Source organism: Chionomys nivalis, chromosome 11, assembly GCF_950005125.1.
Source record: "Chionomys nivalis chromosome 11, mChiNiv1.1, whole genome shotgun sequence".
NCBI lineage: Eukaryota > Metazoa > Chordata > Mammalia > Rodentia > Cricetidae > Chionomys > Chionomys nivalis.
The window spans coordinates 31,738,213-31,879,048 of NC_080096.1; the positions used below are offsets into that span (position 1 = coordinate 31,738,213).

General features: G+C 47.9%; 4 protein-coding genes and 1 pseudogene across 6 annotated transcripts; 2 read left to right on the top strand and 3 right to left on the bottom strand.

The window, feature by feature from the left end:
• Positions 1 to 22,461: 22,461 nt before the first annotated feature.
• Ebna1bp2 (EBNA1 binding protein 2) lies at positions 22,462 to 27,376 on the bottom strand. The gene is made up of 9 exons (XM_057785497.1): positions 27,218 to 27,376; positions 27,054 to 27,137; positions 26,685 to 26,857; positions 26,033 to 26,156; positions 24,994 to 25,083; positions 24,649 to 24,724; positions 24,342 to 24,435; positions 22,821 to 22,983; positions 22,462 to 22,683 (listed from the first exon to the last, which is right to left on the bottom strand). Exons 1-9 carry the CDS (start codon positions 27,275 to 27,277, stop codon positions 22,633 to 22,635), a joined length of 915 nt encoding a protein of 304 aa, XP_057641480.1. The 5' UTR covers positions 27,278 to 27,376; the 3' UTR covers positions 22,462 to 22,632.
• A 37-nt stretch (positions 27,377 to 27,413) lies between these two features.
• Positions 27,414 to 95,066, top strand: Cfap57 (cilia and flagella associated protein 57). Of its 2 annotated transcripts, none has more exons than XM_057785495.1 (23): positions 27,414 to 27,532; positions 27,783 to 27,960; positions 34,708 to 35,024; positions 36,573 to 36,856; positions 38,507 to 38,714; positions 40,045 to 40,197; positions 44,691 to 44,830; positions 45,535 to 45,700; positions 46,276 to 46,389; positions 50,865 to 51,077; positions 53,031 to 53,204; positions 59,324 to 59,485; positions 63,613 to 63,768; positions 65,062 to 65,155; positions 65,747 to 65,937; positions 66,628 to 66,801; positions 68,568 to 68,726; positions 70,890 to 71,033; positions 76,211 to 76,327; positions 78,166 to 78,300; positions 78,391 to 78,534; positions 87,313 to 87,445; positions 94,791 to 95,066. In XM_057785495.1, the coding sequence occupies exons 2-23, from the start codon at positions 27,804 to 27,806 to the stop codon at positions 95,003 to 95,005; spliced, it is 3,750 nt and encodes a 1,249-aa protein (XP_057641478.1). In that variant the 5' UTR covers positions 27,414 to 27,532; positions 27,783 to 27,803; the 3' UTR covers positions 95,006 to 95,066. The 2 variants fall into 2 exon arrangements, with proteins under 2 accessions (XP_057641478.1, XP_057641479.1); XM_057785496.1 differs by having other exon boundaries at positions 27,453 to 27,619.
• Positions 95,067 to 104,565: 9,499 nt separating this feature from the next.
• On the top strand, positions 104,566 to 107,549 carry Tmem125 (transmembrane protein 125). 2 transcript variants are annotated; one of them, XM_057784754.1, is made up of 4 exons: positions 104,566 to 104,657; positions 105,118 to 105,234; positions 105,827 to 105,959; positions 106,189 to 107,549. In XM_057784754.1, exon 4 carries the CDS (start codon positions 106,328 to 106,330, stop codon positions 106,976 to 106,978), a length of 651 nt encoding a protein of 216 aa, XP_057640737.1. In that variant the 5' UTR covers positions 104,566 to 104,657; positions 105,118 to 105,234; positions 105,827 to 105,959; positions 106,189 to 106,327; the 3' UTR covers positions 106,979 to 107,549. The 2 variants fall into 2 exon arrangements, with proteins under 2 accessions (XP_057640737.1, XP_057640738.1); XM_057784755.1 differs by lacking the exons at positions 104,566 to 104,657; positions 105,118 to 105,234 and adding an exon at positions 105,344 to 105,413.
• An 8,221-nt stretch (positions 107,550 to 115,770) lies between these two features.
• On the bottom strand, positions 115,771 to 116,921 carry LOC130884316 (calcium load-activated calcium channel-like; annotated as a pseudogene).
• A 961-nt stretch (positions 116,922 to 117,882) lies between these two features.
• C11H1orf210 (chromosome 11 C1orf210 homolog) lies at positions 117,883 to 118,749 on the bottom strand. Its single transcript, XM_057785428.1, has one exon. It carries the CDS (start codon positions 118,747 to 118,749, stop codon positions 118,345 to 118,347), a length of 405 nt encoding a protein of 134 aa, XP_057641411.1. The 3' UTR covers positions 117,883 to 118,344.
• Between the last annotated feature and the right edge of the window lie 22,087 nt (positions 118,750 to 140,836).

Genomic DNA, 140,836 nt, shown 5'->3' on the forward strand with positions numbered 1-140,836 from the left:
TACAGAGGATTATAGTTTATAGGAGATTGCAGGAATCTCAGAAGTGACCTTGAACTTTAGACTTTTAATAAGTTTGAGATTAGGGGGTTTTTTTTTGATTTTTTTTTCAAGACAGGGTTTCTCTGTAGCTTTGAAGACTGTCCTGGAACTAGCTCTTGTAGACCAGGCTAGCCTTGAACTCACAGAAATCCACATGCCTCTGCCTCTTGAGTGCTTGGATTAAAGGTGTGCACCACCACCACCTGGCTAAGTTTGAGATTGCTGTATGGGACTTTTGAAGTTGGACTGGATGCATTTTTGCATTATGATATGGCTATAAGTCTTTGCGATTCAGGGAGTATAATGTGGTGATTTGAAAGAAAATGGGCCCAAAAGGGAGTGGCACTATGAGGAGGTGTGGCATTGTTGGATATAGAAGTTTCTGTCCTGCCCAGTCCATATCTGTTCGATCCCAAAGGATCACACAGAGGCTTATATTAATTCTAAACTGTTTAGCCTTTTAGCTCAGGCTTATTATTAACTAGCTCTTACAACTTAAATTAGCCCATAATTCTTATATAAGTTTAGCCATGTGGCGTGGTACTTTTTTTCAGTGAGGCATTTTCATCTTGGTTCCTCTGCATCTGGCTGGTGACTGCATCTCTGACTTTCCTCTTCCCAGAATTCTCTTAGTCTAGTTGCCCTCCCTATACTTCCTGCCTGTCTGCTGGCCAATCAGCATTTTATTAAACTAATATGAATGACAAATCTTTACAGTGTACAAAAGCATTATCTCACAGAAGTTGGAGGAAGTATGTCACTGGGGAGGTGGGCTTTGAAATCTCAAGATATCACCCAATATCTGAGTCTACTTTCTGTTGCCAGTATATTAAGATGTAGCATCTCCTTTCCCAGTACCAATCTGCCTGTATGCCTCCATGCTTCCTACCATGATGGTAATGGACTAAACCTCTGAAACTGCAAGCTGTCATCTCGGTTAAATGTTTTCCTTTACTATACTATACTTTACTATATATAGTTACTATAGTCATGGAATGCCTTCACAGCAATAAACCCATAAGAGACAGTTCTTGAGTAGTTTTATTCATTTTCTTCACCAGTTTGTGTTTTCCTAAAGGAATTTATTCATTTCCTATTGAAGGGTCTCTATCCTCTTCATAAAATTGGGTTTAAGGTCATTTTCTTGTGCTCCAACTGTGTTGGAATATCTAGGCTTGCTATAGAGGAATAGCTGGCTCTGGCAGTGCCGTGTTGCCCTGGACATTGTTGTGTTCTTACGCTGGCCTCTAGTCATCTGGGTTTGAAGTTATTGCAGGTGTAGGTGCTGATTTCTTAGTTTACCTTTGCTGAATGAATGGGTTTTCCCTGGTTTCTGTCTTCTCTCTGGTCTTTTGTTCTATGTGGACTGTGGTACTGGTGAGCAGCCAGTCTTCAGGTCCAGTAGGGTGTCTCTGCTAGGGTTTTGGTGACCAATGTGGCCTCTGGGGTTCCAGGTACCAACTTGGTCTCTGGGGCTCCTAGTGCCAGCTTAGACTCTCGCAGAAAAAGGATCTTCTGCTAGAGCTGTGGGCCGATGTTCCTAGTACCAGCGTGGCCTAGTAGGAAAGTCTTCTGCCATAGTTGTGGGTCAGGCTATGAAACCAAGGGGAACATGTACTGTTGGGGATAACTGGGCAGGCTCTAAGGAGTGTTTGTGGACAGTAGGTGACATCTTACCTGGGGTTCCTAGTACCAGCATGGCCTCTGGTAGAGCAGGAGTATTCTGCTGGAGTTGTGGACTGAGATATGGAGACCAGGGGAGGGGCTATTGTGTTCAAAAGATTGTTTTGAATAGAAATTCTTTTCTAAGTTTTCAGATTTATTTTATTTTATATATATATGAGTGTTTTGCCTGCACATGTATAATAATCAAGTCCTCCAGAGTGAAAAATAGAGGATTGTCAAGATACCAAGAGAAAAAAAAATCAAACAACACATGATGGTGTCCTCATTCACCTGAGAGAAGTTTTCTCATCAGAAACCTTACAGGCCAGGAGACAGTAGGATGAGTTTTTACAGTTCTTAAGGAGATGTACAGAGCAGCAGAGAAAGCTTGTATTAAATGAGGAAGGGTGAAATCTAGCATTTGCATCAACATGAATGGAACTAGTGAACATCATGTGAAAGGAAATACACCAGACACGCGTGTGCATGAATTCACTCACGTGTGCAATCAAAACAAGGCAATCGTGGGGGCTGAAAGGAGAGTGCTGAGAGGAGAAGAGGGAAGGCTAGGGTGAGGCTGCTCAGTAGACACAAAGCTACAGTTAAATAGAATTAAAATGCTCTGGGTGGCGTTGCACCACAGGACGACAGTAGATAAGTTATGTCCTGCGTGGCTCCGACTTCTAGCAGGAAGTTCACCCTAAAGAAATAACAGACGATGAAAAGGTAGACATATTTAGCCTGATCTAAGCACATTAACACATATTTCAAAATAACACACGACACTCGGCGTGATGAACAATTCTTATGCATCTCTGCAGGAGTTAAAATTATACGGCACTTCACAATGACAGTTTAATAAAATGCTCCTGAGTTTGGATGACAGGGCGCGGGGTGATGAAATTATGCTATTGAAGTCCCCTCCTCGAAGTGAGACCAACTTCTTAGCTTTCATTGTCACCACTCAGCAACTGGGTCGATGTTTGCTTGTACAACAGGCAGACAATCAAAGTATCTACAGCAGCCAGGCGACGTTAGAGGTAAGGAAAGGCATTATACTGACAATGCAACAGGAGGCACAGAAAAGTAGTGATTCGTTGTTAAAGTCTCAGTATCGAAAGGTAGACTAACAATATCAACACGTTGGTGAGAGCTGGAGGAGCAACCTTCTGTGTTGAGCTCTGTGAATTTCATCATGGGTTCACTCTCCAACACACACACACAGGCACACACACGAACACACATACAAAAAAAGTAGCATGTAATCAAAATAGAATATATGCTTAGAAAACTTAAAAATACTCTTGGGATTAAAAAGAAATAAAAATGGAAATTATAAAGTATATATAAAGAAATAAAAACAAAAAAAACTAGTCTATATCAAAAAAGGTAGATACAACCAAAGAAATACTGAGGTGAAATGAATAGATGTCAGTGTATTTACTTGAAAAACAACATTCTAAGTAAAAATTAATGCTACAAGCTTCAACTTTGAAAATACATAAAAGCCGGGCAGTGGTGGTGCACGCCTTTAATCCCAGCACTCGGGAGGCAGAGGCAGGCGGATCTCTGTGAGTTCGAGACCAGCCTGGTCTACAAGAGCTAGGTCCAGGACAGGCTCCAAAACCACAGCGAAACCCTATCTCGAAAAACCAAAAAAAAAAAAAAAAAAAAATCTGAAAATACATAAAAGTGGGAGCCTGGAGAGATAGCTCCCTAGCTGCTCTTGCAGAGGACTTCAGTCCAATTCCCAGCACCCACAGGGCAGCTCACAAAAGTCTACAACTCCTGCTTCAGGGACTCTTATATCCTCCTCTGACCTCGTGAGGTACCACAGACAGACAAACAATCATACACATAAAATACATAAATCTTTTTAAAACTATATAAAATCAATTAAATAAATACCAATTAACATAAAGAGAATAAAAGTAAATGCATAAATTAATAAAATACCAAAAAGAATTATTTTTACACCACTATATTCAAAGGTATAAACAAATAGGCAAATAATACATCTAGGGGAGATGACAGAGACTAGGGGCATTTTTAATTTTGAGAAACTACTATATAAAATTTGAAAGTACAGATAAAATACATGACATTTAAGCAAAATTTAACTGGACAAATTGTCCAAAGAAGTAGAAGCCCCGAGTTGTCTGAGAAGAGTAGCCACACTTCACAAAGCCTTAGCTAAGAGCCGGAGATAAGAGGAGCCCAAGTTTGAGGTCAGCTTGCACCACACAGTGAGATGCTTCTTAAAATTTCATTTATGCTGGGTGTAAAGAGTCACACCTTTATTCCCAGCACTCAGAGAGACAGAGGTAGGAGGAGCTCTGTGAGCTTTTGGCCAGCCTGGTCGACATAGAAAGTTCAGGTCAGCCAGGGCTACATAGTAAGACCTTGTCTCAAAACAAAACAAACTTAATTAATTAATTACTTAATTATAATAAAATGGGTCTTGGGGCTCAGATGAGGAACAAGCTTTCCCACACTACCCAAACTTTTCTGGAACACAGAAAGCATGGATGCTGACTCTTGTTCGTCATAAAGTTGGTATAGTTGGGCAAAGAAAGCACAAATGTGGAAGTTCAAGGCCAACTTTATCTAACAAATACTAGATACAGGAGCCAGGGAGATAGTGTAGAGATAGAGCATGGACTGCTCTTAGTGGGTTCAAGTTGGTCCCCAGCACCCACATCAGGTAGCCAGGGATCAGATGCCTCCGGCCTCCACTGGTACCTGTGCCCATGTCCTTTTCACAGACACGCACCCATATACATAATTAAATATAAATCTTAAGAACAAATACTAGATATAGGTATCCTTAATAAAACATTAACTGAAATTTATCTGTTGTTAAAATAATAATATAGGCCGGGCGGTGGTGGCGCACGCCTTTAATCCCAGCACTTGGGAGGCAGAGGCAGGCGGATCTCTGTGAGTTCGAGACCAGCCTGGTCTACAGAGCTAGTTCCAGGACAGGCTCCAAAACCACAGAGAAACCCTGTCTTGAAAAACCAAAAAAATAATAATAATAATAATAATAATAATATAGCCAAGTAAAATTAACCCATTAAATGAGAAAGAATTCCAAATTAGAAAACATATTCACGTGACATACTTCATTAATAGATTTAAGAAGGGCTGGAGAGATGGCTCAGCGGTTAAGAGCACTGCCTGCTCTTCCAAAGGTCCTGAGTTCAATTCCCGGCAACCACATGGTGGCTCACAACCATCTGTAATGAGGTCTGGTGCCCTCTTCTGGCCTGCAGGCACATACACTGACAGAATATTGTATACATAATAAATAAATAAATATTTTAAAAAATGGGGAAGAAAACGTTTATTTAATAAAAAAAATAGATTTAAGAAAGCTGGGTGATGGGAGAGGCTCACGCCTTTGATCCCAGCACTTGGGAAGCAGGGACAAGTGGATCCCTGTGAGTTCAAGACCACCCTTGTCTACAAAGGGGGTTCCAGGCTAGCCCGGGATACATATAAAACTGTTTAAAAAAAACAGAAACAGAAAAAAAAGAGAGATAAAACCATATACAGGACAAAGATGAAAAAAATATCTGAAGTATCTTTGAACCATTGGTGCAATGAAAGAGAGGGCTACCACCAAAAATAGCTACCAAATGTAATTTTTATAGAAATGAGCTCACTGATAAACGCTTAAAGTTTAAATGGAGAGTGCTCTAAAGCTCTAGTCAAAGATGAAAACAGCAGACAGAAAAACTTGCACCCTGATGACAAGATATCACTTCTGCAAATGTGTTAACTCCAAACCACTCCTGAGCCTCAAATGTCTGTATATGGAACTTGATGAGCTGATTTTAAATGTATTATTAAGTGGAAGTACATAAAAATACCCAGAGTGGGGCTGGACAGATGGTTCAGTGGGCAAGAGCACTCACTGCTCTTGGAGAAGACTTGGGTTTGGTAACTCCAGCTCCAAGTGATCTGATGCCCTCTTGTGGCTACTACAGGCACTGCATGCACCTGGTGCATCCAGGCAAAGCATCCATACACATAAAATAAAAACACCTTTAAAAACTATTTTTAAGTAGTCAAAGGGGAAAACAAGATGTAAAAAGAAATAAAACTCCCTGTTAGTAACATGAACTGATTAATGGACCAATAAAATAATAAAGCATAAAATAGAGTCATAATTACCAGACACTTTAACTAAAAAGTAATGTAATTTTAAGTTAATGGGGTAAGGAATATAATATTCACCCAATACTACTGGAACAATAAGGCAAAAATATAATACCATGATAAAAGGTAAATTCCCAATGAAAGTGAAAAATATGAGGGGTATTGAATATAGATATATATATAGAGATAGGTAGGTAGATAGATAGTGTATATATATATGTATATGTTTACATATACATATATAAGGGTTTCTCCATGTAGCCCTAGCTGTCTTGGAACCCACTCTGTAGATCAGGCTGGCCTCAAACTCAGAGATCTGCCTGCTTCTGCCTCCCGAGTGCTGGGACTAAAGCTGTGCGCCACCACCATTCAGCTATAGCTATGTTTAGTTATATGTAGGTGTGTGTAAGTGTGTCTGTGTGTTGGTACAGGTGGCCATGGAAGCCAGAAGAGGACATCAGATCCCAAAGAGCTGGAGTTACAGGTTGTTGTGAGCCACCAGACAGGGACAATTGGAACCAAATTGTCCTCTAGAAGTGTGTCACACACTCCTAACCACTGAGCCAGCCCCTAGATTATTCTTAGAAATTGAGGGTGTAGACGGTACAGCTGGGTAAGGGCAGGTGCACAGCCATAAGGGAAAGACTGGCCTCTTTAATAAACAAAAAAAAATACAACATGTTTTAAAAGAAAATAGGTAGGGGAAAATATTTGCAACATATAATATGAAGAGAGGTGAGGTACCTACACTTGATATCTAAGAACACATGTAGTATAAGGAACGTAGAAAGGACAAATATTAATAACACAGAAGTAACACTTCAAGGGACCAAACTGATAGGGAAAGTAGACCAGTGACATGAACAGAAAGCACACAAATAGGCCGGGCGATGGTGGCGCACACCTTTAATCCCAGCACTCGGGAGGCAGAGGCAGACGGATCTCTGTGAGTTCGAGACCAGCCTGGTCTACAAGAGCTAGTTCCAGGACAGGCTCCAAAGCCACAGAGAAACCCTGTCTCGAAAAACCAAAAAAAAAGAAAGCACACAAATAGCAATAAGTATACAGCTAATAAGAGTCTAAAACGATGACCCACCTCACTAATGAGCAGTGGAACACACGTTAAAATATATGTTAACTCCCCCTAAGGTTGTTCAAAAATGAGACACAGCGATGGTTTTCCCACTTTAACAATGATGGGAAATAATAGCATATCGAACAGAGGACTACATTTTTCTTCTTAGGGTATTAACCCTTTATTAATTATAGTTTCCAGTTCTATTTTTAAAAATATTTTTCTTCTTCCCCCTCCCAAAGTTAATGTAGGGGGGAGTGGAAGGCAATGTGCCCTGATGGTCATTTAGCATGGCCATTTGTTTGCTTAAGATGGACACTCTTATAGCCCAGGCTGGGCTCAAATTTGCTGTGTAGCCAAGGATAACCCTCAACTTCTAATCTTCTCAGCTCCGGCAACCAAGTGCCAGCTCACAGGCATGTGTCACCATACACAGCTGATCACAACAACTTCTAATCCTGTGAGCACATAATTGTTGCCACCAAGGGGCTCTGGCTGAATTCTGGCTTCTTCCTAACAGGGACAGGGACTAACTGTTATGACTCACAGGCTGGGTTTGAATAATTTACATTCTTTGTGAGGAGACTAAGAATATCAAGCATTCTCTCAGAAGAATCTACTGAAAGTACGTACGTCTTGAATAAAAAGACAGATGATATGTCTCTGTCACGTATGTTTATGATGTCACACTTTATAAGCCATTGTGTGCCTCTATCCTGGGGGGGAATGGAAAAAATATTTCTGTATATTCTTAACAATGCAATGTTAAAGTATATTTCTAAGGCCAGGCATGGTGGCGCACGCCTTTAATTCCAGCACTCTGGAGGCAGAGGCTGCGCACCTCTGTGAGTTCAAGGTCAGCCTGGCCTATCTAGAGAGTTCTGAGAGAGCCAGAACTATATAAGAGAGAGAGAGTCTGTCTCAAAATAAAAATGGATATTTCTAAAAATCTGAAGGCAGCCTTGAAGTCTGGTGTGAGAACTTGTGTTGATGAGGGGTTATTGGTTGACTCTAATGACCCCATTACTATTTACTTGTGAGGAGGAAAAGTTAAAAGAAATTACAAATAATAGCAATAAAAACTTCAGGGGGTTCAGAAGTAGCCCTATTGCCAGTCCCCGATGTTGGGTAACTGACTTATGATGTCAAGGCCAGCTTGAGGGGGGTGGAAGCTTCTGAGACAGCAGCATTTGCCCCCTGAATTGAGAGACCTGCCTGTGGATATTGAGTGTGTCACTTGGCCAGGTGCAGTTACAAGGCCCAGACTCTGTGTCTCTGGGAATCTCCCAGAAACTCTGCAATAGCCTGGTGCTTCCCCAGAGGACATAAAAACTGCCAATTACGCCGAAAGCCACCCACCTCTAATCCCAATTAAACTAAAGTAATGTTAGTTGAAAGTCTCAGCTCCTCTCCCCTCTTGCTCTGAGTCTCCCAGTTCACCCCACTGCTCCTGAAGTCACTCCTCAGTCCCCCGTCCCCCGCCCCCCCGGGAGTCTTCTAGCCTGAACCAATTATGCCGCAGTTGAGCTGCTCTGAACTAAGAATTCCTGGGAGGCTTATTAACTTCCGTGCTTCAGAAATGAGAGGAACATCATTAAGAACTTCGACTTATGAGGCAGTGGGGACCACACCAGCAGCTAAGCAGACCTGACACGGTGTCCCTTGGAGGCACCTGAAGAAACCCTAACTTTTTCCTAAGTCCACCCCAAGTGTGTATTCTAGGAAGCAAACGCACACCCGAGGTGCCCTCTCTTCTACCAACACCTAGGGATTTTCAGTGTGAGTTACTTCCTGGTGGCCTTGTCTTCCCATCTGGGTTCTCACCGGTACTTTCACCCGCCATCCTCCCGAAGCTGTCTTCCCCTACTGCATCATCATCCTTAGCATTGCCATGGACCTGCCATCATCCTGATGGTCCACATTCCATGATCTTGATAGACATACTAGTCAGGTTCACTATGCCATCACCCACACCCGCCACCACTAATATTAACTGAAACCTGTGAAGGAAAACTAATGTCCCAAAGACTCAGGGGAAAAACCTTATTTTTGAAGGATGAAGAAAGTATTCTTAAATAGTTGTTCTATAGCTCCAACCATGTGCAAGAGACAAAACACACTATTATAATAAAATGATAGACCGAGACAGCTAGACATGAAGAACAATAAAATAAAGCAAAAGGCAGATATGGTGACCTGGCTGCAAGCCCAGAACTCACGGGGTAGAGGTGAGAGGATCAGGACATCAAGGTCATCCTTGGCTACATAATGAATTTGAGGCCAGCCTGAGCTACATTAGACCCTGTATTTAAAAATTAAATCAAGCTAAACTTAACTCAGTACTGGAAACACTAAATGGGAAAATTGACCTTTTGCAAAAATTGAAATAATCTCCAAGATGCAGGAAAAAAGAAAGCTCTAATAACTCCAGCATGGAGGAGTAATTGTGCCGGCCTGTCCTGGAAGCAGTAAAGAACTTGTAAGACGTTAACAGTAAGTGGAGGAGGTGATCTCTGGAGAGGCAGGAGAAGAAAAGACCTCACAAAAATGAAAGGTTTCTGTACAGCAAAGGAAACTGAAGGCCCAGAATGGGAGCAATCCTTGTCAGTCATTCACCAGCAGAGGCTTAGTGTCCAGAACACACAAAGAACCCAAAACACTAAGCATTAGGTGACCTTCTTTCTGGTCCTTGGGCATTGCATGTTCTTTCCAGATATAGGAATTTTCTCTCAGCCCTCCTCCATTGTCTTCCTCCAGATCTGTAAAGAATTTCACACATCTCTTTGCAAGCACAGGATACCTTTCCCAAACCCCTCCAGGCTGTCTTAATTACTCTAGTTTTATAGGTTTGAAAACCACTAGAAGAGCCCTTATTATATACTTCAAAAATCATCCTAGTTCTTTGCATTTTCATGTAGCTCTAAAGTCAGGATGTCCTTTCCTGTCACTTTCCAACTCCTGCTTCGTGGAAATATCTGCCGGATATTGTGGGCCTGTAGGCTGAAGATGGATGCCCACCCCCGCCATGGTCCAAAAGAACATTGGGTGACTGTCCAGGCAGAGAGAAGTCTCTGTCAATTCTAGAGTTTTGGAAGTTGCTTACAATGAATTTATTGTTTACTTAGATAATATTATATCCTTCTGGAGTCTTTGATGGAGTTGAAGAATAGATAGTTTTAGATCTTAGATATGATAAAAGATAAAATAGATATAAATATTGTAACTATAATTCTTGTTTGATAATTGTAATTTTACTATATGTAATTTTACTATGTTAAAGTTAAAACCTTTTTATTTAAACAGAAAAGGGGGTGATATGAAACTTCCCTCTGTATTCTGTGATTACCATTAATGAATAAAGAAACTGCTTTGGACCTATAGCAGGGCAGAACTTAGGTAGGCAGGGAAAGCTAGGCTGAATGCTGGGAGAAAGAGGGTGGAGTCAGAGAGAAGCCATGGAGACACTGGAGACAGATGCTGGGAATTTTACCCAGTAAGCCACAGCCACGTGGCAATATGCAGATTTATAGAAATGGGTTAAATTAAAATAAGAGTTAGCCAATAAGAAGCTAGACCTAGCCGGGCGGTGGTGGCGCGCGCCTTTAATCCCAGCACTCGGGAGGCAGAGGCAGGCGGATCTCTGTGAGTTCAAGGCCAGCCTGGTCTACAAGAGCTAGTTCCAGGACAGGAACCAAAAGCTACGGAGAAACCCTGTCTCAAAAATAAAAAATTAAAAAAAAATTAAAAAAAGAAGCTAGACCTAATGGGCCAGGCAGTAATTTAATTAATACAGTTTCTGTGATTATCTCGGGTCTAAGCTAGCCAGGCGGCTGGGAACCAACAAGTGGCATATTACAACAGGTAGAGGCACCTCACATCTCAGAGGATCAGGAGTCAGAGGGTATGGAACACACTCCCGCCTCCCCCAGAGGTCCTGAGTTCAATTCCCAGAAGCTACATGGTGGCTCACAATCATCTATAATGAGATATGGTACCCTCTTCTAGTGTGCATACATACATCCAGGCAGGCAGAACACTGTAGCATAACAAATAAATAATATCTTAAAAAAAAAAAAAAAGCACGTATTGCTCTTGCGGAGGACCCAGGTTAGGTTCTCAGCACCTACATGGCAGCTCAAAACCATCCGTAACTCCAGTTCAGGGGAATCTTACACCATCTTCCTGACCTCCAAGGGTACCAGACATGCGTATGGTGCACATACATGCATGCCAACAAAATTCGTACATATAAAATAAAACACTTTTTAAATTTTTTAAAAGAAATCACAAAAAAAGAAGAGGCTAGAGCCTCTTAAAAACCAGCAAGAATGAAACTGAGAAAGTGCTACATTTTCATAGAAAGAGGATCTGGCAGACCAGAACAGGCAATGCAAGGCAAACAGTGGTGGGTACCAAAAAACCAAGAGGTTTTCCGCTAGGAAGAAAGAGATCTCAGCATGGAAGAGCCACATCAAAACTGCAAACCACACTCTCCCGCCCCATCAAGTACCACTCTAAAGCTCCACTGGAGGTGCTAACAAACGCCAAGGGGCCAATCTCCCCCTTCAGGGACATCCAGATTGTAGTTTAATCCAAGAGAGGCAAGGACAGCCAGCGAGGACACAAAGCCGAGACTGCTTATCATATGGCTGGCCAGGTTAAGCACACAACTGAACTTTTATGAATGGGGGGAAGGGGAAAGAACAGGGCCAGGCTGAGGAAGGAAATTCAGAATACTGTAGAGGTGAGTTCAGGAATGGTGATGAAAGAAATCAGGCATGAGAAGTCAAGAGGGTTGCCACGGGAGACAAAAGAGGATGGGGAAAGTCCTTGATCCTCTACAGTGGATAGACATGCCAATTAGTGAGAAAGTGCGGATTTAGTCATTACATACTCAGGAGGCAGCAATCACCCTCCCAGCTTGCTCCTTGGGTTTGTGGTTCCAGTTAAGAGACCCTAGAGTGGGAGAGGTGGCTCAGCAGTGCCTGCTCACACCCAGCTCTATTTCTCTACCCTCACAGAGTCCAGGACCCCCTGCTTAGAGAATGGTACTGCCCAGAGTAGGATGGGTCTTCCCACATCAGTTAAGACACATCCCCACGAGGATGCCCACAGGCCAGCTCGCTATAGACAGCCCCTCATTGAGACTCTTCCCAGGTGATTCTACGTTGCATGACGTTGATGGTGTAAGTTTTTCCCATCTTCCCAATTCTACTGTCGGGATTACTGCCCCCTGCCTCGAACCATTGGCTCTGTCCTATCCTTTTGACCAGGCTTCACCTACTAAGGGACAAACACCCGCGAGCATGTTATTTGAAGAACGGGAAGGGTCTAAGGTTACAGTCCCATTTCTTCTCACTACTATTTCCTGTGATCCCTGAGACCTGGGCAATGGGTCTCATTCCCCCGCTGGCAGAATCTACTCGCTGCAGCAGAAGGGTGGAGTGTAAGCTCATAATGGATGATGCGGCAGTGATGTGTGCGACCAGAGCCGCTGGAGCTGGTCTGACACTGGCTCACACACTGGCTGTGCGGAAGGGAGACGCTGCGGGGCTCTTATGAAAAGATGACCAGAAAGCTTCCTCGCTCCTTCTCGTCTCAGCTGCAGCCTCGTTCTTCACCCAGTTCTCCGCCCTCTCGTCATCGCCAAGGTCACCTTCCTCTCCTGACCACTCCGTCTTCCAGCCTTCAGCCGGCTCTCCAACAGGACCTCTCTGTTTTCTGCCCTACCTCTTTCCCTCCCCTGACAGCCCCTTCCTACTATCCCACCTTAAGGCTCTCCATGCCCAGCACCTCCAGACGGTCAGCTAAGCGCACTGTTCGTCTTCCGCCCCTCTCCTGTTACTCCTCCATCCTCGTCCCTACTCCTCCCAACAGCCCTGTTGAATAGTTCCCTTCTCTTTAGTCCCCACCTTCAACCCACCCACCCACCTCCAATCCATCAGGTGAGCCACCAATCTCATCTTGGGTGCGGGGCTGGGGGGAGGCTTCCCTACTGCTGTTGCCATTCGGAAGTACCAGGGCTGTGGGCACCTGGAAGCTTGACCTTGTAAACAAGGAATTCAGGACAACAAGGGAGCCAATACGGAGCGCCTCCTGGTTAGTCACGGTTCCCCTGTAGCCAGACTCTGGTGCTTAACTACTGGTCGCTAACATGGTGTTTCTCAACCTGGGGGTCACGACCCCTTTGGAGGCTGCATATCAGATATCCTGTATGTCAGATCTTTGCATTATGATTCATAACGGTGGCAAAAGTTACAGTTATGAAGCAGCGGCGAAATGATTTTATGGTTGGGGGTCACCACAACATGAGGAACTGCATTAAGGGGCCACAGCATTAGGAAGGTGGAGAACCACAGTTCTAAGGCGTTCCTTTTCCCAGAAGTCTGTTCTTCAGTCCTCCTGCCTGCTCAGCTGCCTTCAATCAGCTGCATTTCCGGCAAACTTGGGCTCTAACCAGCGTTGGGATAGCAGGAACAGAGTTGGGGGGAGAGCAGATAAAGGAAGGAAAATACAGAAGGGCAACTTCTGATTTGCCCTGGACTAAAGGATTCACGCTCCTGGCATAGATAGATGGTGACTCTCACTTCCTTGTTCTATTTTGGTCTGGCTCCTCTCAGAGTCTGCTAGCCCATTTTTCCTCATCCCAGACTTGAGAATCAGACCAGAGACCTCTTGCCCTCAGCTCCTGCCACAAAGGGAGGGGCCTCCATTGTGCTTTCATCAAGATTCTGAGGGAGGGCCTGTCAGCTGCTGAAGTCTAGAGCAGGTACTGGGTCCTGTCCTACCTACAGCGTCTCCCGGAGACATCCCAGGCTCCCCTCAAACTCACTAGGTAACCAAGGATGACCTTGAACTCCTAATCCTCTCACTCCCACCTCCCAGTGCTAGGACTACAGATGTGCGCCGCAAGTCCCAGGCAGATGATCCCGAATGAGGACCCCAACAATCCCAACAGATCTTAGCAGAACTTGATTAACTCGTTATTAATTTACACAGAAATACAAAGTATTAAAAAAAATAGTCAAAATTCCCACAAAAGAAATTCTTCCCTACCAGATATAACAGATAATCCTCCAAATTGCAATTTAAATACTCTGATGATTATGATGTCGTATTGGTGCAAACAGACAAGTATTACACATCAGGGTACCAGAAATGAACATACATGTAGACATACACATTCCTTCTTAGGTTAGTTAATACCTGGGTAATAGTTTGTTCTAATACCAATGACTTGTTACTTCATCTTGCATTTTCAAGTTGATTTGATTGTTGGCTGGGTCTTGGCATCTGATCCTAGTAACCCAGAGAGTTCTAGAGGACTCTAAGGACACTAGGAGTGTCACAACTCCAGTATTTTTCCGTTCATAGTATCCAAACAAGAATGGGTCCTCAGGAATAAAGGACTGTGAAATGCACTGGTGGCCTGGAAGGGCTCCAGGTAAACAGAAGTCACTCACACAGTTCACAAAACTCTCTTAAATAGCTGAGTCTATATCAGGGGACCTGGGACACATAAGAATTAGAGCTTGGGGAGACAGAAGCTCCGGAGCCTCTGACCACTTCCTTTCTTTTTTTAAGATTTCTTTTCTGCATAGGAGTGTTTTGCCTGCAGTGCATATATGTGCTCACAGAGGTCAGAAGAATGTATCCGCCCTCTAGAATTGGAGTTACAGTTACAAACTGCCGTGTGGGACACTGGGAACTGAACCCAGTTCTCCAAGAACAGCACATGCTTTCAACCACTGAGCCATCACTCTGCTTCTGACCACTCTCTCCCTCCAAGCTTCCTCCCAACCCAGCACTGAAGCTGTCTGGAGCAATTCTGGCTATTATAATCCAAGTGGACCAAAGCTGAGGAAAGTCGGCTTTCAGGGCACACACATTGTTAGGTGCCCCCCAAACTAATCAAGTGGCTTCTTTTAGAAATGAAGGCCATTTTCCTGTTCACCTCACAACACTGAGAAATCAGGTATTCTCACAATGACAGAGTAGTATAGCCCAGCCAGGTGTGATGTCATTAGTGTCTGGATGATGTCAAGGTTTACATAATGACATGAATAAAAAAGTTCCACAGATGTGAGTCAGTTAGCAAACACTTAGCCAAGCACAGTTTCCCACAGTACCAGGCATATTAAAGATATTACAGATATGTGTTTTGTGTTCAAATAACTTAGTCAAAAAACTCTGACTCAAGAGAACATTCCTTCATGGTTACAATGTTATGTATCTGTGCTGTAGCCATTAGCCACACCTGACAAGTGAACACTTGGAACGTGGCTGGTGTGACTAAGAACTGGAGAGAAAAAGAGAGGGAGAGAAATTGTGTGTGTGTGTGTGTGTGTGTGTGTGTGTGCAAATTTATATATGAGGGTATATGCATGTGTGCATTCGTTTGAAGACCACAGGACAGCCTTGAGTATCATTCCTCAGACTCTGTTCACTTTCATGGGGGAATAGAGTATCTCACTGGCCTGGAGCTCACCAACTAGGCTAGACTGTTGGCTAGCAAACCCCAGGGATATGTCCATCTCCCTTTCCCAACCACTGGGATCACAAGTGTATACTCATGCCTGGCTCTTAAAATGTGGGTTTTGGTGATCAAACTCGGGTCCTCATGCTTGCAAAGCGAGCACTTTGCAAACTGAACTAACTTCCCAGATCCAGACACTGCATTGTTTTTATTGTGTTTAATCCTGAAATTCAAGTAGCCACATGGCCAGCAAGCTCTGTACTCAATAGACTTCTGTGCCCTGGAAGATTGACTTTGTTCCCTAGTGCCCAGCACTGTAATCAGTCATGGGCCACTCAAGAGGTGCTGAGCGGGAACCTTGTCTAAGTCTTCCAGAGGGCAGGGAGTTGTTCTAACCCAAGAGCCACAACGCTAAGCTTCTCCAGTTCTCACAGTCGCCAGGAAGTCCCAGGATCTGGCCTCCTCATCCACTGCACAGCTCACCTCAGGCACAGGCTCTGAGATAAGGCTACTGCATGGAGATGTGACGATAAAAGGGCTGCTTTGACAAGCGGGAGAGTAAGCAACTTAGCAGGATTTTTGCCAGCTTTAGCCATGGCAGAGGTGAATCCCCAAATCCAAAGTATGGCCTAGTTGAAAGAGTTCAGGACAGCCTGAGTGAAGCTTGGTCAGAGTGATCTTTGTAACCAATGAAAGGGCTGTGAAGGAAGGAGAACTATAGGCGGGAGGAGGCTGGATAGAAATCCAAGACAAGCAACGAGGCAACTTAGGAAAACAGTAGAAAGCCCAAGTAATTTAACACAGCACGTTCTCCTTTCTCTCCAAGAGTAAAGCCCTGGATCCCTGGCTGGAAAGACTACACATGGACATGTCACATCCTTCACCTTCCTAGACACGGGTGGCAGGCTTACCCTGTGTGACAGAAGACCAGTGTGGCTGGCTGCTGGGTCAGCCTTGCTTCAGACCCTTTTGGACTCTGCAGATTATAATAGACTGTCCAAACTGAAAGAGGTCTGAGGCATCCCGCGCCTGCTCACTATAAACCTGTGAACAATGTCAAGTGACACTGGTGACAATCGAAGACATTATACTCCCCAAAACATTAGATCCAGGGGCTGTGGACCTGTGAGATGTGTCTCAGCTGGTCTCAGAAAGATGGTTGGGGACAGAAGAAACTTGAGGAGCCTCAACATGGATGGGAAGTCCTGTTCAGGAAGAGTACCCCCAACTTCAATATGCAGACATGGAAAGCCACGCTGCGTGGGCCTCTCAGCATGTTTTCTTATGATGTTTGCTTAAAGTGTGTTGTTATGTTTATCACAACAGTATCGTTTCTGTAAAATTTGTGTCTGCTTTCTGTGTGACTCCTTTAACAATTTCTCTCAACAAATATGCCGAATCCCAAGTGTGTGTTGGATGTTGTCCTAGGATGGAGATGCAGCTCCTCACCTCCTAGAGCTTGCTCTCTAGGGTGCCAGCAGCGAGAGGTTACCAACAAGTGTGGTTTTCAATGTGGACAATTGGAAAGTGGGTAGGACAGGGTGATCCTGATGTTCAGAAATGCAGGGCAACAAAGTTCTGGGCTCTGAAGACCCTAGCAGTAATGGCGACCTTTTAGGATGGAGACATTAGATTTTCAGAGCACCAAAAAGGCTATTGATCTTTTCACTATCAGCAAATTTGTATGGAAAATATGATGCCCTTTTGCTTGTCTCCTTCGCCAAGAGAAAGACACTCAGATCAGCACAGTAAAATTCAAATAACTTTGTCCTCACTGTAAAAAATACAGAAAACTCTGATGATATCCCCACCCCCATGACAAATGCATCAGAAGGCAGAGGAAAACACCATCAGTATTTCCAGATTCTTCCTATGTGATGTAAATCTCAACTATATGACAAACAGTTTTACATTTTTACCTAAAGAACTACATAGAAATCTTAGAGACTACGTGGAAAGCTTAGAGACAGGTGAAAATTGCTGAACTCTGAAATATGCCTGTCATTGTGAGCTTTTCCTTTGACTTAATTGAAAATAGTAAATGATTTCTTCCAGAAACCTCAAAAATGCTTCTGAAAACTTTTCTCACCTTGATGTTAACACCGTCAGCTCAGCAGGATCTGGAATCACTTGGCATGTCTGTGGGGATTATCTAGAGTAGGCGAGCCAGGTTAAGATTTGTGTGGCCGGAAAATCAGTTCACGTGTACAAATTTCAAATCCAATGACTTCTACTAACATCTTGTACTAAAACCACTGAAAGGGCCTGTTGGGCATTCGATCTTCGATTTGCAAAGCACTCCAATCTCTTTGGTGCCTAAGTAGTACAGTTGAGGTCAGAAACAAATCTTAATTTATGATATAAACTGAGTCTGAATTTTTTTAAAACTACTTATATGGGTGTTTTGATTATATGTATATATTGCACCATGTGTGTGCCTGGTATCTGCAGAGGCCAGAAGTCATCAGATCCCTGGAACGAAAGTTTGTGAGCCTCTATGTGGGTGCTGGGAATTGAACCCATGTCCTCTGGAAGAGCAGCCAGTGCTAACTGCTGAGACATCTCTCCAGCCCACTGAGTAGTTTTGTCCTAAGGTTAAACTCTAAATGCGATCATTGTTCCTGGATATCTGTTCCTTTCCATAGAGTCACCATAGTTCTGCTTTTCCCTTTCCCCAAATCACCCAAAAACAGTTTTCATTTTGCACAGTAGTGGCTGAAATAATGAAGTGATTGTAATCATTGGGAAAGTTAAATACAATTATTCTGTGACCATTACAAAAATCTGTTAAGGTATTAACATTCACTGTTAGATGCAGGAAAAATTTTGTAGGATTAATGTTTGTCTAGTAAGCAGTAATGTAAAACAGCACACTATGATCCAAATGTTCATCTCTTTAAAGAGAAAAGCTATCTGTCTTGTGACATCATCTGTGACACCGAATAAGCTTTTCTTTGTGAACTGGACCCAGGACCTAGCAGGTGGTAAGCGGGCACTCCACCATGAAGCATCTTGTTTTTCAAAATTACATTGTATACTGTGCCATGTGTGTGCCCACACATGTGGAGGTCAGGGAACAACTTGGAGGAGTTAGTTCTGCCCTTCTACCACGTGGGTCCCTGGGACTGAATCCAAGACATCAGGCTTGGCAGCAAGACCTTTACCCACTGAGCCACCTCATGGCCCACTGCTGCTTTTCTCTGCCTTGGCAAATTGTCTTCCTCCCTCCCGAGTCTGGATTCCCTTCCAACATCTTAACCATTCGTGCTTTCAATGTCGTGACTTCCTGGAGGGTCCTCAAGTCTGCTGCCACTGTCACTTCCTTTGGACATTATGTTCATATCACTATGTTCTCTGCCGTGTGTCTCTCTGATGGATGTTTTGTGTCTGGAACGTCTAGTAATAACATCGCACGTCAGTCATTTCTACGGTTTCACTGCTGCTTTCTGAGTGGTAGACCTGTCTTACAATTTTCATTTCTGTGCACACTTTTGTCTTTGCGGGTCAGTTCTCCCCAAGACTTAAATAACACGTGAGCTCATAACTGGGGGCCAGGAGGCAACAGAACTACACACTGTGTTGTGCACGTGTGTCTTTTTAAAATGTGTTAACAGACACAAGGGCCGACCATAGGTAGACTAAAAAGCTGCTGATGGAGCGCCAAGCTATGGGTCACTTAGGTAGTGATCCTGTGGACTGAAGGGCTGGCAGGCGGTTTACACTTTACGAAATCACCTCCAGCAACACCTCAGGGATGCAAGTGTGAAGCATTGACAAGCTGCAAACACGTTCATAACTGAAATCCACACACACTGCAACTGTGCAGAGCACAAATATGCTGCCCTGGGAACTAGCTAGCTTTCGATGCTGATGACATTTACACTTCAAGCGATATGGATCCTGCTGTGCACGCTGGTCACTTTGAGGGCTGGAATGACAGAGGAAATGACGGAAGTCCTACGGAAGGCTGAGCTAGTAAAATGGACTCTTCGTGCCTTTGTTCAATATTAAAGGAGATAAATCATTTCTAAACCTTTTTAAAGGGTGCAGCATCCACAACTCGCCACTGCAGACTATTTCAGGATTCTCCACACAGAACTCAAAGCTGCTGTTTCCAAGGCCTCCACTGGAATAACTAACTAGGTGTCCTACCACTCCTAGACTTCACCAGTACTGTCAACTCTAATCTCAGGCCTTCTGAGGCCTCCACTGGAATAACTAGGTGTCCTACCACTCCTAGACCTCACCGGTACTGTCAACTCTAATCTCGGGCCTTCTGACAACATGCCTGCGTGATCAGAATTTTTAGCTAAAATGAGCTCACCAAAAATACTTACTTGGTTCTATAAATTCACTCACATACAAAACCAGAACTGCCCCATGTGTGCACCAGTATGCCATAAGAAAACACGCAGTTTCCACTAAATATATGTGGTTTCAATTTTTGTTTTCTTTAAAAATAAAGCATGGGTTCAGAACCAGAGAGAGGGCAGACAAGCTGGTCACTGCCCTTTTAACACAGAGTGAGGACCAGCACCCGAAGGCCTAAGCATCCACACACCTCATCTCAGCAGCTGCAGCTGGACCAGCTCGTCAGCATTAGGGAAAGCTGCTCACTGTGTCTGGACACTATGTGCCCCCAAGGGTTCATGTGCTGAAGGTATGTGGTCCTCTGGGGGTGGAATGGCGCAGTGGCAAGTCTTTTTCAGTTTGAGCAGATGGAACTGCTGTACCATCTTGAACTTAAAGCCTCCAAAGCTGAGCTAAATAAACTCTCTTTGGATAGAGCAACAAGGTAGATTTCTACACAACCCCAGCGACTACTGGATATAGAATGGCCTGTATTAGGAATCTAACTTAATTATGAGGTAGGCAATGGTTTGCATGTGAAAGGGAGACGGTGGAAAGGGCTACAAGAACAGTAAATGCACTGGGCGGGGACATAGGTGACGGGGATGTGGTTGGCGGTAGCGCCTTTAATCCCAGCACTTAAACAGATTAGAGAGAGAGTGGGCAGAGTTAGGGAGTAAGCATCACAGGAGATGGAGGCCTCCGCTAGAGCCTGCAGAACTGGTAGGCCAGGACCTCATGGTGATGCAGATTAATGGAGATGGATTAGTTTAGGATATAAGAGCTAGCTAAAAATACGCTTAAGCTATTGGCTGAACAGTACTGCAAATAATATAGTTTCTGAGTGACTATTTCGGGTCTAAGTGGCCGAGAATGAACGAGCAGGCTCCAACAAATAATGGGAGGCAAAGGCAGGTGGATCTCTGAGAGTTCAAGGCCAGCCTGGTCTACAAGAGCTAGTTCTAGGACAGGCTCCAAAGCTACAGAGAAACCCTGTCTCAAAAAACAAAAAAACCAACCAAAACAGTAAATGCAAGTGTATATACAGCACAGTGGGGCAGACTAATCCAGTCCTGTTATTTTAGAAGCTGGTAGGAAGCTCTGGACACAATGCACGGAGAATGAGATAGAAACATTAATTTCAAAAGAAAAAAGAAAAAGAAAAAAAGAAATTAATTTCCTTGACTTCATCAACACACTGTACACACATAAAGTAACAGATTTGAGCAGGGGAATGCCTGTGCATGCCTGTGATCCCAGCACTTGGGAGGTAAAGGGAGGAAGGATCAGTTGAAGGCCAGCTTGGGCTACATGAGACTGTGTCAAAACGAACAAACAAAATACAAATTGGAGCCAAATGTACAAGAAAGGGGATAGTTCAAAAAAGATGAAGAAGATAGTAGAAAATATTCACAAAACTTACCATTCCCATCCCAGGAGAACTCGGACCCTGCAACTGTGGAAAGTTTCAGGGATGATGAAATGGCAGGAAGAGGAGATCACCATGCAGAATTCTAAAATGGAAAAAATCTGAACCTGCCAAGTATGGTGGCACACGCCTTTAATCCCAGCATAGGGAGGCAGAGGCAGGCGAATCTCTGTGAGTTTGAGGACAGCCTGGTCTAGAAGATAGAAGAGCTAGTTCCAGGACAGCCAGGGCAATGTAGAAAGGCCCTTTCTCAAAAACAAACAAACAAATAAACTAAAAAACAAATAAAATAAATAAAAGCCCAATCTTTCCAAGAAGCCTAATCAAAGACTAAACACGGGCTTCCCATCTCAGAGGAGCTTTGGGAGGGAAGGATGGAAAAAGCCCCTAATTCCTCACAGGCGGCTACAGGACAAAGGGGTAGGGCCTTCACCATCTTAAGCAGCAATTCACGTCTGTCAAACTATGCACGTCTGTCAAACTAAAGGCAGTTTCAGAAATGGGAGGTGTACGGTTTAGCTGCTTTCTTTAAAAGATACTGAAAAAATAGAACTCAACAAAAGGCACAAAGACAGGGAACAGCTGGTCCAGGAAATAATGTGACCAGCCTAGATGTGCTAAAACAGAGACCAAGTGATGGTTTATAGCTGTTGGGACCATTTGAAGTCCTGGCCTCCAGCTGCTCTTCCCTGCTAGAGATCTTTACTTTCCTTCTGATTTGAGTTACTGAAAGCTGTGCCAAAGTTGTTTACAGCTCTGCTTCACGAGCATGTGTTGCCTTGGCCTTGAGGATCAGAGGATAAGGTTTTCACCTGTTGGCCCACCTGACTGTTGGGTATATAAGCCTCCGTGGTGCTACTGAATAAAGGGGCTTCTTACCAGTGACTAGAGGTCCACGTCTCTGTCTTTGTGTGTTTCAATCTCCAGTCCCTTGCCCAAAGCTCAAGAACTGTATGGTAGCGCATAGAGCGCAGACAGGCGCTGTGCGCTGCATATGGCAGATCTGGGCTGTCACAGAAAAACTGTAAGGTGGATAACATGGCAGAGCATCCAGGAAAACTAAGGACAAAAGAAGGAAAATTAGACAAGTGGAGAAATGCAAGCGGAATGAACTGAGGAAAAGCCAGTAGCTATGCCACTGGCTGTCTAATTGCGCTATACTTCCTCTCCGGGGACTGGCTGTGACAGGACCAGCTGGAAGGACGAGGAAAAAGTGAGGTATAGGCTCAGCATGCAGCTACCAAAGAAAGGCAGGACTAATAGTCAGCAATATTATTTAATATGCAAACTTCTCAATCTTTTAGTCTGTTTTTGACCCAAGAATATCTTTTATAAGTTTATTTTAAAAAATTCTACAAAAAGAAAGACAAAAGCTCTGAGTGTTTTGCAGTCTGTACATTCGCCCTTTTCCTTGGTTCTTTAGAACGATGCTGCTCAGCGGGCTTTGCTCTTCATTTTCTGTCTTGTTCGTTTTCCTGGGCGCTTCTGCACGGACAAAACAAAAAATTCAAAGGTAGTCACATACTACTTGGCCTTCTGTGCCAGCGTGAGAAGGAACCAAGAGGCGCAGATTTGGGGGTGAAAACAGACTGACTAGGCCCCCGCCTGGACCCCTCACTTACATTTGCCCCTTTTTTCCCAGACTTCCTGGGGCCCTTGCCGTGAGCCACCTTGGCTCGGAAGCTGGAGACATCGTCGTAGCTTTCACGAGTGTTCCATTTGGAGCCTTTCTTCTTTCCACCAAAACCAAACTTCTGGTTTTTGTACCGTCGTTTGGCACTGGGCCTGGAAAAGGGGGCCCCACAGATTACTGCACTACAACCCTGACGGATAAGCCTTATGACCCACTGACAGGCGCAGACCCCTTTCTGCGAAGATCTTAGGCAACACTGTTGCAGGTCTCTTCTCGGCCTTAAGTTCACTCTACAAACCACCCAGGCAAACTCATCTGGTAATGAAGTAACTCCAGAGATGGAAAACTAACAGAGAAAACCCAGAAAAGGATCTAAAAACACCACTCAGCTTCCAGTTTCCACTGGCATCCATCTAACTCAATCCCGCTAGCTCACTCAGCCTTAGTTGTCTCTACTTCTCTGGAGGGCAAAATCAGCATTCAAATGTAACAAACTTTAAAACCTGTCAAACTCAGCCTAGCCAAGCACCACATCTCCCCTTCTGGGCTTGTTCCAGCTGCTCTAGAGATGCCAACTTGGGACTGGTGTCTCCTACTATCTGCCCAGCACCCTGCTCGTCTGACATCTTAAGCAGCCCTCACCCCACTTTTCTTCCTTGCACATGGCACTTTCGAGGGACTACCACTACTCACTGGGGCTTCTGTACTATCACTTATGTTTCCACTTCCCTGACTGCCGTTTATTTACACTTACACACACACACACACAACCTGTTACCTTCTCAAAATGGGAGTGTGATCTGCTCATGAGTGAGTCAAGCGAGTATCTGCCCCCTAACGCCAACAGGACGAAGGCTCCCTAGCTCCTGGCCTCACAGTGTTTTCTAGTGAGGGCAACACAGGCTGCTTCTCACTTGCAACCCACTGGCTCCCATTCCTGTGCTTCTGCTCACACCGGTTCTTTCCTCCTGAAACACTTCTCTCCCACTTTCCTGCTCAGACATGCGTGTCCTTCACACTAGGCTCAGGTGGGACAGTCCCCGTTAGGAAGCCATCCCCAGACTGTGCCAGGACTTTAAAATGTGCTTCCACATTAATCCCCTGACATATAGGGAAATCATCACCCCTGGGCCTGTGCCCACCAGGACAAAAAGTGAGATTGAGAAGAGGCACAGTGAGCCCTGCCCCTTTGAGTCTTCATAGCCCTGGGGCACAAACCATGGCCTCAATAAACAAAGCAAGTACAAGGCTGGAAGCCTCCTCCTAATGAATGGCTGAACTCCCCACCATCACTGAGGGTCTTGTAGTAAAACAGCCATTTGATGCTCATTTCAAATGATCCAGACACCGACTCCCCTCCAAACACTACTGTAGCCACAGGCCCGTCCCATGGGATCAAACTCACTGTCCTTTGAGCATTGGCACCCTACACTGGAGGTCGTCCCTGGGGAGCTCCATCACCGGACTGACTGTTGGCCATCACAAGATACACCGAACTGAAAGCCCTTACCCTTTACTCATCTGCTGGCTCTTGGCTCTGGCCTTTGTACTGCGTTCAGCAGGCTTCTGATCCCCCTCAAGGAAATCCAGCTTATCAGAGAAGCCTGTGAAGGAAGAAGCATTTCCATCAGCACCACTGTATTTCTAGGAAATATGTCTTAAAGAGCACACCTCAGTCCCCACACCATTTCCCAAGCCTAAGTCCCATAGATTAAAAGCAAGATGACTACAGAGCACTAAATTACACTATACTCCCTTAGTTCTAAGGTACCCAATACCCAGGCTCCCCTATACCCACAGCAGACAGATACACTGACCTTTCTGGTATTTCTTGATAGCATTCATCATGTGTTTTTTCTCCTGCTGTCTCTTCTGCAGGACCTCAGTCTGTACCTGTAAGATAGACACAAGGTCAGTCATGCATCCCAAACCACAACCCCAAAGGTTATCTATCCACCAGCTCACCTGCTGCTACCACACTGTGTTGGGTGCACCAGAGTGTCCTGCACTCAGGGATACCAGCACTCAGGGATACCAGCAGACACACTTCGCCAGAAAGGCCCACAGGACCAAACACACACAGGGCCGGAACCAAATCGGACCACAGCAACCTGCCCTGACATTCCTGGCCTTGTCCTATCCGTGCAGATGTTCTTTCTTACCTTCTTTCCGTATTTCCTAAGCGCTCGAAGTTGCTTGGCCTTTTCAGATTTCTCCATGGCAGCCTGCTTAGTCTGCAGCTTCTGTCGAATCTAAAACACAGGACGCTGTCAGGCACTATACAGAGCACACTGGACCAGGACTCCAGGGTTCCATTAACTCTGAAAGCTGTGGAACTTCCCTAGTTTCCCACATACAGACAACACAGCCCCAAAGCTGAGTCTTTATCGAGGCACCAAAAGTGTCAGGGCACAGTAAGCTTAAAAGCAGCCCTGCCTCAGCATGCCTGTTCTACTACACAAAGCCGCCTGCTTGTCACATGAGACCTGTCTCTCCCAGCCCTGTTTACAGACTAAGGCTAAACTTCAATGCCCTCTTTTAACAGGCTAGGTATATAACAAAACTCCTGCACACTGACCCTTGCCTCCCCCATCAAACACATATATTGTACTGAAAGTGTTAAGTAGTCATCGGCGTGACTATCAGGGGTAGCTGGGCTTGTCTCGGGGTTAGCTTCTGGGGTACCACCTAGAATTCTCTGAGATGAAGACTGAGGCCAAGGGAACAATCTAAATACTAAATACATCCTAGATGCAACATCAGGAAGTTTTTCCTCCCAAAGTTAAGTGAAGATCAAGTCCCCCAATCTAAACGACACTATATCTGAGTCATATATCTACACCTCACTTTCTAGAAAACGGAGACCCAGAGAAGAAAAACCTGTCTACAAGCGGTAGTGTTTTCTTTGGCAAAGTGGGCCCAGAACTACAAGACTGCTGTATCTATACACCATGTCACCAAGCCTGCCAGGGAGAAAATACGCAACTCTTCTTTATTACAGGGACCACACTTCTTCCAGCTCTTCTCTCCCTATTGTATCTAAGGGACTGGCGTGCCTCTGAGGCAGGGACTCACACAGAAATACTGAAAACGGCCAGCACAAATCCTCTTTAAAGACGACAGCAAATGAGCCAGCTGAACAGACATACTTCACGGTGAAGCCTTGGCTTTCCAGAAGGAAAAGTTGCCTATCTCTCTTACCTTTTGCATCTGCTGATCTGACTTGGCCATTTCTGCAAAATAATCGGTGGGCCGCTTGGTGGGGACTTGGAGCTGATGGAGCCGGGGTAACACAGCGAGCACTGCGGCCTGGGCCTGGCGGTAACTGAGATTGCAGAACGGTGTGAAATAAAGGGTCTTAACGCCTCGCAGGAGTTGACTAGACTATCAACATCCCACCGGCACTAGCAAGACAAAACAAACAAAAACTGCAATAAAACTCCACTAATTCCCAATTTCATATATAAGAGACATCTCACTTTTCACTGACTTTTAGGGGGAAATGCTTCTAAAAGTAAATCCGTTGTTTAAAACGATGAGCTTATTAAAGGTACATTATAGCACACAAACCGAACTCTTTCCCAACTCATACTGAAAGTCCACTCACAACCTCCCCTGGGCAGTATGTTCTAATGACTGGATGCACCCACACTAACTTTAAATGAATTACTTCGAAATATTCCTCAAGCAGGGTGCTGGTTCAATGAAGACGAGGGAGTGGTCTCTCAAGCAGGAGGAACTCTAGCTCCACTCTAAGGTTCGTGCTAACTCCTCAGTGTCTCTGAGGGTGCAGCCATACTATGTTCCCCTTCCCGTGATTCTCCTATCTCAAAGGACCCAGAACAAGACTTACAAACTCATCTCCCTCTTGAAGTCGTCTTCTGGGTTAACACCTTTCTTCTGGTCCTTGTTCTCGGGTGTTGGCTGAGTTTCATTGACTTCCGGCACTGGACCCAGGGTCACGTCGAGCCTTTCAACCCACTCCAGATCCCGTTTGAATTCGGCCAAACACTGTTTCAGACCATTCTAGGTAAATCAGATACAGTGCCCATGAGAACCCAGAGTTTGTCTCTCTCGAGCCCAAAGTGCTAAGCTCAAATACCAGCACAGGAAGCCGCACCGCCTGGTCAAGGCGCTGGCTGCATCTTTCTCACAAGAACCGGTTTCCCACGGAGTACGGCGCCTGTGCACACCAAGGACCCCGACCCGCGAGCGAGCTCACCACATCATTCACCGCTTTCTTCGGCTTCTCGAGCACAACATTGAGGCCTGGCTTCAGGAGTCCGCGGGAAAACGCATCCTGCAACTACAGACCCGGGCGCGTCAGTACCAAAGAGCTCGAGTTCCCGTTCCACGTCCTGCCCCGCGAGCCCCGCTGCCGCCTACCTCCTGGTCTGAGACCAGGGACTCCTCCGACTCCGAGTCCGAGAGCGGAGGTGTGTCCATCTCGCGACCTCCCGCCCCGCGGGTGCGCCCGCCGCTCCACGTGCCCTGAAGAAGCAAGCACCAGAGCCAACAACTTCTCCACTAGTCCCTGGCTTTTCGACCCGGACTTCCGCTTCCGGGTGCAGAGCCCCTTTCCGGTTTCTCGTTGCTATAGGAACGGCTCCGGCGTTTGGGCGTGCCCGGGTTGCGCCGGACCTTTAGTAGGAGTACCTGCAGATCTCTGCGTGGTCTGGTAACCCAGAGTCGCGAAGAGAGGTGAGGCGTTTCTCTGGAGTCCTCTGAAGATCCTGGGGTCGCTGAGAGCGCAAGAGAGAAAGGCAAAGCGCGGAAGGAGCCCCGGGGGTAGGGCGACAAGGAGAGGGGTCTGGGGGCGGGGCATGGAGGGGTGAGGTGGGGTCAGAAGGGGCGGGCCAAAGGCCGAGTCCACGACTGGGGCGGGGCCGTGGGCGGGGCGGGACATGTCACGTGCTTCTCCACGCTCATCGACTTGCTGCTTCTTCTTCAGCAGTAATCTTCGACAGGTACCATGTCCACTGTGGTAGCTCAGGCGCTGCATGTTTTTGGTCTTCGGTCCCACGTGGCCAACAATATCTTCTTCTTCGATGAACAGATCATTATATTTCCTTCAGGAAATCACTGTGTGAAGTACAATCTGGATCAGAAATGGCAAAAATTCATTCCAGGTAAAAAGAAAAAAAAAACCTCCCCACCCTGCCACATATATGAAAGGTGCTACACAGAACCATACAAACTCAACGATTAAGAAGGTCTTTTTGCCGGTTGTGGTGGCGCACGCCGGTAGGATTTGCTGAAGAAAGCAGAGGCAGGAGGATCACGAGTTCGAGGCCAGCCTGGGCTACACGAAAAAAAAAAGATCTTTTTTTGACAACTAGGATGTGCATGTAGTTTTATAAATGTGGACAAAATAAATGTCAATTTTCACTGTTTGAATATAGATTAACCTGACACATGTAGTCAACATTACATGCAAAATAACACTAATTTTAAAAGCATTTTTTCCCTGTGGCTTGATAGAAGAGTTACTTTAAACAGTGTTTTTCTTGTACTCTCTGAGGTTTTGGGTTTGTCTTCACCAGAACCCTTTGTTGGGTCTAACAGTTCAAGAGTGCACCATCTTCATTGAACCCTTGTATGGTAACACTGGAGATTTTTATCCTAAGTCCTTTGTTCTTTTGTTTTTTTTTTTTTTTTTTTTTTTTCCGAGACAGGGTTTCTCTGTAGCTTTGAAGCCTGCCCTGGAACTAGCTCTTGTAGCCCAGGCTGGTCTCTAACTCACAGAGATCCGCCTGCCTCTGCCTCCCGAGTGCTGGAAATAAAGGCATGCGCCACCACCACCTGGCCTTGTTCTTTTGTTCTAAGGAACAAATAATCTTCCTTAGAACCGGACTCCTGTTTTTGTTTACGTTAGTCCAGTCAATCATATTCATGACAGTTCCCCCACTTTTTTTTTGCATTGACCATTTTTATTCCTTCATGTGCAAATATAAACACCACAATCATGAATGACATTAATGTAATTGCTATTAACGAAGACCTGTGCACCCAGGCACCCAGGATCAGCCAGTTCCAGGGTTTCTCCATTGCTTTTCTCTCAACCCACCCCTCCCACTAGCCAGCCCATCTCAGGTCATGCATATGCCACATTGGGTCTTGCATTTACCACATATCTATGTAACCTTATTTTACATTTTAGACTAATGGAATTATAATCTGTGTGTTCTGTTGCTAGCATTTCTTGTTCAGCTTCGTGCTTCTGTGAGTCATGCTTCTTGACACATAGAACTGAGCCGTTTTGTTGTGGTATAGTCTTCCAGTGTGGGATTACAGACACGCACGCACGCATGCGCATACACACGCTTCCTATATGGCCAGTCTAGATTTGAGGGGCCTGTGGTAAACAACAGTTATTTGCTATTAGAAACACACCACCATTAACCATTCTTGCATTCACAAATATCTGCAAAGATTTTTCAGGACACACGGCCAGAACTAAAATTACTGAGAAATGAGATCATATTGGTTTATATTCCTACTAGCAATGCATAAAGGTCCCTATTACCTCAGCCTCGCAACTCTTGCTATTGTTGAACTTACTAATTTATGTGGGGCCGGGCGGTGGTGGCACACGCCTTTAATCCCAGCACTCGGGAGGCAGAGGCAGGCGGATCTCTGGGAGTTCTAGGCCAGCCTGGTCTACAAGAGCTAGTTCCGGGACGGGCACCAAAGCTACAGAGAAACCGTGTCTCGAAAAACCAAAAAAAAAAAAAAAAACCCACTAATTTATGTGGGTGTGAGAGGGTTCTAGTGACCATAAAAGGATCTTGTTTTAGCTTTCATGTCTGCATTGCTAATTAAGATGGGTGTCTTTACACATGTTTATGGACTGTCCCTGCTTCAATTTATGTTAGATGGCTTTTATCTATTTTTTACTTTAAAATAATTTTTAATAATTTTTCTATTATTTTTGTCAGTTTTGTTTGAGGGGAGCTCGCTTCAAATATTCTTTATATATTCTGTATGCTAATCATTTTTCAGATACGTGTGTTAGAAATAATTCTTTTCTGCAGCCTGTGCTTTTTCTCTCCTTGTGGTATCTTGGGATGAAGAATAATTCTTAGTTTTTGTTTGTTTGGTTGGCTGTTTTGTTTTCAGCTGTATCCAACCCACTGCTTAGTGTGTCCAGAGATTAATTGATTGATTGATTTTTTTTCATGTATATGGGTGTTTTACCTCCATTTGTGTCTGTGTACTACATGTGTGCCATGCCTGTGGAGACCAGTAGAGAGTGTCAGTCCTGTGGAACTGGAGTTATAGATGGTTGTGAGCTGCCATGTGGGTGCTGGAAACAAATCCAAGTCTCCTGAAGAGCAGCAAGTGCTCTTAACCACTGAGCCGTCTTCCGCTCTGTATCCAGAGATTTAAATTTCAGTTGTTTTGTTAATGTTCATACATCCTGCCCTGACCATTTCTCTTCTTGGAGCTTCATCTTGTGTTACCAAGAACCTCAGCTCCACATGTGAGAATCCTCCCAGCCACAAGGTTCAAGGTCTTCCCATGCATCCTGTAAGCAGCTGCCCTGTGAGCATCCTTCAAGCTCAGGCAAAGAGTAGAGAAAGAGGAGGACAAGACTGGTGATGATGTTGCCAGTAAGCTCAAAACCAGCCAGGCATGGCATTCCACAGTCCCGGGCATCTGGGACATGATCTGGAAAAGGCAATTCAGAGTTTCAGGTGTCCTGAATTTCACCTCCCAGTAAGGACTATAGCCAGGGGAAGACCAGTATAAAATATACAGACCAGAGCAGGTTCCATAGTATCCAGATCCTAAATCATTATGTGTGAAATGAAAAGTAAAAGGGTCGTGAATTTGATTTTTTTTTAAAGATTTATTTATTTATTATTTATACAGTGTTCAGCCTCCATGTATGGCCTCAGGCCAGAAGAGGGCACCAGATCTCATTACAGATGGTTGTGAGCCACCATGTGGTTGCTGGGAATTGAACTCAGGACCTCTGGAAGAGCAGTCAGTGCTCTTAACCTCTGAGCCATCTCTCCAGCCCCAGGGTCGTGAATTTGAAAGATCTGAGGTTTATCTAGCTTTCCATTTTATAAGCTCAGTGTCCTCATCTGTGAAATTGAGCTGATGTCCAGCTGCTGTGCTCACCAAGTAATAATGAGGCTCAGACATAATCATTTGTTCATTCAACAAAAATTCACTAGACACTTCCTAACACACACAACACACACCTGTGTTCATAGAGCCTTTATTACACACAGGAGGAGCGACAACAAGCAATAACAAGGATGTTAATGAGAAGCAAAGGGGCCTGGAAAGTGAAGAACTTCGAGGGAATGTGAAATTGAAATGTCAGATGGTGGGCAGGATGCTGACGATGGTTTACTGAGTAAATGACCGTTGGTGATGAGTGATGGTCATCAAGGAGCTGGCCATGCTAACATAGGAAGGAGAGGGTAAAAAGGATGGTGCCCTAGAAGGGTGATGAGTGTGTTAGAGGAATCTCAAAGAGGCCAGTGCAGCTGGGGTGCAGGGAATGGGGAAGCAGGGAGCAAGAGGCAAGGCAACAGTGGCAGGGGCAGCGCTACCCAGGCGTGTGATGAGAAGCCGTGGGGCAGAGCAGCACAGTGCAGCTGACCTTCCCACAAGTTCATTCTAGATACTCTGCGGGGGCAGAGGGGACACTTAAGGAAGAGCAAGGGTAGCAAGGAGCCCTGTTGAGAGGGCGCTGCATGAGGTGCTTAAGGCAGGTTGAGGACAGTCCTTGTGGACGATGAGGCCAGTCCAGGGTCTGTTTTGGTGTAGGCATGACTGGTTTCCTCCCAAACAGACATGGAAGCACAGAGGCAGGAAGGGCTGAGTGAGGAGACACATCTACTTGAGACACATAGAAGCAACTAACTGGAAGGGAAAGGGGCAGTTTGGACTCCAAGGCTTCCATTAGCTCTGGGACCCACCTCCATTTAGGGATGAGGAGCTGATGAAGAACCAGCAGAAGAGGGCCCAAGAAGATGGGGGGTTGCTCCTGTGGGAGAGATGGAGTTATTTCAAGGATAACTGAATTAACTGGACTGAGAGCATTATGAAAGTGTCTGACACACCAAAATCAGTCAAGAAGTCTGGTCATGGGCCACATGGAAGTATTGCCATCAGTGACTGTGTTTGCAGTGGTCCCAGAGCATTGTGTTGCCTAGTGACTCTGTAGACATCTTGCTTTAGTGCACACCACAGTCTTCACAAAGCTCACTTAAGGACACAGGTCTCAGCATGCTTGTTCTTGCGCAAGACATGGCTACACCAAGCACCTGCTAGTATTAAGTCTCTGGGAAGTGAACAAATGAATGGAACCATGGCCCCTCCACAAGCCCTGTGCTGTAGCAGAGACTAGCATGCTTTCCGGTACGCAGACTGGTATCAGTGAGGGGGAAAACGCTTTTCCCAGCGCCGCCTGGCGGAAAGCACAGGAGTGAACACAGTCCCCTTGCCTCCTCCAGACACAAGCATGTCCCCAGCTTTAACTCCTCACTATGCCATTTCCCTCCCATCCTTGCTTCAGTCCCAAGCTCTGCCCTTAGCTTCAGAATCTTACCCAACTTCTACACCCTTTTGCCCCCAAATTTCACAGTATACATCCAAAATCCATCTTTTGTTTTTGTTTTTTTTTGTTTTGTGTGTGCCTGTGTGAGTGTGCATGTGCCTGCAGAGGCTGGAAGCATACATCAGATCCCCTGGAGCTGAAGTTACAGGCAGTTTGAGCCTCCAAACTCAGGTAGAGGGACTCGAACTCAGGTCCTCTGGAAGAGCAGGAGACGCTCTTAACCTCAGAGCCATCTCTCCAGACCCTAGTGTCTCTAATTATCCTTTCTCATATTGGGCCCAAGATAGATTGAAAACTTAAATGTAAATCAATCAAATTATTGATATCTAGAAACAAATACATATAATGAAAGTTCAGTGAGTGTAAATCAATCAAATTATTGAAATCTAGAAACAAATACATATAATGAAAGTTCAGTGACTCGGAGGGGCCAATTTAAGCAAAAGTCAATAGAGTCTAACTTATTCAGCTTGTACTCCACCCTCGGCTTCCCACTTCTCCACAGAGCTCAGAAACCTTGATGTTGTTCATGCCTTCCTTCCAGTCAATCACTGAAGTCTGCTGGTTCCACCAATTAACATTTCCCTTTTCCATGTCTGCTCTTCCTGCTGCCTTCATTTAGCATGGCGCTTCCATCACCTCTAGCCCTATGCATCTCCTGCTGACCTGCCTTCCACACAGCTGCCAGGGAAATCTTCCCACAGCGCATGTCTGACCCTTCGTGAGGGCTCCCAGGGGCTCCTGTTTGCTCCCAGGGCAGTCTGATCTTTGTACAGGTGTCTCAGTGACCCAGAGCCTTGGTCTTCTCTGACACTGCTGTTTCTCCAGCTGTCCTGCAGAAGGGCAGATGTGCTGCAGGACCACGTGCTCATCCCTCCTGAGCTTGCTGGAAAGTAGCAGCATGGAGCCTGTCACAGAGGGACTCCCACACAGTCTTCTAGTGACCCATCCCTGTGCACAGTGCCCAGGGCCCACAACACATTGGGGCCCATGAAAAGATTTTACTTTGTATTAATGTGAGAACAAAAGGAATACAGCAATAATGATAGTAAATCCAGCCTGAATTATATTTTTGTCTGTTAGTACAACCATAAAGTATATATAATTATATATGTATGTATAATAAACATATATATGTGTGTATTATATAGTATGCATATACATATATGTATATAATTATATGTGTACTATATAATATACATATATTCAATTATTATACTTATTTATTCAGTGTGTGTGTGTGTGTGTGTTCATGCTTGTACACCTGCATGCCATGGCATGTATATGAAGGTCAGAATACAGCTTGTAGGAATTTGTGACTTCCTTCTACCATGTGGGTTCTGGGGATCAAATTTCCATCATCAGCCTTAACAGCAAGCACTATTACCCATTTAGCCATCTTGCTAGCCCGATTTTTATTGTTTTTAAATTTTTATTTGTAATTATGTATATGGAGTTACAGGTAATTGTGAGCCACCTGATGTGGGTGCTGGGAACCTAACTCTGGTCCTGTGGAAAAGTCATCAATCCTGTTTTTATCATTTTTAACGAAGGAAGAGACCCACGAAAGCAGAGTGGCCGCTGTGGCCCCACTGTGTGTCTGGATAAAGTGTTCGCACTTAGATTCTCACCACAGCTCTCATTTCCTGCCTGTTACTGCACGGCTGCAAGATGCTGGCTGCTTCCGGCTGTCGTCTAAACTCTAGGGAAAGGGAAGAGAGCACGCATGTGTCTCTGCTTATCAAGAAAGCACAAAGCTTCATCATAGACTTCCACATCTGCCTAGCTACCAGACTGAGGAACTGAGTAGTTATCATCCAGCCTCGACAGTAGAGTACCAAATGCTGGATTCTCGACAGTAGAGTACCAAATGCTGGATTCTCAAGGCGCGGAGGCCCATAGGCTTAGAGCCTGTTCCTCCCTTGTCAGCCCATTCCTGGTCCCCCCGATGCCCACACAGTGCTCCAGCAATCCATGTCCTTGGGGTTCCCCCACCGTCCTGCACCCTCTACTACAGCCATACACTGCTCAGGCTCTCCCTGCCGTGTGCAGCTTTTTCCATCCTGTCTGGTCCTGACTCAAGAAAGATTCCTTAGCATCCCAGCTGGCCTAGTGAGGCACCCATCCCAGTCATTTTCACAGCTGTCTGCATACAGTTAAACCAGGGGATGGCCAAGGATTGATCTTTGCACGTTCGTACACATTTCTTCTCTGCCGGTGGTGCCCCTTGCTAAGCCTGTTGGACCTTGATAGAAGCATTGTCTGCCCTCAGTCCCCCTTCTGCCTCCTTTTGCAGGCTCAGACAAGAGCCAGGGCATGCTGGCCTTGTCCATCAGTCCCAATCGGCGATACCTCGCTATCTCCGAGAGTGTGCTGGAAAGACCCACCATCACTATTTACGAGCTGTCATCCATCCCTTGCCGGAAGCGCAAAGTCCTGAATAATTTTGACTTCCAAGTTCAAAAGTTTGTCAGCATGGCTTTCTCTCCAGACTCTAAATACCTGCTGACACAGACGTCGCCTCCAGAGTCAAACCTCGTCTATTGGCTATGGGAAAAGCAGAAAGTAATGGCCATAATTAGATCTGATGTGCAGAACAACCCCATCTACCAGGTACCCCCTGGCATGACACGTGCCTTGCCCCGTTGTAAAGCATAAACACCAACTTTGCCCCACAGCGCTCACTTCTCCTGTGTGTTTTAACCCTGAGCTTCTCAAGAAGCACAGAAAGCAGAGGTAGTTATTGTCCCATCTTAGAGGTGAGGGGCCCGAGGCTCATCCCAGACTGCAGAAGTGAGAGGCAGGGCCAGGTATTCCCCACCTCTGTCATCTGCCTTCTTCCCTATGGCCCAGAACTACGTCCAGCAAGGTCAGACCCAGCTGTGCTGTCTAAAATTAACTCTCCTTGGTTCCGGCCCCTTTGCAGTAGACTTGTGGATAGTCAGAGGATTTCAGGAATGCCATATAAAGTAGTAGATTGGGTTTTTATTTTGTTTAGGAGGGGTGTTATTTTTTATCTTAAAACAGGTTGTGACTACATAGCTCAGGCTAGCCACGAATTTACAATCTTCCCTGCCCCAAGTGCTGGGACTAGAGGTAGATGCTGCCATGCCTAGTGGAAAGGTAGATGTGTAAGAAGCTGTAAGTTACAGTTGTGTAGAGAACAGAATTTTCTATTGTGGTTTTAGGACAGAATGAAAACCCACTAGAAAACCAGTAGGTTGACTGCTTGGGCAGTGAGTCCCGGGTTTTATATTCCTGTCCAGTGTCTTGTACTCACTTTCACAAGTTCAAGAAATCTGTACTGCCCATGTGTACAAACAGTAGCTCATCAGAGCCTTGAGCATGCGTCATTCATCTCTCAGAGGTTGACATATGGGCCAGGGCACCGCCAGCCAAGCACTCATGCCCCTTCTTAATACAATGACGGTAAGAGTATTGATAGCCAAATCACAAAGACAGGGAGAACCGATTTACCCAGGCCATGGTGTCCCAGTGATGACCCGTTCTCAGAGCACAGAGCACCTCCTCTGCAGAAGATCCAGTGAGCATCTACTGGACGTCCCCTATGCACCTATCCCAAGGACACAGACTCGACAGCAATGTACCTCCAAGCTGCTCTCCGTCTAGTGAGGGCAGCAGGTTAACTACCATTAGCGTGTGTTGGGATAAAGACTCCAGCTGAAGGAGATTAATCTGGTGGGATGTGTGCTTTCTTCCCCTGGACAGACCTCCAGACACCCGCTCAACCCCATGACTCTGTTTCCAACTGAACTTCATCCCCTCGTGCTGAGCCAGAGTATAGCTCTGCACATACAAGGAGATATGTTAGCGCATGCCTGTAATCACACCACTCAGGAAGTTGAGACAGGAGGCATATCCTTTTAAGACCAGCCTGGACTACATAGTGAGTTCAAGGCCAGCCTGGGCTACAAAAATGAAAAAAATTATTCATTCTAATTTTAAAAAAATTGTTGACTGAAATTCCATCCAGTAGATGTAGATGTGTATCTTTATCAAATACAATATAAAATTCCATGACTTTGTGTACAAGATACTATGAACTACCTAAAGTGAATGTTAATTGGTAAAGTGGTGAATAATCCCGTCAAGAGTCAGCCTATCTTTTTTATTGTTCTGGTATCTCCTGACATTTTGCAGGTCAGCATCAACCCCCAGGATAATACTCAAGTTTGTGTCACTGGGAACGGGATATTTAAGCTTCTCCGCTTTGCCGAAGGAACCCTAAAGCAAACCAATTTCCAAAGGGGAGAATCCCCAAACTACCTAGCCCATGCCTGGGTGTCTGATGATAAGATCATTGTTGGCACTGACACCGGCAGGCTCTTCCTCTTTGAGTCTGGAGATCCACGCTGGGAGACGAACATAATGGTGAAGGAGCCCACCAGCTCCAGGAGCCTGGAAATCATCCATGAGTCAGAGAGGTAATAGCGCCTTCCACTGGGCTAGTGCCCACCCTCGTGGGCTTCTCCCAACGCCACTCACTGAGACCGGAGAGATGTCTCAGCAGTTTAGAGCATGTACTGGTCTGGCAGAGGACACAGGTGTGGCTCCCAGCACTCCCAAGGCGGTTCACAGCCATTCCAGGGCATCTGGCGCCCTCTTCTGGTCTCTGAGGGTACCACGTACCCATGCAGTACACTTCCATACATACAAGCCAGACACCCAATAGACAGAAACTGAGAAGAAATCTTAAGTCACTTACCACCTCTCCACCTCGAAAGACCAGGCTGACCTTGAACTCACAGAGGTCCACCTGCCTCAGCCTCCAAATGCTGGGATTAAAGGCGTGTGCCACTACCGCCCAGCCTCAGAGCCCTGGTGGTGAGCTAAGCGCCCAGCCAGGTACTGGAAACACAGGCCCTCAGGCAATGACAGTTGAATGGGAGGCAGCCAGGAGCAAAGGGGACAAGGAAGTGGACTAGGACAATCAGACAAAAGGCTGTGTGGTAACAGGGTACACGGGAGGGGGGTTGGTTTCATCATAACAGCAGTGGTCACATCTCACATGTGGTGGACTGTGCCGCAGGATGCGACAGACATTGATGACAAGCCCTTGTGAGTCCTTTTCTTCACGGATCATATCATCATCATGCCAGCTTTTACAGACCAGGGGCCAGAGGCTAAGATCTCAGCACTGCTGATGAAGACACGTGTCTACATCTGCAGTATGCTCAGTATTTTGGTGGGTCCAGGGCTCCCAGCACAGAAGCCCCCTTAGCTCGGCCCAGGCAGCACCGCCTTTCTCCCCTCCTGGAAAGGAATGTCAGGTCTCTTCTCTGGGTTCCTTGCATGACCAACGAATTTTCTTGTTTCTTGTGTGCTCAGTCAAAGCAATTCTCTCTGTCTGCCCCCTACCCCAACACACATGCTCACCTGTTCCTGTTTGTCCTGGAGAACCCAACCAAGGGCACTCAGCTTCTGCTCACCTAAAGCGGCGCACCTCTTCAGTTCCTGCCCTCGGAAAGCCTCTATTGCTTGTGGCATGCCTAGCTGCCCCTTAACAGTCCTTAGCACATGGGCCCGAGACTTGACGCTTCTGGGGGCAAGAACTGTACTGATCTTGTTTACTGTTGTTTCGCGGAGCCCTTATAACTCTAACATTTATGAGCAGGTATAAATATTTATTATATGAGTGAATGGATGAAAAGAGAGACCTGGGTTCAAATCTCAGCTCTGCCGGGCAGTTGTATGATCTTACTGTATTCAGTCCCCTGAACCACTTATTTCTAAACAAAAGTTAAGAATCGCCGCACTCTGTCTAGCAGGCATACTCACTGTGTTGGGTGGAGTTCCCAAGCCAGATGGCAGCATTTGACCCTGGGTGGCATCACTCACAGCCAAGGATATCCCCCATGCTGCTCTCAGAAGACAAGGTCTCCTTAGGTGGCTTCCATACTGAAACTCATGCTGTAGACCAGGCTGGCCTTTGACTCACAGAGATCCACCTGCCTCTGCTTCCCCTGTCCTGGAATGAAATCTGTGTGCCCCCATTCTTCCTTGCCCCCTCCAGAGCTCAATGCTTCTCCTCGGGGTCGCCTCCAATAACGCTTTGTGCTCTTTTCCTCTTGCAGCCTGATCGAGTTTCCACCACCCAGCTCCCCGGTCCCCTCCTTTGAACAGGTCGTGGCAACCGCTTACCCCCACCACATGTCCATGCCCCAGGTGTTTGCCATCGCCGCCTATTCCAAGGGATTTGCCTGCTCCGCTGGGCCAGGGAGAGTGCTGCTGTTTGAGAAGGTGGAAGAGAAGGACGTTTACCGAGAGAGCAGGGAAATCCGGGTAAGGAGGACGCAAATGGGGTCCTTGAGGGTATTGTTCTGCAGCAGCTGTGCTCTGACAGCATTTGCACAGGAAGGACTGGAGGGAGAGAGTCAGAGCCCCACCCTGAGAAACTAGGGGTGGGTACACTGGGTTGGTAAAACCGGATTTAGAAGTAGCAGGATCTGGATTTAAGTCCTATGAGGAAATGTGTCAAAGTAATGAAGACAGACTTTCTCTCTGAACCCTGGTATCCCGTAACCTTCCCAGCATTGTATCTATATGTGTTCTGTTATTATATGAGCACACTGCCCAGACTTCCTCTCTGAACCCTGGTATCCCGTAACCTTCCCATCATTGTATCTATATGTGTTCTATTATTATATAAGCACGCTGCCCAGCACACACATTTATGGGATAAACGATACAGAAATGACGTGGACCAGCAAGTTGTTCTTCAGTGACAAAGCCCTGACGGGGAAGACAGGAGATGAGGAAATAAAGAGGATAGGAAAGTTGGAATCGGGGGGTCTTACGCTGATGGCTCACGCAAGCAAGCTTATGAAGAAGTGCAATACAGGCTCTAAGACAGTGGTTCTCAGCCTTCCTAATGCTGTGGCCCTTCAACACAGTTCCTCATGTTGTGGGGACCCCCAACCATAAAATGATTTCATTGCTACTTCATAACTGTAGCTTGGCTACTGTTATCAATTGTAATGTTAATAGCTGATATGCAAGCCCAATGGGTCGCGACCCACAGGTTGAGAACCACTGCTCTAGGAAACTAAGACCTGGGCAGGCTGGCCCATCGGCACATTTGGCCACTAACTAATATAGAGAGGGAAAGGAAATCTAATTTTATTTTGTCTCATTGGGAACAATAGCTCCTCTCCAAGCCTACTGGAGGCATCAGTGAACCCTTCTTCTCCTTAACCCTTTTGCCCACCCCATATTGTAGAGGGGCCACCGCATCCCTTCCATGCCCTGAAAGTACACACAGGGATGCTGGGAGCCAAGAGAGCCCATGCCCTGGGCTTTCAACAGGTGGGTGCTGGTACAGGTTAAACAATATGTGTATGACGGGGATCTCACATTGGGCTGCCTGGCCCGCTCATTCCCACACATTCAGCTCCCTTGCTATTCATATGCTAGTTGCTGCAAAAGGAGCGCCTGGTGCTATTTAAAACTGACAGAAGCAGAGGCACTCCAGTCCTCCCTTCTCCAGACCCAGGAAAGCTCAGGGCGGTGGCTTGGTCAGGAGTCTGTGAATGGAACCCTTGTATCCAGGGACATGCTGACAATGTGGGACCGTGACTGAAAGTTACTGATGGCTGTCTTGTGCCTTGACCAGATCCCTATGGACCCACAAAGCAACGACCCAAGTCAGTCAGACAAACAGGACGTTCTGTGCCTGTGCTTCAGCCCATCAGAAGAAACCTTGATCGCCAGCACCAGCAAGAACCAACTCTATTCCATCACCATGTCCCTGACGGAGATCAGCAAGGTGAGCATCCTCCAGGGGCATCAGAGCCCCCTCCAGTCCACACTGATGCCCACCCATTCGAGGCTGCTCACCATGTGTATAGAGTTTTACACAAAGCTGTGTGGTTCATGCACCCAGAAAACCTAAGTGTGCCAAAGTGCTCTGGTTGGGAGTGGTGCGGGGGGAGGGTGGACATGCAGCCTTGATGTTGTCTACCCACGTGTCCCGCTAGAAGTTAAATTTTTCAAGGAAATTAATCTACTACCATACTTATCCACAGCCCAAAGATGTGTATATAATCTTCATGGTTGTTGGGTTTTTTTGGCTTGTTTTGGAATTGCAAAGGAAACGACCATAAAACACTCCAGACATCATAACCCAAAAGTACCGTGGACGATGAAGCTCACACTGTTCGCTGCACACTTCATAAGTAAAATAGCAGTTCAGACTTGTGTCCCCTAGCAGCATGGACTCAAGCACATAAAGGGAAGAAAATAGACCACTGTAGCATGAATTCCAATTGGTATTAATAATAAAATCCCAGAGTCAGATATAGGGATTAATGCTGAAGATCAGAGAAGCAGAAGAGACCAGCCACTAGAGAATACTTTTACCTCTACCAGTGCTCAGACCGAAGGGGCAACCCTGTCCTCAGACTGCATCTCCAGACTTCATCTGTCTCTGCTGCAGATGGAAACCTAAGACTGCACTGAGCTTCTGTCTCCTCCCGCCTTATATTCCTCTCTCCACCCAGACATATCTCTCCTGTCTCCACCTCCCTAGTGCTGGGATTAAAGAGGTGTGACTCCGGAATACCGAGATTAAAGGTGTGTGCCACCACTGCCTGGTTTCTAGGAGCTTAACTCTGGCACTCTGATCTTCAGGCAAGCTTTATTTGTTAAAACAAACAAACAAACAAAATAATTACTACAGACCACCTATAATCTCAGCTGACAATTTTAACATATCCTTTTCAGTCATATTTTGGGGGATGTTTTAATTGCTGTTTTTGCTTTTTCTGAGACAGGGACTCATATAGCCCTAGTAGCTAAGAATGGCCTTGGGTTTCTGACGTTCCTGCCTCTACCTCTCCCATTCATACCATTCTGGGGGTCAAACCCATGATTTCAAGTATATGCTAGGCAGGCACTCTACCAACTAAGCTGCATCTCTAGCTCAGTGGTGGTTTATAGTAGCCTCACAAGCAGTACTGTAGTTAATTATAGGAGCTATCCATCACCTCAGAAAGAGAACAGCCCATACCATACTCTTGAGCTGGCACCCTCCACCTTCCCTCCCACCGCAGTCCTAAGCAAGTGCTGATCTATTTTATAGATTATAGATTTGCTTATTCTGGGTACTGCATATAAACAAAATCACACAGTATGTGGTCACAGTGGCAAAAGAGTGTCACTAGTTGGGACCAAGTATTCAAACACATGAGCCTAAGTATTCAAACCATGAGGTTTGAAAAGAGAAAATATGGGGCTGGAGAGATGGTTCAACGGTTAAGAGCACTGGCTGATCTTCCAGAGGACCTGGGTTCAATTCCTAGCACCCACATGGCAGCTCATAACTGCCTGTAACATTCAGGGGATCCAACACCTTCACACAGATATACATGCAGGTAAAACACAAATGCATATGAAATAAAAATAAATAAATCTTAAAAAGATAAAATATTATGAAATAGTCACCATGGAAATTAAAAAAGGAAACGCATTGCAGAGCATAAGCAGACCACCCTAAATCCCCACTGGAGGCTCCTGGCCACGGATTATGAGGGAGACCAGTGAGCTTCCTGGGCTAGTCCCGTCATTCCACAGCTACTGGGCCTAGAGGGAGAAAATAATTGCTTTCCTTGTGAAATAAACAAAATAAAAGGTGTGAGTGTGTGTAAAAGCTAATAAGAATTAGCAGGTAGAAACACTGTTGTCAGCCATACTGGGGGCGAAAGGATTAACAGAGGCACAGCACCTCAGTCTCAGACAGGAATGCCGAGAGGAGCGGTGTGTGTGTAAATTCATGAGAGGGAAAGCACCGGAGTGGGTGGGAATTGCCATCTCAGCCTTTGTCTTGGCTTGGGAACAGCCCTAGTGTGTGTTCACCTCATTCGGTTTTCCACCCGTCTCTTCCCTCTGTCACCAGAGAAAATGCCTCCTACCGGACCACACACCCAACACTCATGTGCTAATGGAAATCACATAATAAATGCAGTCTCTTTGGGGAGAAATTTGGCATTGCTTGTTAAGATGCTTAAAAACATTCATAGCAGGCTGGGTGTTGGTAGCCCATGCCTTTAATCCCAGCATTTGTGAGTGCAGGTGGAGTCTCTGTGAGTTTAGAGCAGCCTGGCCTACAGAGTTAGTTCTGAGACATCCAAGGCTACACAGAAACCCTGCCTCAAAAGCAAACAAACAAAACTAGTCATAGCATTTATCCAGAAGCATCTCTTTTTTCCCCCACTTTTTTTTTAATTTTTCCATTCAAAAATTTGCACTTCCTCCTCTCCTCACATTCCCCTCCTGCTCCCCCACTCCCCCTCCTCCTTCTCCCTCCCTCCTTAAGAGAGGGTAGGGACCCTGCCCTGTGGGAAGTCCAAGGCCCTCCCCCCTACATCCAGGCCTAGGAAGCTGTGCATCCAAATAGACTAGGGTCCCAAAAAGCCAGTACGTGCAGTAGAAACAAGTCCCAGTGCTTTCACCAATGGCTTCTCAGTCAGCCCCATTGTCAGCCACAATCAGAGAGTCCGGTTTGATCACATGCTCATTCAGACCCGGTCGAGCTGGATTTGGTGAGCTCCCATTAGAACAGGCACACTGCCTCAGTGGGTGGACCAACCCCTCAGGGTCCTGACTTCCTTGCTCATCTTCTCCCTCCTTCTGCTCTTCAACTGGACCTTGGGAGCTCAGTTCATTGCTCTGATGAGGGTCTCTGTCTCTATCTCCATCAGTCGTAAGGAAGATTCTATGGTGATATTCGAGATAATCATCAGTATGATAGTGGGACAAGGACAGTTCAGGCACCCTCTGCTCTGCTGCCCAAGGACCTTCCTGGGGACATTGCCGTGGACACCTAGGATCCCCTCTAGAGCCAAATCTCTTGCCAACCCTAAAATGGCTCCCTTAATGTAGATATCTTCTTCCCTGCTCCTATATCCGCCCTTCCTCCATCTCCACCCTCCCACTCCCCCAAGCTCTCCCCAAGCTCTCCCCAGTCTTTCCCTTCTCCCTTCTCTCTCCCCCTCTCCCCTTCCCCCATCCCTGCCCCGAGAAGCATTTCTTAAGGAAGCGATGAGAGATACACAAGGACTTATATATAAGGACACTCAGTCTGCAGTGTTACTCTCAAAGCCACGCGAATGTTCCTACACAATCAAAATGCTTAAAGCCTTAGGACACTAGACTTACATTGCCATTAAAATAATAAAATTTAAAACTATTTATGTATGCGAAGGGGTGTTTTGCCTGTGTGTATGTCTATATACCATGTGTGTGTCTGGTACTGTAGGAAGAGGGCATCAAATCCCATGGAACTGGAGTTACAGACCATTGCGAGCTACCATGTGGGTGCTTGGACTCAAAGATGGGTCCTCTGGAAGAGCAGCCAGGATCTTAACAACTGAGCCATCTCTCCAGCCCCGAAAATTATATGTGTGTGTATGTGTGCGTAATATTTTAGTAATTGTTCAAAGATTTCAACAAATCTTGATCATATTTACACCCCATTTCTCTCCCCAACTCCTCCCAGATCCGTCCCCTACATTCCCCCACCCCCTTGTCCTTTTGTTTGTTTTGTTTTGTTTTGTTTTGTTTTGAGACAGGGTTTCCCTGTGTAGCCCTGGCTGTCCTGGACTAGCTTGGACTAGACCAGGCTAGCCTCAGACTCACAGAGATCTGCCTGCCTCTTCCTCCCAAGTGTTGGAGTCTAAGGCGTGCACCACCACACCCGGCCTGTCCTTATTTTTATTTTTATTTTTTTAAGAAGAGACTATATCGAAGCACTTGTTCTGGTCCTCTGGTTCTTACAATCTTTCTGCCTCCTTTTCTGTGATGGTCCCTGAGCCTTAGATGTGGGGTGTGGGGGTTGTGTTGTAGATGTATAGTTGACTGCGGGCACAGCATGGTCAGTTATTCTCTGCCTTTTGACCATTGTGAATTTCTGTAATGTTCTCCATTGTCTGCAAACAAAGAAGATTCTTTGACAGCAGGTGAGAGCTGCATTACCTGTGGGTATAAGGATCAGTATTTAGTATTTAGAATGCAGTTAGAGATTGTACTGGTTCAGAGGAAAATGGGCAATAATAGGTTCTTCTATAGATTCCATGGCCTCACCAGTATTTTAAAGTAACAGTATCTTAGGAAAACCACATGTAACATCAAAACAGTTTGCCTTAGCGTGGTTTCTGTGTGCACAGGCTAACTGAGGTTCCCAAGTACTAATAATTCACGCTGAAGGATATAGGCATCCTTCCGCTCACCCTGCTGAATCTCATTTCCGTGTGGTTTCTCCAGGGAGAGCCTGCCCATTTTGAGTACCTGCTGTACCCGCTGCACTCAGCGTCCATCACTGGCCTCGCTACCTGCATCCGCAAACCCCTCATTGCCACCTGTTCTCTGGATCGCTCCGTCCGCATCTGGAATTATGAATCAAAGTAAGGAGGGAAAAGCTTGCTGCTGTTGTGTGTACAAATCATTAAGCCTGTTTATGCAGAGTGTTTACATTAGAGAGGTTTACCATTCAGCAACTAAAAGCATCCAGCTGGAAAAGCCTTTTATCAAATTAGTCACCTGTCTCCCAATCTCACATGGCTAGAAAATTACTCTCTGGTTTATTAAATGTTTGCTATATGTCAGACACTGCTCTAGACCATAGGAACATAGAGGTAAGCACTCCACATAGCTCACCGTTGTCCATTAATTCCTCTGTCCCCTCTGCTCTCCTGTCCCTTTCCTTTCCCCAGTTCCTCTTGCTGCAGGGATCTCTCTAGACCTTTGGCTCCTCCTCTGTTTCCTCCTCATTACCCTAGCCACCCCAGCTGCCTACCAATAATAGGATCTCCAAACCCAGACTGCACCCAAATTCTGCTTTACTCTTGTGTACAAAGGGCTGTGGGGAGAAATGAGTTGTGTAGTCCTTGTAATTCTTGGACTCTCAGCTGGGGGCTCGTGTGTGGTATTTTGACCGCTTTCCATGTTGGCTGTACTCGTGCAATTATTATTATCTTTCAGCAACCAGAGCCCAGAAAGCAGTCATTGCAAGCAATGAAATAGCTCAGATACACAAAAGCAAATAAAGTGGGGGGCTCGAGAGGGCTAGGAGCTCGGCTCATAACTCAGGAACTGCTCTTTCTCACAGCACCCTGGAGCTATTTAAGGAGTACCAAGAAGAGGCCTACACCGTCAGCCTTCACCCGTCAGGACACTTTATCGTGGTGGGCTTTGCTGACAAACTCCGCCTCATGAACCTGCTCATTGATGATATCCGCCCTTTCAAAGAATATTCTGTCAGAGGGTGCAAGGAGGTAAAGACTGTGGGACCAAAGTCTGTCTGATGGCACTTTGGGGACTTAAAACAGCAGCCAGTGCTCTCTCACCAAACTCGTGAAGTGCATGGTTCTGCCTGCGCTTTTCTACACTCACCAAAATCATTTTGCTGGGCCTAAAGCCTTGTGGGATTCTATCTGTGATCAGGCTGGGCATCTCAATTAAGATTAGAGCAGAAAAGCAATCCCAAGATGAGCGTTCCAGTTGAGAGAGTAAAAGCGGAGACCGGGAGGAGCCGAGGAAACAGTGTCACCAGTGAGATGCAGTTAGAGCCCATCAGCTTTATCTCAGGTGGCTTGAAGAAGCACAACAGTGATGGTAAAGCATCACCTCCCCCTCTCCCCAACCTGAAGCAGTGCTTCTGCAGACGCCCTGAGGCACAGTGATAGGAGCAGTGTAATGACTAGTAGATACAGCAGCGTCGGGATGTTGGCGCTGAGCTACAGGGTCATTGGTGGTGTCTGGAAACAGCCCTTTCCCACCCCCACCCCACCCAGAGTCCCCAGCCTCCTCCACTCAGATGCTCCCCTATTTCTGCCCTCCCTCCCTGTAGTGTGCCTTTAGCAACGGAGGTCACCTCTTCGCTGCAGTCAACGGAAATGTGATTCACATTTTCACTACCACGAGCCTGGAGAACATCACCAACTTGAAAGGACACACAGGGAAGGTAAGTCAGTGGCCAGGGTAACAAGGGGCACTGAGACATGCACTGTGCTAGCCCAAGGGGACTTCTTTCCTGACAGGGCTCACAAAATACAAATCGCAACTGGTTTAATGCAACAAAAGCCTGTGGGTTGCTGAAGAGGTGGGCTTCACTGAGGCTGTGATGCTTGCAAAGGCTTGGTCCTGGGGGAGTGGGTAGGGATACCTAGACAGAGCTGGTGGTGACAGCCATTGCAGATGACAATACAAACGCCACAGACAGATGGCAGGGAGTGTGAAGGCACTGAAGAGTTTGTGGGGATGAATATCAGGCTGACACACAGGTGAACTGAGATTGGAGAGGTTTACGGGGCACCTTGTAGATTTTATTCTGTGTCTTCCTTGGTAGCCTTTTATTGAGTCCATTAAATAACTAAGGTTTGTCTTTTAGAGGTGAAGACAGAACTAAGATGGAAGAGGAAACTGGCTTCAATGGGTCTAACCATTTTCACCATTTCAGTGGCTTTCACGGGAGCCCAGTGGTCAGGAGATTGGCTCCTTAGAGAAAAAGGAGGAAAAGCAAATGTTAAAGATAATAGGAGCCAGGTCAACACATATGGAGAGAGGGATAAATGTGTGGTTCACCTGGAATCAGAGGCAATGCTTTGAATTAATGACTTTTCTAGCAGGGAAAGGTAGGCAGACCCAGAAAGGGAGGCAGACGCTGGTGCGCTGTGCACAGGAGCACGGGAAGGGAACTCAGGTTCTGTACAACTTCTTCCCTATGACAGTGTAATGCATATTAAATCATTTTCAGTATTTTCAATATTACCCTAACCCAAAGATCAGACAAAACGGTCCAAAAGAAGAAAGGATACTGCAGATCTATACCCTTCATGAAGGAGCCCTGAAGCCTAGCAGCTTACAAATGTTACAGATTGTGACCCAGTGGGGTTTTTCCTAGGATTGCAAGGCTGGTTTGACGTAGAAGAACAACCAGCCCAATCCACTATGTTAACAGCTAAAGGAGGAAAACAACTTCAAAAATAAACACTTTGACCTCAGATATTAGCTTAGCTCCAGTGAAATGTTACATATAGGTCCATCCGGTTCTACCCTTTGTTGTGCCGTATGTATTTTATTTGTTTATGTTTAACTTCTTATTGTGTGGGGGGCCATGAGTGTGGTAATCTGAAGAGAGTTGTTTCTCTCCTCTATTATATGGGTCCCTGGAATCATATTCAGATGATCAGAGTTGATAGCAAGCCCATTTACCCCCTAAGACAACTACTGGCCCTGTATATTTTATTTTAAAAAGTCGATCTTGCCAGTCCTGTATCTTATTTCATTACACATCCTATAGTACGTTGAGGTGGTTGGCTGGTTGGTTGGTTTTGATTCAAGGCCTCACTATGTAGCCCTGGCTAGCCTGGAACTTTCTGTGTAGACGAGGCTGGCCCCAAACTCACAGAGCTCTACCTCCCTTTGTCTCTGGAGTGCTGGGATCAAAAGTGCTACCACACCTGGCTTATAATACCCTGTTTTGATTACTACTTTATCTAACTTTATTGTGTATTTTAAAGAAGCTGAAAGAAAAACAGATGAGTATAACTGCAAAAAATTTTAATATGAACTTTCCATATATTAGAGAGTACAGAAAATGTAACACGCAATCACAGTGTCTCTCAGTGGCTTGTGAACTTACCAATTGTGTTTTCTCTGGTTGTGACATCATCTTGTCATCAGAGATCAACTGCCTTTGGTCTAAAGAACTTCCTTTGGCAGTCCTTGAGAGGCAGGTCTTCAGGCAGTCAGTTCTCCAGTTTGTGTTTATCTTGGGATTAATTAATGTATTATTCTTCATATTTAAATAGAAATTTAGTTTTGCTGAATATAAAGACAGCATGTCTTGTTATTCTCCGTGCTTTAAACAGCCTCCCACTGCCTCTGTGTCTTCTTCCTGATTTTCTGATAGAAGCCAAATGGTAATCTTGGACTGTTACTAGTGTGGACCAGTTGGCTTTCTCTTAGGTTTTCATGTTGTTGGCTTGCAATGTTTTGACTATGGTGTATCTGGATGTCAATCTCTTTGTGGTGCTCCTACTTGAAATGTATTTTAGCCCTTAGATGCATGTATTCATGTTTTTCAACAAGTTTTGACTGCTTTCAGCGTTACATATTTATATATAATTTTCCCTGATGCTTTTCTCTCTGCTCCTGTTACTGCCGACCCATATTTGCTGGTGTAAATTGATGGTCATCCATGGCTCTCTTGGACTCTGTCAGCCTTTCTTAAACATCTCTGCTTTTCAGATTGCATGTTTTGATCTGTCTTCACGGCCCCCTGCTCTTTGATCTGTCTTCACGGTCCCCTGCTCAGATCTACCGCTGAGCCCCGCCAGTGGCATTTTCACATTGGCAGTTACGCTTTTCAACCCCAGGGTATCCATTAGAGTTTCTAAAAACGCTCTCCCCCTTTTGTATTGCCAACTTGATGAGACGCGCCATGGCTTCTTTTAACTCCTCAAGCTTGGCTCCTGTACTCCCTTGGACGTGTTTACATCAGCTGCTTCCGAGTCTTTGCTCGATCCCTCTGAGCACCTTTCAGGACACTTTCTTTTCCTCCTTTCTCGCTTCTGTCATCTTCTTTTGGGGCACAGTATTTTTGAGGGATTTGTTGTTTTGTTTCTTGTGTGTTTCCTAACTTTTTTATTGGCTGCTATTTTAGGCACTATACTGCAGCAATTCTAGATACATATTCCAGAGAATATGGTGGTGGGCGGGTTAGTTGGTAGGATGACTGACAGCTTATTTGCTTAATGGAGGAACTAATTCCATAAAGCCTTTTTCCTACGCAGTGTGCAGTCTTTAACGTCCCTGCTGAGATTTCCTTCTTCACGATATATATATATATATATATATATAGATAGATAGATAGATAGATAGATATAGATATAGATATATTCTTTTTCTTTTTGGATTTTAGCCTTCAGTTTGCCTATGGATGGCCTAAGGTACTTATTAATCATAAATTTCCCATAAGCCCACTTAGCTGCTTAAATTTTTAACCTTAAACTACTAGGTTTGTGTGGGGCTTGGAAGCTGCTTTAGACTATCAGTTTTTTTGCTTCACGGTCTGCAGAGATGGGCAGTTTGGATGCACCCTCTCTGGCTCTGCCTGAGAAGGCACAGCCTTAGTCAGGAACATAGTCTTTCATGCTGCCAAGAATGAGCGTGACTTTACATGTTAAGCCTGGATTCTCGGAAGGCGCCCGCGCCCTTGAGTCAAAGGAGCTCACTGTGCAGTGTGTGGTGAGATTTTGTGTGGAAGCCTCCTGTACCACAGAGACATCCCCTGACTCAGTGGGTCCTCCAGTAGCTTGGAAAATGCTTTAGTGTTTCTCACATCCTGCTCCCATTGCTGCCCAATGGATGCACACCGCCACGGGCACACAGCCTCGTAGCCCCCAGCAAATTTTGACCACCTCTTTCCCACGATCTCTCTATTGAAAGCCTGCCTCTCTGCTGGTTCTTTTTTTTGTTTTTTTGTTTTTTTTTTTTTTTGTGTGTGTGTGTGTGTATGTGTAATTGTTACCAGCTTCCTCTTTGTTCTCTCACCGAGGTCTCCATTGTTTCAGATGTGCCCATAAGCACAGAGGTCTCCAGATTCTGTTGCAAATAAAGTCAGTCCCCGGTTGCCACCGAGTGCTCTGTCTTAGTGGCTGTCTTTCCCTGACACAAAGCCCATATCCCACGGTGCCCTGAACCTGCTTTCCCAGCAGTGGCACCCCTACTTTGAGTGGAACCTCCAGGACAGGGGTAGGGTGGCAAGAACCCCTGATCTTCCCCTGGCCCTTATAATGGGGAACCTCCAGCCCTAAGTTCTGATTATTTTTACCAGTTAACTTCGGTCACTGGGGAAACTAGCTGATACCCTCAGTCTGCCATTCTAGAAGTCCATTCTCGCTCGGAGCTATTGTTTGCAGTTTCCTGTGAATATTTCAAAACTAAAAGGGCTCTCAAAGGGGGCTGGAGAGATGACTTAGCAGTTGAGAGCACTTGTTGCTCTTGCAGAAGACCCAAGTTCACTTCCTAGCACCCACATGGTGGCTCTCAACCATCCATAACCCCAACTAGTTCCAGGGGATCTGACGTCCTCTTCTGGCCTCTGCAGATGCCTGTAACCACAGCCAAACCATGCATTCACATAAGATAAAATGACATCCGAAAGCTAGTACAAGTCCATATGCATTCTTAGAGTCAAAAGGGAATAGGAGTATATTGTTTTCATCATCTTACAACATTTACGTCTTAGAAAACAGAGTGTTAACGTGGTCAAGAAGCCACGTTTGTGCTTACAGACAGCCCTCTCCCAAGCACATTCTGCCTTAGTGTAGTGGAACCCCCAGGTTAATCCCCTCCGTGTGTGTGTGTGTGTGTGTGTGTGTGTGTGTGTGTGTGTGTGCTCTTCTCACCCAGGTGTGTCTGCATTCCTTGCAGATTCGTTCACTTGTGTGGAACTTAGATGACAGCAAGCTGATTTCTGCTGGCACGGATGGCGCTGTGTATGAATGGAGCCTGTCCACGGGGAAGAGAGAGACAGAATGTGTGCTCAAGTCCTGTAGCTACAACTCTGTTACTGTCTCCCCTGATGCCAAAGTTATCTTCGCTGTGGGATCGGACCAGACTCTCAAGGAGATTGCAGATTCTTTGGTGAGTCCGCCCTCTCGTCTCTGTGCTACCAGAAGTCAGACTCCAGGACTTCCGCTAGACCCCGTGAGAGAGAGCTCTGCTTCACGGGTCAGTGCCTGCCATGCTCTTTGATCCTCATGATCAAGCTCTGGGTCCCCTTGCCCTTTCCGCTTCCTGTCTGTAACTTCCCATTTACCCACACACATGGAAATCAACAACTTCTCTAAAACACTCTTAGGCAAGCCACCAAGATGGCTGCCAAGCCTGACAACTTGAGGTGGACCCCAGGGATCCACATGGTGGAAGGGGAGAGCCAGTTCCCACAGGTTGTCCTCTGATTTACACACGCCACCACTACCACCACACACGCCGCCACCACCACACACACACTATTGTAAACATGCATATACACAAATTTAATTAAAATGTAACTTTCAATTACACTGAACTCTCGCCCTTGTTCTGCCCTTAGCTGAGATGAGCCGCTGCTATGGTTAGCTGCCATCACCCAGGCTTGTCACTGTGTTCTTTCAAAACCTCCAACCTCTAGATTTTTATATTACCACATTTGGCTCCTGGGCATATGGACAGAGAGAACTCACACAGACATGGCTCATGCCCTTCTCTGACCCAGCGGCAGCTGATCTCAGGCTTCTTGGGTTTCCCATAGCTTCTGTCATGGGCTGACACCTTGGGTGTGGGAGGAGGCTCATGGCTTCCACAGCAGCAAACAAACCTGAAACCGCTTAACGCACACAGGGTGACTCTCCTTTGTACTCCCAGGGACCTGATCCTGGTTCTTAAGCAGCTTGTACAAAGCTAGACCAGAACAATGTTTTCCCAGAGCAGGTCTGTGTCCCCTCCCCTTGACATTCCTAGTAGCTGGTGCACTGCCTGAGCCCCCCCCCAACACACACACACACACACACACACACACAAAATCATAAAAATGTGTGGATCGGTGAGTGGGTGGCTGAATACGTAGTCGTGGGTGAAGGAATGAGCGAGTTCCCTGAGAGCATAGTTTGGACAGTAATAAATGCTTCCTGGATAAATTTATGATTGTCATCCTGTTCGCACCCTGAGGTGTGTTGACAGCATTGCAGTCAAGAGCTGAAAGTCAGGCTGTCCCTGACCACACCTATGAGCTGAGGCAAGTTACTTCCAGCCTCAGTGACTCATCTTCGCTTGTCGTGAATGTGACTGTCACTTCCTTCGGGCTTCTGCGAAGACCAGATGAGTTATAACAGATAAGGATGGATATAATGCCATGGTGTTGTAGGAGAGTTCTGGCCCTTTCACTTGTATTGTTTCTAACACCCACAACTGGTTATAAGTCAGGAAAAAAAAACAGACCTAAAGAGACAACTCAGTGGGTAAGAGCCGTTTTTGTGCAAGCGCGAAGACTTGAGTTGAGGTCCCGGCACCCTGGTGTGGCCATGTGTGCCTGTACCCCCAGTGCTGGGCAGATGGGGGCAAGACAGAAAGAAAAGGATCATCAGGGTTTTCTGGCCATCTGTCCAGCTCCAGGGTCAGTGAAGAGACCCTGTCTCGAAGGAATACGACAGAGAGTGATAGGATAGGATGCCTGATGTCACGCTGCCCTCCACGTACTCATACTGGTGTGAATACACACACACACATACCGCGTAAGACTTGGGAACTCCAAATGGACATGGTTGCACACACCTTTAATTCCAGCTCTTGGGAGGCAGAGGCAGATGGGTCTCTGTGAGATCAGCCTGGTCTACCTAAGAAGTTCCAGGCTATCTAAGCCTACACAGTGAGATTATATCTCAATAAAATAAAATAATGATAAAATTAGGAACTCTGAACTGGGGAGGTAGCTCAGTGGTGGAGAGACTGGCCGGCATGTGTGAGGCCTGAGCTTCATTCCCACTCCAAAAGATGACACTGGGCCACTGGAGACAAAAGCTCAGCTCCTCCCACTGAACAGATCCGCCTGTGTTCCAGATCCTCCGCGAGATATCGGCTTTTGACGTCGTCTATACGGCCATCACCATCTCGCACTCCGGGCGCATGATGTTTGTGGGCACTTCCGTGGGAACTATCCGTGCCATGAAATACCCCCTGCCTTTGCAGAAAGAATTCAATGAGTACCAGGCTCATGCTAGTCCCATCACCAAGGTGAGAGGTGGCTCCCCACCAAATCCCAGCCCGGGCTCTGCCTCGCAGACTTTCCTACCCTGGCAACCCCTCAGTGTTGCCTGTTTCTTCTCACTCCTCCTGGCTCTGCTTATCTCTTCATCTGTCACCCATTCACTGGGCACCTCTGGGCTGGATATTCATACCCATGTCACACCCAAAGATTATTTGACACAAAATTACACCCAGTAATAGACCCTCGGATGGCTGTTGTAGGTGCCCCAGCTGGGTTGCTATCTTATTTCCCAGCTGCGGTGAGTTTTACCTACTAATGACGCGCAGACATCCACTGCTGCAGACAAAAGGAAGTCATACACCAAGCCATTAGACCTAACCCTGAGAATACGGACATGGAGCCTACCCCGGGAACAGTAACGGAGGCATGCTTTTGTGAATAGTCCTGTTCTCTTTTCTTGCACAGTAATAGCTATGTTTGATAGTTAAATGTTAAACCATAATGGATGAAAGGAGAAAGTCGCTAACACAAGAAAGTTGCCTGCGTCCAGTGTCCGATGAGTGGATAAGCACATGTGCTTCACACATACAATGGAGTACGAGCCTTGAGAGGGAAGGGAGGGCTGCACTATGCTACAGCATGGATGAGTTTTAAGAAAACTGTACCACATAAAACATGCTCATCCCAAATAGGCAAATACAGCGTCATCCACCCACTGTGGAAACCGGACTCTTTGGCCCCTCCACGCCTTTTTCAGTTTTTCTGTACCATGGCGTTTAAGACATGTGGTTGTTAGTTCCCCAACCTGGAGCTAGAGAAGACAGTGATCTGGAATCTGCAGGATCGCCACTGCTGGGTAAAGACTTTACATGCTGGGTTTATTCTTAGGGCATTGGTTCTGCTCCCCATTTGTTGATTTCAAGGCCTTTGGGCTCTTTCCGCAGCACACCGTTGCCCACTGTCAAGGGGTTTGCGGGTGCGGAATGGTGACCTGGGGTTATGTCCATCCGTGACTTACCCAGACTGACCTTAAAACCTTGATTCATACTTTTAAAAAGAAGACATCAAAAGTGATAGAAAGTAGAATGGTGGTTATTATTCTACACCCCTCTGGGCTGGGGGCAAAGGGGAAATTATTGTTTTATTTGTGCAGTCTTGGGTTGTTTTGCTTTGTTTTGTTTTCAAGACAGAGTTTCTCTGTGTAGCCCTGGCTGTCCTGGAAATCCCTCTGTAGCCCAGGCTGACCTCAAACTCACAGAGATCCACCTGCCTCTGCCTCCCAAGTGCTAGGATTAAAGGCGTGCGCCACCACCACCCAGCCGTAGACCGCAGCTTTTGTTTTAAAGGAAAAACAAATTATGAGTAGATGGTGGTGATAATGTCACAAATGTGTCAGTCATAATCAGTACACCCAAAAAAATGGTTATGGGTGGTAAATTTTACAGTGTATATATTTTGCCATAACAAAAAGTGAATGAAAAAGTTCCCTGGCCTGAAAAATGGATACCAATAAAACACAGTCAATAGAAAAGTAGAAGTTACTCATGGGGAGTATCTGTGATTACACAAACCCCTGGAACCAGCCCCTGAGAAAATGTTTGCCTCCTTTATTTGAAATTGGATGACATGCAAGACTTTTTTTATTACTTTAAAAAAATACCAATCCAAATTCCCACTTTCTCCCCTCTTCCCCCTCCCCTCCCACTCCCATCTCAACTATCCCATTCCCTCAAGCTCTCTCCACTCCTCCCCTTCTCCCCCCTTCTTCCACTTCTCCCCCTTTTTTTCTGTCCCCTGCCCCCATGCTCCCAAATTTTGTCAGGCAATCTTGTCTGCTTACAATTTCCAGGTGGATCTATATATGTTTTTCTTTGGGTTCACCTTATTAGTTAGCTTCTCCAGAATCATGAACTATAGGCTCAATGTCCTTTGTTTATGGATAGAATCCACTCATGAGTGAGTACATACCATATTCATTTTTTTGGGTCTGGGCTATCTCACTAAGGATAGTGTTTTCTACTTCCTTCCATTTGCATGCAAAATTCAAGATGCCGTTGTTTGTTTTTGTTTTTGTTTTTTTTTTTTTACCACTGAATAGTACTCTAATGTGTAGATGTGCCACAATTTCTTTATCCATTCTTCCATTGAGGGGCATCTAGGTTGTTTCCAGGTTCTGGCCATTACAAATAGTGCTGTTAAGAACATAGTTAAACAAATGCTTCTGTAGTATGATTGAGCATCTTTTGGGTATATGCCCAAGAGTAGTATTGCTGGATCCTGAGGTAGGTTGAATCCCAATTTTCTGAGAAACTGCCACACTGATTTCCAAAGTGGTCGCACAAGTTTGCATTCCCACCAGCAATGGATGAGTGTTTGCCTTACTCCACATCCTCTCCAGCATAAGCTATCATTGGTGTTTTTGATTTTAGCCATTCTGACAGGTGTAAGATGGTACCTCAAAGTTGTTTTGATTTGCATTTCCCTGATAGCTAAGGACGTTGAACATGTTCTTAAGTATTTTTTGACCATTTGAAATTCTTCTCTTGAGAAGTCTCTGTTTAGTTCAGTACCCCATTTTTTAATTGGGTAAATTAGAATTTTCATGCCCAGTTTCTTGAGTTCTTTATATATTTTGGAGATCAGACCTGTGTCTGATGTAGGGTTGGTGAAGATCTTCTCCCATTCAGTACGTTGCCTTTTTGTCTTAATGACTGTGTCCTTTGCTTTACAGAAGCTTCTCAGTTTCAGGAGGTCCCATTTATTCATTGTTGTTCTCATTGTCTGTGCTACTGGGGTTATGCTTAGGAAGTGGTCTCCTGTGCCCGTGCATTGAAGGCTACTTCCCACTTTCTCCTCTATCTGGTTCGGTGTGGTCGGGTTTATATTGAGGTCTTTAATCTATTTGAGCTTGAGTTTTGTGCATGGTGATAGATATGGATCTATTTTCATTCTTCTACAGGTTGGCATCCAGTTATTCGAGCACCATTTGTTGAAGATGCTTTCTTTTTTCCATTGTATAATTTTAGCTTCTTTGTCAAAAATCAGGCGTTCATAGGTGTGTGGATTAATATCCGGGTCTTCAGTTTGATTCCATTGGTCAACATCTCTGTTTTTATGCCGATACCAAGCTGTTTTTATTACTGTGGCTCTGTACTAGAGTTTTATGTCAGGGATGGTAATACCTCCGGAAGTTCCTTTATTGTATAGGATTGTTTTGGCTATCCTGGGTTTTTTGTTTTTCCATATGAAGTTGATTATTATTCCATCGAGGTCTGTGAAGAATTTTGTTGGGATTTTGATGGGGATTGCATTGAATATATAGATTGTTTTTGGTAGTATTGCCATTTTTACTACGTTGATCCTTCCTATCCAAGAAATCAAAGTCTTCCTTGAATTCAATGAAAATGAAGGTGCAACATATCCAAACCTATGAGACACTATGAAAACAATGCTAAGAGGAAAGTTCATAGCACTAAGTGCCCACATAAAGAAAACAGAGAAAGGCTGGGTGATGGTGGCGCACGCCTTTAATCCCAGCACTCGGGAGGCAGAGGCAGGTGGATCTCTGTGAGTTCGAGACCAGCCTGGTCTACAGAGCTAGTTCCAGGACAGGCTCCAAAGCCACAGAGAAACCCTGTCTCGAAAAACCAAAAACAAAAACAAAACAAAAAAAAAAAAGAAAGAAAGAAAGAAAAGAAAACAGAGAAAGCTCACGTTAGCAACTTAACAGCATACCTGGAGGGGGCTGGAGAGATGGCTCAGCGGTTAAGAGCATTGCCTGCTCTGCCAAAGGTCCTGAGTTCAATTCCCAGCAATCACATGGTGACTCACAGCCATCTGCAATGAGGTGTGGTGCCCTCTTCTGGCCTTCAGGCATACACACAGACAGAATATTGTATACATAATAAATAAATAAATAAAAAATAATAAATGTCCTTAAAAAAAAAACAGCACACCTGGAAGCTCTAGGAAAAAAAAGAAGCAAATTTACGCAGGAGAAGTAGAAGACTGGAAATAATCAAACTGAGAGCTGAAATCAATAAAATAGAAACACAGAAAACAATACAAAGAATCAATGAAACAAAGAGCTTTTTCTTTGAGAAAATCAACAAGATTTACAAACCCTTATCCAAACTAATCAAAAGGCAGAGAGAGAACATCCAAATTAACAAAATCAGAAATGAAAAGGGGGACATAACAACAGATACTGAGAAAATTCAGAGAATCATTAGGTCTTACTACAAAAGCCTGTACTCCACAAAATTGGAAAATGTAAAAGAAATGGACTTTTTTTTAGATAGATACCATATACCAAAATTGAATCATCACCAGGTAAGCAATCTAAATAGACCTATAAGTCACTAGAAAATAGAAACTGTCGTCAAAAACCACCCAACCAAAAAAAAGCCCATAGCCAGATGGTTTTAGTGCAGAATTCAACCAGATCTTCTAAGAAGAGCTAATACCTATACTCCTCAATGTGTTCCTCATAATAGAAACAGAAGGGTCATTGTCAAACTCTTTTTATGAGGCTATAGTTACCCTGATACCAAAACTGCACAAAGACTCAACCAAAAAAGACATGCAAGATTTTTATTTATGTCCTGAGTTCAATACTGACCTAGTGTCTTAGTTACTTTTCTATGGCTGTGATAAAATCCCTTGACCAAGGCAACTTAGAAACAAAAGTGTTTAATTTGGCTTGTGGTTTTAAAGGGTTGGAGTCCATGATGGCAGAGTGAAGTGAACAATTGAGGTTCGTGTCTCGATCCACAACCACAAGGCAGAGAGCAGTGGTGGGAAAAACCTGCTTCCAGTAACCATAAAACCATGCCTCCTAATCCTCCCCAAATAGGTCCACCTGTTGGGACAGAGTATTCTAATGTATGAGCCTATGGGGCACCATTCTCCTTCAATCCACCACACTTACCTGTAGGGAAGGATTTTTCATTATAAAATGACACATTTCTGTCCTGAGCCTGGGCATTGGAACCAAAGTAAAATGCTATGATTTAGTCCCCTCTTCCCTTCAGATCTGCTAAATTTTGTTGTAAGGCCATTTTTATTATAAAAGCAACGTATGTTTATGTATGTTTCTGTCAGGCCTTTATAGTAGTATCATCATTCATATTCTGACTCATAGGTATTATACATGTGTCTGGAATGAAGATTATACTTTATGGTCACTCTTTCACAGCCTGCTTCTTAAAACTTTAGCATTACTACAAGAATTTTTCTACATGGTTGAGTGTTCCTCAGATGCAGTGCGCTGTAGAGGCTGGAGAAACGGCTCAGCGCTGGAGAAACGGCTCAGCGCTGGAGAGTGTGTGTTGCTCTCGTGGAGTCCTGATGAGCGTTGATTGACACGACTCCCCTCTTGTTGACCTTCCTTGCTGAACTGTATGGCTGTGCCTGAGACAGGCTAGCCCACAGTCTTCCAGGGGTTAACAAGCACAGCAGAAAATTGGAAGATTAAAAAAGTTAGTCTCCAGAGGAGTCAAGAAGCCAGTTCAGCTTTCAGAGACTCTTGTGGGCAGCAACAATGCCAGGAACCCAAAGCCAAGGAAAATAAGATTATTAAAATCAAGTTCACTGAGGCAGGAAAACAATCACTGTGTTCCCAAACTCAATTAGGGACTATCTCAGATGATAAGAGACAAATTTCAGGTTGGACGAGACAAAAGCATCCTATAGTCATAACGATAGATCTGTGGTTACCCATGGTTACCCATGGGTACCTCTACTCCATTAACATAGTGAGACTGGAAATGATAATGAGGCATGTGTGACGTTCAGAGGCACCACGAAGAAGAGCACAGGCTTAACTAATGTTCCTGCTCTACCGTGGTGGCACCAAGACCTCATCCCTGACTGCATGGTAGATGCTGTGAGAGCTTCACATTTTGATTCTTTGCTTTTGAGTGAGCTGGGGATTTTCTCTCCCCAAACACAGACTCCCTCATACTCCCTCATCAATGAAGAAATTTGTTGATGCACCAAGGTGCTTCTGTCTGATTCTCCTGGTAAGGAGCACGCAAGCCCAGGGAAGTGTGCAAGGCTGCATGGACCAAAGCCCGTGCATAGCTAGCTCCGTCCTGAGCATCCGTGGCCCCAGAAAACTTCTCCGTGCTCTTTTCCTCCGCAGATTATGCTCACCTTTGACGACCAGTTCCTACTGACCGTGGCTGAGGATGGTTGCCTGTTCACCTGGAGGGTCTTCGATAAGGATGGCCGGGGAATCAAACGAGAGAGGGAGGTGGGCTTTGCTGAAGAGGTGCTGGTGACTAAAACAGACATGGAAGAGAAGGTAAGACCCAGCCCAAAGGGGGAGACACACAGAATCCCTTAGCAGACTATACTCAGGGGACTCAGGCCAGCATCTTGGGTCCTCTGAAGGCCTGCCTGGCTGTACCCCCTGGCTGCTGCAGACAGTCAGCTCCATGCCAGCAAGCCAGCCTGCCTGCAACCACTCTACTGCTTCCATCCTCGCACAGCCTGTCTTTTGGCGCCATGATCACCCTGACTGATACTGTGTTCGAGTCCCATGCTTTCTTCTGGCTGCAATGCAAGAGTGGTGACCGTGGCAAGGGACTTTAAAGATAACCAGTACACATTCATAAGATCAAACTACCACATGCCAGATTGTATCTGTGATGTGTAATGATTTCATTTTAAAATGTGTGCCCTAGGAAGAGATGTAAAGTCCTGAGGTTGGATCCCTAGCACCTAGCTGGGCACAAAGGCCTGTGTATATAACCCCAAAGCTAGGGGTGGGAGACACCAGAGGACCTGGAGTTCATTGGCAAGACCACCTGACTGAACCCATGAGCCTTGGGTCCAACAAGAGAAGAGACCTTGTCTCAGAACACAAACTCAAGAATAACCAATGAAGACACCCAATATCAACATCTGGACTCCACAACACACACACACACACACACACACACACACCGTGAACATACATGTACACCCACATGCATAAGTGCATGTACACAAATGGCATCTGCAATCCCATTACACAGGTGGCTAAGACAGGAAGACCATGAGTTTGAGGACAGCAGCCTGGGCTACATAGATAGACAGAGAAAGAAAGAAAGAAAACAAAGAAAGAGGGAAGGAGTGAGGGGAAGGGAAGGAAGGAGGGAGGGAGGAAGGATAAGAGGGAGGTAGGGAGGGAGGGAGAGAGGAAGGAAAGAGCATTTGCCATGAAACATGCACCGTGCTGGTGACGTAGCTCTCCTAGAAACCCTCGGAATACCTCTGTGAACAAGACACTGTCGTTCTCCCCCCATGGCTCATCGGTTTTGGGTCAATCGCATTCAAAGAGGTTCAGTGCTGGATCCAAACTTACTGTACTGGTAAATAGTAGGACCAGAATTTGCTTCCAGATTGAATCTGGAGATGGCTCTCAGTCCCTAGACCAAGGGACCCTCCCTTCTGCTAGTACAGGAAGTTCAACACAGTAAATGTTTTGCTGAAATCTGAGTGCACAGCCCTGGGCACAGCTCATGACTGAAGCTGAATGTCTGGCACTCAGAATCACAGAGCTACACTGTCATTGCCACTCAGGAAAATGTCTGAGTCACTGTGTGCTCCCTGTGGTTGGCTAGGTTCTGGGCAGGAGTGTTTGCTTGTGAGCCTAGCCTTTCATGGCTGAGCCATCTCTCCAGCCCAGCATGAGTGTTTGGGAAAGCCAGACAGGGGCCCTGTGATCAGGGGCTCCCAGTCAGGGGAGGAGAGAGACAGCAAAGGCGCAGCATGACAGAGGGCCCTGGTGTTTCTTGGACAGCCCTTCCAGAGCGCCCTGGAACATTCTCTATGAAAGGCAAAGGAGGGGAAAGGAGGGAGGGCGAGCCCAGCCTCCCTGTGGCAGACAAACACATCTGCTCTCTGCTGTTTTCTTCTCATTCTTCCCAGAGAGCAGAGAAGCCAAACAGGAGATGCAGGGACAAGCTCAAGGCCTGACAGTGTCTGGGCTGACTCCGACCCTGACCCCTGACCCCTGACCCCTGGCCCCAGCCAAGCCTGACAGCACTGCTGCCACCACAGTGGAACCATCTAGTGTGTGTGTGGCCCATTTCCTTAGCCTCTCTCCTCTCTCACATCCATCAGGATGAATCTCTGCAAACCTCCTCCTGGCTCCCCCCACCTCCTCTCTCTATGTCCACATTCTCCCCAGTGCCAACTCCCAGTCTTTCTATTCTGTGACATTCCAAGTAACTGTCCCTCAACCAGGGATGTGCTCCCTCACTCAGTCATTTGAATGTACAGGGATCTCCATGTGCTGTCAACAAAAGCAACTGCTGTGTACCTGACAGGTCTCCGTCGCTGAAAGTGCAGAGATAAAAAACACAGAGGGGTCCCTCAGCCTGTGGCCTGAGAGGAAAGCCAGGAAAAACAAAACAGGGATGCAAGCTGCCGCAATATTATGAAAGAACCCTGCCACAGGAAGGCAAGGGAAGGACCCCACCCCAGGCCAGATGGTAGCAGAGGAAGCAAGCCCTGTCCAGTGTCTTTTTCCAGAAGGAAAGGCCTTCTGGATGGAGCAGGCCGTGTGTGAGGAAGGGTAAAGAGGGAGCCTCTGGGAAGATGTGCCTAGCAGCTGTGAGCAGACTGTTGCTGAGAAGGAAGCTGGAGAGAATTGGGGAGACCACAGAGGCCTTTCGCACATCTTAGACTGGAAACTGCTGGGAAGGACCACAGGCAGACCTTACATCAGGAGGTATAATGACAAGATTCCTACCCTGGAAAGATACTCTGCTGCATTGTAGAGACGGCTATGGAAGGCCAGCGAGCAAGCACCTTGAACATCCCACATCAAAAATTGGACCATTTGTAACAATATCTCACTAGTTCAGCATAGGCCTTGGGTCTCTGACCTACCTGCCAGGCATTCACCAGCATTGGCAGTGCTGGTGCACCTGTTCAAGGCTCTGGAAGCCAGACAGGCCAAACCCAGTGCTTCGGTACAGCCAGTCACCTGGGGAGTCTTCCAGCACCGCTCTCTCTCGTCATTACAGAGCCAGCCAGGCACCACAGTTTCTGTATCTCTTCCCTCAGTCTTTCCATTCCTCCCCATTTCCCTCCCCCACCTCAGCTCAAGGCCCTAACACCTCTTACCTGAGTTCTGCAGTCACATCCCAGCTAGTCACCTCACAAGAATGTATTCTGCACCATCATTAGAAAGCCCTCAAAGCACCAAAGCCAGCTCAAGGAGGCTAGCTGAGGCTCTTGGAGGGCCTCCAGTGCCACCTCCCATACCTACACGACACTCCAGGGGTCTCCAAGCTCAGACTCCTCTTGCTCTACCTCCCATTGGCACCAAATTACATGAGGACCCTGAGTGGGCAGCCCTCCTCTCAGTACCCCCCATGCTAAGTCCTCTCGGTAACCCCCATGCTAAGCCCATACCAGGTGCCAGTTAGAAGGTACAGCGCAAACATAGCACGTTTCTTCTCGTCATGAAAATAAGGGAAGCAGACCAACGAAGACAGATGTGGGGGAGGGAGTAAGCACAAAGACATTATCTGTGCCCTCCCCCACTCTTCAGCAATGGCTCTTCAGGAAATATTACAGGACTTTCAGGAAACTTCGTATATAAGGGAGAAAACAAATACTAGTGACTAGACTTTGGAGCCAAGTAGAACTGAGACCTACGTTAAAGTAACGGTGATGACGCCAGCACAGGCATGGCAGACGTGAGTAGGGGACAGTGACCGCGTCGTTGGGCACTGAATCACAACTTATAATTGTGGGTTTAGCTGGCTGCCTCAAAAGGCCATGAGTTTCATGAGGACATTCAACAAGTATCTCTGGGGTTTGGGGTGTAGCCCGATGTAGAACTCTTGACGTGAGGCCCTGGGTTTGGTTAGCACACACAGAGAAAGAGAGTATCTTGAATACCTACTCTGTTGTTAGCTGTGTGCTTGGGCTACATCAGAGAACAAAACCAACAAAGACATCAGCCTGCGGGGAGCTCAAATGCTAATGGAAGAAAAAGACAGCGGAATAAAGAAAATAATAAGTGAAGCATTCAATAATCACCAGGTGCCAAAGTCTGAAGAACAAATAAAGCATAAGATGGCGCTAAGAAGGGGAGCCTGTGCTGAGAACAGGGGCGGGGTAGCAAGATTAAATAGAGGGTCCAGGTAGGTCTCAGCAAATAGGTAACATTTGTGCCACTTTGAAAGATACGCGAGTGCTCTTGGCACACACAGTGGGACCACTGAGCATGTATTATAAAGATAGAGGAAGACTCTCTTGTGTGTCCGCCCGTCGTCTGTATATCTTGTAAGGGGAATGGAGACGACATCTAATAGGGACCAACTTCATTTGCAGCAAGGAGGAGCAGCAGGTCCCAGGTCAGGGTCACGGTTTCGGTGTTTTGACTCCCCCTTCTGTGAGCACTCTTAATTCTGCTCCCTTCTCCCAAAGGCTCAGGTCATGTTGGAGCTGAAGACACGCGTGGAAGAACTGAAAATGGAGAACGAGTATCAGCTTCGACTGAAGGATATGAACTACTCGGAGAAGATCAAGGAGCTGACGGACAAGTTCATCCAGGAGATGGAGTCCTTAAAGACGAAAAACCAGGTATGGTTGGGAGCCCGGACCCGCAGCCTCAGCAATAAGCAGCTCCCGTGTTGCTGAGCGCAGGGCCAGCTGCATGACCTAAGGGCATTGGTACCGTTGAGTTGTGATGCCCGGGTGCTAGAGGGGGTGTCTAGGGCCGACAGAGCATAAAGCTACCCATAGGATGGTATGCTGGGTGAAGCAGGTACATGGGAAAGAGATGCGGGATGATTATATCCCGCAAAGCTGCTCTTTGGGCTAACCCACGTTTTGTTTCTAATATACTTTTGGAATTTCCAGATGTTCCACAGTGGGAGTTGTTATTTTTGTGACCAGGGAATACTCATTTTTAAAATATGAAGTAAGGAGTGCTAGGGAAGGGCCTGGCAGGTGTGTTGATTCTTAGATTGTCAAAAATAAAATCTGTCTTAGCAGTTAGGCCTGGCCCCAGTATTTGTAAGCCTGTCTTTATGCTATGCCAAATCTGCCTGGCCCCCTCATCTCCAACCGCCCATCTTTTGGCTCAAGGAGTAGTTGTGCTGGTAACTTATCTTCATGGGTCTGTTTGCTTAAAAAGCCCTCAGCTGTTAAACTTACTCATCCATTTATTTATAATTCATTCAACCGGGCACCGAGCGTCAATTCAGTTCATAAACCAAACACAAAGCCAGATTCCAGCTTGGCATCCTCGGGCTGCTGGGAGCTGGCTGGCTCAGGTCAGTACATGTGAGCATCCTGAACGAACTGACAGCCGTGTGCCAGCCGTACGCAACTGGGCTGTTGCTGGGGTCTTTCTGTTTTTCTGTCTGTCTGTGTGTTTGTTTGTTTGTTTGTTTGGTTGGTTGGTTGGGTTGGTTTGGTCTGGTTTTTGAGACAGGGTTTCACTTGGTAGCTCTAGCTGGCCTGAAACTGTATAGACCAGGCTAGCCTTGAACTCACAGAGATCTACCTGCTTCTGCCTTCTAAGTGCTGGGAGCCAAGGTATGTGCCGCCACACCCAGCTATCAGCAGTAGATGATTGGAATAAATCCCTGATTTTTCTCCTTAAAATCTACTTGACCCAAATCCAAACCCTTCACTGACGAGTCCATTTTACCATGTGTGCATCAAGAGCAAAAGCACAGACGTTTCAGAGCAAAATAGGACGTGGACAGAAGAGGCCATGTGTCAGCGTCTCAGCAGAACAGTGTCTGGTGCAAAGTAAGGGCTTGAGAAAAAATTATGAACGAAGATGTTGCCAGTAAAAGTAGCTCTTGTCCTATTGGTACCTTTGACAAATGTGTAGAAATGAGAAAAGGCGACTCTTTGTTTCAGGTTTTAAAAACAGAGAAAGAGAAACAGGACATCCATCACCGAGAACGCATAGAACAGCTCCTGGACAAACAGACCCGGGAGCTGCAAGACATAGGTGAGCCACAAGGGGGAGCCACATGGCTGAGGCACAGACAGCTTAAGGACACCCATTTGTAAGGGGCTCAGACACAGCAGAAGTCAGTGAATGTAACTGTCTGTGAATGTATTACTTTATTGGAACTCACCCCGGTTCTCCCTCCTGTGGATTTGCCCATTCCTCAAAATACAAACCTGCCCGTGGGAAGTTCAGGTCCGGAGCCTGACAGTCTGCCATGTCCCAGCCTCAGCACTTCCTTGCTGTGTGGTCTGGTATCACCTAGTCTTACCAAGGCTCGGCTTGGCCATCTGTAAAATGGAACTGTAAAATCTGTATTACATACTCAGGGCATTTTCCTGACCCTGAACCCTCAAATGCCTCCTACCAGGACCTTCATAGAAATGACTTTTCTGTGTAGAGCTGGGTGCAGGGAGCTTGGCCACCTGCTGAGCTATAATAACAGGAGTTAGGCAGGCCTTGAACCTTGGATCTGGAGGCGACTGCCCCAGCTGGCATGGGAGGAGCAAGAAAGCACTTAGGGGTCGTATGTGTGCCGAAGTCCGGTGCTGCCGGCCCACATGGCATGCAGACCCACCTGTCTCTCTCCAGAATGTTGCAACAACCAGAAGCTGCTCCTGGAATATGAGAAATACCAGGAGCTGCAGCTCAAGTCCCAGAGGATGCAGGAAGAGTATGAGAAACAACTCCGGGATAACGACGAGACCAAGAGCCAGGCCCTGGAGGAGCTGACCGAGTTCTACGAGGCCAAGCTCCAGGAGAAAACTACTCTTCTAGAAGAGGTGATGGGGGAGCCCAGTTCTGCGTCCCTTTCTGAGAGACGGGACAGCACAGCTGGCTGGGGGGGTGGGTAATTAGAGCCGCTCATTTGTTCAGCCGTTTGCCTGGCAGCTACTGTGTGCCGCAGGCACTACACCCTGGGAGTCCAGTGAGGGCACAGGAAGCAAGGTCTCTACCCTCAAGGCATTCTCATCTGGTGAGGGGTGGGATATAACCAATTGTATTTACAAATACAATTATAGTGGTCCAATGTCTGGACCCGGGCTGTGGTGGCATATGCCTTTAATCCCAGAACTCAGGAGGCAGAGGCAGGCGGATCTCTGAGTTTGAGGCCAGCCTGGTCTACAGAGTGAGTTCTGGGACAGCCAGGGTTACACAAAGAAACCCTGTCTTGAGGGGGGAAAAAAAGGTCTGAACCCTGCGTTCTGTGTGGAAAGCAAAGGTATAACAGGGCATCAGGATGTGGGGTACTGGTAAGAGGTAAGAAGGTGATGGACCCTGAAGCCTGGCCCAGTCAGGAAGGAAGTGGACAGACAGGAGACAGGACAGGGCCTCGGTTTCCATTCTGTAACTGGACTCATCTTCCCTTCCTCAAGAAAGGCTCCTGTGCTCTTGCCATCCCGGGCCCTCTTAGCACAGCACCCCCAGCCCCTTCTCCCTGCTCGCTCTCTCTCTCCCTCCCTCCAAGCCAGGCACAGGAAGATGTTCGACAGCAGCTTCGGGAATTTGAGGAAACCAAGAAGCAGATTGAAGAAGATGAAGACAGGGAGATCCAAGACATCAAAACTAAGTACGAGAGAAAGCTCCGGGATGAAAAGGAGTCCAACCTTCGGCTCAAGGGAGAAACGGGCATCATGAGGAAGAAGGTGAGCCCGCTGTGGGCCCTGGGAGCACCCCAGGGGAGGCTGGGGGCAAGTGGACAGATAGCCCTGGGTGGACACACAGAGGTCCCACCTCCAAGACAAAAGAGTACCCTCAAAAGGACCACATCTGACTTCCCCTCCTCTTTGGGGAAGCAATCGGCATGAGACAGGATCCTACCGTGTATCCCAGACTGGTTTAGATCTCACTGGGGAACCCAGTCCTCAAACACGTGATCCTCCTACCTCTTCCTCGCAGGTGCTAGGATTGCAGGAGCATCCCATCATACCTGACTCCTTCCTTCCTCCCCTTTCACAGGCTCCCTGTGTCCAGGATGCTCGGAGCTATCCTTTCTAGACAAGTAGGATCTGCTGGGAATAGAAATGACATATGAGGCTGAGACAGGCAGCGGTTCAGCCTGGGTGGGGCAGGGCAGATTATAAAATGCTTTGTTTGCAAGATAAGGCTGCTCCTTGGTTCTCTGATGGCTCAGAGAGGGAGGATGTGATTCACAGACCCCTGAGGAATTGCTTCAGTTCTAAGATGACTGGCCATGGAGAAGCTGAGTTCAGAGCAAGTGCATTAAGAATCCAAGCTTCTGGATAGAAATTGCACTGTTGTTAGTGACTCCCAGGGTAAGCAGATGCTCCCTTCCTGGACTGGTTACAGTGGCTCATCTCTGTGACCTTGACCAACCCTCAAGGTCATTGTGGTCTTAGAAGCACCTGAGTCCATCTAGAGAGCTTCTCTTGAAGCATTTGTAGGCAAACTGCTCTCTCCTGCAGGGACTAGACCTAGGCATTATTATGCTGCATGCTCACATCACTCGTCTGACCTGGGAAAATACCGAACTGTCCCAAATTCTCCAGAAACCCACTCTCTGAAACAAAATAAGTTTGGCATAATAGCCCATGCCTGTAATCCCAGTACTTAGGCACCGAGACAGGAGGATTACAAGTTCAAGGCCAGTCTGGCTATGTAAAAAGAGCTTGTATCACCTTAAAGTAAAAGGGAAACAGTCAGGTGGTAATGATGAACACCTCACTAGTGAGGTGAAGGCAGGTGGATCTCTGAGTTCGAGACTAGCCTGGTCTACAAACAGAGTTCCAGGACAGCCAGGACTACACAGAGAAAGCTTGTCTTGGTTTAAAAAAAAAATGAAAGTAAGGAAGGGAGAGAGGGAGGGAGCGAGAGAGAAAGAAAGAGAAAGAAAAAGAAAGAGAGGGGGTGGGGGGACAGAGGGAAGGAGGGGAAGGTGGGAGGAAAGAGGAGAGAGAGAGAGAGAGAGAGAGAGAGAGAGAGGGAGGGAGGGAGGGAGGGAGGGAGGGAGGGAGGAAGGAAAGGAAAGGAAAGGAAAGGAAAGGAAAGGAAAGGAAAGGAAAGGAAAGGAAAGGAAAGGAAAGGAAAGGAAAGGAAAGGAAAGGGGAAATTAAATATGAAGTTATGGAGAAGGGACGTGTGTGTCAAAACGGGGAGGGAAGCAGGAGAGTGACGGAGGGTGAATATGAGCACAGCACATTGTATGCAAGTGTGAAGTTTTCAAGTGTGGCCAAAATCTATTTTGCAATTAACAAAAAAGTTGACTCCCCACACACAAAAAAATAAAATAAAATAACAGCAATAACAAAACCCACTCTCCAAGAGCCATGGATGTTGAGCAACGAGGGCTTTAGTATCCTGGAGAAGGGCCAGCCCCATCCACAGCTGAGGTGGGGGGATGGGGATCAGATCTAAGACCCCAAGGGTCTTCATTGCTGCTCTGTGTCTTCAGTTCAGTAGCCTGCAAAAGGAAATCGAAGAGCGCACCAACGACATTGAGATCCTGAAGGCAGAGCAGATGAAGCTGCAGGGCGTCATCAAGTCCCTGGAGAAGGACATCCAAGGCCTCAAGAGGGAGATCCAGGAGAGGGATGAGACCATTCAAGACAAGGTGAGGGCTCCGCTCAGTCTATGAAGTGCCCACTATGTGGGTAACATGGACCTAATCGAAGCCAACACGTCACACTCTATTCTAGCAACAACCTTGTAGCATGAACAACCCACGGTTGTGTCTCGTGAGTTCCAAGAGGCTGAGTTGACTGCCCAAGGTCTCCCAGTTTGTGGGGGACAGACCTGGGGTGAACCTGAGCCAGCTGGCCGCCAGATCCCTGCTCTCCACTGATTCAGGCATCCTGGGATGGCCCACTCTATGGACTGAGGGTAATTCCCCTGCCACGCTGCCCATATTGCTATTGCTGGTCAGAAGGCTTGGTCCTGTGACTACTGGATAACCCAGGACAATGAGAATGAATGTCTTTTGTACAGAATACTCAGCTATCAGGCACATATATTTTCTGTGGGCACACCTCCTCAACATCCAGGATTTGCTGTCCTCCTGAGCAAACCCAGACTCCGTGCCCACCTCTCCATCCACTCTGCCCCTTTTGCCTCACCAGGCAGACTTCTCCTGTGACCACACATGGGCGGTCAGTGTTAGATAAGTAGGTTCCAGCACAGGCCCCTCTGCTGACCAGACTCTGTGCCCTGGGCACCTTCTTAAAGCCATCCTGTTCTCTCCTGGGACATGAGAGCTTGTAAGGATTTGGTGAGCTAGTGCCTGCATTGCTGTTCCTGCACGGGAAGTCTTGTATATACTGTAGGCTTTGGAGAAGGGGCAGGGCCCTCTTCAGATTCTCAAAGTGGGAATAAGAAAGAAGCCAAGCGCTCCCAGTGCAGACACTCGTAACCCTTCTTAGTTCAGTAGCCTTCCCAGTTTCCATGCTGGTACCCAGCAGCACAGCAGACAGTGCAAGGTTGTTCTCCCACTGAAAGGCCTTCAGTAGCTTCCCCTGACCCCCAGCAGAGGTCAGCAAACTTTGTCTAAAAGCATGAGATGGCCAGGCCTCATGGTCTCTGTCTGCACTGATCTACTCTGGAGACCACATGCGAGACCACCCAGAAACAAAATAGACGGGAATGTGCTAGGCCATGTTCCAGCCAAAGTGGAATAAAACAGGCAGCAGGTCAAGTTTGGCTCTTAGGCTCAGCTTGCCAATTCCTGGCCTCCGGGATGACTTCTGAACTCTCGAAGCCAGCAGGCAAAAGCCTTGCCTTCCTCATCTCCTCTTCCCGCCGTCCCTCCTACCTAACTTCCCTTTGAGCTAGCCCGTCACACAGAAGTGGGTTGCCCTCTGCTGCTGCGGTACAAACCACCACGATGCCCGTGCCTCCCTCCCTCTGCCACACATCACATTTTGGGATTGTGTTTATCTGCTCTAGCAGCCAGTGTTCTTCTGCCGTAAGCATAGGGACTGGATCTTTCTCAGAGCTATAAAGGGAAAATGCCATCCAGTCAAGGTTTGCTTGGTTGACCCACGCTCTAGTTACAGCCTGAAACCCAGTGGTCCAAACAAACAGCTGTGTTGCTATCCTCTCAGCGGCAGGAATTGGACAAGGTTCAACAGATTGGCTGGTCTCTGACCCCGATGTCTGGAAACTCAGTTGGGAAAACTGGGGGTGCCCCCAACAGCTAGAGGCTGGAAGATGAATGCCCACAGTGGCTCCTTCTTCCACATGCCCGGCTCTATCCCCTGTGGCAGGGATGGTAAGGGGGGCGGGGTTCATTTGAGTCTTTCAGCCATAGAGCCCTGAATATGCTCTCTCAATCCAGAGGGCCCAGGATGCATAAACCTCTTCCATAGCACCTAGCTTCTACCACAGCAAACGTCCCGAGAGAGCCAGGCGGGGAGCTGCCTGTCTGTTTGACCTAACCTTGGCAGCCATGCAACAATTCCCTCCGTTGCATTCTTTGGGTTGCCAGCAAGTCATAAATTCTGTGAGACACAAGAGAGGGGACCTAATTCTGCTTGCTGACAGAGGTGCACCAAGGCCATAATGCAGGAGAGCTACAGCATGTGATGGGAGACCCCCTCTTCCACAGCCTACGGCAAAGGGAGTGAGTTCCTGTGGAGTCTGCACTACAGCCTCTGCCGACCTGCATCTGGCTGCATCCCAGTCTGTGGCCTCCTGCAGCGTCAGAGGCTCTGTGTTTTCTACTCCAGAGAGGTTCCATGTGCCCTTAGTCCCTGCTGCTTCTCTCCCATCTCACTTACAGGAGAAGCGGATTTATGACCTAAAGAAGAAGAACCAAGAACTAGAGAAATTCAAGTTTGTCCTCGACTACAAAATAAAGGAGCTGAAGAAGCAAATAGAACCTCGGGAGAACGAGATCAAAGTGATGAAGGAGCAGATCCAGGAGGTGAGGGCCAGCGCTCACACACCCTGCCCTTCCGACCTCTGTCCCCTCTATCCCTGTCCCTCACTGGCTCAGAGAAACTGAGAGAAAAGGCTTCTCACAGACAAGGCATGTGAGACTTCCAGCTTCCAAAAGCAAGTTAGGTGGGGGTTTAGTTTGTGTTTGTTGGGCTGTGTTGGGGCCCTGGGTGCGGCGGTAGGGTGAGAGGGGGACAGGCAGTCTTATTGTAGCAACAAATGGGAGGTGCAACTGTTGAACATTTGGCCACTAGGGGGCAGTGTGTACTCAGGCAATGTACTCTTTCCACCAAGCGCCACACACTGCTTCTTAAACCTGGGATGCTGCTGGGGCCCTAGGCCAGGGTCTGCTGTTTGGACTTCAGACAATCAGAAGTCTCCGAGTGCTCTTAAACCCCAGAGTGACACAATTAAGAATCCGTTCTAGGGAACAAACAGGATAAAGGCGGAGAGGAGAGAGATTACAAGTCAGGCTAGCAGGACAAGATTTCTAGAGCCCAGTGGCCAGGTGTGTGCCTTTTAGCCCTGGGCTTTGATATTTTCCCTCCCCTTCTATCCAGTTTGTTTCACACTCAATTGGAAATGTAAAAAGTCTTTTCTGATTCTTTCTCTCAACTCCCGTGTCCAAAAGCATCACCAACACCCATCCAGTAAGATTTCAAACTCTCATTTACTTATTTCCTGCTGCAGTTACCCTGGACAGGCCTCCAGAGGCCCCAGGAAACGCCCCCCCCTCCCCGCCATCACCCCCCTACCCTACCATCCTCCTGTCCCACTCCCCACCCCCCACCCCCGCGTCATTACTCCCACCCTCCCTCTGTCATGCCCCCACCCTCCACCCCCCCCCCACCCCCCCCCGGAAGAGCCAGGCAGAAAGCTGCCTGTCTGTTTGGCCTAACCTTGGCAGCCACACAACATTCCCTCCGTTGCACTCTTTGGGTTACCAGCAAGTCATAAATTCTGTGAGATACAAAAGAGGGGAACTAATTCTACTTGCTGAAAGAAACAAAACAAAAGAAAGAAACAAAGAAACGCTAATTTATTTTCATTTTACTTAAGTGGTGGGGTGTACTTGCCACAGCACCTCATGCAGAGGGCAGAAGACATCTTGCAAGAGTTGCTTTTCTCCATCCACTGTGTGGGTTCCAGAGGTGGAACTCAAGTCCTTGGGCTTAGCGAGCACCTTTGCCTGTTGAGCCTTCTCACCAGCCCCCTCCACCAGTCTTATCTGGACTTGCCTCGGGCTACAGCCTGGCCCCCACACAGCACAAAATCCTCAATGGTGCCCCACCCCACTAGAATGCAATCCAAAGGCTCTCTGCCTCTCTCCAGCCACATCTCATACTTTCCTGGCCTGGAGTACCAGCTTCCGGTCAGTTTCTAAAAGCCAAGCTCTCCCATTTTAGGATCTCTGTGGTAGGGTCCCCTCTGTCTGGAAGACTGTCCCCTGGATCATCATGTGACCATCTTTTCACCTTCCCTGTCTCAGCTTAGCTGTCCCCTCTTCAAAAACACTTTCCCTGGCAAAGAAGGCCCCACTCTCCCTTCCGTTTTCTCTAGATGTTTGTGCTAAAGGAGTGTGGCTGCTGTCAGCATCCATACCTACCCAGACGTCCATGGGCCATGGTGGTGCTGGTGTGCACAGCAAAGAAACCAAGCAGAGGTCTCAGAGATGAGGATTTCTGGGGATGGTCCTGGCTTCCCCCATGCTGTCTGCAAGGTGCTCTCTCTGCACACAGCTGACCACAGAGCCTTCTAGGGACCTCCTGCCATACGCTGGTGATTTCAGGGCCAAGGAATGGCAACCGTCTTTGTCCTTTCGGTCGCAGAGCAGCTCAGCCTGGGAACAGACATTTTCCTCACTGTCCTGGAGGCTGAAAGGCCAGGATCGGGGCATCAGAAGGTTGTGTAGGGGAGGGTCTGTGTCTCAGAGATAGTGACTTGTGTGTGTTTTTCACACTGTAGAAGGGCAAAGGTGGAGTGGCCGCTCCTTCAGGCCTCTTTTATAAGGGCATCTGTGAAGGCACTGTCCTGTGATCAACATGCTTGTGGGATCATTCTCTGTCCCTGGCAGGAACGGGGCTGAGCATGACCTTGTCTCTAAGCAGAGAACATACTTGTTTAGGGGTGAGTAGGGCAGGGACCTTCCTAGCTGACCCTTTCACACACCCTATGCCCACTCCTTGTGTCAGTAGCTCAGGGCTGTTATCTGGACCTGGTTTTCCCTTTGGGGACTGGTGGCACATCCAGAAATACCCACTGCAGATCTCGGGCTAAGGTCTCCTACAGGAAGGAAGGTTCAAGCCCTTGGCTTGTGCACAGAGATCTCTGTTAATGAACATGTATCCAGCCTTGGTTAAGCTGCCCGCTTCACATACACTTCCCCTGCTTCTGTCCGTGGAGAAAAGGAATCTTTCAGGGTTCTTGTGGTTTTAGTTTCAATCTATTTATTTGTTCTTCTAGTAAGGTTTCTCAGAGCTCTCTGTGCCAGGGGCTGATCCGTATGCTGTAGAGGGCGTTAGCACTCACTCACTATCTCATCTCTGCTCTCTCCATGCCAGAAGCACCTCCCCCTCTGCCCCGCCTGGGTTGTTAAGACCAGAACAGCTCCAGACACTGCCAGATGTCCGCTGGGGGGCAAATGCCTCTTGCACTCTCCCACCCCTCCCCACTGAGAATTGTCACCATGAATAACAACCTGGAAAAGTGGGTGGAATGTCCATGCTGGGAAAGAGAAGTTGGGTCCCACATCCTGGGTTCGTCTTCTGGTTTTCCAGCCAGACACTTTACATATTTTACAGTTTATATTTATATCCTTGAAGCCACGTGAGGCCCTGCCCATAGGGGAAAGAGGAAAGGCAAAGAATACAGTCCTGGATCACTTCCGCCCTAACCCACTCCGTCACTGCTGGCTTAGGATTGACCTTCCGGGGGCCCTGAGTATCGGGAGGCGCCTTTTCTCTCTTCCAACTGCCAGGTCCCTGTCATAAGTCTTCCTTCGCTGGAGCCCAGTGCAGCCGCCTAACTAGTTTCCTGGGCTCTATTTTTCTCTCTTCTGATAGAGCAAACCTCTATGCTGGACCCCCACCCCCCACCCAATACCAGTTGCTCCTACTGCTCCTAGCGAGGTTCCTCGGTGACCTTAGTGTGGTAGACCCCTCAGCTTGTCTCCGTGCTGTGCCATCTCACAGTAATCTGGACCACTGCCAGCGTGCAGAAATGCACCAGGCTACCCACCCACGGGTCCTCTGTAGGAAGGCTGCGCTCTGCTTGCTAGTCTCTTTCCTGCCCTCTCCTCCAACACTCTCTCTAGAGCGCTGGTTCTCAACCTTCCCAAAACTGCAAGCCTTTAACACAGTCCCTCATGTTGTGATGACCTTCCAACCATAAAGTTATTTCATTGCTACTTCATAACTGTAATTTTGCCACTGTTATGAATTGTGATGGAAATATCTGGATATTGCACATCTGATATGTATGGATATCTGATATGCAACCCCAAAGAGGTCCAGATTCACAGGTTGAGAAACACTGCTCTCTAACGTTCAGCCGAAGTGCTCAAGTCCCTGGTGCACACAGGGCACCTTCTGCCTAGGGCATCTTCTGCCTCAACCACAGATAATGTTTAATCAATCACGTAGCTACTTCGGACTCAGTTCTCTTGTCCCTTTAGACCGGAGGCTTCTAGGACACAGAAACTCCCTCCTCACCAGCTCTGTGTTCCTAGCCTCCCACAGTGCTCATTGACTTTTGCTTTGTATGTTATGTGTAAGAGTGTTTTGCCTGGAATGCATACATGTGCACCACATGTTTTCCTGGCTCCCACGGAGGCCAGAAAGGAGTGTCAGATCCCCTAAAACTGGAGTTACAGACAGCCATGGGCTACCATTTGGGTGCTGGGAACCGAACCCAGATCTGCTAACAGAGAAGCCAGTGCTCTTAGCCACTGAGCCACCTTCCTGGTGCTATTCTTACTTTAGTGGCTTTAGCAAAGTCCCCACTCTTGTGCGTCCTCTACAAAGAGGCTCTCCGCAGTCCGCCATGCCTCTTCCGGGGGCAGGTAGTTCCTACTTCCCCTTCCACCCCTCACTCTCATGCTCTTTGCCCGCCGCAGGTGCCTATCCTTCCTTCATTAGGTGTTCACGGAGTCCATTCGGATGCCAGGCATTGCCTCAGAGGACTAGTCTAATATAACCCTCCTATGATAAGGAGGCACTCCTTGGTGTCCAAGAACATGGAATTAACTTCTTAGAGGTTTCCCAGATCTCGAGAAGGTTGACAGGAACCTTAAAATGTGGTAATAGAGCCTGGGATAGGTGGAGTGGGGCATTCCACCTACCTCCACCCTACACACAAAACAGCGAACATCCCATCTTCTGGAAACAGCCAGAGCCTCCATAGCGCTACCATGAGTACCAGTACTGTCAGATTTGGGGTGGCCATGAGCCATCACCCTTTGAGTGGGAATTGGGTTTCTCCACAGCCAGTCTCACCTGAACCAAATGTGTCTTGGATAAGACAGATCCAACAAGGGAGAGAAAACCTTCAGATGCTCACTGGTGTCCCTGGCCATCTCTTTGAAAAGAGGGCGGCCCTTGGTTGGACCTTTTTTGAGCCTTTGATGATCAGACTGGGTGTCCTTAGCTCTCTCCTGTTTTATGTCCTAGATCAAAAGATGACCACATGCCAGTCTGGCCCCTCAAAACTCTCTACTTTAGAAACAAGCCTCAACTTCCCGTTTAGAATGATTGTGTCCCCTGGGGGTCAAGGTCCACTCATGTAACCTTCCAAATCAGGTGAGGGAGGTATTCCTCTGGAGGGACCTGCCTTCAGCAGGGGTTGAGAACCCAGGAGTTAGAGTGACTGAATTAGAAAGGATTCACGAAAAGAGGAATCTGAGAGGTTGGGAGAAGGGGTGGCCACTAAGAGGAAACCTTTGCAGCCTGACCACAGACACCCAGGACCCCAGGGGGACATGGTACCAGCGGAGAGGGAAGCTTTTAGGATGGCAAGCCGTAAAGACAGAGCTCTCACTCAAGAGGTCGCGGCTGGGAAGTAGAGAAGAAATACTGTGTTGGGAATTCTCCTTGAAGGATGTCTGCTCTCAGACAGTTTTCATCCCCGACTTCCTTGTTGATGTCTCCACCCCCTGGTCCTCCCTAGATGGAAGCGGAACTGGAGCGTTTCCATAAGCAGAACACGCAACTGGAGCTGAACATCACGGAACTGTTGCAGAAACTGCGAGCCACAGATCAGGAGATGCGCAAAGAGCAGCAGAAGGTGTGAGGGCTGCCGGAGTCTGGCACCTGCCGGCAGCGGGCAGCTGGCTCCCTGAGACAGAGCCAGCCATTGCTAAGAAACACTTCCCATTTTAACTCACGCTCTTGCCCACAGGCCTGTCTGGTTCCAGGCCTGCACAAATTTACATGTCCAAATTCATCTGCGACTAGAAAACGTCTTGGGTGGAGGAACGAGGGGAAGAGAATGCGGGCTTTATAGCGGCAGTTCTCAACCTGTGGGTTGCAACCCATTTGGGGTCACATGACCCTTTCATGGGGGTCACGTATCAGAAATCCTGCATATCAGGCATTTACGTTACAATTCATAACAGTAGCAAAATTACAGTTATGAAGTAGCAACGAAAATAATTTTATGGTCGTGGCGGGGGAGGGGTCGCCACAACATGAGGAACTGTATTAAAGGGTCACAGCATTAGGAAGGTTGAGAACCACTGTTTTATAGGAATACCCTTAGCCTTGGGTTTGTTTGACCTGGGGAAGAACATGGTTCAGAATGGTCATTTGTATTTAATGAAGTGGTTAAATGCTTTGACCACACCAAAATTGCCAATGTTAGGAGAACCTTAAGAGATAATCCATTCCAGTCATGTTTACTTGCTGTGTGTGTGTGTGTGTGTGTGTGTGTGTGTGTGTGTGTGTGCTTTCACTTTGATGCCCATGTGCAGAGGTCAGAGGAAGAAGTCAGGTGCTGGGCTCTCTTACTCTCCAGTCCATCTCACTGAGACAGACTGTATCACTCTGTAACCCAGGCTAGCCTGAAACTGATGGGATAGCCCAAGCTTGCCTCAGAAGTCTTAATCCTGTGACTACAGGTGCCTGCTACACATCTGTCTCATTGTAATCTTTTTTATGTTGTAAATAAGCACAGCAACAAGAAATGAGGAGGAAAAGAAACTTCATCCGGTACTCATAGCTAGTTCTCAACTCAGAGCCAGCCTGGGAAGCCTGGTCCTCTGGCCCCAGGCTAGGATGCAGCTGTGTACTCTGCCCGCAGGCCACCTGCAACGTTTTCCAAGTCAGACGGAGCTTTTCCATCCTCCTCAGCAAACACTGGCAGTGCACGCTGCCAGAGCTGCAGAACTGCACATGGGGAGAGGGTGTGGCCCTGCTCTTCGCAAGCCCAAAGGACTGAAAAGTGATCTGTGGCCTGTGCATAAAATAGAGATAGAAAATTATGTGCAGAAAAATTGTGTGTGTGTGTGTGTGTGTGTGTGTGTGTGTATGAAGTGGATAAAGGGCTATGGGAGTGGAGAGAGAGGAGATACCCCTAGGGTAAAGATGTGGGGAGGTGGCTGGCAAGGAAAGCCAGGCTGAAGATGGAGAGCTAGTCCACTGTGCAGCAATCTGTAGGGCTTTCTCATCCACTCGCAGCAGTGCTCCTGACTGCCAAGGGAACAAATGCTGGGTGAGGTCCTAAGGGGCTTGGGGTAGCCCTGGGTAAGGACCTGTGGGAGAGAATGATACATCTTTCTTCTTTTCATCTTATAAGCCTGAGGCCATTAAAGGAATGCAGAACAATAGGGATGCCGTGTGTGTGTGTGTGTGTGTGTGTGTGTGTGTGTGGTCTCAAGCCCTGTCTTCTTGACAGCCATTCAGGCAGGGTATCCAGCCCAGGCAAGTGCACAAGAGTTTCAGAACTGCTCCCTATGGGCTGTCTGCCCATCTGGCTTTCTGTGCCCAGTGTGGTCACCAATAGTCAGGTGTCAATCCCAGATGAGGATACTCTGCTTCCTTTCTGTGTCCTTAGCCTCTTCCTGGAGCCCCTGCCCCTCCACATGGGGGACCCCTGCAGTGTCAGGAGTAAATGTCTGGTTACAGGAGCGGGACCTGGAAGCACTGGTCCGGCGGTTTAAGACGGACCTTCACAACTGCGTAGCGTACATCCAGGAGCCCCGGCTGCTGAAGGAGAAGATCCGTGCTCTCTTTGAGAAGTACGTGCAGCGGGCAGACATGGTGAGCTCTGAGTGTCTTCCCTGTCCTTCCCCACCATGCTGCCCTGCACTTCACATCTCCACTCTTTGCTGAGTCTCCCCCACCCACCAGGTGGAAATTGCGGGGCTGAACTCAGACCTGCAACAGGAGTATGCCCGCCAGCGGGAACACCTGGAGAGGAATCTTGCCACTCTCAAGAAGAAGGTGGTCAAGGAGGGCGAGCTGCATCGCACCGACTATGTCCGCATCATGCAGGTAATGGGCGCGTCCCTTGGCTGCCTGAGACCACCAGGGACCCGCAGCTTCCACATGGCTTCTCTGCTCTGACTTCCCAGGGCTCATCCTCGCTGTCACTGTGGTCCAGGGCCCACCAAGGAGCCCATGTAGGCATCAACATGCCCACAGTGGCCCTATTGCTTCCTCCCTGCTCCTTTTGCCAGCTCATCCCTATCCCTAACAAGCCGGTGTCCTGCCTCTCTCTTCTCAGTTACCCGTTATCCATCCTGGTCACAGCTCTCCTGTCTCCTTCCTCCTGACTCCTTTGTCCCCTTCTCTCTTCCAACTCCCGTTTCACCTGACTTTGGTGCCTTTTATTCTGTTCTTCCCACCTCCTGGGGTGTGTCTGGCCAGTCTCCACCAGACTCATCTCCTTTCTGGTGCCTCAGGTCTTACCCTTATCTCCTGGTCCAGATTGAACCACACCCACAGAGTTGGCAATGATCATATTTAATGAGCTCCCTACACCCAACTCCCAGGATCCTTCAGCAGATGGCTCAGGGAGCCTAGCCCCATTCCTGCCCCCACCCAAGCGCTCTGTCGGGACTGCCTATCAAGATGCTTCTATCATATCTCTCTTTGGGTGTCAGTATCATCTGAAGCAATTAATATGAATTTATATCAAAAGAGAACATCACATCAGAATCATTTAGGACACATACTTTCGTGGTTACATTTCTTTAATGTCCTGATTGAAATACTGAGATGGGAACAGGGTGCAGTTTGGATTGAAACCAGATACCGGGCTGGAAAGTTACACACACCTGGAAGAGCACACAGGGATTCGGGTCAGACCAAGACAGAGCCAGTCTCTTGCTGCTCTAAACCAGCACCCATTCCCACTACCCTTCCAGACCTTTTCTATCCTGAACCATGAAAGCTTCCAGAGACCCAGAAAGAGGAGTGGATGTAATTGGGAGCCCCCTCAGCACCAGCAAGCACACACAACCTTGCTAAGGGCTTTGGACACAGGAAGCTAAGTAGTGAGACCAGCTGCTCTTTGTCACCTGGTGGCATGGCTGAGCCCTGCCACCATTGTACTTGCCTGAGGCCCAGGGACTGATCCCTCTCTCCACACTGAGCAGAGGCCCAAAGCAACAAGTCAGTCCCAGGAAGGGAGGAAGGAGGACCAGAAGGCTAGTAGGGCAGACACCACGATTCTTCCCCTCCTCCATCCCCTAGAGAGTGCTGGACCAGTGGGCTGCAGAGAGATTCTGCCAATGCTCCCGTGAGGTGAAGCCCCTGGAAATCTTCTATCTTAAACAGCATTGAAACTTGTGTGTTAGACAGGCCTTTATCCCCAGCATTCCGGAGGCAGAGGCAGGTAGATCTCTAAATTTGAGGCTAGTCTGGTTTACAGAGCTAGTTCTAGGGCAGCTAGGACTACACAGGAAAATTCTGTCTCAGAAAGGTGGGGGAGGAAGAGGGAGAGAAGAAAAAACCTGTGTGCTATGACTTCTGTGGATCTAGAAGAGACTCTGACAATATCAGAGGACAAGAAGGGACCCTGGGGTGGGGCTCTGGGTCCCACCAGCACCACCGCATGCACACACAGAGACTTCTTGCTGATTTCTTCAGAGCCTGGATAAGACTCAGCTTGCAAAAGTTAAACTGAGTGGTGGTGGTGCGCGCCTTTAATCCCATCACTCGAGAGGCAGAGGCAGGCGGATCTCTGTGAGTTCGAGGCCAACCTGATCTAAATGAGCTAGTTCCAGGACAGGCTTCAAAGCTACAGAGCAACCCTGTCTCGAAAAACAAAAAACAAACAAACAAAAGCAAAAATTAGGAAGGTCTTCTTTCCCCAAGGGCTGGGAATTGTTTCAGGGCTTCGTGCATATCAAGCAACATTCTATTACTGAGACCAGAAGACATTTTAAAAAGACTGCTCTTTTTAAAGAACGACTGTCCTGGGTGCCAAAAACAGTTTTTTTCTTTGATCCCGAGACTGAACAAGATTGAGCCAGAGTCACAGGGGTTGCAGGGCCTGTGCAGGCAAAGCCTAGCTAAGAATCGTATTCTCTCCCGGGATGTGGGAGGTAATGGACATAGTATCTGAGTAGACCAAGGCAATCTTGCTTTGCTGCTCTTTGGCCAGAAGGAGGCTGCGGGCCTCCAGAGACCACTCTGTTTATCTGCAACATGGGGCAAAAGACGCCAACCCCAGTGCTACTGTGATTCTTGGCCAAGACAAACTGCAGCCACCTTCCTGGTACAGAATTAGGGCTCAAAAAATGTCAGTTCTCTTCCTTTATCCCAGCAAAGATATTATTCAAGAGCTACAGTGAAAATAAATGAGTCTAAACATCCATCATGCATGGACCAGGGAAGCCTTTGGCCTGGGGGTAGGAAAGGAAAGCACAACTGATTCCAGACAGTCTCTCTCTCTCTCTCTCTCTCTCTCTCTCTCTCTCTCTCTCTCTCTCTCTCTCACACACACACACACACACACACACACACATACACAAACTCACATACACACACACACTAGGTGGTAGCTAGGAACCCTGAATGCCTTAGTACATGGAGGTTAGGAGCTGGTAGAGCTCCTATGTGGCTACCAGGGCCCCTGTACTTTATTCCAGAAAGACTAAGGAAAGCCAGGGCAGGCACGGTAGCTGTTAGCTGAGCAACTCATTGGAAAACAACTGAGGTGGGGAAAATGCGGCCACCATCTCATTTGTTTATCCAGATAGGAGCCCAGGGCCTCCCCACACTGTTCCCGGCATGCTCGTGCAGCTATGGAAATGAGAGTGTTGCCATGTAATACAAACACCTTGAACACACATTTTCTCCATCCCCCTGCACAGTTTTCAAGGTCTTCTTACACAATGAGCTGTGTGTCAGCCGTGCAGGGTTCCAAGATAAATGTAAAGTGTTCCCGCCCTCAGAGAACCTGGGAGCATGGACCATTACATTTATCCCATGGTGTGGACCCTCGGGGGAAATATGCTCCTTGAAGACTCAAAGGAGTGAGGGCCATTGGGGTCTGGCCTCAGTGGGCTGGAGGGTGACTGAGGATCCGCTAGGAGAAGGACCTTCCTTCCAGGCAGAGACAACAGCTGAAGAAAAAGCGGGGAAAGGAGTGGGGTTGAGAGTGGGGACTCAGGAATTCACAGACCTTGATTTGCAGAGCATCCAGTAAGAGCTTTGAACAACACTTAGCCTTGGGTCGTTTTGGAAAGGGCCCTCTGCCCCCTGCCAAGAGCTAAGAGGTTCATCCTAACACATGTCAGGGTGCTTCTCAGATACAGTTGATTGCCTTTGTCTCAAAAAGGTGGACTCAGTTGGCAGAGTACTCAGTCAAGTCAAGAAAGAGGCAGGCGACAGGGAGACCTATTAGCCGGCCGTCAGGTTAGGGGTCAAAAAAGAAGAGATCGGAGACGGGGATGTGGTGATGCCAAAGGCATTTCAGAGTAGAAATGAGGAATTGAAATGCCAAGTCAGGCCCAGTAGGAAGGTGGGAAGAGCAGGAAAGATAACAGGCTGGCTTATCTGTGCAGTCAAATAGTCCTACTATCAGATGTGAGCCTTCCAAGATCACAACCCTCACCTGCGTCAGGTTCTCCCCCAATGAGGTAAGAGCTTACCCTTAAAAGCATTAACTCAGAGCAGCCAGTAGGGGGAGCTATGGGCATTCCCTTCTCTTTCTGCTTGCCATCGATATCAGAAAGTTCAGCCAGGGCATCATCACTCTGTTGCAAGGGCCTAAGGCAGCCCTTGTTACATTGTTTCAAAGCCTCTATATAAAGGCCTTAGTGTCTACAGACTGCTCTGGGATTCAACAAACTTGGAACTTCTCAGATCTTTTCTATGCCTGGTAGCTGGCTGGAGAAGATCTGGAAGACTGGAAGAGCATCTTGGCCGGGAGGCCAGGAGGAAGAGAAGGCTTAGCAAGCTCGTTGAGTTCGCTTTTTTTTTTTTAAAAAATTTGCAAGGTCACACACAGTTGACCTCACTATGATCTTTGGGTTTCTCAGAACACAGGCTACCTTAGAAAATTTTTAAAGAACTCAGCTTGTCTTTGGCCATCATTCTATCTGAGCTACTGGAACAAGAGTGGCATAAAGAGGAGATGAGAGAGTGAATGTGGATGGCAGTAAACATGGGAACAGGGCTCTGTGGAGGTGGACACAGCAACACTCAAACCCCCATTATCACTATCTTAATGTCTCCATACCCCAGTGAATCTGAGAATGCATTCCCCTGGGGCTCCTAAAGGGTGAGATGAGGTGATGTGTGCAGGCTGCCAAGGTTACACATGCGGGCTGTACAGAAATGCAGCCAAGGTGATGCATGCAGATTGTGCAGGGCTGCAGCCAAGGTGATGCATGCAGACTGAGCAGGGGTGCAGCCAAGGTAATACATGCAGGCTGAGGAGGGCTACAGCCAAGGTGATACATGCAGACTGAGCAGAAGTGCAGCCAAAGTGGAGCATGCAGACTGTGGAGGGATGCAGCCAAGGAGATGCACGCAGGCTGTGCAGGGCTGCAGCCAAACCTCACAGTTACTAGTCTTTCTTTTTGATTGATTTATTTATTTTGTGTATATGAGTGCTCTATCTGCAAGTGTGCCTTTATGCTGGGAGAGGGCATCAGATCCCACTATATGTGGTTGTGAGCCACCATGTGGTTGCTGGGAATTGAACTTAGGACCTCTTGAAGAGCAGTCGGTGCTCTTAGTCGCTGAGCCATCTCTCCAGCCCCATAACTATTAGTTTTAGCAATATTTTTATCATTAAAATTTTAGAGCCTTTTGTTCTGCTTGTCCCCTCTGGGCTTCTGACTAAGAAGAGTCTTCTCCACCCTCTGCCTCCCCTGCCTCTCACAGGCTTGGGCTCATGCTTCTAACTCCCATGACATCTCTGCATATTACAGCCAAGAGAAACTTCCGTGTTTAGCATGATGACCATTTCATAGGTTGCGATCATAGGTAGAAACTGTGGCACTGAGGGCAGGGGTAAGGATGAACGAAGCATGAAACAAGCAGATGCGTGGTGCTGGGCTACATTTGATTTCTGACCTCAGCCGCACTCCAGTAAAGATGGCATTGTACAGGACTGCAGAGATGGCTCAGTGACTAAGAGCATTTGCTCCTCTTCCAAAGGACCCAGGTTCAGTTCCAGCACCCACCCACATGGTCACTCACAGCTGTCTAACTCCAGTTCCAGGGAATCCAGTGTCCTCTTTTGGCTTCCTCAGGCACCAAGTATGCATGTGGTGCCAGATATATACCAGCAAGAGACCCATACACATAAAATAAAATGAAAGGAGGAAAGATGGAATCATATTCTGGGGGTGTGGCATCATGGCGGTGTCAAAAACTGTCAGTGGGGTCAAAGACAGACTCTCATACCAAAGGGAACAAAGATCCAGAAATCCCAGTCATGAGTTTGTGGCTGGGATGGGAAGAACATAGGAGTCTGCCTGGAGTCATTCCAGTAGTAGAACAAGTGGCCAACAGTTGAGACAAATCGCTCTGGGAGACATCACCCAGACACAAAACCGATGGGACCCAGTGACAAAATGGTTGGGAGTGCCTAGGAGAGGAACCTGGAGGACTGGGTCTTTGTCCCAGGTATGGCTCTTCCTTTATAGAACGAGGCAGAAGTGAGACCAAACAGTGCCAGCTAAGAGGGGTAGGAAAAGGGCCTCCTGGCCTCCCAGGCCTGCGAGTGTGCCCAGGAGTTCTTTGTGGCTCTCAAAAGCCCCTCCCCTCTGTTTCCATGTCCACCACATTCTTCACCTGCTTCTCCAGCCCACAAATATTTATTGAGCACATCTCACATGTAAAGCAATGTCCTAGGTCTTGGTGCCCAATAAAAATGTACTGAAGCAATCATATTATGATATAAAGCTGGCATGGGGAAGATCCAGGGGAGACTGGCAGGGAGTTTAGTTACTAGACAGCATCTGGAAAGGAAGCAGGGGTGACCCATTGCCAGAACAAGGGTTGGAAAAAAAAACAAAAAAACATAAAGCATTAGATGGAGAAAGTCCGCCAAATCAGAAAAGCAGGCATGGAGCCCGGCCTGGAGAACAAAGACTGGCAGCGAGCACTGGGCATCATTTCCAGTGGGAAGCTTTAAACAGAGGAATGACGAAGTGCAGTGGTACACTGAGATGCTAAAGGCCTGGATCTGTGCTTAGACTGAGTCTCGGGGGTAGCTTATGATTTGGGGTATCTCTAGAGGTCCCTGCTCCTCCAAGGGCCCCTTCCTCAAAGCATAGGAGAACTTGTCACAACTCAGAGAGGAGGCTTGCATACCTCCAGCTCTGCCCCCACCCTTGCCACTCCTGATGTAACCCCACCCAGAGGTGCCCCAGTGAGCCATCTCTGAAGCCCTGCGCAATGCCAGACAGCTCCATCCTACATGGACTTGGCCTGCAGACAGGCACAGCCAGTTAGAAAAGCAGAGACTTGGTCTGGGGAAATGGCTCAGTAGATGAAGAATATGCTACACAAGTGAGTCAATCTCAGTTCAAATCCCCATTCAAATCCCCAGCACCCATATACAAAGCTGGTGTGACTGCATGTGCCTGGAACCTCAGTGCTGTGGGGAGAAGAGACAGGAGGATCGCTGGGGTTTGCTGCCCACTAGCCTAACTCTAGGTCCAGTGAGAGACTGCCTCAGCAGGACACCTGATGTCCTTCTCTGGCTTACACACGCACACACACACACACACACACACATGCACATAGGCATGCACATACATATACAGCAGTATGTACACGTGCGCATGCATGCACACACACATACAGAAAAAAAGAAACAGACTCTCGGGACCTGCACCAGACCCAATGAACCAGCAGCTCCATTTAACAATGCAGGGGTGATTTATTTGCAGGCTTGTGTGGGACTCTATGTGTGATCCAAGCTGATCATTGAAGCATGGACTCTGAGATCAAAGTGGCCAGTTACTCTGTATCTATGGGTATGGGGACTCCTCCCCAGTGATAGCCGAGGACCCTTGTGCTAAGTGTGAGGTGGAGAGCAGAGATTTGAGGTGCAGGAAAGGTGAAAAGCGAAACTTACACACACACACACACACACCCCGTATCAACCATGTCCTGCGTCTGCACCCTTGTCCTATTGTTCAGTTCTCTGGAACATTCCTTACCCTCTTCCTTTCTCTTTTAAGCCTCAGCCCTGGGGTCAACTCCTAAGAACCCAGCTGTCATTTAGACAAGATTAAGTGTCTTTCCTGTGTTCCATACTCCTCCACACCAGCAAGCCAGAACCACACGAATGTGTTCCTACCCTAACTAAACTGTAAAGTCAAGAGCAGTGACCAGATCTCACTTTCTGCTTCAGGAACAGCTGGCCTGTGGCCGGTACTGTCCTAGTGAGGATTGCTGTTGCTGGGATGAAACACCGTGACCAAAAAAACAAGTTGGAAAAGAAAGGGTTTATTTGGCTTATACTTCCACATCACTCACTGTTCATCACCAGAGGAAGTCAGGAGCTCAAACAGGGCAGGAATCTGGAGGCAGGAGCTGATGCACAGGCTGTGGGGACTGCTTACTGGCTTGCTCTCCCTGGCTCGCTCAACCTGCTTTCTTAGTCACCTAGAGCCACCAGCTCAGAGATAGCACCACCCGCAATGGGCAGGGCCCTCCCATATCAATCACCAGTTAAGAAAATGACCTACAGCCAGATCTTATGGAAGCATCTTCTCAACTGAGGTTCCCCTTCTGATGACTCTTGCCTGTATCAAGTTGACATAAAGCTAGCCAGCACAGGTACCCAGTGCAGACTTATGAAATAGATGAATGCTGGTCAAACACAAATATGTGAATCTCCAGTGGACACAGCAGGTGCTAACTAGCTGCTTGCCATTCTGTGTTGCTCCCCAGTAGCACGGGGCTGAAGGCAAGAGTCTTTTGTTGCACATAAGGACTTAATAAATGTCCTAGTCAGGCATTGGTGGCACACGCCTTTCATCCCAGCATTCAGGAGGCAGAGGCAGGTGGATCACTGTGAGTTTGAGGCTAGCCTGGACTACAAAGAGAGTTCCAGGGCAGAGCCAGGGCTGTGACAAAAACAAACAAACAACAAATAAAAACCATGTCTTGCGGGAAGGGGAAACAGATATCCTTTAGTTTCAACAAACAAAGGTGTGAGAAGGCGATAGCACAGTACTTAAGAGTGCTGCTGAGGTTAACACCCCAGCTCTGTTACTTGCTGTGTAGTTCAGGCCACTCACATAACCTCTCCGGTGCCTCAGTTGGTGTCTCTGTAAAATCATGGTTAGAGGGTTTGGGGGTGTAGTACAGTGGCGGAGCACGTGCTTAGCTCTCCTAAGACCCTGGGTTCAATTTCCAGAACCATCACCAAGTGATGGTATAGAGTCCATAAGGGTTAGCGTGTTAAGCACATTAAAGCATATTCAGAGCACCTAGGGAAGCATTGTTGTGGGTGTTTGAAAGAGCACGGGTGGGTAGGAAAGGTGCTAAGCCCCCAGAAACTGAGTTAGCTGGTACCTTGAAAGGCTGGGCAATGAGCAAGACAGGGACTCACTGCCATGCAGGATTCAAAGACTAACCTAGGTCCGGGTTACTGGTCCTCAAGCCCAGGAGGGCACACCCTGCACCCACCGATAAATAGGTCTAGGTTCCTGGCCCTCAAGCCCAGGAGGGCACACCCTGCACCCACCGATAAATAGGTCTAGGTTCCTGGCCCTCAAGCCCAGGAGGGCACACCCTGCACCCACCAAGCCCTTGTCCATCACACTCACTGCCTTCCCTTCTTTTCCAAAGGAAAATGTCTCCCTGATCAAAGAGATTAATGAGCTCCGCAGGGAGCTGAAGTTGACCCGCTCCCAAATCTATGACCTTGAATCAGCCCTGAAACTGTCCAAGAAAACGCGACCACAAGAAGTCCCAGAGACAGGTAAATGCCACTGGGAGTTGGGCACTGAGACCAAGGCCTGATGGCGGCCGTAAGAAGGGCTCCCTTTGGCTTTTTTCGGTATCAGCTCCACTGGTGGCATTTCAGAGCCCCTCTGTGGCACACACCACCTCTCCAGAGGATTGTGAGGCCCTGCCTGCAGCCACGCTCTCACTCCCAGGGCCACAGGCACCTGTCTCGAGTCCTCAGGGTTAGCTATAATTCAGAACTCAGACTCTTGCAGGTTTTGGAAAGAACATGTTGTATATTATGTAACATCCCCACGGGGTCTGGGGCAGTGCCCTGAAATCAAACACATTAGTATTCTGCAGTGACATGTGAATATTCAAGCCGAGCTTCATGAATTTAAAGCAGTGTTCCATTTTTAAGTCTTTTTTTTTTTTAACATTTTAGAATTGTGGGTAAGGGACCTGTCCAATTAAAAGGAAGACAAAAAGATGAGAAACTATTTAAAGACAGGGGAATTACGTAAGACATGTTCGATAGGTTCATGGCTGCAATGACACATTAAAGTGCCTCTGAGCATCTGGTGGCCTGGGTGAAAAGAGAAACCATATGCTAGTGCATCCTCGCGCTTGGAGACTGAGACAGGAGCATTGCCATGAGCTCAAGGCCAGCCTGGGCTACAGTGTGAGACGCTGTCTCAAAAAAAGGGGGGGTAATTTACATAATTCTTCCTGTATGGTAGAAAGAAGGGGTTTAGCTTGTTTGCTTTGTCTCCTGGAAAAACAAACTTTCCTGGCGCTAGACTCCATGAGAAAGGTATCACACAGCTCTCTAAGAAAGGAACGTTGACTTAAAGCCGCCAGTCTCCACAGACATCCAGGCAATAAAGCTGCATTCCCTAAGTCATCTCGTGCCTGATCATCAGTACAAGCCAAGAATATAAGGCATCTCTATGAAGAGTGAGCTGCGTACCACTGCGTTCTGACAGTTGCTCTTCAAGAATAAAGACCTGATGAGCTGAAGCATCCCAGAGCAAATGCCTTGGGATTTCGGATGCCACAGGCACTCTCTCTGCTCTTGTGAAATCTGTGTAGCAGCCCTGCGCACCACGACTATGTGAGGTCTATGATGAACTACACACATGACTGTGGTACCTTGTCCTCACAAATAGGGGATTGCCTAGTGACTCACAGTTCCCGGAACACATGTATCCCTGTCGTGAATCTTTATGTTTTGTGTATGTATACAATTGTATTGTATTATGGTCCCTTTAGGTAAGTATAACGGTTGGGCCCAGAGTAAATCCTCTGAGTGGTACCCAAAGTCACCATCTTCAGTCCTCATCATGGACATGAGAACACAGCATACATCCTAAAGTGTGCGCTGCAGATTTCTGAGAGCTGAGACCACTTTCTTTGGGGGCATAAAGCACAGATCTGCCTGTGAACAACTGCAAAACTTTAAAATGTTACAAGCCTCGTCTGGTGTGGTGATACACACCTTTAATTCCAGCACTGAGAAGGCAGAGGCAATTAATAGTTAATCTCTGTGAATTCAAGAATGAGTTCCAGGACAGCCAGGGCTACATAGTAAGACCCTGTCTCAAAAAAAAAAAAAGAAAAGAAAAAGAAAAGAAAGGAAGGAAGGAAGAAAAGAAAGATAGAAAGGAAGGAAAGAAGAAAAGAAAGAAAAAAGAAAGAAAGAAAAGAAAAAGAAGACCACAAACTTCACAAACGTTACTGTGTCTAATGGCACATATCTGTAATCCCAGCACTTGAAGGGGCAGAAGCACAAGGGTTAACTCCAATTAGAGGTAAGTGCAAGCAGGAAGACAGGAAGATCCCTGGGGATTGCTGGCTACCACCCTAGCTAAAGAACAACCATCCCCAGGTCTGGCGAGTACTTTCTCAGGAGACTAGGTGGAGATCCATTAGAGGAAGACGTGAGGCGTCCTTCCTGCGGCCTTATCATGCACACCCATATGTACACCACAGAAAGAAAGAGGCTGGGGGATGGGGGTGGGAGAAAGGGTTAAAGAGGAGAGCAGGGGAGGGAAGTGGGGAGAAAATACTACAAATTCACAAAGCATTCTGAAAACTCCTTAGTTGGAACACCTCGACAACCCCCGCCCCCACTTCCCCTCCTCTCTGCTCACAGGCGGCTCTTTCTGTTGTTAATATGGAGATTTCCAGACATTTAAAACATTGAGGGCAAAATCTAGTGAATTTACACGAATACATTTCCCAACACCAGGAAGCATCAATTCCTGCCACTCTTGCGTCTTCAATACCTGTCCTTTGTGTATCCCAACCCAACACTCACACCATGAACCGTTAGAAAGCAAACCAATCCTATTCTTCATCTGCTACAGCTTTATTCAAGGAACATTCGCTTGTGACAACTGGTGAGAAGTAATACCAGTTGTTGACCGCCCCCTTCCCAAGACAAGCCAGTGCAAAGTACTCATTCTTCAAGTTGCTTAGGGAGCTGCCCTCTTGGCAGGTGTTTAAGAACCCTTTGAACAAGAGAGCTCCTCATTCCCTAGCCACTAATTTAGTTTTAACCACATTTATCTTATTTTCAAATTTGCAAAACAATTAACTAACAGACCTAGCAGATACACCTGCTTGTTTTTCAATTACTAAAACCACTGTCACTAGAACATACAACTAAAGGTGGCTATTAAAAGCCAACTAAGGTGGCCTGCATGAGTTCTGAGAACAGAGAGCACAAAAAGAAAGCTGGGAAGCGGGTAGGTGAGTGTCCCTGACTTTCTAGGCTCAGGGAACTAAGCTGAAAAAAAACAAAACAAAAAAAAAAAAACTAGCATATGCTAAAAATCTCAAGAAGGCAAACTATAGGATAAAACCAGCGCAGGCTATGAAAAGTCAGGCTATTAAAATGGACCCACAAGATGGTCAAAGGACTGCCCTGAGTTGGGTCTTCAGGACCCGAATAGTGGAAACAGAGAATTGACCCCCAACCTCTGCTGTGTGTGGGTGGCATGTGTGGAAACACACACACACACACACACACACACACGAGCGGAGGAAGCACTGCGTAAGTGAAGTCCCGAGTGAGTATGTGCTATTGACATGGTGTGTCGTGGACCCTGTCAAGGGCTGTGTCCGTGTAGACAGCGGCCCAAAGCCTCAGGTTCATGGGAAATGGCAAAACCTTCCCTCCTGGGGATAGTGTGTGAAAAAAACAAAAATCCATCCACTGCAGTTTTCCTCTCTCTAGCCCCACCCGAATATTCGCGATTTGAAGACTGCTTCCTACAGAGACTACCTCCTTGTTGAGCTGTAGCTAATTCACCTCTCTGTTCAACTGTACAATAAACATGCTGAGTTTCTGGGTGGCTGTGGCTTGCTTCTCCATCAGACAGTCCAGCCACGCCCCATTCTAGCTTTTTTTTCTCTGTCTTTTCTTCAGTCCTTGCGACCCCAGATCAAGTCACTGGAGCTGTGCAGCACTCAACATACAGACACATGTGCGCACACAAAGAAATAAATAGACAAGTAAAATATAACAAAAAAATCAATGCCTTATATGTTTAAGGAAATAAAAAAAGAATTTTTATTTTTATTTTATTTTATTTTTGGTTTTTCGAGACAGGGTTTCTCTGACAGACAGCCCTGACTGTCCAGGAACTTGCTATAGTTCAGGATGGCCTTGAACTCAGAGATCCTGCCTCCCAAGTGCTGGGATTAAAGGCATACGCCACCATCGCCCAACTTTGATTTTTTTTTAATAAAACAAGAAAGAGTCTTCTAAAATTTTACAGGCAAATTATATTTAAAACCACAAATAGCTAGTATTTTAATTGTTATTTGAGAACAAATAATTATTATAATTAGAAACTCAGTGAACAAATGAAGAAATCAAGTCATACGATAGACACACCCATCTACAGGGAGAATATGTGAACTAAAAGAATGAAGTTGGCTGGGTTTCAGCCCAGAGGGAGGAGATACACTGAAGCCGGGATGAAATGGAATAAGCTGGCGCTGTCTAAGTGGAGTCCTCGGAAGATGGGTGTTACCACAAGGAGTAACCAAGTTTTTCAGAGTCAATGAAAGATGGGGCCATCAGCTCCAGGAATCCTAACAATTCCCAAAAGGATGATTAGCAGCAAACCCACGTCAAAGCCACAGAACACCCAAGACAAGGGGTTAAGTGCCACTGGGAGAAGAGCAAAGGCTGGAACACAGGAGTAACAGTACCAGGCGACATGTGACTTCCCGGTGGCAGCAGTGAGAGCCAGCAATGGTGACACAATCCTTTCAGAGTGCTGAAGCATGGTGGCCGTCCTCTAGTTATGTATCACCAGGGAAACGAAGGCAGAACGTAGACCTCCGGCACCAGGGATGATCCTAACACAGGGACCACAGTAGCTGAGCTGTGGATCCAGACAGAGAATCTGAACTGAAATACTGGGCAGAAGCTTTGAAGCCAGAGGGTCTGGAACGGAACATCCTGTGTCTCTCATTGTTTCACAGAAGGAGAACCACGCTGTGTGTCAGGCAAGCATGCACCACAGAGCGCATGTAGATGGCAGGGCAAGAGGACAACTCGCTTATCAGTTCTCACCCTTTGTGTGAGACAGGGCGACTTGTCTTACACACACACACACACACACACACACACACAGTGTGTGCCCAAGCTAGCTCACCCCAAGCTCTTAGGGACTCTCCCATCTCTAGTCTCATCTCCTTGTACTTCTGAGTTTACACACACACACACACTACCATATTGTGCTTCATGCGTGTTCTGGAAATTCTAACTCAGCCATCTCTACTCCTCAGTCTTTATGTTATATAAGCATATTAAACTTTTTAGAAACTAGAGGGATGATAGAAAGGAGGGTGGGGGAGAAAGAAAGAGAAAACCTTCCAAACCAATAAAGAGAAAATAGACCAAATTTGAAAAAAATAATAAACGTGATACAGAGCCCAGAAAGGAGATGGGAGTAAACCCAACTGTATCCCTGACCACTTTTTTTTTTTTTTTTTTTTTTTGGTTTTTCGAGACAGGGTTTCTCTGTGGTTTTGGAGCCTGTCCTGGAACTAGCTCTTGTAGACCAGGCTGGTCTCGAACTCACAGAGATCCGCCTGCCTCTGCCTCCCAAGTGCTGGGATTAAAGGCGTGCGCCACCACCGCCCGGCCCCTGACCACTTTCTTATCTTCCATCCTTTGAAGTCAGATTTCGGGCTGAGAATGTAGCTTGGTGCTGAATCTCTACCATATGTATGTGGCCCCTAGGTTCAATCCACAACACTGAGAAAACCATTGTGGTGACAATAATAAGTTAATTGTTTTAATAAATCTATCTGTCTATGGAAGGAAGCCTATGAGCAGCAGAGAGGGACACTGGCCTGCTTTGGAAGGTGTCATGCTCTGAGGCTAGGACAGGGGCGAGGGTAGAAGGAGCCTCACGGCAAGAGCTGACCTCTCAACAGCCATGGAAGAGGCAGAGGTTTATACACCAAAGAAGAGAGCCCTGTAAGACTGAGCCACACACAGTATGGCCACCGAGCAATTTGTCGTCAGAAAGAATGGAAAGAGACCAGTAAGGGGTGAGGGAAGAAACAGGAAAAGCACAACCCAGGCCCTGGAGACACTCACAAGCCAGAATGGGAGACAGACCAGGAGACGTGACAGAAGCCCCGCATGGTGTCCTCTGGGCCATCCTCCACATGTTACACCCCCAGGAACATTCCTGGGGCAATATGACCCAAGCCAGGCATGTTTCAGAAGGTGACTGCTCTAGATCAGCCGCCAGCCTTAGCTATGGTCTGGTGGCCCTTCCTTGCCTCTGGGGAGAGCCTGCCACTACCCACCTTTGAGGTCCAGTGACTTCACTCAGTGATTGGATATCCTAGAGGACCTTAAAATTACAGTTTGGAGCAAGATCCTTAGAACACATAGAGAGGCGTTGTGGAAATGATGTGCCCGCCCTGTGGTGGCCAGTTGTCCTGTGGTGGCCAGTTGTCCTGTGGTGGCCAGAAGAAAATGTCAGTGCTAAATCTCTCAAGCAGAAGCCAAATGCCTCCATGACAGTGGCTTCACTGGCACCTGCATCCCCCAGGAAGCCAGATGGTGACTGGTTAAGGGGCTGCCTCTGAAGGCTGCTAGGAGGAACCTGGAGACAGGAGCTGAGCAAAGGTCATGCCCCTGAGGACAGAAGTTACCAGAAATAACTCCTGTCAGGAAGACAAAGGGTTGATACCTAGGGAGAAAAAACACTAGGGGATCAGGAGCCTTGAGACTGCAGGAAAGGAAGTCTAGAAGGAAAAGGACTGGACCTAGGAAAAGCAAGATAAACCAATTGCTCTTTAAATGCTGGCCCTGTCACAGCCATCAGAGGCCAAGACAAGGCTGACCACTGGCCACTGCTGACTGTTCCCCTGAGGAAACTGTCTCTCCCTTAGCCTCCAATGTCTATTCTTTTCTAGTTTTCCCCTTAGAGCTACAGGAAAGGGCTGGCAGTAGGAAGAGGTGACAGGCAGTACCAATTGTTAACAAGACTGATGAAGAGGGAATGGAGGTCAGAGTTCAGTTGTGCTGCTGTGGGGAATGGCAGTTTGCAGGCCATACAGTCAGCTGGAGCCAAAGCACTGAACCTTGTGTGTTACTTTTCTCAGTAGCGCATGGCGAGCCAGACACAGATGGGGAGATCCTGAAGGTTGGGCTATCTCTGGTGTGGGCTGGGCAGGATAGAGGAAACAGTAGAACAAATCAGTTAGAAAACTGGGGGTGGAGGTGTCAAGAAAACGGAGGGGGGAAAGTGGATCTAAGTGGCCAGAGAAGAATGTGAATTTAGGAGCTCATCTCGTGGGTAGAAGGGAATTACAGGAAGACACACTTTGCACAGGATGGAAATGTTATACAAACAGTGAAAGACTCTGTGGTTAGGGACAGGTGCCCTGGCATGGGAGATGGACAGCAGAGGGGACCCTGGGTGGTGAAGAAAGGTGACATGGCATGGAGGCCAAGATTACTGCTGGGACTCCAGCTCTTTGAGGCCCAGGCCTGAGATAAGCCATAGTCTCTCTAAGTTATAAGCCCAGGGTGGTAGCAAACCCCATGACAGGGACAATGGCAAGCCAAGGTGCAGGAAGCATTAGCAGGCGCCACACAGAAGGCGGAGAGGAGTCTGTATCCAGAAGCACCATCTTTACCTGAAGCTCAGATTCCAGCGCTGTCCCCAGGGGCGTTGCACTTGACCTCAGTGAGGCACATGGGCATGGGCAGGTCAGACTTGCCGCGTGGGCGCAGTCTGCGTCTCCCCGTGTGGATGCTCCGCGGGGGTTTGGAGGGGGTAGAAATTGCAGTAGTGTAGTTCTAGGCCGTGGTGACCCTGCTTTGTCCCGCACAGCTCTCACCAAGGACATGGCCAGCGTCAGCCCTACTATGAGACTGAGTGAACAGGAGGAAACCGGGAGAATCATCGAGATGCAGCGCCTGGAAATCCGCCGCCTCAGAGACCAGATCCAAGAGCAGGAGCAGGTCCCGGGCTTCCACACCGTTGCTGGAGTTCGGCTCCCTTCCCTTGTCGACTCAGATGTGGATTTTGAAGTGCACAGCAAGTGACCTCTGGTGAGCTATTTGCAGCCACAGCCGGAAGCACCACGTGTCCGTCACCAAGCCAGGAGTCTACCTGAGTCCCATCAACCTCTTTCATCTGGAGAGTTGGGGTCAGAATAAAGCAGGGTGAGAATAAAGGTGTTTGCTCACAGCCTTGACCAACTTCTGCTGAGAGTGGGGTCCTATGGGAAGGGGTGAGAGGAGCCTGGGGACTGCAGGATCTCCAGGCCTTTGTTGTTTGCTCCTGTGCAGGAACTGGGCAATCTGCATTGCAGACATGGCGAGACCTGGGGCCCCCGCAAGACAGGGCCGTCTGCTCACATCTTAAGTAGCTCAACTGTAGCTTCTCCCCTGGCTTTCAACTCACCCAGCCCAGTCAGGACCAAACAGGGTCTCCTCTGGTTTCTTCTTCCTCGTGAACTACAACGAGGGGCTTCCTGTCTTTCCTTCTCTTGCCTTCACATCTGTGTTCGGTGTGACCTTAACCGGTTCTCCATTTCCAGAGACACTTTATACTCTCTAGTGATGCCTCCAGGTCCCAACCCAGGAGCCTAGATACAGGTAGGTACTAGGAAAAGATTCCTTTATAAAGTAATAATGTAACTCAAATGTCCTTGGCTTCTGTTTGCAGAGAACAGATATCTATATTGGGATTTAAACCCACAGTCCCTCCTGGCCCCTAGTGGTCCTCTCCAGCTACACGAAGCCTGCCGTCTCCCAGACCCCTCAGTTTCCCAAGGCTGCATTGCTAACATTGTGCAAAGGACCACAGCAAAGACTGTAAAGGACTCCAGTGGATGCTCTGTGGGGCTCTGTCTCCACTGGTCACTTCCCACCCAACCCCCATCCTATCGCTGCAGTCAGTTCCTCTCCTCCATGCCAGTGTGACAGCCATCCTGACCCTTACCCACTGGGATCTTCCGCAAATCAAGCTGGCCTGCCCAAGACTCACATCTTGTCGTCACCTTTGCAGGACAGAGTGGCTTGACATGAGACAGGGATAGAGGAGGGACGGGGTGAGCAGGGCCAGACCCTTCCTGACCTTGAAGACACATGAAAGAGACTGGTCAGAGTCCCAAGGTCAGTGCCAGGCTGCTGGAACCACTGTCCTCGGCTTCCCAGGCTCTTTCCATGCTGCCCCATTTCCAGTTTCCATAACAGGCCAGTCTTCCTGGATCTCTATACTTCCGCACTCTACTTCCTCTGCCTGAGATGCTGCTGTCCCCACAGAAGTTTCAAATCTGAGCTTAAGTGTCACTTCCTCAGAAAGGCAGACCTTGCCCTCCCCTCTGCTGTCTAAGTCACACCTGCCATACTGTTTTCTTTCAACCCCTCACTATGCCTCATCTGTCTAGTTGCTTCGTGTCTGCCTCTCCTGCTGGCTGAGTTTCATGAGACCTATCCCTGGGTCTAAAACTCACTTGGGTGGCATCGATGGAGGAGTCCAGTAGTAGAAGCAGGAGGCCTGGTTAGGGAGAAGTTGTAGGTGTACGAGCGTGAGAGACTGGTTGCTTGGCCCAGAAAGATGGCTGAGGGGAGGCAGAGGAATGAATTCCTCTGACTTCCAGACTGGTGGGGGTTAGCCAAAGGAGAGGAAGCATGGCCTGGGCAGGAGAAAATGCAGAGGAAGATGGAGCTCTGATGACCGGAAGCATTCAGATGACAAACACATCATCAGGAAATGTCCTTAAGCCAGACCTCACCTTCCCTCCTACGAGATGGTTTGAGAGTGACAGGCACACAGTCACACAGTTGGGGCCGTGGTTATGACCCTGCTACCCAGTGGCCTCCAAAGTCTGTGTTTTCATACACTGAGCTGTGAGAGGTGCCTGTCCAAACCCCACAGGCCGGGTGGTTGGAGAGTATTGGAATGTAGCTCCCAGAGACTCTTAGCCAGAAGGAAAGGGGGCGGAAACTGAGCTTTGTGTGGCTGCTGCCCAGTGGATGAAGGGAAGAAAGACAGAAGCAGCAGCACCTGAGAAGGAACCCCAGCTAGTGCCTGAGCCTGCAGCTTGTTTTCTTAGCTGCAGAGGGATGAACATAGCTTCAGCCGGAGGCTAGAGGCTCAGGCTTTTTAGCTCTCTACATCCGGCCTTCCATGCTGCTATATCCACCTGCTGGGTGGCCCTGATTCTCTGGCTGCTACCTCTCAGACTCCCCCCCCCCCTCCACTTTGCCTGTCTTGACTTCATGGGGAGGCAGAAGGCCTTCCTCCACACCAATTACCTTCTCCTCGAGGTCTCTTCCGCTGGTTGACCCCTCCCTGGCAGACTGAACCTGGCATCCTCGTTCCCATCCCCCACAGCAGCTGTAGAGGCCGAGCCAGTCACCCACTGGCACATGAACTCAGCTCTTGCTCTTCTGGTGGCAGTCCGTCATTGAGCTCTGGGGACTCATTCAGTGGGTATGACAGCTAGTGGCTTTGGGAGAAGCTTGTCATCCTCGTGGAGGAGCCTTCAGAATTGCTCTTTTTCTCTGTGCCTCAGACATCCAATGTGCACCACCACCCCCCCCCCCCACGCACACACAAGTCTTCTAGAATCTTGGCATCAGTTACGGCCAGACAGTGTACATTGCTCAGATCTCAGATGTGCCTTCTCTGTCACCCTGTCCTCTTAAGACAGAAACTCCACCCCACAGTGTCTTGGCATCGACGTCCACCTTTCTCCACTGTTTGCACAAAGCATGAGCGACCATGTCATTACTCACCAGCTGTTCCCAAGAGGTACTGAGGGGCACAGGCAGTCCCGGGAACAGCTGTATGATCAGGGAGTACCTTGTTACAATTACTGCTCTGGGTTCAGAGAGGAAGGAGGACTGATATCTCAGGCTCAGAAGTGGAGCTCATCTCATAGCTCCGAGCCCCCCAAGACTATCAAAGACTCAGGAGAGTGGTTATGCTTTGTTCCTGTCTAAAATGCAGCCATGAGTGGAGCCACACTGGGAGGCATATTTACAAGGACATAACCTTGTCGTGTGCCAGGCAGCAGGAGGGGCCAGCATTACTGATTACCTTCTATGACTGGTAGGTTACAAGAACTGGTATTTATTGCTCATCTATTAAGTGTCACATGGTAGAACAGGGCAGGGGCATCTAGGCACATATTGTTATGCCCAAATCTGTAATCCCCCCCCTCCCTGCAAGCCAACAAGGAAACCAAGAGTCCCTATGTAAAAGCAAGGAGCCTTTATTTTAATCAAGTTTGCAAACTCGGTCTCTCCACATGTTTAATGTGTTGGAATAACCAGAGAGCCCCGAGCTCAATTAGAATAGGGTTTTATAGCAGTAAAGGTGAGGATGAGGGGTTTCTGAGGTTTTAAGACCCCCTGATTGGCTGCCATTCATCTAGGGTTTCCTGGTGACTATCCGCTGGCAGGTGTTTCTATCTACAGTGCTTGGAATGCCAGACATTTCCTTTGAATGGTCTGTTCTTGGATGGGGGTCGGGTGGTCTCAGCTTGTGGTTCCTCCTGCAGCCTCATCTCAAGATAAACAACTGAGACTCCAGCCTCCATTTAAATTCATCTATGGCCAGAGTCCCAGGTGATAATGGTTGGAAGAAGTAAAGAACTTCCTTTGGGTGACCTGCCCAGACTTAGATTATCATGGCTGGCCCCCACACATATTAAGCGTATTAATGTAGTAAGTGTTAAAATTGGGGCTACGAGTTCTAGCAGAAGGCTACAGGTACCCTTCTTTGGCTACAACTCCAGACAGCTTAAGCAAAGAGAGGGGAATTTGTCTCACAGGCTTTTTTTTGGCAGAGAAGCCCTCAGGCAGAGAAGGAGGCCTGAGCCAGGCCCTGGGACACAGCTGGAGCCCATCCCCCTCTCTTGTCCAGTACCCTCCATGCAAACAGGAATCCCATCACAAGTTCAGCTGGCAGAAGGGCACTTTAACCACTGAGCCATCTCTCCAGCCCTCAGAAGGGAGGGCACTTTAATACCGATCCTCAGAAACTCTGCAGAAATGAAATCTCCCAGTTCATTTTTGTACCTTTTAAAGTTTACTCTGTGTGTGTGTGTGTGTGTGTGTGTGTGTGTGTGTGCATAGGTGCTCATATAATCCAGACGACCACATCAGATCCTCTGGAGCTGGAATTGCAGGCGTTTGTGAGCCATTTGTCCAGGACTATCCTCTGGGACAAACTGACCACCCCCATGAGTTCAGCCGTGCTCACTTGCTTGGGCCAACAGCTGGGCTCTTTGACTGTCGACCTTCCCTGGGGTACCAGCGTGTCATAAGACCCTCACTAGGGATCTAGCTGCACCTCCCAACAAGGCGTGTACAGTTTTGGCCTAACTAGATGGACTCTGGGATGGATGGGTAGGATTTACTGCATACAGGTGGAAGGACTAGGGAGAACAGTCCATCTATGCATCCACGAGGGAGTTGTCGTCCGTTCTGGGTGCAGACTTTCCAGTGCGGCTGCTTTAAGGCCACTCCTGCTCACACCCGTGACCTCCGTAGCTCTATAAGGAAGCATAATAAACTTACTGCTTCCCCAAAGTGAACCTCGATGGAATTGTACCTCAGCTTGTCAGGAGACCTTCAGAGAGAGGGAGTCATTGTTTACTTCTCCCCCAGGGAAGGGATTTTAGCAATCAAGCTGTTTGACACGTGTCCTGGGAACCGAACACGCGTCCTCTGCAAGGATAGTGTGTGCTCTCGCCCACTGAGCCATGTCCTCGGCCCCTCTAACACAATCTTAAATTGCTCAAACGGAGACATGGGGCCCTAGCCTGAGTCTGGGGCTTACCTCTGTTGGGTCAACTGTAGACACAGCCATGAGTCATAAAATAGAATCCTAGTTCCTAGGGCTCTACCTGGAAAGAGGATGAGTGTCGTAAGTGGGACCTATGTCCCCCAAATTATGTCTTCCTAGAGGAATGGAGCAGAGGTATGGGTCCACGGATGCCCTACTGCTACCCTGTGGTATGTCCTTTTCTTCCTCCTAGCCTTTCTGTCCAGATGATGGGAACATTCGCTACCAGCTCTCACTCCTGTGTCTCCTGCACAACACCTGGTTTGCAGGGTACAATAATTTTTTGCTGAATGAGTGGATTCTATCATTTAATTCCCCTCGTAACTATTCATTAAACCTTGTTATTTTACAAAGGAGAGACCCAGACCCACCAAGCGTGCCCTGGTTGGGTTTTTGGTGTTTTTGTTTCTTGTCAACATGGCACAGCTAGTCATTTGAGAGGCAGAAACTTCAGTTGAGAAAATGTCCTCACATCAGATTGACTTGTGGGCAAGTCAATAGGGCATCTCTTGATTGATGATGTGGGAGGACCCAGCACTCTGTGGGTGCTTCCATCCCTGGACCAGTGCTCCTGGTGTTAATTGCAGGCAGGCAAAGCAAGTCAGTAAGCAGCACTCCTCCAGGGCCTCTGCATCAGCTCCTGCCTCCAGGTTCCTGCCCTGAGTTCCTTCAAGTGAGGGACTGTGATGTGGAAGAGTAAGCGAAATAAACCCTTTCCTTCCCAAGCTGCCTTTGGTCATGATGTTTTAACATAGCAATAGAAACCCAGCAGGTTCTCACCTAACTAGAGCTAGGATTCGATACTTCGAGATCAGCCTGGCTCCAAAACCATAATTCTACTCAGTCGGGTCAACAGCCATGAGTTGTACAACTATCGTTCTAGGAGCTGGAAACACAGCACAAGGTCATACTTCAGGAGGGAGAGCAACAGCAATGTGTACATGGGGGTGATAAGGAGAGGGACAGGGGAATAAAGGAAACAAGGGGGCGAGAAATGCTGGGGAAGATGGTGATGGGAAGACAGGGTGACCAGGAATCTATTCTGAGAAGGGGTTGGGCATGACTGTCCTCAGGGTCCAACAGCCACCATTTCTGGGAGCTCAGCTGAGCCACTTCCAAAAGATCAACCCAGCTGAGCTTGTTGGCTGTTTACAGCTCCCCACAGGGAAGCAGAGAGGGTCACAGGGTCCTCACCTGAGTATCACCACTCCATACCACCGCTGTCCTAATAAAATGTGACATGGGGGGCGGGGGCTAGGAAGACTAACGAAGGGGATGGTGAGGGGTACGCACCCGAGAAGACGGCTCAGACAGGGGTTTAAGCCAATAGAAAGTCTTGATTAGCCGGCCACTGACTACACTGGGTGTTTGGGATTCTGGGATAGCCCTGAGCCTTTCTCAGGGTGAGCTTTTAAAAACAAAAACCATGTTCTGTGTTGACATACATCAGTTAACAAGAACAGTTAACCAGAAGCAGAACCACAAAAGCCAAAAAGCAAGGTTAGCACATTCAGAGACTTTCCCAAACCTATGGACTTTGGTGGATTAAGTCTTTGTTTTCATTTTGGCTAGTGGTGCTGTCTACCTACTGAGTTTTACAGCCTGAGTGGTTCTTCCATCATGGAGTCAGTTGTGCTACGGTCTAAGGACCTGTTACAAGGGACTCCATCTGTGCAGCTGTAGGGAAGACATCATCCCTGCTTGGCAAAGACTGTCCAGTGCAGCCTTTTGGTGGGAAGGACCCACATTCTAGTAACTAACCCCTCACCTATGCTCTGGAAGTAATCCCAATAAACTTATTGGTTCCCGGAGTGAACTTTGGTGGAGTCGAATCATTGGGATCTCAGGAGAAGGGGCAGACATAGCTTATATCTCCCCTTGAGAATGGATTTTAAAGCCGAAGGTGACATTTGAGCTCATTCCTGGAGGGGATGGACGGAGTCATCTGAAAGGAAAGCAGAGGGAAACACCAACGAACACAGGTTCTGAGGCAGGGGGATGACATAAAGAGGGCCTCAAAGATCATGGAAGGACCCAGACTGCCCATGGGAGGGACTCAAGCAGGCAGTGACATCACCAATAACAGGCTCATTCCAGCCTCTGGCTGAGCACAGAGGAAGGTGGGACCACCACAGAAGCAGGGTCCTTCAGCTCGTCTGTTCTTCCCCTGTGTTCCCCCTCAGACCCACACCTTCTCCTGCATGTCCACTGCCACCTCTACCTCCCGACCTGCCACTTCTGCCCCCGTGAGCTGCCCCCACAACCTCTGCTTTAGGAACAGAGTGCAACACTAACTTTGAGTCGCTGACTTCCCCACCAGTGTTTAAACTGAGGAAGCTCTAGGCTCTCTTTCCTCCTCTAGAGACTCCAAAAGGAAAGAAAAGAGGGAAAAGATGCTCAGGGATCCCCGGGGCCAGTTCTGTCTAGGACAGCTGAACACTGGGTCGGCATGAGACTAGACTTTCCTAGGGATCAGGATACTCCAAGTGGTCAGAGCAAATCCAGGCTGACAAGCTCTGCTCTCTCGGCCTGGTTCTTATAAAGGGGCACATTCATAATGCTTTGCAACGTGGCAGGATTAATGCCCACAATGTCATGCATATCCCCCATGTTCAGCCTGGCCTGCAGCAGCCAGCCCTAAACCCTTCTTCAGGGGAAAGTCATCCAGAGTTGTGCTCCCCAGTGAGGACAGTCAAAGGCAGAGGTGGTTCCTGGGTGCTTGGTGTGTAGCTAATTTGAACTGAGATACACTTTGTATGTATTTCAAAGAGCACATTCATATCTTTTATAATAAAATATATTTTGGAATTCAAGTACATGTATTCTTGCAGCGCTAGGGACCAAATCTAGTGCCGAGCAACCACTGGGTTATGTCCACAGCCCAGCAAACGCATTTATTTTAATGTGTTAATTTTGCCTGTGTCTTTTGAAACAGGGTATCAGAAAGGTTTAAATCACATAAATAAGCTCATACATACATACAAAGTATGCTGTTAGGAGGCGTTAGGAGGTCCCGGGTCACCTGCACAAGACAAGGCAAAGAGGAAGCCAGGTCAGGCAATTACCCTGTGAACAGATCATGGGAAGAGATAACTTGGGTTTCCTTTTGCTGTTGTTTTGGTTTTGTTTTTCTGTTTGTCTTGTATTATTATTATTATTTCATACACATCAAAAGAAGAGAGGAGAAGATATGCTACTGTATATTTTAGAGTAGAGCAGAGGATGCCTGACAGCCCACACACCCTCCAGCCACCACTTGGGACATGGTGTTTGAGAACCAGAATGGCCAACTGGAAGCAAAGCCCTGGACCACATCCCTGTTCCACTTCAGAACACTTCATGGATCCCCTGCATTGTCCAAATGCATCCCGAGGCCTTCAAGGCCCACACAGCCTGGACCCAACTTGTCTTTCTGGTTTCATCCCAAATACTCAAGGCTCAAAATAGTCACTTGTTGGTTCAAAACCCTTCCCCCTTGTTGAGACAGAGTTTCTCTGTGTAGCTCTGGCTGTCCTGGAACTCACTCTGTAGACCAGGCTGGCCTCAAACTCAGAGAGCTGCTTGCCACTAAAGCCCAGCAGGTTTTTGTTTTGTTTTGTTTTTAATAATTTATTTTTTATTGCACTGGTGTTTTGCCTGCATGTGTGTCTGTGTGAGGGTGTCAGGTCCCCTGGAACTTGGGTTACAGACAGCTGTGGGCCACCATGTGGGTGCTGGGACTTGAACACCAGCTACTCAACAATTATTTATCAATTGCCCTGCACACACAGGCTACGGAGTGCTGGCTGCTGAGCCCACCCTTAGCAAACTGAACTGGCTGGGGATACACATCTGGGGAGTGGGGTAGGTGAAAGCTAACGAACTAAAACAATTAAGAACAAGCAAGAAGAGTTGTGGATGGACATGGGGGTAGCCCAGGCCGGGAGTGCAGCCCAATCAGCCGCGTCAAATCGGGCATCTCAGCTGAATGATTGGCCAGACTCAGGCAGAAGGAGCACGAAGTTCAAAGGGCAGGTAGAGGATCATCATGTAGAAGGACCCTCTGGGTAGAGGGCAAGGGCTTCCTGTGCCTTGAAAGGGATGAGGAATTTATCCAAGAAGTGCTTACTCTGGGAGCTACAGCTGTTCACCTGAAAGGCCTCTCCCCACCCATGGGGCAGGCCGACTCTGCCACCCACTTGAGGCCTCAGGGAAAAGAGACCTTGGCTTATTGGGGGAAAGCTCAAGATGGAGCTACTGGAGCAGGGTTTGGAGTATCACTGATGGTGGGCTGTAGTGCCAGAGCCGACCGGGAGGCAGAGCTGGGTTTTGAAGGACTAAACTCAAGGGTAGAAGTCAAAAGTGCGGCTGAGGGTACAGTTGGGATTTAGAACTAAAAGTCCACAACCAGCTAGAATAATGGGCTGGAGCTGAGGTTTCAATCCAGGTGTGGGGCTTCCCGCTGGCTATCCTCCTGCCTCGGCCTTTCAGAGTGCAAAGTTTACAGGCCTGGAATGTAAACGTGCAGGCTTGGCGGTAGGTATTCAGGGAGGAGCTAAAGGTAAGGTGCGCTTGGATTTGGGGGAAGAGGGTTGGGGCTCACACCGGGGCAGAGGGACAGCATTCTTTCCTTCTGCTCACCGAGTCTACCTACATATTTGCCTTCCAGACCGAACAGCAGCAGACAGAAGCCCCTCCCTTCCCAGGAATGTCTCGGCCCCACAGAAGACGCAGGGCCACGTCAGCCAATTGGCTCTGGCCCTGCCCTGGAAACAGCACCTGTTAATCCCCGCTCCTTCCAGCTCACCTGGATGCAGGTTAGGCAGGTGAAGCGTCTCCCCGGAAACGGAGCTAGAGCGCCCCACCTGCTGGGTCCTGCCTCCTTAAATCGGATCCGGCGCAGCCAGGCTTCTCGTGAGTGCCCCACACCTCCCCACCCGCCCCGCCCCCACCTTTTCCACTGGTTCCACTACTGGGAACCTCCACCCACCTTGGGGTCGTTCCCCAGTAGGCCTGTGCCAGCACCTTCAGACCAGCAAGTCACATGCTGGGGAAATGCTGGGACAGACTCCGCCCGTCGCCCCTCCCCCACCTCCCGTGGGGGCGTGACATCTACCACGCCCACTTTGCGTGCTGGGCAGCCTCTGAAGAGGACAGAAGGGTGGTAGAAGACAGCTCCGTCTCTGTGGTGTAAAAACCCGTTCTCGGCTGTGTGGGACATGTGGTCTCCAGGACGGAGGCCCTCTGATCCAACCTTAGTCTCTGTTACTCAGAAAGTATGTTTTGAGCAACTTTGCCCCATGGGAAGTCTGAAAGGACGGTGTCAGATGACTCCTTCCCCCTCAGAATAAATTCCTCTGTCCTCACTTTTCAGATAAGGACTCTAAGACGTGAACTGTCCCAGGCAAGCCCCTCCAAGACTCGGCAGCTGTCTCTCCTGCGGCAGGAAGCTGAACTCCTGGCCGGCAGTGTTGCTTTATTTTTACCTGGTGTGAGTCATGCTGTCTATCCTCTAGGGAACAGGTTAAATGAGTAACACTGTTAGGTCCCTCCCCACATTCCCACGGTAGGAAGGACTAGGCTGAGGTTCAAATCCAGAGCCCTCCTTTGCTGCCTTAGAGAACACATGGAGGGGGTACAGCCAGGGATGGACCAGACCGGAGGAATCAGGTCAGTGAGGGCGGGGGGGGGGGGGACTGTGGATGGGACTGGTGGAGATATGTTTAGAGGCAGAGGCAATCGGTAGCCCCTGGGGACATGGATTGGCAACAGCAGAGAGAGTTGAGGAGCCCTGGTGTAAGCTGAGAGGTGGTAGTGTCATCTTGAGGAAGCAACACAGGAGGAACAGGTTGGGGTAAGCTGAGGAACTCGGGTTGGGCCCTGTTGCATCAGAGATGACTTTGGCCCAGCAGGAAGATCAGCACTAGAAAGAGAGATCTGGAGCCTACATCTTTTATTGCCAGACCAGGATGGGATGGGATGCTAACCCACAGAGAAGGAAGGAGAGAAAGGTCAGGGTCAGCCTGCTGGTTCGAGAAGGGTTAAGTCACCAGCCTCCCCTCCCCATGACTCCTCCCATCCAGGACCCAGCAGTGACAGCTGAGGCCTTGTGAGTCTGATCCTGAATGAGGCTTTATCTCTGACTGTTCATCCCATCATCCACTGTGGCACCAGCTCCCTCCGACAGCCTAGATGGAGACAGCCAGAGCTGGAGAGGTCAGGGGCTGGGCAAGGGGATCCTTGAAGGGGAGGGGGAGATCTGTGATGGAGTGAACTCTGCTGGGACCTGGGGAGGTGCTTTCCCATGGTGCAGTGCTGGAGCTGCAGCTTTCCAGAGCAGGTCCTGTGGACCCTGGGGAAGATTCTCGGGGCTCTTCCCTAAGATGCCCAGGTGAGACCGGGGGGGCCAGACGGGTGGGAAATAACATGTGGTCCTATCCTGCAGGTGATGGTACCCGTAGCCTGGACTGAGAGGAAGAGACTGGGCCTCTAGCTGCCAACCAGGTGATGGAGACACCAGGCCATGATAAACACCATCTGAGCCCTGACATTGATCTTCTCACCTGACCCTGCATGACCGAGCCATGTCCCAACAAGCCTCAATGGCCAGGGCGCTGCCCCCAGATGTGATGGCAGAGCAGGTGGAGCTGTGGTGGTCCCAGCAGCCCCGGCGCTCCTTGCTCTGTTTCTCCGTGGCCGTGGGCCTTGTGGCTGGCTGTGGGGCGGGCGGCGTGGCCCTGCTGTCCTCCACCAGCAGCCGCTCTGGCGAGTGGCGACTAGCCGTGGGCACTGTGCTCTGCCTGCTGGCCCTGATGGTTCTGGTGAAGCAGCTGATGAGCTCCGCGGTGCAGGATATGAACTGCATCCGCCAGGCCCAGCACGTGGCCTTGCTGCGCAGCGGTGGAGGGGCTGATGCTGTTGTAGTACTGCTCAGTGGCTTTGTGCTGCTGGTCACTGGCCTGACCCTGGCTGGGCTGGCTGCTGCCCCGGCCCCAGCTCGGCCACTGGCTGCCATGCTGTCTGTGGGCATTACCCTGGCTTCCTTGGGCTCAGTCTTGCTGCTGGGTTTGCTGCTGTATCAGGTGGGTGTGAGTGGACACTGCCCCTCCATCTGTATAGCTGCACCCTCCACCGAAAATGGCCACGGTGGTAACAGCAGCATCTTTAGCATCTCGGGACAGTTGTCCTCTGGCCAGCGTCATGAGACCACCTCCAGCATTGCCAGCCTCATCTGACAGACCTGACTTCTTCCCATGACCTGACTCAGTGTCCCCAGAGCATTGGCAGGACACATACAGGAGCATGCATATATGTCTGCCCCCACCCCGCTGCCATGGGATTGCACAGGACGTGATTAGGAGCTCACGTGTACTCGACACATCCACACCGTGAGAGGGTGTGTGATGGATGCCTCCTTGGGGCTGAATGCTTGTGTCTGTGGACTGTCATGCTCTCTACCTGGCTCTGGGGTCTCTAGGCACATCTGGAATCCCTGAAGGCTTGGCCTGTATCTCCAAGACCCTACAACTCCAGCCTTGTCCTACGGCATGAATACTCCAGCCATTGTTCTTCAGAGAGTGGCTCTTGGCAAAGCAGAGGGAAGTGGGGTGAGAGGGACCTGGAACGGAAACGCCTTTGGGTTTGTAACCTAGCAGCTGGGGCCTGGGCGAGGTGACTGTTAGCCTCTCTTGCCTCAGTTCTTCGAACAGTGTTGCCATCGATTGTTAGGATTAAATCAGGGAGTGAGATGAGATGACTGGACTCCTGGCAAATGCGCAATAAAAGGGTGACGACAGTTGCCACTGCCTTCACCTCACCTGAGAACCTCAGACACCCTCGTTCGCCAACCCCACAGCCCACCCATTTCAGGCTATGGGGCCAGGATATTGTCTTTAGCCAGACCTGGGGTTTCTTTTCTCATGAGAGAAGGGGGAAGGGTTTCTGGACCTAGAGAGAGTGGGGAAACCAGTCCCTCACATTTGTTCACTTGCTAATTCAAAGGGAGATTTAGCCACAGGTATTGGTGACTTTCTCTAGAAATGCTCCCTCTTCCCTATATAGTCTGCCTTCTGTGGATTCCCTGAGGGATAGCTTGGAGGATATGTCTCCCTCCCCTACCTGTGAAGAAAAGGACAGCCCGCAATCCATGTGGTCGCTGTACCAGTCGGCCCACTTCTGGGTTCCAGACGCAGGAGAGGTATTCAAGCCCTTCTGAGGCCTGCAAGTCACTTCCTGCTTGGAGTCACTGTGGAAGGGGTCGCTCTTTCTGTGGTATGCGTTTCCAGGTAACAGGAATGTAGGTTATTGCTTTTGCCACTTCCTGCTACACAAGGTGCAGATTATGTGACGACCCCCGAGACCTGTCTCCTAAAAGATGCTGATGCAGGAGAAACTTAAAGTAGTAAGATTGATGCTGTAAAGCAGCATTTCCTAGCCTGAGGGTTGCGATCCACTTGGGGGCGAGTGAACTTTTCACAGGGGTCACATATCAGATACCCTGCATGTCAGATATTTACCTTATGATTTATAACAGCAGCAAAATTACAGTTAGGAAGTAGCAAAGAAATAAGTTTATGATGGAAAGGGTCACTACAACATGAGGAACTGTATTAAAGGGTCACAGCATTAGGAAGGTTGAGAACCACTGGTATAAAGGATTTACTAAAAGAAATTTTGCTTGGGAAATATTAAATTACACAAGTAGGATTTAGCTAACGGAGCACTGCCTCCAACATGAAGATAAGTAGTTCTCTAACCAGCCTTGCTAGGAACTGCAAGAAAGAAAACCTGCACCACGACTGAAGTTGCGCTTTGCTGAGAAAGTTTCTGCTAATGTTTATTCACGAAGATTGCCCCCCAATTAGGCTCCACTCCCTGATTTACAACTAGCCATTAGACCCATCCCCCTGTCAAAGAATGTGCCTCCTAGGGGCAGCTAAGGGGACAGGGCAGGGCACAACCTCCATTAAGTGCTGGTCTGCCACTGAGTCCCCTCCTCACCGTCCCCACCACCCCGTGCTCTATCAGGGAGGCATAGTTCCGACAGGTGGACAAGATAGACCTTATAATGACTATGATCAACGGAGCTGCAAGCTTTGATGAGGATAAGTCGCTTTGAACAGACAGGGCAAACCTGTCTCCTGGAGGGATGCAGGGCTAGTAAACAAGGGGAAGGGAACTGCAAACTGAGAAGGGCAAGGTGGGTAGAGCCAGGGGAGGAGGAGCAGCACATGTACCAGAATGCCCAGAACAGCCGAAACCCGTCTTCTGAATGTTCTATGGGGCTTCATCCCTCTGCACATTCAACCTGGAATCACTGCTCTCTATCTTAGGAGCTCCCACATCTGCTCTGAAGGTGCCACTAGTCATTGTCGTTCCTCCCACCCCCACCTCACCCCCCACCCCCACATTCAAGTCAGAGATGGCAGACACTGGAGGACATTCACTGTCTCCTCTCCCAAGACCAACAATACATCTCCTCTGAGCCCCTCACAGACATTTGCCTGACAACACACAGCACTACACTCTTCAGAAGGGACCCCCTTTGTGTGATCATCATAGAACTAAAATGAAATGAAAATCTACCTTAAAATGTTTCCTAATGCCATGCGGTCTTGTTCTCTCTGCCTCATGGACCAGCCACACTGAACTATTTCCATATGTTTTCAACATTCTCTCATTCGTCCCGGCCTTCGTCCTGTTCTCCATCCTCATCTCTTAAGACCCCGCCCACATTCTCTTGGGAGTCCTCCCTGACCCTCTTCCTTAAATTGATGACCTTTTTTTTTTTTTTTTTTTTTTTTGGTGCCCACAGCACCATCAGCTGCAGGCACTAATCCACAGCTCGTGATACGCCTGAAGAGACTCAGTCAGGTACAAGCTCCTCTCTGCAGAATGGGTTTTGGTTGTCTATGATTCCCTCGTTCCCAACCTGGACCTAACATGCATCTATGCTTTTGTTGAGACCGAAGTGCTGCAGCGTGGGCAGATGGCAATGTATGCACAAGGGACAGTGAGACCCACCTTTAGCCAGGAAGGGAAGTCAGGCCAGTTCACATCTGGCTCCAAGTCCTTCCCTCCTGAGGCCCTCAAATCTCTCCCTGAAAAATCCCTACTCTCCCAGGTTCCCAAGAGACGCAATCCCAGACCAACCCTTGGGGAGGCAAGAGACCACACAACATCCTTCCACCTGGAATAAGCAAGGGGTCCCTTTTCCTTCCGGCCGAGACAGGCCTTGTTTCTTTTTAACATCTCTTTTAAGAAACTGAAGTAATTCAGAAATGCAGAGGCTCGGAAAACAGGAAGGGGGCACAGAGCTTAGCTATCTCCCTGAGCACGTGGCAATGGTGCCAGGCTCCCAGGGAAGGCCGTGAGGGAGAGGATAGAGCATGCTCCCCAGATGGCCTGCTCCGTAAGGCTACAGGGAAGGCTGTGAGGGAGAAGCACGCCCCTCCATGGCCTGCTCCACAAGGCTACAGGGAAGGCTGTGAGGGAGAGGATAGAGCACGCCCCCCAGATGACCTAGCACCCTGCAGTGATACACCTATCTGCACTAGATACACCTCCCACCCCAGTCTCCACAGATGGCTCAGCCCCCTGCCACTACACAAACACACCACGAGAGATTATGGGAGGCATCCTCTCTTTCTCACCATTTGAGAGCCCAGAGAGGAATTTAGACTTTGTCCTCAAGACCCTGAAAAACATGAAAAGGTTTTAATCCAGGGAGGACTGTGGTTAAAGTTAGTTGGACGGCTTGGCTCCTCTGTGGAGGTAGAGATTAGCCTTAGGAAGAAAAGAAGACATGGTTAAACAACCCAGAAATGCTGAGCTGAGGTCTCAGCCGACCCTGAGGGAGGAGAAGTTGGGAAGAGGAGCTCAAACAGAGGAAAGCAAAGGGCTTTAGCAATTTAGAGGCAGCAGAGAGGGTGTATGAGGCTAAAGAAAGGTGAGAACAAAGGCTAGAAAGAGGCACCAGGTGAGGGCTTCAGGGGTCTCTTAACAGGTGGGCCCCTTTCTTATGACCAAGGGGAAGCTGAGGAAGGTCGTCTCAAGTTTGGTAGCAGGCACATATGTGTGCTTTGCATTCATGTTGAGTGGACGCATGTGTACACATGCACACATGAATGGGGGGATATTAGGTTGACATGGGGTGCCTTCCCCCATCTCTCTCCACCTTATAAATTGCAGAAGGCTCCACCCCTGAGCCTGGAGCTTGCTGTTTTGGCTAGTCTGGTCGTCGGCTTGACTAGGAAACTCCCGGCTTCCACTGAGCTCCAGGGAACCAAACTCTAGTACCAGTCTTGTGTGGCAAATACTTTAAGCTAAAGCCATCTCCCAGGCCATAGTGAGGATTTTAAATGGGAATCCTGGCCTGGTCAGAACTGTATGTTCAGGTGAACATTTGTGTACAGGTAGTGGATTGCAAGAGGCAAAAGTGGAGCTAGGGAACTGGCTGAAAAATCTATGCACAGTCTGGATGTAAGGTACCAGGACTTAGGTTAGGGGCTGCTGGGATAAAGCTCCAGGATGCAAAGCATGCTGGGAAAATAGGACCCACAGAGGAGCCCCTATGGGAGAGATGTGGTTGATTAGGCAATGATCACCAGAAGATGCAAACTAGAAGCCAGTCTTGGAGCAGGGAAGGCAGACAGCTACAGGGGACAAGGTGAGCGGACCTGGCTGGCTACTCCTTCCCATAAAGATAAGGAAGACTGTGATGAAGGTGTGTTTGTGGGTTTGAAGCAGAAAACTGGGGGAGTCCCTGACCAATGGCCATTCTCCCTGCAAGGTGGAGTCAGTTTTAAAGGGCTGCAATGGAAAGGGGGAGGAGACTGTGACTGTTAGGCAGAAGGGCAGCTCTAGGAGGGACTGACCATTGGTCCAAAATAGGACATAAAGAACAATAAGCCCTCTTGCTGAGCCAGCTCGGAGACCCTGAAGCAGGATGTAAAGACTGCTTGGTATTGGTCTCTCCAGCCTGAGGGACTTCCTTGCCAATAGAGCATGCCCAGAATACTATTCCTTTTCAACTAGTAAAGCTTTCTGTAGGAAGAGTTTTCTTGTCTCGACTGCTTGCTCCAAAATAATCACTCAGAGGCTTAATATCAATTAGAAATGCTCAGCCAATAGCTCCGGCTTATGTCTAACTAGCTTTTTCTTTAAAAAAAATAGTTTTTTATTTTTTTACAAAAGAGAACAAACTATTTTTTTTATTTTACATACCAATCCCAGTTCTCACTCACTCCCCTTCTCCCATTCCCTCCACTTTCCTCCCCCCCCATCCACTCCTCAGAGAGGGTAAGGCACATTGCTTTGAGGAAGGACCAAGGCCCTTCCCACTATATCTAGGCTGAGCAAGGTATCCATCTAAAGAGAATGGGTTCCAAAAAGCCAGTACAAGCAGTAGGGATAAATCCTGGTGCCATACTTCCTCTGCAATGTTGAAAGCCCACCCGAAGCATCATCAGGCATGGCTGGAGGCCAGGCTGCAGGCATGAGGAGGGGGTGGCTGTGGGTTGAATTTCACTGGAACATTTGAGGGTGAGATGATGGCGGAGGGAAAATGAAGTACTGGGGAGATGGGGAGAGGTTGACACGGTGGACCGCAAAGTCCAAACTTGGAGACAAAGAGGAGCAGCGGCACTTGTAGGGGAAGGCAGAGGCAGGCAGATCTCTTGATCTACATAGCAAGTTCTCTGCCAGTCAAGGCTACATAGTAAGATCCTGTCTCTAAATAAATAAATAAATGCCCAAACTGGCATTGAGCAAAACATCAGCAGCAGGTGAGGTAGAGGGGAACATGCGATGCTCTCCCTTCTGAGACCACAGTCAAGCTTTACATACTCACGCATGTTCCTAGACATCTGGAGACTACGAGAATGTTCTCTTGAAACTGCCCCTTCTGGTCTAGTCACATCCTATACAAGACCCCAGGTCTCCCAAAGGAACCTCCTTCAGGAACCAGGCAACCTGTACCCACACCCTCAGGCTCAGTGTCCTGGATGCAATCCTGGAAGTTGGCCGCGGTGAGTTGTGCCAGTTCTCCCATGCTGGCCTGTTCTCACGACCTGGAGTTTACACCCTGAATCTCCTGGGCCTTCGTGCTTTGGCCAACAGCAGAAGGCAGTTAGCCCAGGCCAGATAGGGATGACTCCCACCCCTGCCCCACCCCTTGGAGTGTTCTTGTCTGAGTCTGTGTGACTCCTACTTCCAGGTGAGACTATGAATTATGGTATTGATTGCTGAGTGCAGCCAGCAAGTAGCAGCTGAGATGTTGGAGCCTTAGCCTGTCAGGCTGTGCCATAGCGCTGTCAGGAGGAGTACGGTGCTGACGCTGCTCTTGCTGTTCATCTTACTGTTTTTATAGCGTCCACTGTTCTCATTCAAATCCTTTGTTCTCCTTGCTGGAGCTTCTGAGTCCTGGAGAGCAGCCTTTCAAACCTCCAGCAAGAAGTGAATGACAAGAGAGGAGTACTTAGCAAGCTCCTCCCCCAGCGTGAATGCTGGCTACCTCTTGTAGGGAACTATTGTGGAGTACCAATCCTTAGTGATCTAGTTCACTTACTCTCTATGTATAGAACTCAGTCTCGCCAGGAACAATATGAAGAGAATACCGTTACAATATCCATTTTACTAATAAATTGAAACAGAGAGGTTCAATAACTTGTCCAAGTTCACACAGCACGCCAGCGTCAGAGCTGGGACTTGAATTAACCTGTACTCTCAAGTCATTGTTAGGATGCTGTTAAGAGGTGTGTGTGTGTGTGTGTGTGTGTGTGTGTGTGTGTGTGTGTTCATCTGTGCTCCTTTGTGCAGGGGCCCGAGGTCAGTCTCAAATGTCCTCAAGAGCCATTCACCATGAGTTTTGGGACAGTCTCTCTATCGGCCTGATGTTTACAAAGTAGGATAGGTTGATTAGATAGCGATGCCAGGGGTCTGCCTGTCCCCGCCTCTCCCGTGCTGGGATTTACAAGCATGTGCCACCATGCCCAGCTTTTTATGTTTTCTGAGATCCTTGTGTTGGTGCGGTGAGCTCTACAGAATGAGCCGTCTCCGCAGCTGGGAGTTTCTTAAACTGTAACTTTCAGAACATATCTGCTCTTTGCACAGCGTACAAAACGTGGCCGTGCCTTTGAAGGCAGCCAAGACGCTAGGTTCTCCTCCAAACTCAGGTCTGACTTCGAGGCTCTGGAGCACAGCGAGTAGTAACCACTGGTGAGAAGTGGGCAGTGGTGAGCTGGGGGCAGGACCTGAGGCCAGAAGAGGCCAGGTGAGAGAAGGCTGGGTTAATGGCATTATTCTCTTCCTCCATGGTTCGGCACCTTTGTCCCTCGAAGCCTATGACCCAGGTCAAGTTTCCTCCCTGTGCCTGGAACCAAGCACGTGGAACATGGGAACAGACTGCCCCAAAGAATCAAATGAGGCCCTAGGACAGGGTCCAAGGTTCTGCGACTTCAGGGTCTTGCTCGGCCAGGCCTGGCATCCAACAGCAGGTTCTGAGAGGAAGCCACGCTTGTGGAACTTGATTGCTGCGGGCAGGAAAACAGCGGCTAATTTTGAATCAGCATTTACCTAACATCCTGGGTCCTCAGAGACTCCAGCCCAGGCCTGAAGCTTATGTAAAAATGGCAGCCGTTGTCCCACACTCAGGTCCAGAGCTACATGGGGCAGCTCCTCCTCGGTGGAGGCTGAGGGCAGGGAGCAGGTCAAACGGTGTTTGCGGCAGCTCCTCCCTTAGAGGCCAGGATGTGTCCATCTCTAAGGCCCACTCTCCACAGAAGCCCTCCTTCAGGGTCTCAGGCTGTTCTTCCTAAGTTTTCAAGAGTCAAACCACCTCTGAACTCAGGAACACCTGGTAACTCAGACCCCATGAGCCAGACTTCTCCCCTCTAGCTCCTCCTCCCATCTCCAGGCCCGGCCCTTCTTTTCGGACAACCCCTACCATGTACCCGCTAGACACTCCTCCCTTGGCATCTCCTCTCAGTTACCCTCCCTGGCAGATTCATACATTGGTACTCTCTAGGACCACACTGCTGACACCTCCAAACCAAGTGTCCAGACTGGACAGCTCCCAGATAAACCCTGTCCTGGGTATTCGCCCTGGAAATCCTTCCTCTGACCAACAATGGCCATTCCCCAACCTGCTTTCCTGTTACTGTGCCCAGATGTCAAGCCAGAAACCAGGGCAGCTCCCCAGATTCAGAGTCAGCGACTTCCATCAACTCTGCCCCTTCCTGTGACCGGAGTCTGTGCCATGCCTTAGGTCTTATCACCCATTTGTCTCTTATTCCGCTCCCTCTCCATCTCCAACCATAATGGCTTAATTCACTAATTAGTTTTTACTTTGTCCATGTATGTGCCTGTACACAGCACACATGTAGAGGTCAGAGGACAATTTTGTGGAGTTGATTCTCTCCTTCCATCTTTACATTGAACTCTGGCTATCATTGGGTTTGCACCCTGCTTGCATGAGCCAAGTCTTTACCAGCTATAACATGTCGCTAGGCTTGTAAGGGCTTTTCTCTCTTAATTCTATCATTTTGAAGAAGGAAAAAAAAAATAGAGATGAGCCTCAGTCGTTCTCAGCTGGAGTGTGGAGTGTGAGCTCTCTCTCTCTCTGGGCCTTAGAGGCCCTAACCAGTGTGACACTACAGTTTCACAACTGATAAGGACTCTCAGACACACCTCACTGTGACCTATCTGAAATCCTTGCTTTTCACAAGCCCCTCCCTTCATCAGCCACTTCCCCCACCTCTATTTCCTTCTCTGAGGACTTTTCCTTCAAAGGCTGACACTGGGCAGACACAAGCAGGGTGGCTACCTGACTTGTGAGGATGGCCCCTTGTGTGGGAATGATCTGGAACAAACAACACCTCCCCACCCCCGATCTCCTGTATGCTACCGGACTTCAGACTCTTGCATCCCCCAGGTCTTGGCTGATTAGATCAGGGGTCTTGAACCGAGCCTTGGCAGTCTGATATGAATGTCTAGAAAGTGGACAGGAAATAAAGAATTCTGCTTTCCTTCAAGAAAACTTTCCAGAAGGAGGTGGGGGGGGGGCAAAGAATCCACCAGCCTGCTTGGTGGCTGCTCGAGACGGGGCAAGACCAAGCATCTTCTGAATGTTTTGTCAAGTTGACATAGAACAGAGAGTGTACAGGAAGATGAAGAGCAGTCTGTGGTGTTGTCGCCCAGCAGGTTGCCATGAGACATCCTTGGATATGAGAAGAGGAGTGAAGGGGAGCTTTGCCCCTGCTCCACCATCAAGCATGGAATTAAACATTCCCATTAAGGCAGCGAAATGAAAGCCAGTTGCAAACATGGATTTTGTTCGTATCGTTGGCAGATCTCGATGGTTCTTTAGTTTCTCTTCCTGTCTATCTTTCTTTTTATGTTGTCGACCAGCTGACTCTGTTATACTTTCCTTCTTCTTTTCTAATTTTTTTTTACTTTGTTTTTCTGCTTCTGCCTTCAATCTCTTGTACTCGTCTGTCCTATAAACCAGGAACCACGTTATGCCCTCGGCGAGCAGCGCAGTGCACACGGAGATTAAAAACAATGAGGATCGCGTCTGTAAACGTGGTGCTCACCTCGCGTCCCTGCCAGCGCTCCCACTTTCACATGGTGTGGGGGAAGCACTCACAAGCCAGCCAGAGACCTGGGGACCGAGGAACACTACCTCTGATTCTTTTAATTTTCGTTTGGTTTTGGTTTTTTGAGACAGGATTTCTCTGTGCAGCCCTGGCTATCCTAGAACTCGCTGTGTAGACCATGCTGGCCCCAAACTCAGAGATTCATCTGCCTCTGCCTTCCTAATGCTGGGATTAAAAGGTGCATGCTATCACTGCTGGCCTTAATTTAAATTTTGTATGTATGGGTGTTTCGCGTGCCCGAGTCTGTGCACCGTGTGTGCCTTCAATTCTAGAAGATCCCAGAAGCGGGTGTTGGATCCTCTGGAACTGGAGTTACACATGGTTGTGAGCTGCCATGTGGGTTCTGGGAACTAAACCTGGATCCTCTGTAAGGGCAGTAAGCAGTCTTGACCACTGAGCCATGTCTTCAGCCCCACATCGGTTCGTGACAAATGTCCTCACATCGTCCTGTCTTCATGGACTCAGCGCAGAAGAGCGGTGCATGGCAAACTCAAAGCTTCACTATCTGGATCTCTGTGGACATCCTCACCGAATGTTTTCCTCCAACGTTGGCCGAGTCTGAATGCAAAATCCTTGGACACGAAGGGCCGAATGTGTTTATTTAGCATCACCTTGAGTGAGAAACTGAGATTACAGACTAAGACACGATCTGGCCTCAGGCTCACAGGCTGCTCTTGCTGTGTAGGGATGAAAATACTGCTGGCCGGGAGAGCAGCTAGGAGCCATTTTTCTGCAGGGGTGTAGTTACTATGAGGACACCCATGATCTGGGTAATAATCCTACATGTATACACATACAAACAGCCCTAATTAAAGCCATTGGACTTTTTTTTTTAAAGATGAAAGTGGGAAGGTGATGTAATAGGAGGGAAGGTGTCAGAGAGAGTAGAAGGGGGTGAGAGAGGGAAGTGGGGTTATTATGACCAAAATGCGTGACGTGTGTGTATATGAAACTGTCAATTAATTATTTTTATATTTTTTATATTTATTTAGTGCCTAGGCACAAGTGAGCCACCACACAGGTGTGAAAGTCAGAAGACAGCATTCGGGGATCAGTTCTGTCCCTCCCACCTTGTGGATCCCGGGGATCAAACTCAGCCTTGGCAGCTTTGGCAGCAACTCCCCTTATCTTCTGAGCCATTTCACTGGCCCAGTAAAAATTATTTTAAACCGGGTGGCAGTGGTGGTGCACACCTTTAATCCCAGCACTAGAGAGGCAGAGACAAATGGATCTCTGTGAGTTTAAGGCCAGCCAGGTCTACAGATGGACCAAGATAGCCAGCGCAACAAAGAGAAACCCTGTCTTGGAGTGGGGGATTACTTTAATAAAATAAACTGTGACCAGAGAGATATTCATGGGAGGTACCCTGGAGGAGAGGAGATCTGGGCAGCATCTTCCAGCAATGCGCTTAGGATCAGAGAAAATATAAAAGGGACGAGTTCTTCTGTTAATCCAAAATGAAAATAGATTTATTAATTCCTGTGAAAAACATATTATAACCAAATCACATACTTTATTTTGATAAGAAAAAAAATTTCAGTAAGAAATTTGGCACGGTCTTCTCCTGCCTGGGCATGTGTGAAATCCTGGGACTTTTTAGGTCAGGGCTGCCATCATGATGAAGAACAAAACCACCCAAGTAGCAGGTGGCTATGGTAAAAACTCAGTAAGGCAGGGAGGAGGGAGGTGAGGAAAGGGAAACAAGAGGCAAGAGGCCTGCACACTGGGGCCTTCCCCACAGTCCTGCCCTGCCAGGGTTTATCCTGGGGCAGCAGGAAGACACGGGGAGTTAGTGAAAAGCAGAATTGTCACTTTGACACTGGTGTCAGAAAACAGTCCCCTGGGCAAGTTTTAAGTTCTAGCCACTTCTGACCCTGAGGTTTAAGGCATCGCTGTCTCTAAAGTGCCAGGCGTGGAGGGAAGTGGGGAGTGTCCAAAGATGGGGCTCAGAGAGAGAAGTGGTCCCGACTCCCTGCTGTCTCCATCTCGCCAGCCCCAGGCTGAATGTAGTTGTCCTCGATGAAGCCATCATCATCTTCATCTTCACCCACCTGTGGGCGGTTCCCGCCCTCTGGTCTGGACAGTGGGTGATGCCGGTAGCTGGCCCGGTACTGGCGGCAGAGGTGGCACTTGGCAGCAAGGGCAATGAGTAGGGAGAGGACCACCGCCCCCAGCAAAACCCCTACCAGCACAGGCCATGCCCGGCCTCCGGTGCCTGGTCCAGAGGTCGTTGTTGACGTGGTGGTGTTGTACACTGAGAATTCAGCTGCATGGAAAGAGACAGGGTTACAAGAGGTCCCCAGATGTGGCTCCCAGGGGAAACTGAGGGAACCCAGTCCCTCCTTGACCATTATCTCTCTCTACCACTCACTTTGGTTTGCTTCAGTCATGGAGAGGCCTGATGACATCGGTGAGCCTTGGCCTCTGTCAGAAAAAGTTCTGGCTCCAGGGACACCCCAGGCTCCAGGCAGCCCTGGGGTACAAGTCCTGAAAAGTACAGAGGTGTAGGGGTCAGAGTTAGATAGAGGGTGCTACGGACAGGACCACAGCCCACATCACTGGTCCATGGAAGAGAAGGTAAGCTGTCATGAATGGAGTTCAGCTCTGGAAGGGGCTGACCAGGAAGTTCTAATGCCTTTAGTAAGAACACTTAGGATCTAGGCACTAGCACTGTGCTCACAGAATCTCACTACATAAGTATAAACACTACCCCTGCCTTACTGACGAAAGCAGAAGCCCCCAAATGAAAAATGATCCAACTGAGGCCCCAGAATTTGAACTCAGATCTCTGACATCAGAGCGTAATCTGACCTGCTCTTGGTCAAGCTGATGGAAGCAGGACAGAAGCAGTTTGGGAGCAATTGTACAGCACTGTCCAGCTCTGGAGCAGACCCCAGGAACAAAGGGTTGTCCTCAGACAGCCAGGGCACCCACCTTTCCACTCCTGTGTCGGGAGCTTCCCCTACCGTACATCCCAGTCCTTCCGGCGGGCATCTGTCTACTCACCTCTACACACGGGGGCCCACACTGTGCCACTTCAGTGGGGCTTATACTAGGGAACTATTGGAGACGACCACCTGAGTAGGAAAAGATCACAATGAGGGTCGTGGCACTCAGGGCTGGGGGAACGCTGGGGGAGGAGCATCTGGGCCAAGGGAGTAGCTGGAGAAGGTCACATGCATAGGACTAGGCTTGGACACCTCTGAAGGAGGTCAACAGCCTGTAGGGAGACACACGTGACCCCAAGGCATGGCCAGAGAAGGAAGAGCAAGACAGCTGAAGCTGGGCAGCATCTGCAGGAGGGCTGCGGGAACCAGAGGTGTCCCTAGGCAGAGTGGCCGGGCAAGGGACTAAAGCACCCAGCTTAGGGGTGTATTCAGCCACAGTCCTGTGTGATACCCAAAGGATGCCCTCATTCATGATGTGCCGCTTCCCCCTCCAGTAACTTAACCTCCTTTCTACCCTCTGACGGAGCCATGTCCAAGCAACCTACACTTTGTCCTTATAGCCACAGTCTCCAGCCAAGACCTCCTAGCAGGTATCTAACCACCCCCAATCCACTTCCCAGAGCCAACTCTCTGAGTCTTAGGGAACTCCTTCCACTGCTCCCCATATGCCAAATATGTCCTGTTCTTGGCCGAGGAACTCAAAATCCAGCATGGGGGCCCTGAGGCCACACTCTCCTTCCTGGCAGAGCCCCACCCTACACCCTACACACACACACACACACACACACACACACACACCTTATCCACCCCTCAGCTCTCTGAGTTTTCACACAAATCAGCCCTCTCTGCTGGTGAGGTTACTCCAGGGTCCACAGGTGACCTCTGCCTCATCAGCATCCAGTCAGAACTGGCCACCACCAGCCACACACTTCCCTGAGGCAGAGGCCTGTGTGCTGGTTGGGGGCAGGGAGAAGCTGGCTTCAGCACACAACTTGTAAAGTGAAGGAAGGCGGTGGGGAGAGAAGTGATGGGGTGGAGGGAGGAAAGCCTCAGCAAGGAGACCCACCTAGTTCATTCATTCATTCGCAAGCAATCTCTGGGGGCCTTCTGTGGACTTCTCGCTAGGCACTCAGTACTCCAACAACAAGAATTTGTTACGCCTGGCAGTGAGTTCAACTGGGCTTTTCGACACTTGTCCCCTTCCTCCCCTGCCTTGCTCTGTAAATTCTTTCCAACGATATACACAAAGTCCCTTTCCAAACGCCTCTGGACTCACAGCCTGTGCTTGCCTGCCCATCCCCTCCAACTGTCACTTCTCAACTCACAACACAATAATACACACCCCTCCGGATCCGCACAGACATACGTACACACCCGCAACTGGATCTAGTTTCTCTGCTGCACACAGGAGCCCTTGAGGATCAGAATAGACCAGAGTACCCACTCCCACACCCCCACCGTCTTCCCCCTCTCCGCTCCCACCTTCAGACACTATGCACAGTCCGTGGAGGTGGCTTCCGGCTGGAACTGCTGAACCTGGACAGGTGGGCGGGCCAGAGCAGGAGCTTGACTCACCTAGAACCGCAGCGGGTGGGCGGGGCGGAAGTGCAGGTGGAGGGAAGGCCGGGCAGCAACCAGGATTTGCAGCGCCCTCAGCAGGGAGGACTCATCTTAACACCTCACCAAGTATTGAGGAGAAGCAGGTTTGCTCCCTCCCCAAATATTGCGGATTAATGCAACTGGAATGCAGAAGGGGTCCAGGTTGTCCGTGAAGGGACAGACCTCAGCAGGCACTGCTACCAGCCCTGATAAACAAATGGATTTCTAGTGCCGGTACAAAGTCCAAAGTTGAAGCTGGGAGTTTTACAGGCCTGCAAAGGCAGCGAGCCAGATGGGACCATCAGGGGAGGGAGCAATGAGCAGTCTTCCCAGAGAGAGCCTGAGAGACCAGGCATGTTCCAAACTTCCCTGCAAAGTGTTAGCGTGTGTGTGTGTGTGTGTGTGTGTGTGTGTGTGTCTACACTCAAGTGCCTGCACAGGGGGTCCAAACCTTCATCTGGGTCTCGTGGTTCCTTTGACCCCAGCTGCCAGGCCCTTAGCTCTCCTCTTTGCTTTCTTTTGTCTTTCTCGTGAGGACTGGTTCCCCATTGTCCTTCAAGATACAGCTGAGGGGATCACCTCTACGCTGGCCAGAACAGCCTAGGACAAGCTTGGTGTCCGTGTTTGTCAGGATCATCTTGGGCTTACTCCTGCCTAGGCTGCCTCCTCTATCTACTTGGAGGGTCTCCCAGGGTAGAAGACAACCTCTGGGGTTCTCTGGACCTTCTGTAACCAGCAAAACACCCGAAGCTGGACAGGATCAACAGGTAACTCAGGGAGAAAGGATTGCCTGTGTTACTGATACTGGGGAATGGGTGTGCCAGGATCCAGGACCAACAGGGCACAGCTGGAGAGAGGGCTGCCCAGAGGAGCTGCAAAGCGGATGATAAAAAGTTCAGTCAGATGGTGGTGGTGCACTTCTTTAATCCCAGCATTAGGGAGGTAGAGGTAGGCGGATCTCTGTGAGTTTGAGGCCAGTCTGGTCTACAAGAGCTTGCTCTAGGACAGGCTCCAAAGCTACAGAGAAACACTGTCTCAAAAAAATAAATAAGAAAGAAAGAGAGAGAGAGAGAGAGGGAGGGAGGGAGGGAGGGAGGGAGGGAGGGAGGGAGGAAGGAAGGAAGGAAGGAAGGAAGGAAGGAAGGAAGGAAGGAAGGAAGGAAGGAAGGAAGGAAGGAAGAAAAGATCTGAGACATCCTCAATTTCCTGACAAAGGAGGCTGGAAGGGAGGAGAGCAGGAGTGGGGAGGGTTAATAAGTTACAGGCTACAGGCCTGCAAGAGCAAACGTCTGCTTTACCTTCTTAAATATGAGATAAGACACTGAATGGCAGGCATCCTGCTTGCAGCCCTGACTTATCCAGATGTGATGGTTACTTCTCCATGCAGACAATCAAAGCCTTTCCCAATTGGAAGTAATATCCCTCCCCTCTTGCCTACAGACAGTGTGGGTTCAAGGCCTTAAATTAAAGACCTGCCTTAACTGTCATTATAAAGTACTGTGGCTTTAGAGCTCACATAGGCTTTTCTTCTCTGCCCCCTCTACCTCCTCGCAACCACTACTTGGTGCCACGCTAGTAAGGGGGCATGGCAATTTGTCTTAAGCCCTTTGGGGCTAGCATCTACAATGGGTCACTCCGCTGTTTCCTTTCCAAGATTTCTTGGTCTCGTGAAGTTTTTGTTGTTGTTGTTTGGGGGGGAGTTGTATATTTAATTTTATTTTGAGACAGAAGCTCTTTAGTGACCCAGGCAGCCCTAGAACTCATTGTGAGTGGAGGCTGGCCTCGAACTCACAGAGACCCACCTGTTTCTGCTTCCTAAGTGTTGGAGTTAAAAGCATGCACCACCACACTCAGCCTGTCTTGAGAATTTTTGTTTTGCTTTGCTTTGTTTTAGCAGGGACATAGTGAAACTGTCTGCAGGGCAGAAGTCTGTATGCAGGGCCTGGAGTGTCTTGGGATGGAGTCCCAGGAACGGCCCTTTGCCATGTTCTCTTCCTGTATCAGCCTGCCCCTTCCCTCTCTACACTGTGTGCCAGCTGCACTCATTTCCTTCCTATGCCCAGACCCCGCGATGATCTCTTTTCCCAAGCTCTGCACACTGTGACCCCAACTTCCCAAACTGACACTTTCAACTCCTGCCCCATATCTATCTCCAGCTTTTTCTAAGAAAATTATTCTTCCAAGGCTCCTCACTTCTAGGGTCCCAGCTTGGGAGCTCTTTAGATCAAACTTCCCTGCCACTCCCTAATCTTGGTGATGCACCCTCCTCTCCTCTCTATTGTCAGGAAACGGGAGGAGGGGTCTGCCCCAGGCCCCACCCCAGAAAGTGCAAAACCAGACCTCTGTATCGCCCAGGCAGTATTGACCCCACAGATGGGTATGCAGGCCTTGGGAACTGAGTATATGGACCTGTTCCAGAGGGGTCGGTAGGAGTAGTCCTGGGAAAAAGTAGTTCAGCACTTAAAGGGATTAAAATTTTACCAAGAATTATAAACTATAATTATATTGGAGAAATTAAAATTATGATTGGAGCCAGGGTGGGAGTCCTTGTCATCCCTCAAGGAGAGAGAATAGCTCAACGAGTGCTTTTGCCCATGTTTTGCTTTACTAATCCATTCATAAAACAAGAGCAAGGGGATAAGGGGTTTGGCTCCAAGGGACTCCCTGGAACTTTTTGGGTTTCTAGTTTAGAAAACCGCCCCACACTTATATTAACAATTAATGGGGAAAAGTTCAAAGGTCTTCCAGATACAGGGGCCAATTCTTCTGTGACTGCTAAAAAACATTGGCCCATGGCCTGGCCTCTATAACATTACAGGGGGTAGGAATGGCCAGTTTTCCAGAGTGCAGTACCCAATGTTTAGATGGGAAGGATGAGGAAGGTCATAAGGGCATTTTTAGACCATCTGTCCTTGAACACCTTCCTCTCAGTTTGTAAGGAAGAGCTATGGGGGCAGTTCTGACCACTGAACCTGTGCAGCATATGTTAACAGACCAGGGCTTTAGCCCCAGGTGGGGGCTGGACAGAGATCCTCAGGAGGATCCACAGGCTGTTGTCCATGAAGGGTTGACTGTGGGGCATGGCGGGGACAGAACAAGGTTGGAAAATTTATTCTGAGGGCCACTGTTGAGCCACAAATTGCAGTTCCCATCAAATGGAGAGAAACTAGGCCAGTATGGGTGGAACAGTGGCCCCTATCAGAAGAAAAGTTACTGGCTGCTCAGCAGCTTGTGCAAGAACAGGTAGCTGCTGGGCATATAGTCCCATCCCCTTCCCCTGGAATACCCCCATATTTGTTATCAAAAAGAAATCTGGCAATTGACGACTATTGCAGGACCCTAGGCAGGTTAACAAATGCATGGAAATTATAGGATCATTACAGCCAGGATTGCCAAGACCTGTGCTTTCCCTAAGAATTACCATATGGTGGTGACTGCCCTCAAGGACTGCTCTTTTACTATTCCTTTGCATCCTGAGGACTCACCCAAATTTGCTTTCAGTGTTCCTTCTATTAATTTCAGAGAGGCGCACCAAAGGAATCAATGGGTTGTGTTGCCCAGGGCATGGCTAATAATCTAACTTTGTGCCAGTTATGTTTCCAGAGCTTTACAGTCCCCAAGGGAGCAACATGCCCAGCTATATTCATTATATGGATGATATTCTTATTGCAGCCTCAAAGAAATATTATTTGCATGCAGGGTTGCAGACACTTTATGAGGGATTGCAATGGTCTGGTTTAGTCGTTGCCCCTGAGAAAATGCAGACTATGTTTCCTTTTCAGTATTTGGGCCATCAGCTCCTACAGACTGGAGTTTGACCACAAAAAAAAAAAAAATCACTCTTACACTAGATCAACTCTGCACTCTTAATGACTTTCAGCAGCTTTTGGGAGACATTAGTTGGATTAGACCATCAATGGGATGAACAATGGGAGAATGAAAACCCTTATTTGAAATCTTAAGAGATGACTCAAACCCCACGTCTCCTGGGCTACTGAAACCTGAAGGCTGTGAATGTCTTAGATTAGTCAAACAGCGGTTAGCAGAAATCCATCTGAATTATATTGATTATCGCCAGCCTTTGCTTCTGCTGGTCTTCTGCACAGCCTTGCAGCCCACTGCAGTCTTTTGCCAGGAGGGACCTATTCCCTGTGTTCATGGACGAGACTCTCCAAAAAGGTTGTGCAGCCCTGTCATCTGCCTATCCTGGAGGTGTTGCACACTGCCTACCTGGAGAGTCTTAGGACATTTGACAAAATCCCTGATAAAGTGATTGTTCCGTACAATCAGGAACAGCTTAGCTGGCTCCAGTTATTTAGCCCAGAATGGACCATCTTTTTAACCACTCAATCTGCTGAATTCAACAACCATCACCCCCCCTAATAAATTAGTAAAACTTTTTGAGAAACATCCGGTTTACTTTTCTAAAATTATTTTGCTAGCTCCCCTAGACAGGGCCCTTAATGCATTTACAGGATCCTCTGTAAAGACACAGCTGCTGTAGTCACAGTCTAAAAGACTGTTAAAATAAAAGTTCCATACAAGTCCGCACAAATAGCAGAATTGGCTGTCATTCATTTAGCCTTAGTTACCTTTCCAGCTAACCTATTAATCTTTTTACTGATAGAGTCAAACCATAACACTCACTGTAGAGGGAAGATTAGATAAAGGAGACCGTGATCATGTTAATATCCGGGGGAAGAAAAAGCAGCCAGGATGGGTACCAAGCAGCAGAGAGCATAGCTGGCTGGCTCAAGCAACAGGAGGGATGCTACAGGATAGAGTGTGGCAAGGAAGGTGAGAAAGATGCATGTCACTGATTCAGAGGTACATGAGTCTGCCCCTCCTGAAGATGACCCAGTCACACCATGAGGCCAGGTAGAATGCTGATGCCAGCACTTAGACAAGAGTAGACTGGCCTCATGGAGGCCAGGAGGAAGCAGAGAAAACGCTCAGGTTACAGATAGAACTTGAAGGTGACGTCAATAAGATTTGCATATTGGATTTTGGATTTGACAAAATAACAGAAATCAGAGTTTTGTTCTGAAGATTAGAGCTGCCATTTACCCAAGACAGGAAGACTGGAGTGTACAGGATAAGGAGAACCTATGCTCCCAGGACCCTTGGTCTGGCACACAGTGGATGCCTGAAAGACAGACAGACACCCAAATAACACAGACAGGATTCATAGTACCAAGTAGCCTGGATGAAGCAGTTCTGAACATGCGTGATTGAGAACCAACAAAATGTGGAACCAGCAAAGTCTCGTGTCTGGGCAAGATAGCCAAGGAGCAGGTGAGAGAGAAAACTCTAGACTGTGTCAGGAGCGGAGGTTAAGGAGGGGAGGAGAAGCAGGCCAGGAGATTAGGGAGCCAGTGCATGGCTGGTGCTGTAGGAGGCAAACCCGTGACGGGGTTTCCTGGGCAAAGCACAAAGCATTTAAAGGGTGAAGGCTTAGTTCTGTAGAATGCTGCAAATAAGTCACCTAGGTTGTATGGGCTGCACTTTGACCTTTGAAACTGCCAAGCAGGAGGCTCTGAACACCTTGACCAGAACTGCTCCTCTGGTGTGTTGGAAATAAAAGCCTGATCAGAGGGCGTGTGTGTATACAAGCAGCAAATCAGAGACTCCTTCAGGGAATTCTGCTGCACAGGAGCAGACAAACAGCAGACGTGGAGAAGGGGCTGACAGTGAAGGAAAAGCTGTTGCTTGCTAAGGCTAAGAGCTGCTGGACTATGTGTGTATGCTAATCAGAAGAAAGCAGGGAAGACAGGAAGGAACTTGATGACACAGAGGGGGATATCCCTGAGGAGTCATCTGAGAAGGTGGGGTCAGGTGCACAGAACTAGTTTTGGAAAGAGTCCCTCTGAGTCACAAGAGGAAGGTAATCCATATAGGTAAACACACCAGGGCTAAGGTGCAAGCTTCAAGAAGTTCTCTTTGTTGGTGTCTGCTTTTCCAGTTCAATTGGAAGCAATGTGAACAAAGGGTGGGGAGGGGAGACTGAGGTTGGAGGAGAAGAAAGGGTGTATCATCCCAGGGAAGGGAGAGAGAAGGCTCTCTGTGTGATCGGCTTAGTGTTGCTGTTTTAGCTACTTCTCTAATTGCTATGACTGAACACCTGACAAAAGCAACGTTTGGGAAGAAGAATTAATTTGGGGTCATAGTTTAAAGAAAGGCGCACAGTCCATCGTGGTAGGAAGACATGGGGCGGAGCATGAAGGTTGCTGGTTATATTGCATTCTGATCACATCGTTCAGAGACATGCAGCGGACAGGTGAAATCTAGAGGTCAACTTGCCGTCTCTATTTCCCCAGAACTCCAGCCCACGGGATGATGCCACCCACTTTCTGGGTGGATCCCGAACACTTCAGTTAAACCTCCCTAGCCTTACCAAACGTGCCTAGCCTAGTGTTCTCACCCCGGGTAATTCTAATCCAGCCAAGATGACAGTGACGGTTACCACAAGGTGACTGTGTTGTTTGTTCTTCCACCATTCCAAGAGCAGGTGGGGAGAAGATGACGGAAGGGCCTGAGCCAGGACTGGGGATTTGCCAGGCAAAAATGACGAAGTGAGAAAGGGGCAAAGGAACTGACTGCGGCAAGGGAGGGACTATGGGGGGCAGGAGGTCTGATTAGGACAGAGAGAGAGGAGGCTGGAGAAGACAGAAGAGATGGTGAGAACCTTTGATTTCAGAGCCAGTGGCTGGTGTGCTAGAGGTTATATGGAAGACAGGAAGAGGTGGGTGGATGGTAGCACCCAGAAATTAGGGTTACTCTGAGGACGCAACTCTTGATTGCACTGACAGTCCCTAGGCTATAAACCATGATATGATCCTGAGGCGGGGCCTGCAGAACAATGGCGGTTTCCCTCTTATCTGAAGCATGTGGCTAACCTTCTGAATCATCAAAGGAGAGGGGCAAAGGAGAGCCTTCTAGAAGTGCCCCTAATCAATGACAGCTGGAGTTCAGACCCCAGCTTCTGACTCTCTGGGTAGTACTTTTCTAGCTCTCTCTGCACTGTTGAGTTACACATCCCATCGGCCCACCAGAGTGTTCAATTCCGCACAGCCATTTGGAGTGGCAGATAGCAATCGCTTCTTTTCAAAGGTGTGATCGTATTTCCTAAAGGAAGTTCAGAGTGCTATCGAAGCTCACCGTGGATGCTGAGCACGTAAAAGATGAGAAGCCCTGCACCCCACTTAACACTGGCTCCCTTATCCTTAGACCTGACCCCTCCTTGCAGCAGCCACGACTTCTAATCTGGGGGTCTTAGGCCTGTAGTATCTGTACAGCCCCGTGTTTGTTTCTAGGCTTTTTTTTTTTTTTTTTTTAAATCAAGATCCCGTGCAGGCTGGCCTCAAATTCACTGTGTAGCCAAGGCTGACCTTGAATTCCTGATCCTCCTGCCTCCACCAACCAAGTGCTGGGAATACAGGTGTGAACCACCTTGGCCAGCTGGCAGGGCCCTTTAAGTGGGTGGTAAAAGCAGAACCGTGAAGAGTATGTTCTGCCAAAGGCGTACACATCAGATTGGCACCGGTAGATGTCCAGGGTTAACCTGCTGGATGAATGCATGGCTAGAATTCCACAGGACTTACTTGCTGTAACTTAAAAAACAAAAGGAAGCTGGTGCTTGCCATTCCCACTCTGTTGTAGGGACTTCTGTATGGTGGGTGGAGCCGCTGGAAGGCAGCCGCCCACTTCCCTGTGTCCAGTCACCTCCAGCCTTCCTGGGACTTGGAACAACTTTCAGGTGACATGAAGATTTTCTGAGGAGGCTGGTCTTTCTCCACTCCTATTCTTAACGGCCATTGCCAGCATCCTGTGAATGTCCCAGCCCTTCATGGTGTTGCCGCCATCCCGCTGAGGCCTGAGCTTGAAGCTGGGTGAAAATGAGGCCCCTGCCAGGTCTGATAGCATACCATGATATCAGTGCTTGGGAGGGTGAGGCAGGAGGATCTCTGAGAGTTCCAGGTCAACCAGCCAGGGAACTAGAGCCAGTCTTAAAAGAAGAAAGCAAGTCAGAAGCCCTGTGTCCCGGTTATCACTAAGAAATCAAAGACCAGGGTACCTAAAAGGTTCTGTCTCCAGGGAAGCCATCAAGAGACAGTCCAGGGCAACATTTCAAAGCCACAGCTTTTGGAGCTTTCTTCCTCACTCAAAGCCCAGGGCCACGTTGTTCCAGGAAGCACTGAGGAAGGGTTTACTAAGCCCGGGAAGTCTCCAGCCACACCGCCCTGAAACTCCAGTAAAATTAATTCACAGACTTGCCACATCAGATTCATCATCCAGGTTCGTGAGACAGTTCCATCCAGAGTTACTGGCTCCACCTCGCCACATCTGACATGGCCAAAGAACTAAACAATACACACAGTATTAGTGACCTCTTTGGATGCTACAAAATACCAACAAAAGCAATTTAGGGAAGGAGAGGGTTCTTTTGGCTTACAGTTCTGGGGAGTTTGGTCCCTCCTGGTAGGGAAGGTAGGGTGGCAGGAAGAGGAGGTGGCTGGTCACATTGTATCCAGTCACAAAGCAAGGCATAATGTATGGTTACACAGTCAGGACCCCCAGTCTAGGGAATGGTACCACCCAGAGTTAATGTATGTCTTCACAGATAAACTCAGAGATTTGTTTCCATGGTAATCCTAAATGGCACCCAGGTGATGAATGAGATTCACCATCAACCTTTAACGTGGGGAGTGTAATCATATAGCATCCCATTGACCCCTGCTCCCTGGGCTTAGTCGCCTTACAATAGTCAGGCTAGTGGGAGCAGAAGAATTCAGCCATCCTGACAGGAATTGCCACCTCCATCTCTGAGGGCTGAACCCACACAAGTGGCCACATTCAGTAAACCACCAGCATGTCACCGTGCCTTCCTGGCTTCTGTGCAGTAGGAACAGTCATGTCTGCTGCATTCTTGCGATCATGGAGGGCCCGTTAGGAAAGGAGGGAAGTGGGTGTCTACCTGAGGCCCCACCGATAGTGGAGAAGCTCACAGGCAGAAATCCTTTGGTAGCAGGCACCATTTACACCTGTAAGGAGGTGATCTCCCCGGGAGTGCAGGAAGCCCATACTGTACGGGGTTGCAACAGCGTGCTCAGTAGGGTTGCCCACTTTGAGCAAGTGTCCCTTCGGCAGGATAGGGGCAGATAGCAAACAGATCATCTCCATGCCTACAGGGAACCGGGAGTAAGGAAAGGGCAGTGCTGCGGAGCTGCCTTCAGCCGGGTCTGTATCTCCCTGTGCCACCGCCATGAATCCCCGTGAATCCGGTGGTCTTGCCACCACCTCCAGCTGTAAGAGTGACAGACCAGAACACACTCTAGCATACTGATCCCGCAAGGGAAGGCAAGGGACGTCCTGTCAGCCTGGTGGCAGTATTCCCTCACCAAATGTGCCTTGCATGCTAAGTAGGCTGGCTGTTGTTTGAGATAAAAGGACAATAGGTCACTTGTGCCATTGGGTGCTATTGATTCTCGGCTTCCAAAGTGACCTGGTGTGACTTAGAGGCAGGATGTCCTTAAAGTTCTTGCCAACCTATCTCTCCTGGTCTGCCTTTTGCCTTCTCGGGGCCCCACTGAATTTATTGTTTTTATTGTTGTTGTTCTAAGAATAAAATTCCGTATGCTTTCTGAGTTTATAGGGATTGGTTTTCTGAGATTGTTGGGGCTGGGGTGTGTATGTGGGGTGACCTGCACAGAAGGCAGTGGCCTTCCTGGGAGTGCTGGCAGAGATTTCTAACATGCTTCCTCTCCGGGGAACACAGTCTAAAGTGTCTGCTGCACAGTTAGTTACAGTCTCTAGCAGGTGATTTAACTACTGGGGTCAAAACCAAGCTTCACTGCATAACTAACCTGAGGGCCATCTGTTTGCTCACCTGAGAAATAAAGAATGACACCCACCCCAGGTGACTGAGAGTCTTTGAGGTGCCGACCCGGGCCTTCCCCAGGGTTGCTGGAGTTTTAAGGTACCCTCTGAGCTTTGGCAGTCCCCATAAACTAGGCACACCCAGCAGTCCCTCGCACTTCAATTAAAGAGGCAGTAGTAAAAGCAGAGAGAGTTTTTTCCTAGGAGGTCACATGGGGACGAGAATAAAGGAGTCCTGTGTGGCACTGATCCGCAGTTTAGGTTTAAACAGAGGAAAGAGGTTCATAGACTTAAGCAGCCTGGCCAAGGTGTGGTCCTGACACCGTCACTGTCTCAGCTCCAGTCTGTCCTGCAAAGTGGCCCAGCAAGTTGTCAGAACTGTGTGAATTCTTGGGCCCAGTGAGATGGCTCAGGAAGCAAAAGCTTTTGCCTTGTGAGGCTGGCAACCTGAGTTCCATTCCCAGAACCCACAGTGGAAGGACAGAACTGATTCCGAAAATTTATCCTCTGACCTACACACATGTACCACACCCATACTCACACATACATCATACACACACAAATAATTAAATACAAATTTAAAATTTTTACTTTAATTTTCTGTGCATTGGTGTTTTGCCCGCATGTACATGTCTGTGCACCATAGTGCCATCGGAGGCAAGAAGAAGGTATTGGATCTCCTAGAGCTGGAGTTACAGACAGTTGTGAGTGACCATGTGGATGCTGGGAATTGAACCCAGGACCTCTGAAAGAACAGCCAGTGCTCTTAGCTTTTGAGCCAGCTCTCTAGCTCGAGGTTATCTCATTTTTAAGTTTATGTGTATGTATGTTTTGCCTTCATGTATACAATTGTAGCATGTGTGTGCAGTGCCTGCTGAAGCCAGAAGACGGTATGGGATCCTCATTGAACTGGGGTTACAGTGTTGAGTTACCTGCCCTGTAAGTGCTGGTAACAAAACCTGGGTCCTCAGCAAGAGCACCAAGTGCTCTTAACCACTAAGCCATCTCTCTAGTCCCAATTTAAAAAAAAAAAATTAAGATATGTGAAGTCTCTGGGAGGCAAGGTCCTCCTCTCTCTTGTGCCATGGTTTTAACCTTCCTCTCCCCACTAGCACGAGACTCCTGTAACAAAACTTTAAGGAAGGAGCAAACCTCTTTGGAATGCTTCCTCTCCTGCCAGGAGGTCACACTGACCCCTGTAAACATTCAGGACCTGTTAGCTGTGGCACCTGAGGTCTGTTGGTGTTCTAGAATTAGACTGTTTGTATTACTGGGTAAACATCACTCCAACCAAGGTCAATAAAAGCCTATTATGCTTTATATTGGACTGGTATAATCCCAGCTCTCAGGTGGACAAGTCAGGAAGCTCCAAAGCTGGAGGCCAGCCTGGTGTATATACTGAGATTCCGTCTCAATCTTTGAACAAAGAACAAAGCTCAGAGGTAGCACTTGGGCTTCTAGGCTCCAGCCTCAGGTTTAAGCCCCTGCACTGTGAATCAGTTCTGAGATTCAAACTATCAGAACCCTGTTGTGGGTGTTGATTTCAGCCTCTGGCCTCATAAGACTCCCTGAGCCAATTAGCCTTTGTCAAGCACTTTGTATAATAGGGACTTCATTGAATGCCTTGCTGAGTTAACTGCGGCTTCCTCTAAATAAAGGCTTGTTTTTAGCTTTCTTTCTTTCTTTCTTTCTTTCTTTCTTTCTTTCTTTCTTTCTTTCTTTCTTTCTTTCTTTTTTCCCCCCAACAAGAAAAAACACACAATCGATTCAAGTAATCTAAGGGCCTCATCACAGCTTGTTACAAACACCTGCCTCATCTTTTCAGACAAGAATGAAGACAACACACTCACGCACACACACTCACACACACTCAGTCCACACTCACTCCCTTGCAAACCTCAGGACACAGCCTCAGTCTGGTGTCCCAAGAATGTTTGCTAACAAACCTCCTCTCTTTATATTATGTCCTGGAAGAAAAACAAAACTCATTTTCTAAGGATACGTCTTCAATTGCTTCTTGAGCTTAAGGAAAAGTCCCACAGTTACCAATTATTAACCTAAAACAAAACTTTGGAATTACTTTTTCCTCTCATTTCACAAGAATGTTTTTTCCCTTTTTTTACTGATCAACAATAAAAGATACTTTATTGATAAAGTTGATTTTTCAGGAAAGACAGCATTTAAGCATCTGGCTGACACATTGCTTATTATTGTAACCTTAAAGTTAATTTCATAAAGTTGTTTGGGCTTTTCAAAATACAGGTGTAGGCCAGACATTGATGGCCTTTAATCCTAGCACTCGGGAGGCAGAGGCAAGTGACTCTCTATGAGTTCAAGGCCAGCCTGGTCTACAGCACAAATTTTAGGACAGCCAGGTTGCATGAAGAAGCCCTGTCTCAAAAATCAAACAAAAAGGAATTGTGGACTGGAGATGCAGCATGGAAAGAGAGCACTACAGTCCCTAGCACAGCCTCCCTCCCTGCACCAAATACACACGTGCACACACGTGCACACACATACACACACGCACACATGCACTCACAAACACACACATACGCAAGCACACATTGTGACAATCAGCACACACACATAATTTTGTTTTTGTTTTTGAGACAGAATTTTTCTGTGTAGCTCTGACTGTCTCGGAACTTGCTCTGTAGACCAGGCTGGCCTCGAACTATGTAGATCCACCTGCTTTTGCCTTTGAGTGTTGGGATTAAAGATGTGCACCACCACAGCCAGACCAGAGAGAGAGAGAGATAATGCAAGGAAAGAACATTCAAAAACATCCACTTTGGACTTGTACATAACAAATAACTATCTTAAGTACTTTGCAAAAAATATTCTAGAATATTTTCTACAAGGGCATGCTTTAGAAGAGAGTAAGAATGTACTAGGGGAGACAGAGAAAGACCCATGGGAGCTATCCATGTCCTGCAAAATCACGGGGCATAAGAAAGCAGCGTTCAGCTTCCCACACTGACTTTACAGAATCAGAGCAGAGAACCCTAGATTCTTCCAGAAGTAAAGACGTGACTCTTGCTCCATTTCTTTTTTTAAATGAATTGCACAGATGCCTGGCAGGTTTGCCTGGGAGGAGTCTCCCTTAACACCAAAGAGAACCAATCTGGCCCCGGTTCAGGAGAGGCGTTGCTGTCAATTTTGCTTTGCTTTGGTGGTGTTGAGGATGGGACCCAGGCTCTCACCTGATGCTGAGCTCATACTGAGCCACACCCCAAGCCCTTGGATGTCAAAGTGGGATGGAAACTGGAGAGAACCATTCTTTCCCTCTGATAGTCTCCAGCCTAAAATTCAAGTCTTTTTTTTCCTGGATAATTTGCATAACAACGTCACTCAAAGGGCTTTCAGCTCAAACACTAGGAAAACTGGGTGCCTTTTCTACATAGAAAATATTCCCTTGAATATTTACAAGCAGGCTAAGGTCCTAAGGAAAGTCCAAGAAGGTACAGAACAGGCCGGAGAGATGGTTCAGAGGTTAAGAGCTCTTGCTGTTCTTCCATGGAACCAGAGTTAGGTTCCCTGTGCCCACATCTGGTGGGGCCAGCTACAAGAGATCTGAGATTCTCATTTGACTCCGTGGGCACTTGCACACACATCACACACACACACACGAATCTTAAAAATGAAACAATTCTAAAGACAACAACAAAAGGCCCACAAAAGACCGTGTTGTATCTCTCAGTGCATGCTCACAGAGAGGAGTGGAATTCTGGCTTTGGTATTCTCTGTTCCTTTGAACCCAAGAGTCAGTTGAGAAACAGTGGACCGAGCCAATGACCTTGGGCTTTTCTAAACTAAAAGAAAAAAAAAATTAAGAAAATAATGTTCCAAAGTAAAACTAAATCCTCTAGCTGGCATGCCTTGATGTTCTCATACACAGTGATTATTTCTTTCCTTTTTTCAAGAAAATAAACATGGAAAGTGGAGTTATCATTATGCTAATTTTTACTTTATTCTCATGTAGATGGAATAGGTCTTCAAACAAGAAACATAAGATATTTACGCATATGTATGTGTATATATATATATATACACACATCTATCTCTTATTTCAATCTTTCATGTTTTTAAATTTGTTGTAGTTGGAATTTTCATTGGGTTGCCAACAAGCTCCCAAATAAAAACATGGAGACTTATTATTAATTATGAATGCTTGGCCTTAGGTTAGACTTGTCCCATTAGCTCTTTTAACTTAATTTAACCTGCTTCTGTTCCCCTACCCTTGCCTTAGGGCTCTCATTAGCCTTCCACTCTGTATGCCCTATTTTCCTGCTTCCTCCATGTCTGACTGCCTGGCCGCTGGTGTCTCTTTTTTCTTTCTTTCTTTTGTTTGGAGCCTAAATTCTTTCTCCTACTTACTCTACCTTGAAGTAATACCAATACCTCCTGCCTAACTATCGGCTATTCAGCTTTTTATTAGGCCAATCAGATGCTTTTGGCAGGCAAGGTAAAACAGCAACACATCTTTATATAGTTAAACAAATATTTCCCAACCATTTGTAGTAAATTGAAGATTGGTGAATTGTAACTTTTCCTTATTAAGGTCTGCCCAGCCTAAAGTCCTCAGAAAACTGCCTGTGTTTTCTTCTAGCTCCTTTGCTAGATTTGCTTTTATCTGTTTAAATTTCCCACACACTTGGGCTTTATCTTGCTAGGTGATAGAAAGACTTCTTCTTTTTTTTTTTTTTCTTTTTAGAGACTTGCCAGGGCACTGGGACACCTTTGTTAAAAAGCCCAGCTTTCCCCATCTGATTGAGGATGTCACATTTTATGCCTTTGTTGATGTTCTTTTCTGGATTCTCTCTTTGGTTCTATCATCTGCCTGTTTATGTGCCAGCATCAGGTTATCCTAGTTAAGATGTTAGAATCTTTTATGTTCTGGCAAATATTGATGGGATATATTCAGAAACTCGTCACTTAGACACTTACAGCAACCATAGTTGGATAGCCTGGAACTATATGTATAGCCCAGGCTGGACTTGAATTTACAGCAATCTCCCTGCCCTTGTCCCCAAGTGCTGAGACACTAAGCATGAACGGCAAAGCCCAGTAGTTGCTTTATTTCTTCAATTTCTTTTATGTTTTGGTATTGGTTTTTGGCAGTGCTGATAATGGAACCCAAGGTGTTGTGCATGCTGTGTGAGCACCTTACTCCTCAGCTCCGTCCCCAGCCTTTTAAAAATCCTTTCAAAATTTCACTGGGTGGTGGCAGTGCACGCCTTTAATTCCGGCACTTGGGAGGTAGAGGCAGGTGGGTCTCTAAGTTTGAGGCCAGCCTGGTCTACAGGGAGAGTTCTAGGACAGTCATGGCTACACAGAAAACCCTGTCTCAAAAAAGAAAAACAACAACAACAAAAAAAAACTTTCAAATTTTTGATACAGGGTCCCTTTCCATCACCCAAGCTGACCTTCAGCCCTTTCTGCAGCTTAGGAAGGTCTTGAATTTACGAAGTTTAATCACCATGTATTGGGATGTAGGTCTGTGCCACCAAATCCCACGCTAGCAATTGTCTTAAAGTATCTTAGTGTCGGGAATTTGGGAGGTCTCAGCTGACCATTGCCAGAGAACAAGGGAGAGTGATTTAGTATTTCAGGCACAAAGGGAAGTGCAGGAGCAGGGACTGGCCAAGCACCCCACCCTCTCTTTGGGCTTCCTCACAGCATGGTGGCTTCAGACTGTTTATTTACACAGCAGTTCCAGGTTAAAATGAAGTGGTTCCCTGAACAAAGATGCCTTCCCTTTTCTGACATTTCATGATGTCACACTGATGTTTGTGGTTTGTGTGTATGCACATGTGCGTACAGGGGCACGGGAAGGCGAGAGCTGACACCATTGTCTTCCTTAGAAGTTTCTCACGTTATTTTTTAAAATGCCTTCTGAGATTGTCACTTATTCCCTGCCTCCAAGCTGAGGATCAAACCCAGGGCCTTGTGCTTGCTAGGCAAGCACACTACCACTGAGCTAAATACCTAACCCTATGTCACTGACTTTTTTTTTTTTTTTTTTTTTTTTTTTTGGTTTTTCGAGACAGGGTTTCTCTGTAGCTTTGGTGCCCGTCCCGGAACTAGCTCTTGTAGACCAGGCTGGCCTCGAACTCCCAGAGATCCGCCTGCCTTTGCCTCCCGAGTGCTGGGATTAAAGGCGTGCGCCACCACCGCCCGGCTGTCACTGACTTTTTAAAAAGGTTTATTTACATTATTTTAGGTATATGTATGTTTTGCATGCACATATACCTGTGCACCACATTTGTGCCTGGTGCCCTTGAAAGCCAGGAGAAGGAACAGGAGCCTCTGAAGCTACAGTTAACAGGTGATTATGAGCCACCATGTAGGTGCTGGGAACCTCAACCCCAAGTTCTCTGAAAGAACAGTTAGAACTCTTAAGTGCTGAGCTATCTCTCCAGCAGGGTCTCTCCCTGAACCTGGTGCCTTCTGATTGGGCTGGGCTGACTGGCCAGTGGGCTCCAGGCCACCTGTTTCCACCTCCTTGGTGCTGGAATCACACACACATCTTCCAGGGCTTTCCATAGGTGCGGGAGCTCCTAACTCAGGTGCGCATGCCTCTGTAGTGAGTGCTTTACCAGAGGAGCTGGCTCCTAGTCGCTGTTTACATTCTTCTGATGATAGTGAGTCATGACCTCATCCAAACCCAGGGAGAGACAAGACTCCACATGTCAGTGGGACAAAGGTCACCATTATGTTGCAAAAGGAACGCTTGCCAGGTCAGTAAGATCTGCTACAATCTGCTACATCTTACTTTCTGATAGTGATGGAGTGCACCACTCTCTCTTGGGGTCTTCCGGCTAATCATCATCATCTTCTTCTTCTTCTTCTTCTTCTTCTTCTTCTTCTTCTTCTTCTTCTTCTTCTTCTTCTTCTTCTTCTTCTTCTTCTTCTCCTTCTCCTCCTCCTCCTCCTCCTCCTCCTCCTCCTCCTCCTCCTCCTCCTCCTCCTCCTCCTCTTCTTCTTCTTCTCCTCCTTCTCCTCCTTCTCCTCCTTCTCCTCCTCCTTTTTCTTCTTCCTCTCCTTCTTCCTTATCTTCTTTTTTAAATATTTTAAAAGATTATGTGTATATGTGTGCTGTGTATGTGAGTGTGTGCTTATGTGACTATAGGTGGCCATGAAGGCCAGAGAAGGACATCGTACCCCCTGGAACTGGAGGTACCAATTCGTAACCTCCCAGGAAGGATGCTGGGAACCAAATTCTAGTCTCCTCCAAAAGAAGACCAGCTCTTTTTTTTCAAACATTTTATTTTATTTTTGCTTTATAAATAATACCATTCAAAATTTCCACCTCCTCCCCTCCTCCCATTTCCCTCCCACTCCCCCACTCACCTTCTCCCCTCCCCCTCCAGTCTAAGGCTCTCCCACCTCCATCCAGACCTAGGAAGGTGAGCATCCAAACAGACTAGGATCCCAAAAAGCCAGTACATGCAGTAGAGACAAATCCCAGTGCCATTATCATTGGCTTTTCAGTCAGCTCCCATTGTCAGCCACATTCAGAGAGTCCGGTTTGGTCACATGCTCATTCAGTCCCAGTCCAGCTGGATTTGGTGAGCTCCCCTTAGACCAGTCACACCGTCTCAGTGGGTGGATGAACCCCTCAAGGTCCTGACTTCCTTGTTCATCTTCTTCCTCCTTCTGCTCTTCAATTGGACCTTGGGATCTCAGTCCAGTGCTCCAATATGGGTCTCTGTCTCTATCTCCATCCACCACTGGGTAGCCATCTCCTCCGGATAGATACTTTCCTGGCTGGAGAAGAGAGTCTCATGTGATTTAGGAGGTTAGGAGTAGGAGCTGCTGCAGTGAGGCGCTCCCATCAACCTAGCTATCTGCAAGTTGTGCAGAGGGCTGTAGGCCCACAACTTTGCTGGGTTGTCAGCTGTGCTAGGTGGGTGCTGGGGTGTGTAAGGGGTAGGTGCTGGGTGGTTGCTGGTCTAGGTGCAGGAGTGGGTGCTGGGGTGGGTGCTAGTGTAGGTGTTGGGTGGGTGCTGGGGTGTGTAAGGGGTAGGTGCTGGGGTGGGTGCTGGTCTAGGTGCAGAGGTGGGTGCTGGGGTAGAGGTGGGAGTGGGTGTTGGGGTGTGTAAGGGGTAGGTGCTGGAGTGGAGTAGGGGTGGGTGCTTGTGGAGGTGTGGGGTGGGTGCTGGGGTGGATGTTGGGGTGTGTAAGGGGTACTACTAGAGAATGAGCAAACTCTACATTTGTGTGAGAGTGTCAAGAGGGACATAGGAGTCCCCTGAAAAAACACCCAAAGGCTAAAGCTGGGACAATCCGAGTGATAAACTAAATCACATAGTGATAGACGGGAGTTCAAAATATGAAATAAATACCTGTGGGTTCACAGTGCAGTAAATAAATGATAGATTAAATACTGAAGTAGGTAAAAATTATTCCAAAGCTGATGAGATGATTCAGCAGGCCAAGGTGCTTGCTGCTAAGTCTGATGACCTGGGTTTTATCCTCAGGACCCAGAGGACAAAACTGACTGTGAGAAGTTATCATCTGACCTACACACATGGGCCCTGGCATGTTCTCTCACGTATGTGTGTGCATGTGCACATACATGCCAATAAATAAAATAAAAATTAAAAAAAGAATTCCCAATAATGTATGTAAATGCTTCACCCTCCAGGAAGAAATGCACAAATCCCCACTCCTTAAGCAAGAACAGGGTGGTAGGAAAGAAGAAATGCTATTTTACAGTGGAAAAACACAACAAATCCTCAACCAAGAGATCAAAGGCAATGACGAGCCCTGTGTTGATACTATGCCCCTTTGATACAACATGACCATTTCACCACCAGAAACTCAAAGATCCGGCCTAAACATGACCAAAACAACCAGGAAAATTCCAGTAGAGAGACATCCTATAAAATATTAGAGCAGTGCTCCTTAAAATTGCCAAGGTCACCTGAGCAAGGAAATCCTGAGGAACTTGTAGCTAAAAGGAGCCCAAAGGAGCACAACAGCTAAATGTAGTTGTGTGTGTGTGTGGGGGGGGGGAGGTTCTGTGGAAAGGATACACGGGGAAGATGGATGAAATCTGAGTAAGCGATGGTATTTAACCCCAGCACTCACCCCAGAACCCACCCCCACACTCACCTCTGCACCGACTCCAGCACCCACCCTAGCACGTACAGGGTGCAGTTTAATCACACTGGTCAACAGTGGTTCGTAAGTTCCAGAAAATGAGCCATGCTAATGTCAGGTGAAACCAATGGGTCAACCTGGGTGCAGGGTAGATGGAAACTCTCTGCGCTATCCAAAACTATTTTTAAAATAGTTTTCTTTTGTGAAAAGAATTTTTTATGTGTATGTGTGTGAGCTGCATGAGTTTATGTGCACCATGTGAGTGCAGGAGCCTGCAGAGGCCAGAAGAGGGCGCTGGGTATCCTGAATGGGGGTTTTAAGCAGTTGTGAGCTGCTATATAGGTGCCGGGAACTGAACCTAGGTCCTCTGCAAGAGCAGTAAGCACTCAGCCACCCAGTCTTCTCTCCCATCCCAGATAAAATCTCTTCTTAAAGTGCTATTTCTTTCAGCTAAAAATGAAATTCACAGGAGCTGGTAACTTGGGGAGTGCCATTAGGAGTGCCAGCCATTGCTGCATTTCCATTGGTCCATTACCCTGGAAGTAGGAAACCCAGCCAGAAGCTATCAGCCTCATCCTTGACATCTACACAAGTATCAGAATGAAGGCCAGGTAAGCCTGAGTGATGCTCTCTCCCCTCCTTCTGGCATACAAACTCAGTAAGCCTTTGCCAAACATTCCCTCATCCCTCCTCATCCTTCATCCCTCCAGCATGAGCTCCTCCCCAGCCATAGTATGGTCTTCTGTTCCTCCTTCTCCCCAGTCCCCAGTTGTTGAGAAAGAAGAGTAGAAGCGACCAGATTTAAGGTGGAGGATAGTCTAACATGAAGACAACTTGAGCCAGTCAGTCCCAAACAAATAAGCACATGACAGATCTCCCATGATCTGGACCTTCGGGGACTCTG

Excerpts from the sequence above, each read along its gene's own strand:
- Cfap57 (XM_057785495.1), top strand. The coding sequence starts at position 27,804 with ATGTCCACTGTGGTAGCTCAGGCGCTGCATGTTTTTGGTCTTCGGTCC. Across the intron at positions 65,938-66,627 it reads AAACTACTCTTCTAGAAGAG|GCACAGGAAGATGTTCGACA; the intron begins GTGATGGGGGAG and ends CCTCCAAGCCAG. Across the intron at positions 78,535-87,312 it reads ACTATGTCCGCATCATGCAG|GAAAATGTCTCCCTGATCAA; the intron begins GTAATGGGCGCG and ends TCTTTTCCAAAG.
- Ebna1bp2 (XM_057785497.1), bottom strand. The coding sequence starts at position 27,277 with ATGGACACACCTCCGCTCTCGGACTCGGAGTCGGAGGAGTCCCTGGTC. Across the intron at positions 27,138-27,217 it reads CCCTGGTCTCAGACCAGGAG|TTGCAGGATGCGTTTTCCCG; the intron begins GTAGGCGGCAGC and ends CCGGGTCTGTAG. Across the intron at positions 24,725-24,993 it reads TTAGGAAATACGGAAAGAAG|GTACAGACTGAGGTCCTGCA; the intron begins GTAAGAAAGAAC and ends TCTATCTTACAG.
- C11H1orf210 (XM_057785428.1), bottom strand. The coding sequence starts at position 118,749 with ATGGTCAAGGAGGGACTGGGTTCCCTCAGTTTCCCCTGGGAGCCACAT.
- Tmem125 (XM_057784754.1), top strand. The coding sequence starts at position 106,328 with ATGTCCCAACAAGCCTCAATGGCCAGGGCGCTGCCCCCAGATGTGATG.